The sequence below is a fragment of the Delphinapterus leucas genome, chromosome 2, assembly GCF_059928025.1.
Source record: "Delphinapterus leucas isolate spDelLeu-1000000601 "Yukka" chromosome 2, BTC_Dleu_Yukka2, whole genome shotgun sequence".
Classification (NCBI taxonomy): domain Eukaryota; kingdom Metazoa; phylum Chordata; class Mammalia; order Artiodactyla; family Monodontidae; genus Delphinapterus; species Delphinapterus leucas.
The window spans coordinates 153,576,380-153,698,275 of record NC_143130.1 but is presented as its reverse complement, the minus strand read 5'-3'; the positions used below and the strand labels follow the sequence as shown (position 1 = coordinate 153,698,275).

Here is a 121,896-nt window from a genome sequence, read left to right as displayed (position 1 = left end):
GACCATGGAGACTCGCTGGAGTGGCCCTTATAGCAGGAAGAGATGCAGCCAGCTCACCACTGGTTTGCTGGCATGGACAGGAAAGTCCCATGGGGGGTAGGGGACACAGGGAAATTGTCCAGAGAGTGCCTTGCCATGGTAGTGCAGGGTGGAGATCATGCAGAGAGCTTCCCAAGAACCCACAAATGTGCCCATGAAAGAGCCAGAGCTTGGCACCTGTCAGCCAAGGGCACCTGTCACACAGGACTTTACCATTTTCCCCCTAACACCTCTCCCCCAACCCTGATGTGGAGGAGCCACAGCAGAAAAGGAAGGTCAGAAAATCAGACCACACCCCACTCTCCCTAGTACATGATCTTGAGCCAGGGGACAGGCCTGTGGAGGGAGAGGAGGGGTATTAAATTGGATACGAGATTGATTAAATTGGATGAGGTTTTGATTTGGACAGAACCAGGCTTTTTAGTGCCTGGAAATTGGTCTTAATTATGGAAACGAAACTGTTCTTGTGACTAACGGCGATGGGCAAGCCAAGGACTCTGCTTGAGATGCCATTAAGGGTGGAGAAGAGAAATTCACCATAATATGGTTGAAGGCAGTGAGAGGAGAAACATAGAGCTGTTTCCTGATTGTTCCTCTTCAGGTTCAGCCCATTCAATAAATCAGTTATACGGGTAAACAAACAATTTCAACTACTCTAGAGCAATGAAGGTGAAACAGGGTGATGTATTAGAAGGTGATGACTTGGGAGTGGGAAGACTGCTCTAGGTTGGGGGGTCAGGGACGGCCTCTCCAGGGGGTGATGTTTGAGCTGAGAGGTGAAGTGATGAGCGTGTCCTGTAAAACATCCTGGAGATGAGTGTTTCGGGGAGAGGGAAGTGGGCATGAACTTAGCCTGTTCAAGGAGTAGAGAGGAGGCCAGTGCAGCTGCGGTGTGGAGAGTGCCCCAGCAAGAGGTGGGATAGATCAGAGAGGGGGCCAGTCCTGCAGGGCTTTGGAGGCCAAGGTCAGGAGTTGAGGCTGTTTTCAACATTAGACTGGGTCTGTCCTTTGTGTGGTGTGGGTCCTTATAAACTGGTGTCTTCCTGCCTGCTCGGTCCCTCTGCCTCTCCAGGAAGCAGTAGGCTGCAGAAATGCAGGGGCGGGGCAGGGTGCTTGGGGGAGGCAGCCATGGTTGCCAGGCCTTTAGACTTTAGGGCAGGGGACCATGGTGTGAGTGATGAGCTGGCTGTTGGGGGTACTAAGATGGGTGGCCGTTGGCATTCTAGCACCCCTGCCCTCTCCCTGCCAACACAAGAAGATGTGAGCACACTCACTGCATCAATCAGAAGCTCATCGAATCCCAAGGGAGTGAGGGGCTGGATGGGAATCTAGGAAATGGATCTGAGCCGCAGGCTGGAGGACTGGATTTCATTCACTTCTTGGACACACGCTGTCTCCTTGAGTGACCTTATTCCAGATCCTCCATGTTTATTCCCCTGTGGAAGAGAAGACACCTCTTGTAGGATCCGCCGCCATCAACGCCTCAGGCCTAGGCTCGATCCTGACGCAGCAGGAAGGGGATGAAGATCAAGGAGCTAAGGCGGCTGGCAGCGACAGGTCTCTGCCGGCCGCAGGATAGCCAAGGACGCGGCCTAGTCCACTAGAGGGCGCGCGCCCCCAGGGGACCTTCCAGCGCTCCCGCGTCCCACGGCGGCGGAGGCAGGCGAGCTGCCCCGTGCTGTCCCAGCTCTAGCCGCAACCCCGGCCGACGCCCCCAGTGGCTCGGGCGGGAAGCGAAGGGCCCGGGGCCCGGCCTTTGGGTCCTGTCTCTGTCATGCCCTTCTTCGTACCTCTCCTGACCTCCTTCAGACCTTCGAGGCTGCAGCCTTGGTCATCGAACAGGGAGTTTGTCCCTGAGGTTAGGGGCGGGAGATAAACTCTGGACAGGTCAGCAGTTCAGTTTGCCCAGGACAAGAGAAAGGTGGCTTGGGTGCCCCTGTCCCGGCAGGCGTCATCTCGCCTACTAGCCCTCGGGCCGACCCTGCGTCGCCCCCAGCTCCTCACGGGTTAACACCCCTCGCCGCCCGCTCGCTTCCCAGTGCCAAAGTGGGTGTTGCTGGAATTCCTCTCTCCCTCTCCCGTAATGAGGGGGCTGAGCTGTCCCTCCGAGGAGGGGGCACGGTGTGGATAAAAGAGACGAAAAATCGGGGGGAGGTTTCCAAAAATAAAACCCTCCGGTTCCCATTCAGAAGGCTACAGTGACGGGGAGAAGGCGCGGCGGGGCGACAGCGGTGCCCACCCAGCTAGAGACGGAGCGCGGCCGCCGGGCTCATTGCACGCAGCCCCGGGCCGCTCCCGCAGCCTGGCCCTCGCTCCACGGAGAGCCTGGCCCGCAGTCTGATTCGGGGCCCCCTAGACGGGGAGAGGCGGGCCACCGAGAGGGGACCGGAGCGCAGCCAGAGGGCGGCCGGGCGCACAGACCGCGAGCCCCGGGACAGTTACCCGCGCGCGCCGCTTTCCGGGCGCCCCGGCGCCATGAGGCCCCCAACCACAACCCGCTGCCCCGGGCGCGTCCTTCGGAACCCCTGGAGGAGCTTCTTGCCTCTCACCCTGGCTCTCTTCGTGGGCATGGGTCATGCTCAGAGGGACTCGTTGGGCAGATACGAGCCGGCTGGAAGGGACGCGAGTCGGCTGCGGCGCCCCGGGGGCAGCCACCCCGCAGCGGCTACAGCCAAGGTGTACAGTCTGTTCCGGGAGCAGAACGTGCCCGTTCCGGGTTTGCCGCCCGCGGAGCGGACCCAACCTGGCTGGGGGAGCCCCAGCAGGCCCGCCGAGGCGGAGGCCAGGAGGCCGCCCCGCGCGCAGCAGCCGCGGCGAGTCCAGCCACCTGCGCAGACCTGGAGAAGCCGGCCCCTGAGCCAGCAGCAGTCCGCACCCCGGGCCCAGGCCCCCCCGGCTCTCCCGCGCCTCGGGACCGCGCAGCGGCCGCGGGCTGCGCGAGGGCGGCTAACGGGGTGAGCACTGGAGAGGGAAGCATGGGGGCTGGGGGAGCGAGGGCCGGTCTCCCGTACGCTCGTTCGTGGAGGGATGTGCTGGCTAGAGGACAGGGCGCCGGGCTCTGCCTTTCGTCCCTCTGTCCTCAGTACTGCGGAGGAACAGACCGAGGCCCCGGAGCTGGGGCTCCATCTGACCCACTCTCAAAGAGTTGAGAGGAAAGAGAAACATCATCCACACCCTTTCGTACCAGCTCGCCCAGACCCGACGTTAATCCTTTCCCAAGGCGCCAGGGCATTCGCCCGCTCTCCTCCCTCCCGCCTCCAACCGGTGCCTGCTGACGCCCGTAGCGGTGCGGGGATCTGAAAGGGACCGGGGAGAGGGCAGCGGGGTGGGCGTTCCACGCGCTTGAGGCCCAGGGGAAGTTGAGCGGGCTTAGAGCGCGGGTGGGTGGAGGACGTCGGGGGCTCCAGAGCGCAAGGGCAGATGCATCTCCAGGAAGGAGGCTGGCAGCAAAGCCTGCGGGGGGAACGAGTCTGTGGGTTGCGGCAGAGGTCGGCCTGGGCCCGCGGACGACTGGACGTGGAAGTGGGCATGGGATCGGGGGCACTTTGGGCAGGAAGCCTGCTCGCGATGTGGCTGTGGCACTGTGGGTCCGTGGGGGAGTGGGTCTGTGTGTGCCCCTATGCAGCTAGGTGTCAGCGCGACTCGTGCACTTTGCAGGGCTAAGTCTCCCCCCTACCCTGAGACTACCAGCTGCGTGCCGGGGGCTCCCTCGCAGCGTGGGAGAGGTTCCCCAGTAACCCCCGGCCCCGCTGAAGATCCTCATGGCTGCGGGAGGCTCAGTCTTGCCTGAGTATGACAGGTGTCTCCAGAATGGAGGGCACTGGAGGCCCGGGCAGTGTGGGGATGCGTGGGGACACCATCGGGGAGGCTGGGAAGGAAGCTGGCAGCCCTTCTCGGCTTGGGCCCTATTTGCCAGTTGGGTTCAGTCCCCTGGCTCATAGCCTGAAGGACACTGCAACCCCTGTTCTACTCCCGAGGATGTTCTTACTGCCTCTCCACTCACTGTTTTCCTAGGCTGCAGCACTCTTCTCCTGTATTTCTCTGCTTAGAGAGACCTTCCTGACTACTCCTGCCCCGCCCTCTCTCTTCCTTCACCCTGCTCTACGTTTCTTCATAGCACTTATTCCCATTGGACATATTATGTTTCTGTTTCTGCGTTTATGGTCTGGTCTCCCAGCCCACGCTAATGTAAGCTCTATGAAAAGAGAGGCTTTGTTTTGTGCATTGCTGTGTCACCGGTGCCTAGAACAGTGCTCGTATATAGTTGCTGCTTGTTAAGTATCTGTTGAGTGAGTGAATGAATTCCCCGCTGCCCTTGGAAGGACCAGCTTAAGGCAGACAGAGTAGACCCAAGCACTGCCAAGTCGCTTACACAGAGGATCAGTCAGTGGGTGGTAATGGCCTGTGCAAGTGAATACATACTTCTTAAGAGCAAGTGTGCAGGGCCTGGGATAGGGGATGGGGCCCCGAGACAAAGACATTGTTCCTGCCAGGAGGGCAACTCAATTACTTCAAATCGAATTGGAGAAATGGACAGATAGGCACTGGTGAACATGCTTTCTAGTTCCAGAAGCTTCATGTTAAGCATAAAGGAATGGACGGTTGTGGCTGACGAGCCTGGAGGAGAAGGAGGCCCTGGGGTTCGATGGGCAGCATGCGGGGAAGCAGAGGGGAAGTGGCAGGAGTGGGGTCCCGAGTTGTAGCACTGCCCAAAGACAAGGGCTTTTCACTGTTGGCACTGGCCTAGGGGCAGGACTGCACCCTGGAGTAGGGGAGCCACAGGGCTGAGGCTGGAGGCATAGGCTGAGCCAGATCATGGAGGAGCTTATACTGTCAGCATTCGGGTGGGAGTTGGGGGGAGATGGGATAGTGGAGTGGGGGTGGGAGGGTGCACTCTTCACAGCTGTGAAATGAGGTGGTGATGAGCAAAGCAGATTGTCACCGTGATAAGGCTGGTAGATGTACACAGGTGTGTAAGGACCTGGGCTGGGTGCCACCCACAATCACTTGCCATATACAGGTGCACACATCACATCACACGCTGGGGTGGCTCCTCCCCCAGATTATTTTCTGCAGCTTTGATAAAGGGTGGGTTCCTCTGGCACTGCAGCTATAGCCACTCCAAGTCATCTGGGGAGGGGCTGAGCGGCAATCTTGTCCATCGGCTTCCTCTCCCCAAGTCCATTCTCGCTCCTGGCTTCTGGCCAGGCTGGCCTCTCTGGCAGTTGCCTTGTGAATTGCTCAGGGCCAAGGACTAAGTGCCACCTGCTGGTAAAGCTTGGAATTGCATCACCACTACTGGGGATTCTTCATTCAACAAACGTTTGGAAGGTCTCCTCTATGCCCGGCACTTTGCTGGACCATGGGGATACAGCAGTGGCCAAGACAGCCTCTGTCTCCGTGGAACTTGCAATGTAGTGGGGTTTTATTGCGCATAATGAAGATTTTAAGTGTGCGCCAGGCACAGTGCTAGGTGTCTGGGACCCAGTGTAACCAGAGCAGAAAATTCTTGCACTGTTGAAATTCACAGTCCACAGGGGACTTTTTAAGCCATTGTTCCCCAGCATTCAGTGTTTCTTAAGCTTAGCCTCACAGCATACCACCTTAATAATATTTTCCTCTATCTTTTCCTCCTTGTTCTATTATTTTCTTAAATTTATAAACTGTTAAAATAACAGGATTTTGTGTTTTATTTATTTTTAAGTATTTTATATTATGAAGTTTTATACAAACCTACAAAAAGTATTGGAAATAATACAACTAACAATCCAGCTTTTTCAAACCTTAATATTCGGGCCTATTTTGCTTCTGATTTTTTTAGTCGAAATATCGTCTATAAATTTGTCTCCCTCTCTCCCCAGAGTTAACCACCACCTTGAATTTACCCGTGATTCCAATCTAGGTTTTTATAGATGCATGCATCCATAACATACGCAATATTGTTTTGCATATTTTAAACGTAGATAAGTGGTGCTACGCTGCATTATCCCTCTAAAATTTGCTTTTCCAATCCTCATTAGATGTTTCAAATTTAACTACATTAATATAATCAGTCCAAGTTTATTCATTTTAATTGTTGGTCATTATGTCATTGTCTGAATATAGCGCAGTTTATTTATCCATCCTTCTGTTTTTGGACACTTAGATGAGTTACATATTTTGGTATTACAAACAGTGCTTGGCATTTTTCTACATAAATAAATCCATTTTCAAGGACACTTTGTGTCACTTTCATAAGCTGAAAATAGCACCGCTTGTCATAAGGAGAAAACTGTAGGAAAACTGAAATGAAAACAAAATGTTCTCAAAGTCTAGTCAAATACCATTATCATAGGAAGTTCAGCCCTGTAGTCCTCCCTACTGGAAATGGCAATTGGCAAGGGCTGGAGAGAGAACCTGGCGTGAAGACCCAACCTCCGACAGAGATTTTTTCCCTCTGGTCTAATCACACTAGAACGATCACTGAAAAGGGAATCACTTTCTCGCTGTGTGATTCAGCATTGCCGCATGTTGTGGTTATGGAAACGTCACACTTCCTTTCCTACCAGAAGTGTGTTGGGAAACATTGGATTAAGTGAAACAAAGAGGTATTAAAAGTACACCACATGTCAGCCACTATGTTAGACTCTAGGGGCACCAAGAGGAATAAGAAAGAGCCCTCAAGGTACTCGAGACAGAGACATACACCAACAGCCTGAGGTAATCAGTGCTAAATGGTGTGGCGGCTGGGGAATGGGGAAGGCTGGGTAGATGGCAGGGGAGGCTTTACACAAAGGAGGTGACGTTTGATCTGGAAGTCTTGGAGCGTGCCACGGATCTCAGTCGGCAAAGAAGAGAGGGAAGGCAGTCTAGGCAGGGAGAGCAGCTCAAGCAAAGGCATCAAAATGTGCCCACATACAGTGCAGCTGGGGGACAACAAACTTCGTATATCTGGAGGATCATAGTTCTGGTTGTAGGTGGCCATGGAGATAAGGGGGCAAGGGGGTCAATTATATTCCACAGGCAGGAGGGGTCCGGTTGGCTTTGTAGAGGCCAGTGGAGAGCCTTGAGGCATCTATAACAAAGGACCAGTATGACCAGATTTGTTCCAGGTGGAGCAGCAGCTGTCCTAGGCTCTTAGCCAGATGGGTTGGGCAATGATGTTGGATACTGGGCTAATGTTTGCTGAGTGGTGTGGCCTGGAAGGCTGGGCTTACATAATCTCTGAGTCGTATCTTCCAGAGACTCAGAGCCACTGAGTCATTGGCCCCAGCTAGTCAGGCTCATTTGCTCTCTCCAGATAGCCAGAGCTCACGGAATGGTCATCTTCCATCGGGCACCTCCCTGAGCCTGTACCCAAGACTCTGGCTGGGCTCCTGTATCCCTCTTGAGTGCCCGCTTTGCCAAGCCCTGCCCCCCTGCTTGGCAGCTTTGATTCTGACCAGCTCTCACTGTGGCCCTGACGGCCTTGAGGGCTCTACCGTGGTCAGGCAGGGCATGCCGAGCTGCTGCCTTCCTACAGTCAGCTCCGTAGCCATTCTGAAGGCATCTAGGGTACCAGCAGGCTCAGGGGGGCCTCCTTGAGCTGGGCTCCACGCCATGACCTCTCAGCCAGGTGGGCCCCTCAGTCCGTGCTCTCTGGACTCCCACAGACCCTAGTTTTTAGAAAACTCCCAGGGCATGCTGTCTGCTTCCTTCTCAAAGACCTCTCAGGCCTCTAAGAGGCCTTGCCACCACCAGAGGGGGTAATGACTCACCAATGAGTGGGTAGTCCCCCCTCCCACCAGGGCACACACTCAGAAGCCCTGGCTGTGAGGACCAGCCCCTTCCCCAGAACCCAGTGACTTGGGCCCTGATGGGGAATAGGCCTTCGGGAGCCAGGAAGCCGATGAAGGCAGCGGTGCAGAGGGGCTTCGAGGTGGCTGAAATGGCACAGCCCTTGGGTGGGAGGGCATTATGGGGCCTCCCTGGGAGGCAGCTCCCCACAGCTTTGGGCCAAAGGGCCAGGAATGGGCCTCAGCTTTTTCAAGCTGAAGGAATTTATTTTGAATGTTTCGTAAGGTTTCAAAAACCACACGAGCTTTGGGGGCCACACAAATGTCAAACAAACTCCTAAGTGGGACCAGATACTCACCACGCCGGCCACGAAGGTCACAGGAAGGGCCCCCTGGTCTGTCCTTTACCCCACTCTTGGGCTCCGTACCTCTGCTGCCCCGCTTGCCCTGAGCTTCAGCAAGTGCTCAGTAGAGAATTTCTGATGGTAATGATGGGGTCTGTGAAGCAAAGCCAGGCCCAGCCTGAGCTGAGAAGTCAGGGCCCCAGAGGTCTTCTCCAGATAGAGCCCTTCTCGGGAAGTCACCTCTGTCCGGGCATTTGGGTTTTAGATTGATGGTCAGGGTGGGTGAAGGATAGTGGTGCTGCACTCCACACCTGAGGGCAGAGTTTGGGTGAGTTAGGTGAATGGCCCTGGTGGCAACTGCTGGTCAGTGTCTCCTGCAGGTGTCTCGGTGCCAGCCCCAAGGAGTAGCTGGGGGAAGGGCTATCTCCCACCGAGTAAGTTGCATCAGCATGCCCAAGTAAAAAGTGTGCTCACCGTGCAGTGCAGCTTATCCCGAGTCCCCAGCCCCATCTTCCTACCAGCTTGCCACTTCCTCAGCTCCTCTTAAAGAGAAATTCTGGAGCTCCGGCTCCTTCTGTCCCAGCCAGTGCTCCGTCTGACCGTGCACCAGCCTGCCAGAGGGCTAAGGCTCCTCCCAGTGTGCATGTGTTGGCAGGTGATGCACATGTATGTCCTTAAGACTGTTTTGGGTATGTTTTCCAGCTTCCCTTGGATTATCAGCATTTGTTGGCAAGGGCCATGGTGATAATTTTTTGGTGAGAGGCCATGCAGAGCTGGAGCGTGACTTAGAGTTGGGTCAACTGAGGTTTGAATCTGGCTCTGACATTTACTTATTGTTTAGTCTTGGAAAGCGACTGAGCCACTCTGAACTGGCTTTTTGATCATCTTCGTGATCCCTGTGCCAGTGTGTCGGGGCTATTGTCCTATCTCATTTAATCCTCACAACAACATTAAACAGGTATTATTATCTCCATTGTACAGATGAAAAGAATGAGGCTTCCCGAGCTCGTGCAGAGAATGGCAGAGTCAGGATTCAATCTTAGATGTGAAGGATCCCAAAGCGCCCACCCATGGGCCACGTGGCCTCCCTAGAGAAGGGGGACAGTGCCCGGCCTGGCAGAGTTCCCCCAGGCCCTGCCTGTAGAGGGTGGGACCATCAGTAGGGCTCTGTGAATAGTCCCGCTCTGAGCAGCTATGCTGACCCTGCTTTGGTGACCCCGCAGGAGGAATGTCTGCGGGGGACAGTGCTGCCCAGGATGGACAACAGCAAACAGTACCAACCACTGTATCAAACGTGAGTGCCTCCACTGCATCCATCCTCTCCCTCTCTCTTCCTTGAGCTGGGCGGGGCTTGGGGACTCCAGAATCTGTGCGGGGAGCACAAGTGTCTTCCCCGATCTGCCTGCTGAGCAGGTAGCCCCTTTCCAGGGGGGAGGCAGTGGAAGAGAGGAGATTGAAAAATGCCTCCAGGGCATTCCCTGGTGGTCTGGTGGTTAGGACGGGCGCTTTCATTGCCAAGGGCCTGGGTTCAATCCCTGGTTGGGGAACTAAGATCCCGCAAGCTGCATGGCATGGCGAAAAAAAAAAAAGGCTCCAACTGAAGATGACTTTTCAAATAAAATCCCCTCTCTTGTTTGTAAAGTTTCCTGTATTCCCCACCTGCTGCTCCACTGTGTTGGGGCTCCTCCCCAACTTGCCTTGTGGTGCTCACATACCCCTGTGGTCTGCGGAACACACCTGGCCCCAGAGCCTCTGCATCACACATTCCTGGGGGGACCACTCCCAGCGCCGTGCTAGGGGAGTCCACCTCTGCTCTGGCCCCTGGCCCCTGGTGGGCACCCTACCAGGACGGTCAGATGAGGCTTTGATCCTGTGTCTGGAGCAGTCTTCCTTTCAACCACTCCAAAGCCTGGCAGGCTGGCCCAGATGAGAAAAAAGAGGGTAGTCATCTTAGTTATGTGGAGACCAAGGAGTGAGGTAGGAAGAGCCGGGCTCTGTGCCCTAGCCTCCACTGACGGCACCCTCGGAGGAGGTGACAGCAACACGAGAGCCAGTAGCTATGCAGCACTCGCTCTGTGCAAGACTCACTTCACACGTCCTGTGGGGCGGGGAGAGCCACTCACCTTTTGGCAGGTGAGGAAACTGGGGCACAGACAAGTCACGTGCTCAAGGTCACATGGCCTAGAAATGGCAGGATATGAACTCAGGTAACCTGACTCTAGGGTCCCTCTTTTTTTTTTTTTTTTTTTTTTTTTTTTGCGGTACGCGGGCCTCTCACTGTCGTGGCCTCTCCCGTTGCGGAGCACAGGCTCCGGACGCGCAGGCTCAGCGGCCATCGCTCACGGGCCCAGCCGCTCCGCGGCATGTGGGATCCTCCCGGACCGGGGCGCGAACCCGCGTCCCCTGCGTCGGCAGGCGGACTCCCAACCACTGCGCCACCGGGGAAGCCCAAGGGTCCCTCTTCTTAATCCCCACACTCTGCTGCCGGGTATCTCACGTCACTTCCTGCGTCTGTGAACCGGGGATGGCCGTGTACCACTGTTTCCTTTTTTACTCCTCCTCTACCTCCTATTACTACTACCACCATCACCTCTACCATCACTACCACTACAGCTGCTGCTGCCACTGCTTCCACCGTTACTCCCATAACGATGACGACTACTACTACTCGCTAACAGCCGAGGATTTACTATACACCCAACGCTGCACTGAGCTCTTCACATACATCATCTTAGTTGTCTCCCAGTCCTATAACATGAGTATTGACTGATCATCTATCCTACTTATAGTGGAGGAAACCGAGGCTCAGTTTGGTTAGGGAATGTGCCCGAGGAGACAGTCGTACTCCGAGTCCTGGAGCTGAGGCCCGGGTGGGATCAGGGGCTGGAGATGAAGAGCAGAGCCCATAAGTTCTACTGAGGTTAGCAGAGAGTATTGCTGAGGTTTGCGTTGAAGTTGCAGAGGGTGGCTTCAGGGCAGGTGGGCTTGTCCACAGCTGCCCGAGGGGTCTGGGCATGGGCCTCGCTCTGGCCCTTCGGCCCTGAAGGTTCTCAGTTTCCTAACTTTCTCATGACTTTCCAGCATCATTCTCTGCCAATCTGGAGTTTCAACACTGGAAACTCGAGGTTGGGTGAGTCTGCAGATTGTCAGAATTGACGTGTGTGTGCACCCTCGTGCCCTGATCTGGGGGTGCTGCTCCAGCCTGCTGTCAGTATCCACTCCACCCCGGGGGGCCTCAGCCCCATTGTTTCTCTCCCCGGCCCTCCGCTGCTCCCCTGGTCATACCTGTGGCCCTGGCACACAGGCTGGCAGCGCTCCTAGAGGAATTGCCACTGGGCGTTAGCCTTTCCCACACGAAGCTGGCTTGTGCACTGAAGGCCTGTGTGCTAATTAGCTGGGCCCAGCGCTGTTTGCTTGTTGCTGTTTTGCTGCTAATGAGCTTGATGAGAACCACGTGGGCAGTGGGGTGTTGGCCCTGGATGGCTAGGTCCAGAGCTCTGTCAAATATGGGGCTCTTGGTTCCACGCCCTGTCAGCTGGCTCTCCTGCTTCCCCCGTGGTTTGCGTCTCCCTATCCCCTCCCCACAGCTGCCCTTCTGGCTGGAGCAGAGGCTGCCAACGCCGGGGAATGCTCATGACTCTGGCCTAGTGGTTTCCCACACGTGGGGTGCCTCTCCTGGCCTGGCCGCGGCGGGGGTGGTGACAGGGAGGGGTGTGTGACATCCCCCCAACTGCCAAGAATAAAGTCTAGTCCCAGAACAGTGTGGGGACTCAATCCATCCCCTGGTCTCTCCCAGATATCTGTAGGTCCAACCCACTGCCCCTGCATAGCGAGTGATGGCCTTTGTCCCCTGGGCCACCCCCGACCCCCACTTGCCCCCTCTCACAGACTCCTAGGTTGCTGTAACATACCAGCCATCTCCTTGGCAGGCCCCTTTCTTCATCCCTGTGCAGTCACTGGACCTTGGGGACCCACTGTGTCTGCAGGTGTCCACTGCTAGAAGCCCAGCTGCTCTCTGCACCCTGGAGGGCTCTGGAGCTGTGCCCCCATCTCCTCCTCTGGTTTTGGTATCTGCCTTTCCTTCTGTGGCTTTGCCAGCTCTGCCACACAATTTGTGTGTTTACGTATTTGTGGAGGCAGCTGACTGGGGCCTGCCAGCCCGCTCAGCTGAGGGGAAGCAATGTAGGGTGTGGGGTGGCAGGGTCCTGTTTACAGTTAGGGCCTTTGGTTGGAAGACTGTCCAGTCTTCCCAGACTGGCTTGCCCCAATGCACACACAGCCTTTGGGAGGCTTCTGAAGGCTCACACTGGGGAAGAGGATTTGAAGAATTCTTTGGCTTCTTGTTTTATCTCAGCTTAGATGCATGGGGGCTGGGGCTGTTCTGGGGAGAAGGCTATTGGGGAGGGGGCTAGGTGGATTACCATCTTCCCCTCCCCCACAGCAGTAAGGCTCCAAGTTAAGAGCATGTGCTTTAGATTCTGGTGCCAGATTCAAGGAGTCATGGGTTTGAATCCCAGCTCTGTGTCCTCAGGCAAGTGCCTGGCCCTCTTCCAGCCACAGTGCCTCACCTGTTAAGTGGGTATAACAATCTTTATAGAGCTGTTTTTGAGAATTAATAATAATAACACACCGTAGCTCTTACAGTGTGTTCTGTGTGTCAGAACTTTATTATTAATTTTTCATCCTCACAACAACCCTGTAAGCTAGATTTGATCTTTATCCCCATTTACAGATGAGGTTAACTATTTGTCCAAGTCACGCAGCTGGCAATCAGTAGAGCCTGGGTGTGAGTCCAGGTAGCCTGCTCCAGAGGATAGGGCTTAACACCGTGCTCCTGGGAAACGAGCACGTGTGTGTAGAGAGCCTGGAACATGGTAAGTTTAGTTGTTATTTTAACCTAGATCCAGGTGCTGCCTGCCTGGGTTTCAATGCCGACTCCATCACTTAGCTACAGGACCCTGGGCAAGATGCTCAAGCTCTCTGTGCCTCAGTTTCTTTTCCTGTGAGATATGACTAATATTAGTCCCTGCCTCAGAGAATTCTGAGGAACAAATGAGATAACTTAGGGCAAGTGTTTAGTTCAAGGCCTGGCACGTTCTGTGTGTTCTGTACATGTCTGGCCTTGGTGTTGCGAGCAGGGACTGTGTCTAACAGCCCACACCGTGCAGCACAGTGGCAAGTGTTCACCGGATACAAGGTAAAGGCTCAACAAGAATGTACTGAATGACACGGGGCCTTTCCCAGGCCTGTGCAGAGAAGTCCCCTTCTGCTGCCCCGGATTCATCAGCCCTTTTGGAAAACTCCCCACGGTGCCGGGAGACCCTGGAATGGCCTAGGCATTTGTGCTTGCCTTTTAGTCCCAAGCCTGTGTGCGCATGGGGCCATTAGAACCACATGCCTCTGGGCCACATCTCAGTGCTGTGAAGACCCTCATCCCTCCTGATCTGGGCTTCTCCTGGGCTTCCCTGAGGGAGTTCCCCTGGCCCACCCATCCCAGCCCTGTAAATGACCCCATCCCAAAGGGCAAGACTATAGCCACCCAACTCTGGAGCCAGAGTCCCCGAGTTCAAACCCTTGCTCCATCATTTACTAGCACGGTGACCTCAGGCACATTGCTGGACTGCTCTAGGCCTCAATCTCTCCGTATGTCAAATGAGGATCAGAATAGCACCTGTAGTAGTTCTAAGAATCTACAGAGGAGATGTATGCAAAGAAATCGACCTCATAATGGTAAGTGCTGAACAAATGTTGGGGAAAAGGGTCAGGGCAGGGGTGGGATTTGCAGGTTCTTTACTGACTGGTTAGGAACTGCCAGGAGCCAGAGGCTTGAGTCTACATATGGCTCATCTCTGGATGAACCATCCGATGAAACTCAGTAGTTGGTGGCAGTGGGGGAGAGGAAAGTGGAAGGTGTTAAGGGGAATAATCACATGACTTCAGTGGAGACCCAACTAACATGAAGGGTACAGACCTAGCAAGAGACACTGCCCATCTCTCCCCTGACCATGTAGAGGTACCTTAGATCTTTTTGGTAAGCAGGTGTATGCCCCCAAGGCTTTTTGCTTAAAGGAGTATTTAGGAGATGCTTTTATCCAGGGGATCCTGAAGCCAGGGACTGTATCCTGTTGATACCAGCAGAGTGCCTATTTGATACACGTTTGTTAAAGCACTGAGTGGGTGAATGATTTCACAGGTGACCTGGAGGTTTTCTTCTGCCATTCTCAGCTGCCTCCTCTCACCTCCTTGTTTGGCTTCTCCTTTTCTACCTGACATCTTTTTTTTTTTAAAGCCAAGTTCTTTTTTAAAATTTATTTATTTATTTATTTTTGGCTGTGTTGGGTCTTTGTTTCTGTGTGTGGGCTTTCTCTAGTTGCGGCGAGCGAGGCCCACTCTTCATCGCGGCACGCGGGCCTCTCACTGTCGCGGCCTCTCTTGCTGTGGAGCACAAGCTCCAGATGCGCAGGCTCAGTAGTTGTGGCTCCCGGGCCTAGTTGCTCTGCGGCATGTGGGATCTTCCCAGACCAGGGCTCAAACCCGTGTCCCCTGCATTGGCAGGCAGATTCTCAACCACTGCACCACCAGGGAAGCCCTCTACCTAACATCTTGATGTTGGGCTGCCTCAGGACTTTCCCCAGATCTTCTAAATCCCCCACACAAAGAGGGGGCCATATGAAGCAAGCAGAACATTATTGAGTACCAGTAGACACTGTGCCAGACAATTCACACGCAACAGTAAGAGTGGCCATGCTCACTCTGTACCAGGGACCACGCTAAACCCTTCAACTCCCTTCACCCTGTGAGTGGCCATCACATCATGCTCTGTCCTGGCCCCTCCTGTGTCCCTGGCTACTGCTTCTCCTCTGCCCGCTACTAAACACTGGGTTTCCCAGGACCGAGTTCTGGGTCCTCTTCTTTTCTTTCTCACTGCACTGCTCCTGGAACGATCTAATGCATTCCTATGGATGTAAACATTGTCTCTGGGCTGATGACACTCAGATTTATATACATCTTCAGCCAGTCCTCTGCTCCAACCTCCAGGCTCCTTTCGTCCCGCCGCCTCCTCAACCTCTGCTCTTGATGCCTCCCCGCCACACCCACCCCAACTTGTCTCAAGCGAGCGCATAGTTTCCCTCCCTCTGAGCCAATATCCCTGCCCAGGTCTTACCCATCCTGTCAGAGGCATCTCCATCTATGTGAATGCTTAAGCCAGACCATTCAGGACACCTCCTCTTGCTCAGGCTTCTATCCAGTTCATCCCTGAGCCCTGTTTGCTTTACTTCCTAAATCTCTTGAGAGTCTGTTTGCTTCCCGCCCCCACCCCCCCACCCCCGCTGGCTGCTTCTCTAGTCCCGGGCACCAGCACGCTCTCCTGGGTGACTGCTGCAGCTGGCTGACTGCTCCCACTGTCTCCTTTTCTCTCCAGTTCTTTCTCTGTAAATTAGATCATAACACATCCCTATTGAAACCTTCCTGTGGCAGTGTGTCCAGCCTCATCTGTCAGCCCCTCACTCACCAGATCCAGCCTGGGTTCCTGGAATGTGCTGCCCCTGGGCTGTTGCACGTGCTGCTCTCTCTGTTTGCTTTTCCTGTCTCTTTATGTAGCTGCTCCCTGTCTTCGTTTCCAGCTCCCCCTAACCGCTCTGTCTAGAGCTGCCTCCAGCAGCCTTGTTACTCTGGATCCCAGCCCCTGTATTGTTTCTTCCACCATTCATATCCCTATTTCTCTTCCTCTGCTTGTTTTTTTGCTTGTTTTATGAATATCTCTAAGTTGGAGTCTCCATGAAGAAAAAGACACTGTCTGTCTTGCTTACCATCCTAAGCAAACAGTAAATGTTGGACACATGACCACTTTCTAGACGCTGAGACTCGCACACGACCACTTTCTAGACGCTGAGACTCGCAGAGGTGAAGGAACTTGCCTGAGGTCGTGGGGTTGGAATTCAAATGCAGGTCTCTTTGACTATAAGGCTGCTGTCTCCTCCACACTTCTGCCCCTGCCTTCATTGAGTTGTAAATGGCAATGGTGTATTGCTTCCCTCTCAACCTTCATGGGTCCTGGGCTCGGAGCTGGTGTGGCTGCAGAAGTGCTTGGATGGCTCCATGTCAGCCACAGAACTGTCTTCCATGCCCTGGAGCTGCTCCCCTGGAAAAGGCTGGGTCCCTGGGCTTGTCCCTGATGGGGGCTGCTCCAGGACCCCATCTTCTCTCATCTCCCCTGCCTCTCTGGCACTGAGGCCTTTAAATCCCTGCCTCCTCCCAGACAAAGCCCTCAGGGCTGTGATGGGGATGGACAGGTGACTCATCTGCTCTAGAGCAGGAGCTAGAGGCAAACCCAGGCCTCTGCCCCGGGCCACGAGCCCTGTCCAGTGGTCCCCTCCTCATGCCTGCTGGAGCCAGTGGGAATTGGGGCTGCTCTCTGCCCCAGCCCCTGGTCCCCAACTGGCCCAGTATCTCGGTGTTTGTTAATGCAATTAGCAGGGCGGTCCATGCTGATGGGCTGGGGCCAAGGTCTGACTCACAACCCTCCTTCCTCCCCTCCGGCCGCCAAACGGTAGAGGCCCTCTCGGCCTGCCAGACAACGTCTGCAGAGCGTGCACAAGGGGCCAAGAACGGCATCTTTCTCTCATTAAAGGCTTTTATGTGAACACAACTGCAATTTTGGAGCAGGGCGCTTGACTGGCCCCTGAGCCCCAGTGCTGTTTCCAGCCATCCTGAGCTGTGACCCCAGCACAGCTGTGGTGGGAATGGGCCGAGTCCTTGAGGACCTGACTTCTCCCACAGCCTGGGGGCTCGGGGCTGAGGTCGGGGCTTGGGGGGCACAGCCCCTGGGCAGAGCTTGGGTGTGGAGAGGATGAGTCCTCAGTGGATTCTGAGGGTGTGTGAAGGCCAGTGAGGGATTTCCTGGCCTCGGGGAGCTCTGACATCAGGATCCCCTTTCTGTGGAAACCAAAGGTCAAGGCTGTGGAGAAACAGCTCAGGGTCACAGGTAGACTGCCAGTTACGTGAATTCCAAGGGCAAACTGAGGCCTCCAGGTAGGGGTCTAAGGTGAGGGGTGGGCCCAGGGATGGGCAGCACTGAGGGTGGTGGGTGACCGTCCTGCCTAGAAACGCCTCTGGGTGTGGAAGGGACAGAGCCCCATCCTGAGGGAGGGATCAGGTACTCAGTGGGGAGGTCCTTAGTGTCCCACTGACACAGAGTTTAGGAAAGATGGAGCTTTAATCTGAGGAGCAGCTGAGCCTCAGGTATGGGGGTGCTGGGCCCAGAGTCTAATCTGGAAGGTAGGTTCATCTCCCAGACAGGAGGGCCTGGTACTGGAGGCCTCGGAGGAGGACACAGGCTTAAGGGGCCCACCCTAAAGTCGGTGCCTCACCTAATGGAATTGACGGAGGGAGAAGGCATCTCTAGGTCCCAGGAGAGAGAGCTGATGACAAAAGCCCTACCTGGCTGGGGTGGAAGGAGGTAGAGAGGGGACGGGCTGTATTTAACACCTGAAGAGCAGCCCTGCCTCTGCACCACAGTGCTTGGGGCATCTCTCTAACCAGGGCCTGCCTTGTCATTGTCTTTTCCTGGGAAAAAGGTCATGGCAGAGAAGTTCAGAAGCCCTCTTGCTTCTGCCACTAGGTGTGTGGTTTTTTTGTTTTTTAACTTAGCATTGATGTCCAATACAACTTTCTGGGGAAACTTTCTGTGGAAATGTTCTATATCTTGCCATCCAACATGGTAGCTGTGAGCCACATGTGGCTAGTGAGCCCCTGAAATGTGTCTAGTGCAACTGAGGAACTGAATTTTAAATTTTATTTAATCAATTTCCATTTCAACAGCCACATATAGCTCATGGTTACAGCATTGGACAGCACAGCTTTAGAGAGTACAAAGTACTTCCATGATCTCTGTTGAGACTCACACAACTCTTTGAGGCAGGAATTGTCAGACCCATTTTATGGATGAGACAGCTGAGGCACTGGTTGAGGCGTCTCAGTGAGATGAGACGCGCCCAAGGTCACGCAGCTGGGATGTGGCTGAGCGGGGTAGGGGTCAAACCAAATCTTTCTGACTCCCGACCCCATGTTCTTTTTGCTACCAAGTCTCTGGTCGCAAGGGCTCTGAGTGGATGGTAGGAGCAGCCTACACGGTGGGAGCTGTTTCCAGACTCTCCCCCAGCCATGCCCATTCTGCATTTGGTCTCCTCCCAAAGGCAGGGGTTTTGTTTGGAAAATCTGAGCAAACCTCTGCTTGACTGTTTTGGAGCAGAGTGAAGGTAGAAGGGGCACAGCCAGGAGTGGGGGGCTGGGGAGAACGATGCCTTCTATTTCTTGTTTCAAAGTAATTTCGGGAGTTTTCTTTTTATTCCCCTGTCTTTTGGCATACGGCTACCTCCACAGAGCTGAACTCCCAAAGCTGAAACTTTCCACATGTCCAATCCTCAGTGAGAAAGAGAGTGCCAGGGGAGTGTGGAGAAGCCAGAGTTCAGGTGGAGCCCAAATTATGAATGGCTAAAGGCTGGCATTGGCGAACGGGCACAGGGAGGCTGGAAGCAGCATCACCTTCGGGCTCTGAGGATGCCAGCCCCTGACAGGGAGGGGCTGGGTGTGTCCTCGATGGCTAAACACGGACCTCATGGTATCATGCTTGATAACCTCTCACCAATCATCAATCACGGAAGACTCATTAAAGCCATATACCCCATCCTGTGTTGATTTCTCAAGTATAAGGCATGACCTCTGCCCTTGTGGGAAAATGGGAGGAATGAGGCTCCAAGAGCAAAACATGAAGACTGCCCAGCCTGCCATGGTTGGGAATTTTCTCTCTTAAAATTCCCACAGCACTGCATGAAATTGCGTCTCCGGGGTGCCTCGGCATTTCCGTCCTTGCTTTATACAATAGCCCCTGCCGTGGGGCGATTCTGTGATGGCTGATCCCCTTTCTGATACTTCAGTTTCCTTTAAATGAAAGGCACATGACCCCTATCGCCCCCTTCCTTCCCAAAGGGTTCCAAACTTTTGGATTTCACGCACCAGTAAATATCCCCAAACATCTTAGGTACCAGAGTACAATAGCCAGGTTTTCCTTTTGCTAAGTGAGGATATTAGAAAAACAAACTACCGTTTGCCATCACCTTTAATTTTAAAAGAACATTTTAACACCAAAAAAGTAATACAATAATACTCTCAAAATAAAAAACACTTTTTAAGTGGGAAAAAATAGCATCACAAAAACACAGAAAACTGTTTTTATTTTTCTTGTTTCACGGCAGACCAGTAGACACTGTCCTAAGAATGGCGCCTTTCATAGATAGGCACTTGGAGCCACCATCTGGGGCCATTTGCGGGGTGGCTTTTGGGGGAGTGGAGAAAGAGGAGAGGAGTTTATGCTCCAATCCCATAATGCAGAGGCTTGGCTCAGAACAAAACGCTTGAACACTGTGGTGAGGAAATCACTTCCTGCTGAGACTTATGGAGACAACTCAGAGGAAGATACAAATGAAGTTGGTGAGAGCTGGCTCTGAAAACCCAGCACTTGGAGGACCTTTCTTAGCAGATCTGGCCTCTGTGCAGTATCATAAACGATTGGTCCAGAAAGGTTATCTTCCCAAACGGGTTTATTTCTGCCAACAAGTCTGGCTGGTTTGAAAGCCTTTTAGAACTTTTATCAACCACAATATTACATGCATGTGTAAATGCCAATTTTATAGTTTCCCCCCAAACACCCACTTTCTGTGAGCTGTTCATCATACCAACCAAAGTCTGCCAACCCCTGTCCTCATTGAGGACCTAAGTGCCTGGGGGCAAGGGGCTTCCATGATTCTGAGAACCCTCCCGCCTGGCAGAGCTTCCTCCACCCAGGGACCAGCCTTGTTGTCTTTGTACCCCCCGACACCCAGTCTGACCGAGAGAGGATGCTCACTAAATGTTTGCGGATGTATTGGCGAATAAGGCAGAACCAGAAGTAAGCGAGTCTCAGGAAGACATGGGCTCGGCTTGCAAGATTTGGGGCCTTGGGTTTCTAGACAGAGAAAGATCTTACTGTTGAAGTCAAGGATGGGCCATCCTTGGGGCCCAGGAGGGGAAGGACAGAAGCTAAATTAGTTTTGAAGGCTGTCTTAAGGGCAGGGACCACCCACGCAGAGGTAGAAGAGACACGGAGACTGGGAGGGGCTGTGTGACCTTCCCTTCACCCACGCCAGGCTTTGCTGGCAGAGGCATGTGGATCTGAGGGGCTAGGAGTGATGTAGCATCTGTGATCCACACGGGAAACCACTCAGGCCCTCCCTTTCTACTCCCTCCCTAAAATAAACCAGGGCTGACACCTGTCCTGGGCAAACCTGCTTCCCCAGTGTTCGCTGGCCCTGGTTTGGCTACAGGGCTGGCCCCAGCAGACCGTGTCTCTGGTGGTGGTGGTGACCGTGGCCTGGCGTGTGGTCAGGTCGGGGCTGACTCTGCTTGGGCAGGTGGAGTGGCAGCCAGGTGATAGGCCAAAATCCTGCCAAGGTGGCAGTTTGTGTTTGGGGAAGTGCTCAGGTTTACAATTCTCTTACACAGTCTGCTTACCTGGAGGCCTGGGGCTGCCAGGAAGGGATGCCCAAGCACTGAGGAAAATGCTCTAGCCTCAGGATCTAGCTCATGGTTGGAATCCTGCAGCGAGACCTATGATTTCCCCACTCTCCCCTGAGTAGACAGGCTGCCCTTGTTTGACACGATGCCCAATCTACTCATCCTTGCTGTCTCTGGTCAGCATCACCACCTCCAGGAAGCCTTCCCTGATTTTCCCTTTCTTGCCTCAGCCTGGGTTAGAGGCTCTGGCCGACACTTATCACATGACCTATGTCCTGGCTTCCATGTGAAACAGGACACTCTTTGAGAGAGGGATCCTCTTTACCACAAGTCTAACACCTAGTGAGTCCTCGGTTAATGTTCACTGAATGAATGCAGGAGCTGGTAAACATCCTCTCTCAATCTAAGATTGACTGTATGGGCTTTGGAGAGAGATGGGTTTGAGGGTCTGTGGTCTCCACCACCAGAGCCAACCTGGGACGTGCAGCTTCCCAGGCCAAGGGTGCATTCGGTGGCTGACTTGAAGCCAACAGATCCCTTTTGTTTCATCATCACCTCCAGGCCAAGGTTTAGAGATGGTTCAGCCCTGCTGGGAGGCGGTGGGGTGGAAAGAGCTTGGGCTTTTCCATCAAACAGACCTGGACTGGATCCTCGATCCACCATTGCCTAGCTGGGTGACCTCAGGCACATCTTTTAACCTCTCCGAGCTTCAGAGTCATCATTTGTAAAATGAGAATCATAATCACACTTGCTGTATAGGGTTGTTTTAAGCTTAAATGAGACAGTGTGTGCAGAGCCCAGTTCCTCGCATGTTGTAGCGCTGAACAGATAGTAGCTGCCGTAATAAAAATAATATTGATTGTGTCGTTGTTAGGCATAGGCTAGGAGTTAAGGAGGCAAAGAAGTGTGAGGAGCAGCCGCTGCACTTGAGGGCGCTGACCATATTAGTTAGGGAGTTGAGACACATACATAACAAGCCCATCACACTGATGGTGGCCTATAGGGCCTGAGTGCTGTGCAAGGTGAACACTCGTCCTAGCTGTTCGGAGGAGGGAGCAGTTGCTGGAGGCAGGTCATCAGCGATGGGGAGGGGGCCTGGAGGGAACAGTAGCACTTAGGTAAGTGGAGAGGAAAGGGAAACAGCTCCAGGGAGGGGAAGCAGCACACACAAAGGCAGAGAGAAGAGGAAGCCACGCCAGCAGGCCAGGTCCCCAGATGGACAGACAACAAAAAGGGAGCACTTCAGTATATGTACAACCCAATGTTGGGTGTTCTGCCGGGGGTGCTGGTGTGACGGGTCACCCAGTCTTTGATGGGTTGTCCGACGCTGACAGGCGACCCTCACCCTCTCCCTATCTCTCCAGCTGTGTGCCAGCCGCCCTGCCAGAACAGGGGCTCCTGCAGCCGGCCCCAGCTCTGCGTGTGCCGCTCCGGCTTCCGCGGAGCCCGCTGTGAAGAGGTCATTCCTGAGGAGGAATTCGACCCCCAGAACTCCAGGCCGGCACCCCGACGCTCAGCCCAGGGGTCTCCCAACCTGCGCAGGAGCAGTGCGGCCAGAGAAAGCACCACGGCCAGAGCGCGGCCGCCAGCACCACAGCCGCCGCTGGCCAGGTGAGTCCCCTCCTCAGCGGGGCCTCCGGTCTGGGGGCGCAGCCTCTCTGGAGGGGCTTCTTCCTTCGGCCCGTTTGGTGAAGACCCTGGTGGAGAAGGCCGGAGAGTCCTCCTTTCCCTTCTGCTCCACCAGAGGGGCGGCGAGCAGGGCAGCAGGTACGGGGGTGGCACAGGCTCTGGCAGGGTGCCCAGGGGAGGTGGGAGGGGAAATCTTTACTCTCCAGGCCCCAGGGAGAGAGCTGAAGAGGGCACATCCCTGGGACCAGGCTCTCTTGTTTCGAATCCTGGTGTTGCCACTTCCTAGCTGGGTGGCCTTGGGCAAGTTACTTCTCTCTCTGATCCCTCATCAGTAAGTTGGGGAAAATGATGACAGTCATAGTCATGGTGTTGTAAGGGTTAAGTTAGTGACCATGAGGAAAAGGCTTAGAGCAGTGCCTGGCACACAGTAAACTCTATAAATGTTTGTCTCCGCCTCCCGCTTCTCTGCCTATGGTCCCTGTGATGCAGGAAGGGCTCCTCTACCAGAAAAAGCCCCTTCAGTTCAGTCACCACCAGTGCTAACCTGTCTCCTCGGAAGGGCAGCTGGAGCACGTAGGGGAAGCGAGAAGATTAAAAAGTGGGAAGGGGTGTGTTCATGGGCAGGATTCCCTGGGCTGCTTGCCAGCCAACCTGGCTAGACATTTTCTAGCTCAGCTCAGGAAATCTGAACTTTGTAAACGGGTCCATTTCTGGGGGCTGTGTTTTCCTTGTGGTTTTTCAGGTTACTTTTTCCATTCGCTTCCTACTTAGGAACTTCTTTCTGAAATGTTTGAACCTTGTCTTGCTGAACTCAGCGAAAAAAGGATTTGCCCTCCCAGAGGAAGCTGGGAGAATCAGGGAGAAGAGGCTGACCTCGAGGCCAGGTCCCCAGTGGGGAAAGCTCAGGAGAGAAAGGAAAGGAGCTCAAGGTTGTCCAGCAACTCTGAAGCGGTAGGGGCAATGGAGGCCAGGCCAGACCAGGGTCTCAGTAAGGGGGTTTCCAGGGCCCTGGCCACCCAAACAAGCAGGTGGTTTCCGAGAGCAGCCAGGAGCAGAAACAACAGAAGGATGAACTTGGGTCAAGGCCTAGGGAGCCCCAAAGTTAAAACCAGAAGAGCCAAACTCTTTCACCAAGGCCTTAGGATGCTGGGGCAGAGATGGGGGGCAGAGCTAAGGGCCAGATGGACAATGCAGGGTGAACTGCCTGGGATTGGCTGTGACCAGTTGGGCAGGGCCTGAGCCCTGTTCCCATTGGTTCCGGCTCTGGGTCCAAGGTGGGTGGGCCTGGTGTGAAGGCACTTGGAGGAGCCCCAGAGGTGGCAGCTCCAGGGCCAGCCCCGGGGCAGGGTGGGAGCAGAGTCCTTCCAGCCTGGCTTTCCCCCTGCAAGCTCTTTTTTGGCTTGTGGGATTCATTCATTTTATAATGCATTTATCCCCTGTGTGCGTGCACAAGTGAGTGTTGGGGGTGGTTGCTTGGCAGGTCATTCTGTTCCTTGTACCCTTGAGTCAGAAGGCTTTTGACATCCCCTGCCCCATCTTCCCAGCCTATCCCGCTTCTATTTTTCAAGGCCCAGTCCCACTTCCTCCAAAAAGCACCTACTCCCTCATATCCACCAGGCTCTGACCCCCTGCAGCGCACACGTGGCACACACATCGCTGTGAGTCTGCACCCTGAGTCTGCAATCAGACGGTGTGGCCTGCGCCCTGGAAGGCAGCGCCTGCGTCTCACACTGGATTTCCCCACAGTGCCTCCTGCAGTCCCAGCTTGCAGGAAGTGCTCAATCTGCATTGCTTTCTGTCGCTCGCTCCCAACCGAAGACTTACCTAACCAAGGGCCCATTTGGCCCCGAACCCTCACCCTGCCCTGGAACCAAGGGCACCACCCGCAGTGGTGTTCAGAGTGCGGGAGGATGGGAGGCTCCATGCTTCCCCAGTGTCACGCTTTTCACTCTGCCTCGGGACAGTCTGTGCATTTGCTCACTGGACCAGGAGCTCTGTGAGAGCAGGGACTACTGTGTCCTCCTCTTTCATGAACATGTCCCTGGCACCTAATACCACACCTGGTACCCTGTAGGTGCTCAGTCAACACAAGTTGAATGAAGAAATGGACGAGGCCCGATGCTGGGCGGGGAGGAGGCTGGGAGGGAAGGAGGACCAGCTCTGTGAGGCTTCGGTCCCCCCACGAAGGTGTGCGAGAGGCAGGGGAGGGTGAAGGCCTGGGCTGAGGTCTCCGGCCTACAGCAGGGCTGTCCTTTTTGAGCTTCACAGGCTCCCTGGCCAGGGGCTACTGCAATGTTTTTAATGAGCTGCAGCCTCCAGGCCAGCCCAGTCTCTCTCTCTCTCTCTCCATGTCTCTCTCTCTCTCTCTCTCTGTCTCTCTCTCTGCCTTGGCGTGTCAATGCCATGAAATCTGGGAAAGTCCGAGCGGCCCACTGTTGGCCCAGCTGTGTTTTGCTTTGGGAGGCCAAATCCCACTTGCCTGGTGGTGTCAGACATTTCCTGTGAACTTGGCCAGCTTTCCCAAGCAGCCGCTGGACTCTCTCCTGATGGCAACTTGGACGAGCCCTTGGTGTCCAGATAAGGGAGTGACATAAATGCAGAGGGCATTCTTGGTGGGGGGTGGGGGACGGTGCAAAATGTCCAGGGAGGAGAGACACTGCCGGGACTGGTGATGGCCAGAGGCCACCTTCAGGAGAGCACTAGACAGAGGCCAAGAGCCTTGTGTCTCAGGAGGAAGACGAGAGGGAGGGGTCAGGAGAGTCTGGGGCAGCAGGCAGCACGCCCTGCAGAGAGCCAGACGTGGATTGATGTTGTCCAGCTGCAGCCTGGACTGGTCGCGGGGGGCCTGCTGACTCCCTCCGAGCCCGGGGCTCAGGCTTCTTCCCCAGGCTGGGCAGAGAGCCTACCCCACCTGTGGAGCAAGACCTAGGCAGCTGGGAAGGGCCTTGAGAGATTGGGGGAGGAGGTGGTTACAGCAGTCGAGGACCAGCAGGCCTTGGAAAACAGTGCTTCACACCGTGCTTCTCAGACTGAAACAGGCACAGGTGAATCACCTGGGAACGGGTTAACACGCAGCTTCTGATGCGGCAGGTCTGGGGTGAGCATCTCTAACGTGGTCTCCGGTGATGCTGATGCTGCTGGCCCATGGACCACCCCTGGAGGAGTGAGGTTCTGAACCTGGGCTTTGGATTCAGGGAATCCTGGAGTCCAATTCTGGACTTACCAGCTGTGTGACATCAGGCAAAATAGCCTAACAGCTCTGAGTCAATAGTCTCCACCTGGTAGGATTGCAGAGAGGGTGAAATGAGACCATTTGAGCAGAACACCTAGTAGGGTGCCTGATATGGGTTAGTGCTCAGTACATGTTAGCCATCAGCAGGCTGGTTCTCTTTGCCATGAGGACTTGTGTGGCAAAAAGCAGACAGAAAACTGGGGTGTGTGTGTGTGTGTGTGTGTGTGTGTGTGTGTGTGTGTGTGTGCAGACCAGCTCTGGGGAGAAGTTAGAGCCCAGGCCCAGTCTCAGGGGTGGTGTGATCCAGCAGTAGCACCAATAGTGGCTTTTGGCTGGCTTGGGTATTCCACCAAGGCCGTCTCACCAGCCCTATGGGGGAGGGGGGGAGGGAGGTGTCACAACAATTTGCCGAATGGGAGGGACCTCCACTGAGTTTACTCCTTAGTCTGACCGGAGGACCTAGAGGTGGAGCCCTGGGGACATCCTCGGCAGGCTTGATCGGCGCTTGGACAACAAGGGGCCTGGAGGACAGTGTTGAGGTGGACAAGCGGGGCTGGCAGGGAGATGCTGGGAAGCTGTGGGCCCCGTGATCGTGGCTCTTAGTGGGCTGTTCCCTGAGAAGGCAGCTGGGGTCAGCCTTCCTTTTACTGTCCCCGTCGGTCTCTCCCTCTTCTTCTCGATCTCCTCCTCCCTGCACACCCCACAAATTTAGCTGCGTAAAGCAATGCACATGTATTATCCCACAGTTCTGTAGGTCAAACATCTGACACGGGGCTCACCAGGCTAAAGTCAAGATATCAGCAGGGCTGAGTTCCCGGAGGCTCTAGGGAGAATCTGTTTTCTTGATCATTCAGGTTGTTTGTTGGCAGAATTCACTTCCTTGCAGTTGTAGGACTGAGGGCCTCACTTCCTTGCTGGCTGTCACTTGAGGGCCATCACATCTAGAAGCCACCCACATTCCTTGGCTTGCGGCCACCTTCCTCTCTTCAAAGCCAGCAACAGAGGGTGAACTCTTCATGTTTTAACTCTGCCCTCTGTCTTCCTCTTCAGCGGAATCTCTCACTGACTCTTCTGCCTCCTTCCACTTTTAAGGGCCCCCTGATAACCCAGGACACTCTCCCCTATTTTAAGGTCAGCTAATTAGCAACTGTAATTCCACCTGCAGCCTTGATTTCCTTTTGCCATTTATATACATATTCAAAGGCATAATACCAGGGAACAAAGATCACGGGGGTCACCCACACACTGCAGCCCACGCCAGTTGGGACCCTCCATCTGCAGTGTAATAGCTCCTCTTATCAAGGGCTTGCCACAAGGACGGCCCTACATGAATGATCTGGCCCCCAAAACCTTTCTGACATCTCCAGCATCAGCTCTCACCACTCGCTCCCCTCATTCGCTCTGCTTCTGCCACACTGGCCAACTGGTTTTTCCTCAGATATGCTAGAGATGCTCCCACCTCAGGGCCTTTGTACTTGCTGTCCCCCCTCCCTGGAGTCCTGTGTTCCTTTCCTAGGGCTGCCATAGTGAATGACCACAAACAGGACGGCTTAAAACAACAGAAATGTATTCTCTCACAGTTCAGGAGGGCAGAGCCCAAAATTAAAGTGTTGGTAGGATTGCTCCTTTGGGAAACTCCGAGGGAGAATCTGTCCTATGCCTCTGCCCTAGCATTTGATGGCTCCCTGCAATCCTTGGTGTCCCTTGGCTTGTAGCTGCATCACCCTAATCTCTGCCTCTGTCGTCACATATTGTGTGTGTGTGTGTGTGTGTGTGTGTGTGTTGGGGGGGTATTCTTTTTATAAGGACACCAGTCATTGGATTTAGGGTCCACCGTAATCCAGTATAATCTCCTCTAACCCTAACTAGTTACATCTGCAAAGACCCTATGTCCAAATAAGTTCATATTCATAAGTTGGCAGTTAGGACTTCAAGAAATCTTTTGGGGGGTCGGGGACCCAATTCAACCGACATTAAACCCTCTTCCCAGATACACACATGGCTTGGTTCCTTCCCCCTTCCAGGTCTTCTCTTCTCAGTGGGAACCCCACCTATGCTCACCTGATTTTACACCGCACACCCACAAACACTCCCTACTCCTATCCAGCTATTTTGCTCCACAGCACTAATGTCTTGTGTATTTTACTTATGTATTTATTTCTTACCTCAGTAAAACGTCAGGCCCAGGAGGACAGGGCTGTTATCTGTTTTCTTTGCCAGTGTATCTCCAGCACCTCGAACATGACGGGCCCAGAGTAGAGTGGAGTCAACCCTGCTGAGGGCAGCTTGGCTGTCTCCCCACGGTCTCTCCTTTACTCTCATAAGCCCTGCAGTGGGTTCCCAATGTCCCCATTCTGCTGACAAGGCTCCGAGGTGGGGGTGGCCGGCCTCTCAGGGGGGCCTTTGTCAGTGGGGAGAGGGAAGAAGGGCAGGGGTACTAGTGCAGCTCCTGCCGCAGGCCTGGCCTCGGGGGTGGGCACCGGGCCACTGGGTATGGGTGGGTGGCATAGGACTCGCCTCCCCAGCAGGACCCGGCATTGTTCAGCCTCACGTCGTCGCCACTCGGGCCCTCGTGGGCTTCCCAATGTGTGACCTTTAACCTGCTGTGGCGGAGGGTAAGCCCGCAGGTTTCCTGCGGGAGCGCGGCCTCCCCTCACCCCCAGGCCTTGCCAGGCCTCCTGCAGGGGGTGCGAGGACTCTGCCCCAAGGGGTGGTCTCTGCCAGTCTGCACTGGGACCCTCCGCAGGGGGGACCCAGGCATCCTTCCTGACAGAAGGGCAAGGCATTTGCCCAGGAGATGGATGACCTAGAATCAAATGAGGTACCTGGGGAGAGGGCAGCAGGTGCAAGGAGGCGACCCCGGCGTGTGTGCCGGGGAAGCGCTGGGCTTTGGAGTCAGGTAGTATTTAAACCCTAGTGTCCTCACAAACTAGTCGTGCAAGTCGCTTCGCCTCACTGAAACTCAGGTTCTCTGAAGTGGGAAAACGGATGCTCATCTCAGAGGGTGGTTTCGAGAATTCACTGAAATAACGCACATAGAGAGGTCAGTAGGGTGTCCGAAAAACGTGAAACGTCTTACCATGCCTGCGTACTCCCCCATGCCCATGGCAAATCAGTGAGATGCCCCGCTTGCCAGAAGGGGTTTTCTTCTCCAACCCCCAACCTGGGCTTATAGATGGGGAAACTGAGGCAGGACGAAGGTTGGCAGCTAGATGGTGGGCCTGCCCTGGGAACCCAGGAGATCCTGACTCTGGGCCAGTCTGAAGGCTTGCCGGTGTCCTCGGAGCCTTGCTCCAGCTGCGGCCGCCTCCCTCCCACTCCCTTCCTCCGCTCTGGGCTCCAGCATGCTGCCACACGACTTTGCTCACGCCTCTGGGCCACATAATCCCCTGTAGGTCCTCCCTCCTCCTTATTCCAGTCCCTCGGACCCAAGGCTATTCTCCGATACACCTGGGACCTGATGAGAGACCAGCTCATGCTAGGAAATCTTGGAAAAGTCCCTTGTCCTCCCTGGGCCTCAGTTTCTATATTTGTAAATCAGAAGCAACAAGTGGATCTTCTCTGAGGTCGAGAGTTAATGGTCTCAGTCTCTGGCCTCCAGCCTGGCCATTTTCCATCCCCGATGGTGAAATGTGCTTACTCCCCCTTTACCCGCTTCCAAGGTCGTTACAAGGACACGTGATGCCTTTCACCAGGGCAGACCTTAGCTCTCCCTGACGGTAAGCCTCAAGTCCTCCTCGGCAAGGCTGCAGTGGGGTTAATCAGCCTACATCTTTCATCCTGCGTCACCCGCTTCCTCAGGGCCACCAAGTGGTGCCTCTGTGCTGGGTTGACTCAACCCTACAATCCTGACTGAGTCAAGCTTTCAGGACCTCCGGGGGTTGAACGCCTTCCTTCATTTTCTTTTCTTTCTTTTTTTAATCTTCTATTTTTCTGATTTGTTTTTATAACTCTGAGCCCCAAGCTTGCCCCCTGGGGTTTTTCTGGAATTCCCCAACCCTCAGGATTTTCACTATACTATTTTGAAAGGATTTAGAATCAGAATATCCAATTTGGTTTCCAAACTAGGCCACTAACTAACCTCATGACCTTGAGCAAGCCACTTAACTTCACTAAGCCTTAATGTCTCTATTTGTAGAAAGGGAAGGATCATTCTTTCCTCTCTGGGAGGTTTCACCCACTAAAACAATGTGGGTGAAAGACTGCTTTGTGAACTGTAATGGGCCTCGCAAATGCTGGTTATTCCTGTTATTTTGCAGTCCTGACAGTGGGCTGGGATACTTACTTATGCCTTCTGTACATGCCTGGCTCAGTTTCAGGAGCAGCTTCTCACTGAGGCCCTCCCTGACCACCTTTGTAAGGTTTTAACCTTAGAATTAGCCTAAGCCACTGGACACAACACTAGGGGATGTGCTTCACGTCATAGTCTCTGGGACGGGTACAGCGCAGTTGTGCAGTGCACAACCCGTGCCACTGTATGTGGTGACCCTGAAACTGGCTCTTTCCCAAGAGGGAGATGTCTCCTATTTTCCTATCGTTTAATATTATAAACCCCCAACTTGAGGATGCCCTCATCTGGTTCACCTTTTAATTTCCACAAACATAACATATAATTTAATTATTATGTTTATTGTGTACCGTCTGTTTTTCCCCAAGTACAGTGTGAGCTGTTTTGTTCACTGACATATCCCCAGCTCCTAGAATGGTACTCAATAAATAATGGTAAGCACTCAATAAATAAATAAACAACCATCTACTGAATGAGCATCCCTGTCACCATGTATCCTCTGTTGCTGCCTGGAGCAAAGAAAGTTGGTCTCAGGTCCCTTCCCTTCTGAGCTGACACTCAGCCCATCCCCTGGCATGTTGTTGATCAGGAAGGGGGCTCTCCCAATCCTCCCAACAGGTGGGTACCTGCTTGCCCTGTGCCCCTTGGTCTCCGGGGTCTGGAGCCAGGCAGGCAGAGAGCAATGCTTCTCTCCTAAGGGTGACTGGAGCACAGCCAGAGCAGGGCTTAGCAAACCCTTAGGAATTCCAGGAGTCTGTCAGGGGCTGCAACAGCTGTAAAGGGGTCTCCTCCCAGTTTCTTCTATCTCTTGGGCCTTAGAAGAGTCCCATGCCTGCTCTTCCCTAGGGCTGTGGGTTTGGAAGAGGGAGGGCTCAAAGGGGAGTAGTCAGAGGGAGATGCTCACTCATGGGCCTCCAGCCAGAACAAATGGAAAGGCTTTTGTTTTCCCAAATCTGAAATCACAGAAGCCCTGCTGCTGCTTTCTGAAGACAGTAGAAGAGAACTGTGTCTCAGCTGAGAGCTTCCTTCACCACCCTGTCCCCCTCCCTGCTGTTTGCAGAGGGTTCTGGAAACACTGCCACTTTAAGGTTTGTGTAATGTTCCTTGGCACTTAACCCCTGCCAGCCCCACCCATCCCTGCCCAGCAGAGACTGCTTGGAGTAGCGGGGTGGGTCTGAAGCATTCCATTTCCACCGAGGAGGAGAAGGAGGCAGGCTGTGTGTGCTGGACCTTTCAGTCCCTGGACACACACCAGGAGATGTCTGTCCCATTCATAGTCTCTATGACAGGTACTCCAAGAATTGTGCAGTGCACAGCCTGTGCAGCTGTATGTGGTGACCCTGGACCTGGCTTCTTCCCAAGAGGGAAACGTCTCCCATTTCCCCCACAAAGCATGTTGCTTCAAGGCAGTCCTCTCCAGCTGGGTTTGGCTGCTGAGGCCCCTCCTAGGTTTCTCCGAAAGGGAGGTGGACCTCTGGACTTTGTAGAGTATTAACATGCACCTCTCTAACCCACACAAATACCCGAGGCCCACGGAGCTCAGGGCCACAGCTGGCCTTAGGGTACTTGAGTGTAAAAACAAAAAGACACAGGCTCTGGATGGACGCAGTCTTGCAATGCTTTCGCTTTCACTCTAGGCCGAGAGAGCCCGACAGAGGCCGTGAGGAGGGAGGGGCCGGTGTGCCTTCTCTCCAAGCAGCGGAGCCTGCAAATCCTCTTCCTTCCACCATGCTTGGCCCAGGGCAGACACTTCTGGGTCGATGAAGAGGCCAAGCTCAGGCCTCTTTATGCTCAAGGGAGAAAGGGGCCCAGGGCCTTCTAACACCTCTCCGCTCCCCATGCAGTGAAGTGGGCAGATTCCAGGGAAATGGTGTCTGCTTCCTGCATACTTCTCTTCTCTTCCTGCCTCTCGTATTGAAGCTTGAAAGTGGACATCTGGCCTGAGGTGGCCCCGAAATCTCTGATGGAGACTGCCTGACTCCCTTTTCTAGGACAATCCCAGAGCTGAGGGTTATCAGGACTCTCCCTAGGTTGGCTTCCAGAGAGGGCCTCCCTCCCAGCCCAGGCCTGGCCCCAGCCCTCTACAGATCTCTGAGATGAGAGCTGTTCACCTCCTGTTTGCCCAGAGCCGGCAGCCAAGTGATGCAGAAGCCAGGAGCAGCTTCGTCTTCTAATTCTCCTTTCTCATCATCACCACTAACAGGATTTATTGGCGTCTCTGCTCTGTCCCAGGCCTCGTGTAGGTGCTCTGCCCTCCTGGTTCTCCCCACACCAAAGTCACCAGTCAGTTACATGAGGCAAGTGGATGTTGCACAGATGCCTCTGGCCAGTTGTGTTGAGTTCAACGAGGGGAGGACAGATGGAGTGGGATGTGGGACGTTCCTGCCGCTGGGAGGGGGCAAGCTCCCAGGTGCGGAGGGCAGAGAGACTCCCCATTCTCCCCACAGCCCTGATCTTAGCCTCCCCCGGTGGTTATGGTGAGGAATGTTTGGGTTACGAAGGGTGGGATGAAGGCTGTGGTCCAGGTGACTTTCTAGTTCACAATAGGGTGGTGGTTCGGTTAGACTGGAGCGTAACTTTAGTGTGGTATTAGAACGAAGGTTCAACCTTAGGACTGTGGTTAGGGCGGGGCTAGCGTTACGCTGGAGTAGAATTTAGGACTGTGGGTTTTCTGAGTGTGGTATAGTTGTTATTTTAACCTACCATTGATGGAGCTTTATTGAGTCAGCCGGCCCTACTGTGCAAAGCACTTTGCAGGCGCCACCTCACTTGATACTGGGGACCATACGGCATAGTGGTCATGAGTCAGACCTCGGCTTCATCTGATTCTGTTGCTCCCCAGCCGCTTGATGTTGTGTGAATCTCTTCACTTCCATGAGTCAAAGTGGATAAAGTGCTGAGTCACGTAGCTAAGGGTTCAATACTTGATAGCTGAGACGCTTTCTTTTCTGTATCAGTCAGGGTTCCAGCAGGAAACAGATGGCACACTCAGTGAGGACAATTTGATAAAGGGTCTATTTGCAAAGGTGTGGACAGTGTCAAAGGAAACAACAAGGGAAGCAGAGTATAGGGAAGCCCTTAGCCCTGCAGGTCTAAGAGACAAGGGGTCAGCGGTTACTGGAACCCAGAGTAGCTCCAGCCACAGGAGAGGACCACAACAGGGCTGTGACCTCCGGCAGAGGAATAGAGCCACCACTACCCACAGTGGCCCGTCAGGAGGGAACTGGAGGATCAATACCTCCACTCCATCTGCTGCCCTCTGCCCTCTTGCTGGGGTCCCATGTGGGTTGAACAGGACTGGAAGACAGAGGGTGAAGGAGCCTCCTAGGGCCCAGAATGGGACAGAGAAAGGTCCACAGAGGCAAGTGGAACATCTCCAGCACCTTAACCATTCCTCACAAGGATCCTATGAGGAGGATACTCCACCAGGAGGAAACTGACAGGAAGGGCCATTCTAGCCCAGCTCCACTCAGGACTCTGGAACCCGTGCTTGTAGCCATTTGGCTAAGTAGCCCCGAGAGCAGGTGAGCTCAGGCCAGTGCAGAGCAGCAAGCTTGGCGTGGGAGCTGCCGAGGACTGGGTCAGGCAACGCATCTTGTGTCTTTTCAGGAAACTCCAGAAAGCTGGCGAGAGCCTGGAGGAGCTGTTGGGGCATTAAAACGTTAATGTGTACAGTTTCCAGCATCCGACAAAAAAAAGTAGGAACGATGAACATTTTGAGCTTGTGGCTGTACTGACCTAAGTCCTCTAGGATTTTTGTTTGAAAGGAAAGGTTAGGGAGAGATGAAGCCACAAGGTAACAGAAAGACAGTCAATGCTCTTTTTCAGATGCCCCAGGGGGATGCCCAGGGGTTGCTTTGTACGGAAGTGTGGCTGCTCAGTGAATGTAGCCCTCTGGGGTGGGGTGTGTGTGTGTGTGGAGAGAGAGAGAGAGAGAGAGAGGGAGAGAGACAGAGTGGAAAGCTGTGCAGAGAGAACATGCCTCAAAAATCATAATCATAATGGAGATTTTTCAGGCCCTGTGAATTCTCCTTTTGAGCTCAAGGTTTTCAAATATATATCAGGTTTCACCCCTTGTCTGGGATGCAGAGGAAGTTTCTGATTTATGGGTCCAGTAGTTTTTCCAGTTATGCAATCTGTAAATCTGCCCTCAGTTAATTAATTTGCCACTGTAAGCTTCCCAGGTGAAAATCACTTTACCAAAGTAAAGTGCTATTATGATAATATTAATAAAAAAGGGACTGTGAAATGTATACTTGTTTCCACTTGTGGAATTAACTGAATCAATGTCTCGGCATTCCTCCTCCAATCACTGGCAGGCACACATGTGCACACACACACCCCACCTCTGGAGAGGGGCTAAGGAGGAAGATTTAAGCCATGCTGTGTAATTTCCCAGAAAAGGATTAGAAAGGGAAAATGGGTGAAATGCAAAGTTGTCTGATGACCGAGGTTGTAAGATTGGCGGCTTAGGACCCAGAGGGGTGTGTCTGCGCGTCTATTTGTCTGTCTGTCTGCAGATGACATAGTGAAGATTGCTAAATGATTTCCAATAACAAGATATGAAAACACATAGTTCCTTTGTTAGCCACATAGCTGTGGTTTTGTGTCCGTGATTCAATGTGGAAGTGAGCAGCTGCGACAGGCATTTTGTGGGGGATTTTTTCCTTCTTTTTTCTCCTAAAAAAATATTTGTGAAAGGTCTAAAATTCAAGGAAATCCACTGCTTTTTGAAAAGAAAAAAAAATCCCCATTCCTTGCAAAATGAAGATCGCAAATCAAAACCTCTGGAGATACCATATTTCTGCTTCCAGCCAGTCGCCCACGCTCGGTTTCCTCCCGGAGCCTGGGCTCCTCACTGCTACCTAACGTGTCCACCCAAGGGTGCACCCAGCCAGCGGGGGTGGGGGGTGGGGGGTGGGGAGGGGTTGCATCAGAGGCCTCTGGAGGGAATCTGGTACTCCAAGGGGCGGGGGTATCCTCTTGAGACCCCAGCCAAGCCACACCCTTGAGGAACAAACTGATTCCACATTTCTTTCTTTTTTTTGGAGGTTCTTGGGTCAAGGTCAGAGCCCCTACAGCAGGCAATAGTGTGTGAGGGAGCAACTGTGGCATAATTGATGTCTTATTGTTAGATACGTCTGGGTTTGAATCTCAGCTCTGCCACTTAATAGTTATGCTGCCCAGAGCAAGTGATTTAACCTCACGAGCCTCAGTTTTCTCATCTGTAAGATGGGGACGCCTGCCACTAATAGAATTGTCGGGAGGATTTACTAACATATGTAAATGCATATACACACCTTTTAGGTGTCCTATGAATGGCACCAACTCTTATTTGTCCCTAGACTCTGGGATTACCTGAGCCCTTTGTTTATAGCGACAGCGGTAACTGGAAACTCTGGGAGTTTCCCCAGACCACTTGAAGGTGTTTCTGGCTCTGGTGAGGTTTCCTATCTTAGCCAAGGGTGAGCAGCATGTTGGGGAATGTCATCCACCAGAGGTACAGAGCTCAGACCTTGAGACCCCATCCCAGCACCTCCCTGCCCGGTGGTGATAGCGGGCAAGTAAACAGCTTCTCTGTGCCTCAGTTTTCTCTTCTGTAAAATGGGGAATGATAGTTTTTATAGCATAGGTTTGCACTAATCAAGTAAAGCGTAAAAAATCACACTCTCAAGCGTAAAGAGCCTAGTAAAAATTTTAAAATGAAGTGCGTGTAGCAGGTATATGGCACATAATTGGTTGGTAGGTTTGGGATGAGCGAAGGCTTCTCAGATTGGGCCCCCAGGTCTTTTAGAAATCTCCTTTTGTTTATGGTCCTGGGGAAGAGTTCCAGGCCCTGGAAGAGCAGGCTGGCTGAAGGCTGCCAAGACTTTGACCAGCCCCTGAGAAGCATATCCTTGACCCAGGCTCCAGCTGCCTTTGTCTACAGTGGGCCTGTCCGGGTGGGGTAAATTCATCTGAAGTCACAGGCCTGTGTTTGCTGTCCTATAAGGCAGGCCAGCTAAGCTGTGTGTGTGTGTGTGTCTGTGTCTGTGTGTGTGTGTGTGTGCGTGTGTGCATGGACGCGTGCGCTCGCCAGGGGTTGGGGGAACATACATGGAAGGAAGATGGGTCCCAAAGACCACAGGCTGGGAACTCGGGGTTCAAGAGGTGGGCGTCTCATGGCCCATTTGGTGGTGGTGAGACGTACCAAGTTCTTCATGGCTTTGGGAAGTGGTCCAAACTCAATCCCCTCAGCCTAAAGTTCTCTCCTCTGATCTGTAGCACTTTCCAGGTGCCCATACGCCCTGACTCGTGTTTTCTTTCCCTTCACCTCTTCACCTCTCCAACCACTTCCTTTTTTCACTTGCTTCTCTGTAACTCATGCAGCAGCAGCTTGCGGTGAGAGCGAGGGTGCAGTGCTGGGAGGAGTGTGATAGACCTGGTTTGAATCCTGGGTTTTGCCATTCATGGGACACGTGAGCTAGGGCCAGAGACTTACTGTCTCTTCACCGCAAGTGCTTCACAGGTGCTGTGGGGATAGTGAGAGCCGCCTTGCAGGGCACTGGGGACCTTTCTAAAGTGATGTTTGTTCCGTGCCTGAGTTTCCGTAAACAGAACAGTTACTTGAACCAGTGGGTGTGTGTGGAGTCCTGTGGCTCCACAGACTTCACTGCCTCACCTCTGCCTCACCCTGGGGACCACAGATGCCCTGAGAAAACGTCTGGGGGGCAGGGATGGGGGAGGAGAGCACTCTTGGCCAGGCAGCTGGGCGGTCAGGGTGGGTGGGAGCTCCAGGGAGGAGTCGTCCATGATCGCCTTCCTAAGAGACCATTTTTAACCTTGTTTTCCTTCCTGGTAAAAACACCTTCCTTCAAGGCTTCCCTTTTATACGTGAGACCCAAAGGATAAGGCTCTAAAGCTCAGACCCAAAGCGTAGCTCTCAAGCCACGACATAGTGTAGAGGTTTAGAGCACAGGCTCGGGAGTGAGGTGCAGATGCAGGCCTCCTGTGTCGGATTCCCAGCTCTGTTAGTCATTGGCTCTGTGACCTTAGGCAAGTTACCTAGCAACTGTGTGCGTCACCTGTAAAATGGGGATGACCACAGTACCTACTTCCTCATATGATGACGACGGAAGCCGCTTATATACCTAAGTGCTTAGAACAGTACCTGGCAAATAAATGTAGCTATTTGCTGTTATTTATTGTCATCCTTGGCCCTTCCTTTTTTCCCTTTAACCAGACACACCTCCGTACCCCCTGAACACCATCACCAGCACATTCTTGGATTTGTCCCTTTGCACTCGTGGTTCTCTCGGCCTTGGGTGGACTCTGTCCTCCCCATGCCTTCCTCCAGCTAACGTCACACAACTTCTAGAAAGTCTTCCCCAGGCATCCAGACCCAGGGCTACACCTGTGTAGGGAGGCCTGGAGCATCTTGGCCAGGCAGCTCACCTGACTACCTGCTGCTTTTTCACTCTTGGATTGTAGGAGACACTCATGTGCAGGGTCTTCTCCCAGGACCACTGTGCATTGGGGGGTGGGGGTGGGGGGGTGGGGCGGGGTGGGTTGCACCCTACACAAAGGTCAGGAGATGAATGGGGCTACACTCTAGCCTACGTTCCGCTTGCCCAGCCCTGGCACCATGCTGCATCAGCCTGAAGGAAGCAGGGCAGCCTCTGTAAACTGGCTGCCCAGGGCCCCTTTTCTGATCCACACAAAGGAACCAGGTGTGCCAGCCCTCCCCTGCCTCCTGCTTCCCTGCCTGGATTGTAAGCCCTCGGTGGGCCAGATGCTTTTCCCTCAGTGCCCATGTGGGACCACGCACCATCTGAGGTGCTCACAAGTGGACCTTGGAAGTGGTTAGATGATGAATTCATGACATCCAGGTTCCCCACAAGCTGACACGTCTTCCTGGGGGAACTTGGAGCCAAAGGCTTCAGACTGCTCATTGGCCCTGGATGGCTGTGGAGTGGGACCTGGCCTGGGCTGGGGAGAAGGCTCCAGTGAGGCCAGAGTGCTGGGAGCCACAGAGTTCAATGTTCAATGTGATGACTATCTGGGGGGTGGCAGCTGTCTGCCCAGCGCTGTGATGACTCCATGAAGGATATAAAGAGGGTAAGGGGCTTCCCCGGTGGCGCAGTGGTTGAGAGTCCACCTGCCGATGCACAGGACACGGGTTCGTGCCCCGGTCCGGGAAGATCCCACATGCCGCGGAGTGTCTGGGCCTGCGAGCCATGGCCGCTGAGCCTGCGCGTCCGGAGCCTGTGCTCCGCAACGCGAGAGGCCACAGCAGTGAGAGGCCCGCGTACCGTAAAAAAAAAAAAAAAAAAGAGGGTAAGATCCAGTCCCCTCCTTTCCCCTCTCGGGGTCTGTATCCCTGGCCATGCTGCAGCCCTTTGGGTGGTCTTGCTGGGCCCAGAAGGAGGCAGAGGAGCTCCTGGAGGGGCCCTTCCTTTATCTCCTTCCTGGCTGGAGGGAGAGGGCGATTGCTCGGCAGTTTGACACTTGGACAAAATGAAACTTATGTAGAAAATGAAGGGCATTTCCTGGGGCCCTGGGCAGCCCTTCAGGGCACCTCCTCCTCCCCTCTCTGCCCCCTGAGGTGCCCTAGGTGTGATCCCAGGGCCTGGGCAGCCCACTCCAGCTTCCTGCCCAGCACCCTGGGCCATCCAGGAGAGAAAAAAGGCAATGCAGAGTCTCAAGGAGCAAGGGCTGGGCGGCCCGTGAGGCAGGCCGCTCAGTGGCAAAGCGTTCGCAGCTGACCAAGGCATGAGGGGTCTGGAGGGTGGAGGGGCTTGATGAGGTTCAGAGGGGTCTCTGGACACCTGGGACACTGAGGCAGCACCTACGTAATGCTGCTCTAGAGGTGGGAGCCAGGCCTCAGGCCCGGGCTCAGTGTCCCACAGACAATGCCCCAGACGTGCACAGCTCCACCAGCCTCCGCCTCTTATCTGCCTGCAAGGAAGCAGGGTGCTGTGTTCTCTCCCCAGCTACTGGGCGGAGCAGGGTGCAGTTCTGAGCAGGCGAGGCTCCCTGGGTTCTGCCCCCTCCCCACCCTCAGCCTGGCAGGGGCATCCCCTGGGGTCTGTGAGCCCGAGCTCCGGACCTCTCAGACCTGGCTGTGGCCACGGAAAAAAGCTAAAGGTGCAGACCTCAGAGCAGGGGGATATGACTCACAGGTGGCCGGGGGGGGTGGACCTCAGGCAGACCGGTGAGGCCGAAGGGATCGGGCAAGTGGGCACAGCAGGACCGGCAGCAGGAGAGGTCTTGAGACATGTAGGGGAGGCCAGCTCTCGGCCCTGCCGGGAGGGCAGCAGGGTATAAGGGTCCCAGTGTTGGGGATGCCGCAACTGTGTGCCAGGCAGTGGGAAGGGGCTGGGTCCCCCAGGACTGCCCCACTGAGCATGCCACCCTACTTGTCTCTCAGATGTCACGGGCCCAGAGCCCCGCCCTGAGAGGAATGGCTGCTGCTTCCTTTCTGGCACGGGGTGGGGGGGTGGGGGGTTAGAGGCGAGGACCCAGGTCCTCGATCCCAAGGACAAGGTGCTCAGGCCTCTCCAGGGACCACCATGTCGCCAGGCAACCCTGGCTTTTTAGACATCCTTCCTCAGGCCATGCTGAACCCTGCTCCCCTGTGACCTGGTCCTGGGTCCATGTCTTCTGGAAATCCAGTCTCTTTCCTGCCACATCCTCAGGACAGCAAGGTTTAAAAGGGTGCTGATTCCCCTAGGCCAGGACAGTCAGGGAACCCAAGTGCCTGGGGACAAAGAATGCAGTGAGGGTAGCCAGGGAAACTTTTAACCACATAGCCAAGATAGACTTTCTGGGTTCAAATCCAGAATCCTCCATTTTCTATGCTGTGCTGTCCAATGCAGTAGCCATCAGCCACAAAGGGACTATTTAAATTTAATTTAATGTAAAACTCAGTCACACCAGCTGCATTTTCAAGTGCTTCAAAGCCACAATGGCTAATAGCTAGCATATTGGATGGCACAGACTATAGAGCATTTCCATCACCACAGGAAGTTCTACTGGACAGTGCAATTCTAGATGAATGACCTTGGACAAGTCCTTAATCTCTCTGTGCCTCAGTTTCATTTTCTGAAAAACTGGGGTTAATAACAGTACCTAGCCCCTTAAGGTGGTTGTGAAGATTAGATAATATATGCAAACAGAACAATTAATACACAGCACATAGTGCTCAATAAATGTTCATTATTACTGTCTAGGACAAGAGGGGCAGAGTTCAAGTCTTCCCCTCCTTACAGTGACACCTGGGAACCCACCAACCTGGCACCTCTGATACCCAGAAGCTGGGGAGTGATGGCTGCTGTCTTAGCACAGCCTGGGCCACACCTGCTCAGGCCCCCAAACTATGCATCACCTAGAATCAGCAGGCTCCTCGCTTTGTGCCAAGGCCATGGTGTCCCCTCCTCTTCGCCCACCAAGGCTGGGTGCCCCCTTGTTCCCTGCCGGGGCAGGGCAGGTTTGCAGCGGGGGCTGGAGCGTGATGTCTGGAAACACTACCTTGGGACCCTGGGGATTAGGCACAAGGGCCACCTGACTGTGGCCTGGGCTTGAGGCCTGGACAGCGAGGAGGAGAGAAGGAGCAGAGCTCTGCGAGGGCTTCCCCCTGCCTCTCCAGGACCCAGATTCTCAGGGGAGACTGAGCCACTTGGGAGGCGCCAAGGTGTGTTCAATTGTAATGAGCTGGGCCTGCAGTTACAGGAAGGCCAGGAGCAGGGATAGAGTTCAAGGAGCGCCTCCTGTCTTGGTGCTCTCTCCCTGTCCCCTCCTACCTCTCTGACATCTCCACAGCCTCTTTCTTGGTCTGCCCCTCAAGCCTTGCTTCTCCCCAGCCCCCCTCCTCTGCCCTTATTTATTCTCTCTTTGCTCCTGTATTTCTCAAAGTGTTTCGGTGTCAGAGCATCTGGCAGTCATAAGGGATACCATGAGCTATCAATGTAATTAATTCCATAATTAGAACTGGGAACAGTTTTACTAGCAGAAACTATGATGATCGTCTGTGTGTGCAAAATAAAAACCCGCTATAGGCACACGCACGTAGCCATGTAGACAGCAAGCTGTCGAGTGAAGTGTGATGGGCTGTTGCCACGTTTTCCCGTCAGTATTCCTTTTTGGCTTGTCATTTGCTTTATCGCATGCTAGCGGGCAAGTGGTAGCAGGCACCAAAGGTTGGAGACAAATTTATGGGAGCAAAGCCCAACACGGGGACCAGTCTGTTCATTAACACATTTCCCTTTTTGAAACAGGCAAGTGTAAGCAGAGTCCAGCAGTGGAACTCTGAGTCGTGGTTTGTTATGAATACTCTCCCTGAGTAATATGGTCCCTGCAGCCGCACCTCTCCACCAGGACTCCCTTGACTGTGTCTGCAGACTGTGTCTGCAGCCTCTCTCCTGAGTGCTGCCTCCTGGGTATTTCCATCTGCTTCTGAGATCCATCCTGAGGCACCAGCACTCACCATGTCCCAAACTGAGTCACTTCTTGGATCACTCCTTGAGATCTTGGAATGTCCTCCACCCATTTGTCTAAGCCACAGCTGGGAACTCTCTATGTATTAAATATCCCCTGAATCCCTATCCTCTTCTTGGTCCCATCCTTGGTCCCTGCTAGCCTTAGAGCACAGCCAAAGCCTTCCAGCTGGCCTCCAGCCCTCCCCTCTCTGGTCGATCCACCACCAGGTAATCTTTCATCAAAGTAATAAACATTTGAAAAGGCCCATCCCATCATGTCCTAGACCTGCTTGAAGACCACCTGCATCTCAAGGCTAATGTATGGCTCCCGCTGTACCTCCACACATGTGCTGGGATGCTGGTTCCTTTGCTCAGTCTCCATTGGAGCAGAGAGGGCAAGAGAGTCTTTGCCACCCTTGGACCTGGATACCTGGCACGTGGCAGGCATTCAGTAAGTGTTTCTTGAATGCGTGAAAGAGGGTGGGCTTCTCCAAAATCTCTAGGGACTCCCCCTTACCCATTCAGTACAGCCCAGACACCTCCCTGATATTTCAAGCCCTCCACGATATGGACCCGAACCTATTCTTCTTTAATCCCTCACAGCCTCAGTGAAATGGCGTTAGAGAAATGACAAATGGTGGGGTGGCTTGAGGATGAACTTACCTTGTTTGGTAACCTGGCTTCTGCACTTAGGAGTTCTGCGACCTTCAGCAAGGTATAGAACCTCCCTACCCTCTGTTTTCTTGACTTTAAAATGGGGGATAATGAGTATCTAACTCTTAGGGTTATGGAGAGGATTCCATGAGATAATGCATGTGACACGCATTGTTGGCATGCAGCCCGGCACAGTACAAGCATTCATTAAATTGTAGCACCAGTTTCTTCCCCATCCATCCACTTCCCACTCCCCACCCCGCCCAACACACACACACACACACACACACACACACACACACACACACACACAGGAAACCACTTATTAATTCTCAGGGTATCCTTCCAAGGTTGCTTTATGAATATGCAAATAAATTCATGCTTATTTTCTCTATTTTCACACAAAAGTTTACATGCCCCACACCAGGAGTCAGCAAACTTCTTCCACAAAAAGCCAGATAGTAAATATTTTAGGCTTTGTACAACATATGGTGTCTGCAACCACTCAGCTCTGCCACTGTAGAGCAAAAGCAGTTTTAGACAATGAGTGTGACTGTGTTCCAGTTAAACTGTATTTATGGAAACAAATTTGAATTTCATATCACTTTCTCATGTCATGAAATATTATTCTTCGTTTGATTTTTTCCAACCATTAAAAAGTATAAAAAACCATTGTTAGGTCACAGTCTGTACAAAAACAGTCGGTGGGCCAGATTTGGGCTGTTTTTTCACTTTTCTTTATATCTTGGAGAGCTTTTCTGTGGATGTAAAAGGGCTGCATCTTTCTGTTTTGAGGGCATAGGACTCCATCCCGTGGATGTCTCTTAGTTTGTTTAACCAATCCCCTACTAAGGGACACTTAAATTGTTTCTATTCTTTACAAAATATTTTGCTATTACAAAACAGTGCTACTATGAATAATCTTGTTCATCCATCATTGTGGACGTTTACAAGTGTCTTAGGTCAGTTCCCCCTAAAGGCGGAGCTGGGACGTGAATTCAGGTGTGTGTGTGATTTACTCGGGGAGGGCTAAAGGCGGGAGGGAAGCAGAATGGAAAGGCGGAAAGAGCCAAGCAAGGATTGGTCCCGGGAAAATCAAGCCAAAGCCTAACAGAGGGCGGAGCTTGGACAGCTGTCCCACCTTGAAGCAAGGAGGCGGGGCTTTTAAACTTCCGGTTCAGTCAGTCATTGGCTTCGTGGTCATGATGGTGGGAGGAGCTTGTCAGGTGGTTGTCTTCCGTCCGGAGCACAGCTCAGGGGAAGCCAGTGTGGGGTGCACCGGCCGCAAAGGGGACTGGGCAGGGCGGCAGCAGTGCCTACCACAGCAGGTGTATCTGCAGCACCGCCTCGGAGGTGGACCTGCAGGGGCAAAGCATTGATACATTGCGGTGTGGATAGACATTGCCAAATTGCTCTCCAAATGGGCTGTGTCGACTTACATTCCTACCAGCAACGTCTGAGTGTCTGTTTCTGCACAATCTCACCAAATTAGTCTATTATTAAACTTTTGGATTTTTTGCTAATCTGATGGACTGAAAAATGCTATCTCAAAGTAGTTTTCATTTGCACATCCCTTAGAATGAGAAAAGTTGAGCCTACTTTCATGTGTTTAAGAACCATTTGGGGCGGTGGGAGCATCTCCGCTCGCCACCTGGGGACCCGCGCCGCGCTCCCCGACCCCGCCCGCCCGACGCCCATCCCCCCGCCCTCCGCTCGCCCGGGTTATAATTGCCTCTCACCACCCGTAGGGGTTATTTTGGGGGTGGTTGGAGGTGGCGGCGGAGGCGAGGAGGGGAATTGTGTCTCCTTTCCCGGGACGGGGGAGCGGCGTCGGAGGCCACGGTTTCCAGGGTCCCTACCTATGGGAGGAGTACTTCCTTCTTTCCATTGACATCAAGCTTGGCCATGGGACTTGACCAAAGTCAATGGAAGATGAGAAGTGATATAGGTCATGTCTAAGAAGAAGCTTTGGAAGCCAATGCATGAATTTATTTTGCTCATTTTCCTCTGCCACAGGAAAAACAGGTGCCAGATAAAGACTTTTTCTTTTGCCAGGATTCCAGAATGAAGATACCTGTAAACAACCCAAAGTCAACATAACAAAAATGAGAAATATATTTTTGTTCTAGTAAAACAGTAGTTCTCAAAGTGCTATCTGTTGAGCCCAAGACCCTTTAAGGGTTAAAACTATTTTGATAATAATACTAAGTTCCTTTTTCATTGTGTTGACAATTGCACTATGGTTCATAAGCCATGGTGGGGAAAACTGCTGGTGCCTTAGGAAAAGTCAGTGCAGTTCCTTCAGACTGTGCTGTTTGTCACCATATATTTATAGTAAACAAAAAAAAATTATACTTGAGAATGTACTTGATGAAGCAATGAAACATTAATTTTTTAAAATCTTGATCTTGAAAAAAAAAGAAACGTTTGGGTTTTTTTTTCTGTGAACAGTTCATACTCCTTTGCTGACTCTTCTTCTAGGGCTATTGGTTTGGTCTGTCTTTTCTGTTTCTAGGAGCTCTTTAAATATTATGGCGATTGGTTCTTAATCGTGATATGAATTGCACATATTTTTCCCATTTTGTCTTTTGTCTTTTTACTTTGTTTAAAGTCATTTTGGCCAAGCAGAGGTTTTTGATCATAGGGTTGGTTGTTTGGACAAGTAAATGATATGTTATGTAAAACACCTAGAATGACGTCCACTACTTGGTAGGCACTGAATGGACGTTATTCTCCTTCCCTCCCTTCCCTTCCATTCTATGCTTCCTCCAGCTGTGCTCATTATCCTTCCTTAAATATGGCCCATGCTTCCCACCTTCACGCGTCTTCTTGTTACTTTTCTTATCTGGAATGTCTTCCCCCTCATTTTGGACTGTGAAATTCCTACCCTTCTCTTAAGCCCCAGCTCAAATGTCATGGTCCTGCTTACATCTGAACTCCTGTACCTCTGTTAGCCATCAGAGTCCACCTTGGATCCTAGTAATATACACACATTTATCATGCTTTTCCTGAGCCTCAATTTCCTTACCTATAAATTGGAGTTGCTGGGGAAAATAGAGATTTATTTTTATTACAACATAATGCATGTTTACTGTAAAACTGTAAAAAAAAATTTTTTTTTACTGAAAAAAATCTAAAAATATGGAAACATAAAGTTTAAAACAGTAGTTACACATACCTAGGCATTCTCATCCCCAAGGGGCAGCCACTGTTTACAGATCCTTCCAGACCTTTCCTATGCCTATATAAATATCTGTAGGGAAGAGAGAGAGGTTTTTCTTCAAACAAAAACCTGGAAGTATTACTGTCCATATTATTCTGCAACTTACTTTTTTCATTCAATAAAATAACATGAATAAGATGATGTATTTAAAGTACATCCTTCAGTGCTCTGTCCATGGGAGCTGTAATTATTCTATGTACTTTGCAGTGATGTTTTTAAACTTTCTTTTGGCAGCAGAACACTTAGCAAACAAAATAGTATGTGGAAACCCAGTTATCAATTAGATAGAGTGGAGCCACCAGACTAAGGTGAAAGTGGGTGGGAAGGAGGGCACGGAGCCCCTCACCCACTCGTCTCCCCATCACTGTTTGAGAACCTTAGTGAGTTGGGCAGAATATGGGGGCACCATGTTCAGCTGAGTGGCATTATCATGGGTATGCACTGTCCAGGGAGTTTCCACTCAGGTCTGAAGATCCCAGCCAGCTGGGATGGAAGGTTTTTTCCCAAGTTAGTTGAAAGAGCCGGAGAGTCCTCAGGCCAGAGCACATCTTGGTGGATCATACCCAGTGGCTCCTCCTTGGCTCCATGATGGTCTGTGATGAGAGTTTTCGTTGGTCCATGAAGAAATGAAAAAAATAAAGTCAATGAGGTGAGATTTCCAAGAAGTTAAGCTTATTCAAATATTTCTTATTGGCATTGAAATGTCTTTTCTTTCATAAAATTATGGTGGTAATAATTGGGAGTTGTGCGTGTGTGTGTGTGTTTTAATGTCTTACCTAAGTAAAAAGTTGGCAACTTTATGTTGGTCCCCTACATTTGTTTCAAAATTTTACTGATCCATGAAATCCTGAAGTCTAGAGAGATGGATGTTCCCATCAATTGCGGCAGCTCTGCCAGGACCTCCTTGGAACAATCCCAGAGAGATAATCTTGGGCCAGGCGAGTCTGAGAGCCTTTATGCCATCCTTTAACGAAATCGAAGCAGTTCTTCCAAAGCTGAGAGTGGACAGAGCCCCGCTCCGGGGACTTTAGTCAAAGAAAGTCACCTTCCCAGTGCAGCTCTCACTTGCCTCTGTTGCTACCACTCTCTAGGAGCCAGAGCTGAGCTGAGGAGCTGAAGCCCTTCACACATGAGGTGGGGGGCCCTCCCTCCCTATCCACCTCCAAGGACTGGTCTGGGGTTTATGAAGGGAGATAGCTGACTCTTTAGAGGGGTTAGGGCCTATCAAAGAACCAAGGCTTCCTTCTTGACTTGGCTGTGAGCCTCTCAGAAGGTAGGACTTTCTGATTTCTATCGTTTAATCCGAAATCCTCATCACAGCAGTAGATGACAATGGATTGAGCTCAGAAGGCTGTGGTTGTTAAAAATGTATTGACACCAGATTAGTCACTTGGCCTTTTATATGTAAGGATGCTTGGGCAGTATAACAAGATATTTGAGGTGTCTTTGATTCCTCTTAGATGAAGAAGAATTTTTAGTGGCTTGGGGAGAGGTATTTTGTCTGAACTATAGCTAGCACTTTCTTTTCTTTGTTCATGTGATTTTAAAGTTCTGGCATAGTTTTCAACTTGTGACAACTTATTTATATTTTCAAAATAATCACACGGTGTCACCGTTGCCCTTGGTCCTCACCATAGCCCGGTGGGGTGGGTGTCACTATTCCTGTTTTATTGATTAGGAATCTGAGTTCCAGGGGATCTCAGTGACTGGTCAAGTAGGAGGCAGAACTGACATCTGCCTGGCCAACTCCTGTCCTCTCTTCTCTGTACAGACAGGTCCTTTCTACAACTAGGGAAGACATTTTTTTTCTTCTCTGCAAAGTTAAACCTCTGGCCCTTAAGGGATTTGAACTCAGTAATCTTGGGGCCATTAGCATTGAGTTCCAACTAGAGAAACAAGTGATGGCAGCAGTAACAACAGTGACAGCAAACGACCAAGAAAGAACCCTTTGAGTTTCTACCTTGACCAGACTGGAGAGCTCTTTGTCAGCATCAAGTTCAGAAATGTCCCAGGTGGTCCGGGCAGAACCTGAACTACTCCCTTTAGCTCCCTGGGTGCTCTGTGATGCCGACACTAAGCTGAGCCATGGCACCGGCTTGGTGCCACCAGGAGGAGACTTCCACCGACCCACCAGCTCACTTACCTCTCACTCTTTGGTGAACTCTTGGAAGCCATTGGAAGGATTGTGCTTTCTGCTGTAGCTGGCTGTGCTGACCTTCTCCTCGGAGTTAGGAGCAGGTGCCTGAGGGTGGGGCCCCCAAATCTGGTCCATTACAGCTCCCAGAGCTTCTGGGGTGGCTAACGGACCCTCTCTCTCACTCCAGCCCTCAAACTCGGGGAGCAGGCTGGGGCATGTTTGGGGCTGTCAGGGTGAGTATTTGCTGCTGGTCGCACTGGAAGAAGCGCAGTGGTGAAGCTCATGGGAGCCAAGTCCCAGGCCAACAGGGCTGGGGAAGGGCTGGAAGGTGCCCAACTCTGACACCCGTGCTGCTCTGGCTTCTGCCAGGAAGGGATGAGAAGGAGATTGCTCATGGCCTGGACACCCGGGGCCAACAGAACAGGAGTAGGGACGATGGAGGGACAGGGTCCCAGGACCCACTTGGGCAAAGAATCCAGTGGAGAGGCTACGGGTGGGACCTACGGGAGGAAAGAGCACCACCCCAGGCCTGAGCAGAGGCTTCTAGGCTGAGTTTCTGTCATGGTCTGGGCTGCTCTGTTGGGTGGCACAGGAGTCAAGCTCTGCTGGATTGGAGTCCTGGGGCCTGATTTACCTGTTGTATAACCTTGGGCAAGTAATTACTCTCTCAGCTTCAATGTCTACAATGTGCTCACACTCACCACAGTCCAGACACTGTCACGTATACAGTGGTTCATATACATTTTGACAGTGACAGAGTATTTACAACAAGGCTGCCTTGTAGAATGACCTGCCTTATAATAAACACATAAAGGACCGTTCAAGTTTATGAGCAAACAACTCAAATAGTTAAGACATCAAAGGACATGAGCAGAAAATTTTCACAAGTGGTAAAGAGATGTATGAAAAAAATTCAACCTCAGAAATGATAAAAAAAAAGGGTAGCTAAAGCAACATTGAAGTATCATTTACGATAAGGATGATGAAAAATTAATAATACACTGGCGAGGCTGTGTATAATATAATAATGCTGGCGAGGCTGCACTCTGAATGGGACATTTATACAACCTTTCGGAGAGCAGTCCTCCAGTGTATACCTAGAGCCATAAATGTACCTCTGATATGGTCATTCTAGTCCGCAGAATTAATCCTAAAATAATAAGCCTTTTCAAAATGTTTCTTATAAATATTTTTCAAATATACAGAATAAAAACAGTTTAATGGATCCCCCTATACTAAAGGAATATTTTAACCGAAGAAAAAAATCCATTATGCGTCAGGATGTCCACAGTTAAAAATTAAAAAAACAATCTAAGTATATAACAGGAGAATGTCTGAATAAATTGTGATTCATCTTCACATAGACTACCTTGTAGCAATTAAGATGAGCAATATGAAAATTGTGGAATTGTATAAAGTACGATCTAATGTTAAGTGAAAAATCAGAATTTAAGTGGTATCTGCAAGTGAGGACAACAGCGTAAGAACATATACTTGGCAAAGGTTGAAAGGAAATATGCCAAAGTATTTGCCGTGTTGGGGTAGGAGGATGATGAATTCATTGTTTTTCTCCTTGAACATTGTTGTTATATTATTTTTACAATAACATTAATCAGAGGGATATTCAGGGCTCTGCCCCCGCATCAATCTGTTAACGTGTATTTGCTGGACACCTGTTCCACAAGCAATTTGTATGAAAGGTTGTATTAAGAAGTGGCAAGGGGCTTCCCTGGTGGCGCAGTGGTTGAGAGTCCGCCTGCCGATGCAGGGGATGCGGGTTTGTGCCCCGGTCCGGGAAGATCCCACATGCCGCGGAGCGGCTGGGACCGTGAGCCATGGCCGCTGAGCCTGCACGTCCGGAGCCTGTGCTCCGCAACGGGAGAGGCCACAACAGTGAGAGGCCCGCGTACCGCAAAAATAAAAAATATAAAAGAAGTGGCAAGAAGCAGGCACAGGACTCAGTTTTAGGGCAAGGGCTGGTCCATCAGAGTCTCAAACTCTTCAAATGTCAGAGCTACATGGGACCAATCTAACACCTTTATTTTGCAATTGAGGGCCCTGAGGCCCAGGGAGGCTCAGTGACTTGCCCAGAATACCCAGCCACAGCCTGGCAGTTCTACATAGGGGTAGGCACTCCCACCGAACTAGCCAGCTGGCCTTAGCCCTGTTCCCCTGTCTCAGGGCACCTCTGTTTTCCTGGAGTTGGCAAGAAGGCAGCCAGAGAACACTCTTCTAGTGCAGAGGCGGGGGTGGACGTCCTGAACAGGAAGGGCACAGAGCCACTGTTCCTGGGATGCAAACCCCATGCCCCGGTTGTCTCCACAGGACCCTGAGTGGGCTCAGCCAGACACACGCCACCCAGCAGCACGTGGGGCTGTCCCAGACTGCCCGACTTTATCTGGCCACTGCGGCCAATGGCCCGCTGACCTCCAATGCCCTGCCCATGGGGCCAGGCCCTGAACGGAAGGATGGTGCCCAGCAGGCAGCATATCTGGGCCACCCGTCATCCTCCTGGGGTAAGGACACCCTGGCTCCAGGTTCTCAAAGAGCAGGGCATCTAAATCTTGGACCTCCTTCTCCCCGCCTTTGCTTCCCCCTTCACCCTCTCAGAAGGGCTGAGTTGTCACCCTGTCTCCTATCTTTTCAGCCAATGAACAAAACAGTTGTCAAGCATCTGCTTTGTGTCGGGCTCCAGGGGTCCTAAACCGGCTGTCGGAGGCTTTGCCCCTTTGAGACACCTAGACCTTGATGGCTCCATTTCTGCCCCATCTGTCACCTGTCCTGCCTTTGCTTCCCTCATATCCAGTTGTGAACCTCACCTCCCTGGCACCGGTCCTTCCACCTCATCCTTCCTGTAAACCCCTTGTTACCTACAGTGGGGCCTCTGCTTCCCAGAGGAGAGAGCTGAGCATCGCTGAGGATTCAAGCCTCCACACATTCTTGCTCATTGCCCAGCCATCCTTCCCGGTGTGCCTGGACACTTTCTCTCATTCCTCAGAGCAGCTACTCCAAGCTGCCCCCACCTTCCCCAGCCCCATCCCATGGCCATGCTTTCCACTCCCCAGAGTCCTCACCTTCCTGCCCATTTTAAAGTGTACACACATCAGTGATGTTTAGCATATCCACAATTTTGTGCAATCACCATCTAATTACAGAACATCGCCATCACTGCCAGAAGCCCCGTGCCCATTAAGCAGTCACTCCCTTCCCCACTCCCACCCTCGCCTCGGCCCCTGGTCCCACTAAGCTACTCCCTGTCCTTATAGATTTGCGTATCCTGGACATTTCATATAAACGGAATCATGCAACATGTGGCCTTTTGTGTCCGGCTCTTTCACTTAGTGTAATGTTTTTGAGGTTTATCCATGTTGTGGACTGCATGCATCGGTGTCCTTTTTATAGCTGATGACCTTTCTTGCCATCTTGAAAAGGAAGTGCCCCTCTTCTTGTCTAAGGCACATCCCACTGTTTCTTGACTCTTCTGGAACCCTAGGCTGTCACTTGCCCTCCCCCCACCCCAGTTCTCCTCCCCCTTCAACCTGTCCCCCACTCAGCCCTTTCCCTAGAGCATATACAGTTACTTACAGCTCTCCCACTCACACACACACACACACACACACACACACACACACACACGCATGGCTATTTCTCCACTTCCCTCTGCCTTCCTTTCTATCTCTCCTCCCTTCACAGTCAAGTCTCCATAGACCTTTTATACTTCCCTTCTCAACCCCTCCGCCTCCTGGCTTCCCCGCTGGGCCCCCTATACAGAATGAATACCCCTCCTTTGTATTTCCACTTGTGTTAAATGAAGCGACCTCAGCTCACACTGCTACAAAGACCTCCCAACAAGTCACCCTGTCTCTCCATCCACCTGCACACCCCAGCTCAGATGGCATTACCCTCCCCCCACTTCGTCTTTGATCTCTCACTGAAAATTTTCAATGATTTCCCACCACCAGCTGAATAAAGTTCCCTATCCTTGTTCTGGCCATTAGGGCCTCCAGCACCCGACTCTAAATCATTCTTTCAGGTGTTCTCTTGGAAAACTCTCTTCCCTGGCAAGTCTGAGCTACATTCTGTTCTCTGCCCTTTGGTGCAAAGCCCAGCTGCAGCCCTTGCTAGCTGTGTGACTTGGGATGCAACCCATCCTTCTCTGAGCCTCAGTTTCCTTAACTGTCAGATGGAAATATTAGGTTAGATATAAGAACATTGCCAATATTCAACCATTTTAACCTACAAAAATGGCAATTTCTAGTGGTTCAACCTAAAATAATACTCAAGAGCGTTGAGAGTTATTGTGCATAAGGCATGAACTCAGTTGCTGGCCTGTTGGCATCCCTCAGTAGATGTTGGCCTGTGAGCTGTTACTCGGCCCCCGCTATGGAACCTCGCATCCAAGAGGTACTTAGCAAGTGCCCTTGGGATGGATTCAACCCAGTCCCGTGGGCCTTTCTAACCAGCCTCTGGAGGTCACAGCTGTGCCTCTCAGCCTTGCCCCCTGGACCCAAGCCCTCTCTCTGCAGGGCTGAATCTCACGGAGAAAATCAAGAAGATCAAGATCGTCTTCACTCCCACCGTCTGCAAGCAGACCTGTGCCCATGGGCGCTGTGCCAGCAGCTGCGAGCGTGGCGACACCACCACCCTGTACAGCCAGAGCGGCCACGGGCATGACCCCAAGTCTGGTTTCCGAATCTGTGAGTCCATTCCCCGCTCACATGGTTCCTGGCTGGCCCTGGGGCTGGGTGCAGGGGTAGCCAGAAGGACAGGCCTGCCTTGGGCTGGATCCCAGCTCTTCTGCAGGAAGGAGGCCGGGTGCCCTCATACCGTGGCTTCTGTGAATGGTCTCCAACCACACAGTGCTGAGTCCTCACCCAGCTCTGTCACATGTGACTCTGAGCAAGTCTCACAACCTCGCTGAATCCAAGTTTCCTCCACAGAAAAGTGAAGGCGTTAACAGTGCCACTCCCCCCAAGCCCCCCACTCCCGTCCCATCCCCCAGGTTACTGCAGGGCGGAGGAAAGGCAAGGCCTGTTATTATCCATCCCCCTTCATCCTCCCAGGCTTCCTGGAAAGTCCCTGCATTTCAGGGGGTGCCCGGTTCCCAAAGCCATCCAGATTTGGGGGTCTCGCTCCCCCCGCTTCCCTGTTGTCACCCAGCGGCCACATAATAGGTGCTGCTGTGTTCTTCCACCACGTCACCTTGAGGTCGATGTTGTAGATTTCTGCCAGATCCCCTGCCTGAATGGAGGCCGCTGCATTGGTAGGGACGAATGCTGGTGCCCCACCAACTCCACTGGGAAGTTCTGTCACCTGCCCGCTCCCAATCTGGACAGGGAGCCTCCAGAGAGGGGGGTCCACCACAGGGCCTCGCCACAGGGCCCCTTGAAGCAGTCCACCTTCACGCTGCCTCTCTCCAACCAGCTGGGTGAGTGTGGGGCTGGGAGGCGACCTGGGTAACCGCGTAGGGTGGGTGCTGGCATCTTCATGGAGGGGACGAGAAGCTGTCTCCAGCCCTTCCTTCTCCTCTACCCTTAGCGCTCAGTTTCATTCCCTAAGTTTTTCTCTGCCCTTCCATCTGAGTTCATCAATTTTTTTTTTTTTTCTCTTATCCCCTACTGGGTGCGATGGGGGAAACAAAAGAGTATAAGGGTAGGGTCCTGATTTCAAGGAACCCATGGTTCTGAACAATAGAGGGAGGATGCATGAGAAAGAATAGCATCATAAACATTTCCTTTCCTCTGCCTTCCGTTATTAGGTGCCAAATAAAGGGTACAAAAAATACAGAATTTTGTAGGAGATCAGGGGATGGAGAGCCCCAAGCCTGGGGAGTTCAGGGAAGGCTGCATGGGGGAGGTGGACTTCACTTAGGCCTTAAACAATGGATAGGCTTTGGTTAAGCAGAGGGGAGTGGAGGGCTTCCTGGGCAGGGGGACTGGTGTGAACAAAGGCATATAGTGGGGACCATGCAGGGTCTGTTGGGCTGGAGCTCGAAGGTTGTGCAGGATCATGGGGGGAGGTGGAATCAGGAAGGTAGTTTGGAAGTTGGTAATGAAGGTTTTTCAAGAAAAGGTGTGGGGCTTCCCTGGTGGCGCAGTGGTTGAGTCTGCCTGCCGATGCAGGGGACACGGGTTCGTGCCCCGGTCCGGGAAGATCCCACATGCCGCGGAGCGGCTAGGCCCGTGAGCCATGGCCACTGAGCCTGCGCGTCCGGAGCCTGTGCTAAGGTGTGGAGGGAAGGAGCCTGTGCTTGGTCCTATCCTCCCTGGGGTATTGTTCTGGGTTTTGAGTAGAGAGTGAAGAAATGGAGGCGAGTTTTGGGGAGACACAGCCAGTGGCTCGCCTGGCCCAGGGCTGCTGCACTCCTCAGAGGGTGGGGCCCTGTTTCCCCACCTCTGACCCCAGCCCCTGCCCCCAGCCTCTGTGAACCCCTCCTTGGTGAAGGTGCACATCCACCACCCGCCTGAGGCCTCCGTGCAGGTCCACCAGGTGGCTCGGGTACGGGGCGAGGTCGAGGAGGCCCCAGAGGAGAACAGCGTGGAGACCAGACCCTCGCCCTGGCTCCCCGCCAGCCCTGGCCATGGTCACTGGGACAGCAACAGCATCCCGGCTCGGTCTGGAGTGGTTCCTCGGCCGCCACCCCCGGTGGTGCCCAGGCCTCCGGCACTGCTGGGCCGGTGCTACCTGAGTGCTGTGAATGGACAGGTGAGAAGGCAGTTCCTGCCCCAGCCCCGGGGTCTTCTGGGACCACAATTGCTTCCTGCAGTGCCCCTCCTCCTTCTCTCTCTCCTCCGTGTTCTTAAGGAATGTGAATCTACAGGGTCTCCCATTCCCCACATGGGAAAACTCAGGGCATAAAATTGCCTGAGTGTAGAGAGGTTGAGCCTCCTACTTGGTCGTCACTGGGTACCTGTCAGTGCCGGGCACACAGAAGAGGACCCAAGAGAGGCCCCCTCTGGAGGGGAACAAGCATCCTTGTGTCCTAGCAAATCCTGGGCTCTCCTGGGGCTGAGTGTAGGACTCCCGGTGCGTGGGTAGTGGGGCTATTAGATCTGGCGAGAAGGAGTTTGGTCTTCAGTTAAGGGTGGAGTCACAGAGATGTGAAATTAGCAAATGCAGGTTAAACCCCAAAGCCTTGGTGGTGCAAAGATAAGACACTCCATCCCCCCTACCTACCCCCGGTGGCATCCTCCTCAGTCGGTGATGGGAAATCATGTAAGCTTTTCTGAGTCCAGGCACCTAAGGATAGGGGCTAAGCCAGACCCAGGATGGTTTTCCCTTGGATTGCAGTTTGGCGTTCCCGGAAACCCCTCCTCGGAACTGGGGGAGGTAGTGAGTAGCCAAGGGATAGGGGCTCTGAGTCCCCAGCTCCTCCCCACCTCTCAGCTGTGGTGTCGCTGAGCATGGACCCTGCTCACGGAGGTGGCCCTGGCATACCCTGGAGTTTGATGGAGGAAAGCCCAACCTCTGTGGGCTGGGAACATGGATGGGGGCAGTTTGCAGACTTCACAGACAAGATCTTATCTGGATGTGTTCCTGCCACTCCCCTCCCAAGTTTAGGGTCTGGCAGAGTGGACTTTGGGTTTCACTGCTTCCTTCCGGGACAACTCCTCCCCTCTCCTCCCCTCCCTTTGGGTGGGGGCATTCTCTGCAGGATGCGAGTGGTGAGCTCATGTCTCAGGCTTTCCTGTGACATCTCTGTGCGCAGCAGGGGAGGGAAGCAGGTGATGAGTGTCCATGGGCTTTTTTCCAGTGTGCCAACCCCCTGCTGGAGCTGACTGCCCAAGAGGACTGCTGTGGCAGTGTGGGAGCCTTCTGGGGAGTGACTTCCTGTGCCCCGTGTCCACCCAGACCAGGTGAGTGCTGGGTGCCAGGGTCCAGGGTTGTCAGCAAAGCTCTCCCAGGGCCTGGCCTCTGCTGCAGGCACCACCCCCCGCATTTCCCACCAGGGCCTCAGGGGCCAGGCAGGTAGAACAGGCTGGTAAACTAGGAAAGCTTTCCAAATCGACCTTGAGTGTGCTTTTGGCTGGTGGCGGAGGCTTCTGACGGCACAGACCCATTGCCAGGTGCAGCGTGGCCTGCCTGCTCGGTCTGATGGCCTGGAATGGGTTACTCTCTTTTGCCAGTTGTTCTTGCTCAGATTTTAGGAATTACATCCCATGCTGGGCCCTCTTCTACCCCTCAACCGCCTTCCACATACCCCCTGCCCAGGTACCAGGGGCCCAGAGGTCTTGATTTAGTGACTCAGTGTTTCTCTCAGTCTCTCCCTGGAGGGACCCCTAGGCCTCCTCCTCAGCTCCTGTTTCCTGCCTCTCAGCCTTTGAATCAGTGTTGGGCATCTGTCCCCGAATGTCCTCGGCCTTGGGGTATGGGAAACTCAGCGGCCAGCCCTCTTTTTTGTGGTGGGAAAACCTAACATATTCATTTATTCATTCGGCAAATACTCACCAGGTGCCTTGCCTATACTGAGCACTGAGAATTCAGGAGTGAGCAAAATGCCACTCTCATAGGCATTGATCTTAAAGTTGGGAGACAGGTGATGAGGTACCTATGCCTGAGTGTGGCTCCTGCCCGCTCAGCCTGTCTTCCTCTTGCAGGCCTCACTCCTGGGCTCGGGTCCAGGCCTGGCATGTATTTCTTTTGCCTGTCAAAAGTCAACTCGGGGGCTTTCCTGGTGGCGCAGTGGTTGAGAGTCTGCCTGCCGATGCAGGGGACGTGGGTTCGTGCCCTGGTCCGGGAAGATCCCACATGCCGCGGAGCAACTAAGCCCGTGCGCCACAACTACTGAGCCTGCGCTCTAGAGCCCACGAGGCACAACTACTGAGCCTGCGTGCCTGAGCCCGTGCTCCGCAACAACGGAAGCCACTGCAATGAGAAGGCCCTGCTCTCTACAACTAAAGAAAGCCTGCGCGGCTACAAAGACCCAATGCAGCCAAAAATTAAATAAATAAATTATTTATTTAAAAAAAATAGAATTATTAGAGGGGGCCAAAGAGATGGGAAAGAGCTTAACAACCCAAGGAAATTGCACAGGCAGGTGAGATCGACAGAGTGAGAACATTTCCCGGAGCATAGCACACCCAAGGCTGAGCACCCACCCCCTCCCTGTCCCCTGCTCGCACCACCCCTCACTGTGTTCAGCACACCTCAGCAAGCTGGGCACAAGGGTGCAGACCCTGGAATGTTAGGCATTCCCCACACTGAGCAAGAAATTGCAAAGGGCAATGTAAACATTTTAAATGCATTAAAGTGCAGCTGGGCATTGTAGAGAGAAGGGGCAAGATGCTGGGGAACCTTGTTTGTGTTGACAGGGTGCCAGACACCTAGCTCCAGTCCCAGGCCTGGGGCCGGGGTGGGGAATGTTTCTTTAAGTAGGCAAGACAGGCAAGCTACTGTGCAAGACTCTAGAAAAAAAGGCGAGCTGCTGGGGTAGGTTTGGGAATGGTCGGCAAGACAGGCATACTCCTGAGTTCCGGAACATTCTCAGCCCTGGTGGCTATGCCCCTCTGAACCTCTATTTCTCTTCTGATAAAATAAGGCTGTGCCCCTCAGGGAAGGGCTTTGTCATCCCCAACAAGGTGGTCTAGTAGAATCAGGGGGTGAGGGGAGTGATGGAGCCAGCAGCGGGGGGAACCACGTGACTTCATGGCTTCCGCTAAATCAGCTTTGGCTTCTGAGGCTGTACAGGACGGTTGAAGAAGGTCCCTGCAGTGCTGCTATTTCTGACATGGGAAAGGACTGCCTTGAAGTCTCAGTTACATGGCACAGACAAATCCCTTTTCTTCCAGAAAAATTCCTCAGTGCCTTCTTAGGGAAACGGCTCAGAGAGTCAATCTAGGTCAGCCTCTGGTCCCCCCACCTTTCTCCCTTCACTCTGAGTGACAGATGCAGCTGACCTGCCAGAACCTGGCCTGAGCCACATCCTCCTGACCCCTGGGGAGTTATCAAGAGTTGCAGCTCAGAGCTTCTGCAGGGTCTGGAGAGCACACAGCTCTCAAAAGCCACTTTGACTGAGACCACATTTTTGAGTTTTCATCCGAGAAAGACAGACATCTGGGTTGACTGGAAAGTTGGCCGCTGCCCCATCTGGCTTGGCACCGGCTGTGTCAACCCCAAGGCCCCTTTGCTGGGGCAGGCTGGGCTGGCACACGGCGCGCGGCCCGCAGTGGTGGGCCCCGGCTGTTTGCCACGAGACCATCTCTCCGTCTGCCTGGAGTAGGGTGAGTTCACCGCAGAATCCAGGCCCCTCCCTGTGTCTCCGGGGAGAGCTGATTCTCTTGTTCGTCCCCTTCAAGAAATTCTGCATCTTTCCCTCTTAAAAACAACAAGAGCCGCCAGGTACTGAAGTTTTCCACTGTGCCGTGCTTTGCACCTACGTGATCTCATTTCACTGTCACAACCAGCGGCAAGCTAAGGATCTTTATCCCCATTTGACGGAGGAGAAAAATGTAGCTCAGAGAGGGCTGAGGAACTCGTCCAAGGTCACACAGCTAGGACAGGGGAGCTAGGATTCAAATCACAGTGTGTCTGATTCTTAGGGGACCAGGATCTCCCTAATCATTCTGGGGAGGGGGGCGTTGGGGCAACCTGAAGACAATACAAATCAGGATGCTAGACCAGGATTTTACAGTCAAGAGGGTGCATCCCAGGACTGTATTCCACGTATACATGAAGGACAACATCCTGCCAGAAGATTGGATTGAACAGACAGGCAGGGCAGCAACCTGCAGTGCAGGCCTGAATCAACAGAGATGCGTTGAAAGAAACATCCGGGGGTTGCGGGGGAGTGGGCAGGCTTGTTCCGTGTGGTTTCAGGGCGTGGGCAAAAGCCGATGTGTGGGTGTTTCTAGTAGGCAGAACTCAACTGGAAACTGAGCAGTAGGGACAACTTATTAAAAACTGTAGCTGCCCAGCAATATAATGGGATGTTTCCAGAAGTCCTGAACTCCCTGCCACGAGGAGTATGCCTACCAAGAACAGGTGTGTGGAAAGGAAATTGATTTTTGAGGGAATATAGGTTTATATATACATCTGAACATTTATTTGAAACTCTCAATAGAAGGAAAGCCTTGGTTTGGCTGGGTTTTGCCATGGCCCTTGCCCACAAGGAGTGTTCCAGGTGTAGGTCTGTGATGCCAGCCCCCGAGGAGAGTGGGCATGTGAAGGTGATGTCTGAGGAGGCTGGAGCAGAGAACCCTAGGGCGAGTCATGGCAGCATCACTCTCATCACGTCCTCATTAGCAGCCCTTTACTCAGAGGGTGTAATACGCGCCAAGCACCACGCTAAGTTCGTTCTCATTTCCTTGCCTCTTAACGACATCTCTAGGTGGGTGTTACTATCTTCATTTTACAGATGAAGAAATTGGGCCTGAAACTCCAGGTCTATGTGACCCCAGAGCCCTGCTTCTAATCGCTCTGTGATCCCCTTCCTCTGCTTCTTGGCTTAGGCATTCAATGAGCTAGAGGACCCCGGCCGGGGGAACAGCTGTGCCGGGGTGGGGCTCCTGTTCTCTGTAACTCTGGGTCAGACACCCAGTCTCCTGCCCTAAAGAAATGAGATTTTAAGAATTCCAGTTGTTGGGCTGATAAAAGCCGTGATTCTTTGGCTCGAAGCCTCCTGGGAATTGTGACTCAGCTCCAGTTAGCACCCTCCCTACCCTAGCAGGGGTGTCACTGACACATGGCATCTCTGGCCTGGAGAGCCCTGGGAGGGATAGGGTTAGGGTGGCGGAAGCGGCGCCTGTCTGAGCCAGGGCTCTGACCAGACCCCTCTCCACCTCACTGGTCATGGTGACCAAGATACCCACTCTGGCTCCGGAGCCTCCCAAGGAAGCAGTCAGAGCCTGTCTTTGGGTGGCATTTCCACAATCATTGCAGGATCCATTAGGACTTCACCAAGGAGGAAAATCTGGAATAATGGACATTATTATAATTACCAATATGTGACAAGCATCATGCTCCGGGTTTTGCATGCCTATTTAGTGTTCACAATAACCCTCTGAGAAAGGAAAAGTCATCCCCATTTTGCTGATAAGAAAGCCAAGGCTCAGAGAGTAACTTGCCCAAGTGTCTCCAGCCAGTGAGGGGCAGCAGGCCACCTTGCTTTCCTCGAAACTGTGTTTCTGGAAGGAAGGAAGGAAGGGGGGGAGGGAGGGAGGGAGGGAGAGAAGGAGGTAGGGAGGGAGAAAGGAAGGAAGGGAGGGAGGGAGGGAGATAGGAAGGAAGGAAGGGAGGGAGGGAGGCTTGAGGAATACCTACAGGTACTGTGCCAGGCATTATCATTATGCTAGTTTCAGTCTGACATTGGTTGTTTCAGTAAACAACCAGTTAATCCTCACAACAACCCACGAACTGAGTTTCTGTCCCCACTTCTACAGGTGAAAAATTTAAGACCGAAGGAGGATAAGAAATGTGCCCAGTTCACACGGCTAGTCAGAGTGGAGCCAGGAATTAGACACTAGTCTGGCTGCCCCAGCACCCACACTCTTTCCACTGCTCCCGGGGAGTCAAAGTTTCTATCCAGCTTACCCACCTGAAGTTTACAGATCAAGGGTTCAGCTCCAGCCTGCTCAGGTGCCCCTGTGCATCAAACTTAGCCTTGTCCAGTGTGTGTGTGTGTGTGTGTGTGTGTGTGTGTGTGTGTGTGTATCTGTTCTCTGGGCAGAAGGGTGTGTGGCAAGGGACCCTCCACATCTCCCTGCTGCAGCCATCTGTCATCACAGATTGAGATCAGCATGGCTTGTAAACAGCCCTGTGGCCAGACATATGTCTCCACCGTCTCCTCCCCGAGCTCTGTCTCGGAGTCAGGGCCAAAACTGTCTCCAGCAATCAGTTTGCTCTCGTTGAGGCCTCCTTGGGAATTCCAGCAGCCAAGGGTGAGAATCCGCAGGGTGGGGGCAGGCTGCAGCCAGGGGACCCTCTGCTTCCTTCCCCATCTGTGAGCAACCAAGGTGCAGCAGTGAGTGGACAGGGCTGGGGTCCGGGGCCAGAAGACCTGAGTTCCAGGCCCGCATGGCCCAGGTTTCCTGACCAGGAAAGTCATGCATGTCTGCCCTACGTGCTTCACAGGCACTTGGTGATGTTCAGACTCCTTGGAGTTGAGGTTGAGTCCAGCTGACCCCTCAGCAGCTGTTTTGGCTTCTCAGGTCAAAGTCCAAAAGCTGCAAGACCACTTCCCAAAAGAGCCTCTCTGAAGCACCCACAGGAATCCCAGATCAGCCACTCTCTTTTTCCAGATCCACAAGTCCTCTGCTCTCTGACCCTTGACTTATCCTTGATCTGGCTGAGGGGCCATGGGAGGAGTACATGTTCTTCACTATTTCCTTTACCGATTCTACATGCCGCTTTGGTCGTACACATTACGGAGCATCTGCCCAACATCTGATTACTTCTTCTGACCTCCTTCTGGGTGTCCCTGCCTTTCTTTCCCCACTCACTCTCCTGATCCCTTGTTTTAAAAAAGGGAGAGGAGGGCTTCCCAGGAAGGGTCATATGCTTCCTGCTGGGCAGGCATCTCCCTGTGGCCTCTGGACCCTAAGATTCTTGGCCTAGACAACTCCTAAGGCTCGTCATGAATTCGTTCGTTCATTTATTTATTTGTAGGCAGTAGAGGGGAATAGTTCAGAATTTATCCTCTGGAAGCAGATGCATAATCCCAGCTCAATCCATCAGCTGGGTGACCTTGGGCATGTTTCCTAACCTCTCTGTACCTCAGTTTGCTCATCTGTAAAATGGGGATAATATTAGTATCTCCAAGGCCTGTTATGAGGATTAGATAAGTTATTACCTGTAAAGCCTTTATAATAGAACCTAGCCCATAGTATGAGCTATTTTAGTGTCTGCTATTATTACTCATTCCATTTTGATTGCCTATACTGTTCCGTGTGCTGTGCTTGACTCCAGAGACATAGCAATGACAAAGAAGGCAAGGTCCCTGTCCTCACAGAACTTATGCATTAGCAGGGGAGATGGATAAGCAAACAGGCAGCCACAGCACAGTCCATTAAGCATTACAGCAAGGGAAGGCCTACGTGTGCTGGGAGCACTTGGGAGGTGCGCCTGGTGATACCCGCCCTCCCCCATCACTGCCGAAATCTCACTCAGAGCCGTGGGTGAGTGCTGAATTCTCACCCCAAGCCAAGGTTTCTCCCTTCCATGTGCTCATCTCAACTTCGACTTTCTTTCCCCCAAAGATATATAAGCAGATTTTTCTGGATTGGCTGCTGCACTTGGTCTTACAGAAGCTGGGATCCAGCACCCTATAGGAGGCCTCTGTGAGGTTTGAGGAAGGGGGCTGAGGGCCCTGGTTCGGGGTGGGTGGGGTGCAGGGTGCTGGCAAAAATGGGTGTCTAACGAGGAACGCTGGTTTTGACACTTCTTTCTCTCTAGAAGTCTGCCCTCACCAAGGGCTGTCCAGCCGACAGTTTCTCTTCAGGCCAGTGAGAAGGCAGAGTCCTCTCAGGAGGAAATCACTTTCTACAAAAAGCGCATGTTTCCAGACTAACGGATGAGCCCCACTCCTCTTAGTTCACGCATTGCTCAGCTTCTCGGGGTACCCTGCAGGTGCCACAGCTGGTGCCCAGCCTTACTGTGATCCCAGCTCTCTGCCACCCCTCTCCTGCTCCGTAAAGAAGCAAGGTCCTTCTGCCTACCTCCTCCCTCCTGGTACCACCTTGCTGCCCTGGCCTCCTGGCTCCCCCCTCCCTTCCTCTCTGGCTGTAGGAGGGATGTGCCCTTGGCAGCCAGAAGCTTGGTTGCAACCCCGACTAGGCCCCCTCTGAGCTTCACCTTCCTTCCTAACCTGTGAAACAAACAGGAAACAGACAGGAGAAACAGACAGGACAATACGCACCAAAGGCCTCAGGCCTCCGAAGCCCTGTCCAGATGTCCCCTTGTCTCAGTTCTCCAGGCCCCTGGCATCAGCCTCAAGATATTCCTTCCCACCTTCTGCGCCTGCATCTAATCTGCTTGCTTTCTGAGTTTCTCCAAACAACTTCCCCTCTTTCTTTCTTCCTCCCCGTCTTCAGTTCATGCCACCAGGCCCCGGGCCAGGCGCTCACATTTCCCGGCCTCACCCCATCCTTTTTCTCAATGTCAGCATTTTCAGAATACTCACTTATCGCCACACAGCGGCCTTTTAGGCTGAAGCCTAGTTCCCATGTGGAAGAACATGCAAACCCTGGGGAATACCATCTGTGGCAAAAAAGATAAAATTACAACTTCAATTTACAGTTCTTTAATCTTAAAAAAAAAATTAAGCTTTACTAATTTATGTCCTCACTTGATCTCTATGTCAGACTGTTGCAAGTGTCCTCAGGGAAGTGTGGGGCTTCCAGGGAAACACGGCACCTCCTCATGTTTGTCTTTGGTATCACAACATGTAATGCACGACAATGTTCTGTTTGTGGGGTTTTTCAGTTAGGTTGTCTAGTTTTAAATAAAGCAGCCCTCACCAAGTGGAGAAATGACTCTAAAAAATTCTTGCAGAGAAACAGGATTTAAAATAATATGAGGGGCTTCCCTGGTGGCTCAGTGGTTAAGAATCCGCCTGCCAACGCAGGGGACATAAGTTCGAGCCCTGGTTCAGGAAGATCCCACGTGCCACGGAGCAACTAAGCCCGTGTGCCACAACTCCTGAGCCTGCGCTCTAGAGCCGGCAAGCCACAACTACTGAGGCTGCGCGCCTGGAACCTGTGCTCCACAACAAGAGAAGCTGCCGCAGTGAGAAGCCCGCACACCGCAACAAAGAGTCACCCCCGCTCGCCATAACTAAAGAAGGCCCGCACGCAGCAACGAAGAACCAATGCAGCCAAAAATTAATTAATTATTTTAAAATCCTCTTTTAAAAAATAAATAAATAAAATAAAATAATATGAATAATCCTAAGTGATCCTTTAAAAATGCAATGCTGACACTTCTCCTCTGACACTTAATCGGCCATATTCCAAAGTAAAAATAATGATGACCTCTCAGATGGGACCCAAAATGGACCCCAGGAGTCAAATGATCAGGAAGTCTATATAAAATACAGCTTAAAAAAAAAAATACAGCTTATATCTACTATCGTTAATACCAGACTTTGCCTTCAGTGTATAATGTGCCCAGAGATAACAGCTAATGACAGAGTAAAAGCTATCTTGATTAGAAAAACATTTAAGAAACTTCCCTGGCAGTCCGGTGGCTAAGACTCCGCTTCCAATGCAAGGGGCCCAGGTTCGATCCCTGGTCAGGGAACTGGGTCCCGCATGAATGCCACAACTAAAGATCCTGCATGCCACAATGAATATCTCGCACGTGGCAACAAAGATCCCACGTGCCCCAACTAAGACCCGATGCAGCCAAATAAATAAACAAATAAATGTTCAAAAAAAAAAAAAAGAAAACATTTTAAAACACTGAGACACTCACATTTTGCTGTATAACTGGATGAAGGTATAGGTATTATTAACATGTCTCTTGGTATTTGCAAGAATCTATTTCAGCAATAAAATATATGAAGAACTGTCTATTGCATAAGCCACTAAAGGTTGAGCCTGTTTAGAAGATAGAAGACCTACATTCTCCACAGTAAATGACTTCTTGAATAAAAATAAGGTTTATTACCCAATAACTCTATAAGTACAGCGGCTGACATTAGGACCGGCAAGGCAATGGAGCTGTGGAATGCTAACTGGAAAGTCCCCTCCCCGTACCCTTCATAGGCAAGGTATTGCCACAAAGAAGTCAAAGCTGGGAGAAGACAAGCTGTCACAGGAAGTCATCATGCAGTTAACTTCATAAAACAAGATCTTTAAGGTCTAAAGGTATCTTTACGGAGCTTCATCCTGGAAGAGTGTCTGTGGAAATGCCTGTGCCCCTTGAGAATTACTGGCTATGTCTTGGCAAAGGAATCATCAAACTGAAAAAGCAGTCCTTCTTCATTTTTTTTAAACAAAAAGATGGGTGTTCCACATCTCCTGCCTTTTTCTGTGATCACGGGCAGCTGTCAATAGTATACTACCTGCTAGCCCTTTTCAAGAAAAAACATCTTCAAAAAAAAAAACACCTTCAAAGCACTTCTTCGGAGGTTGACGTACGAGTCTGACCCTCCAAGGTAGTGGAGATGTTTTCCCTGTTTTTACTGAATGTCAGTTGTTTTTGTTTCTTTGTTTTTAAGCACACTTTCTCTCTCTCTCTCTCTCTCTCTCTTTAAAGTAAGAGGAATGGTGTGAAATCAAGATAGGACATGTATCAGCACCAAAATACTGACAGTTATTGCCTTATTGGCCCGTCTGGACTCAGACCACTGCCCAGTTTTGTTATAAACTTTAAGCGGAGCTGCTTTTCAAGGAAGTTGTGGTGGGACAGAGCCTTTTGAAAATGAATGTTTGGAAAAAATGCCATCATCCTGTAATTTGCTGCTATAAATCCTCTCCACTTGCATACTTGAAAAACTCAAGAACTGGGATATTCTAACTCTTTTTGACTTTGTAAAAACAACTAACTGACCTCAGGGAACATGAAAATTACTAACCAAATTTCAACAACAACATCCCATGGTTGGTGAATGTGAGTGAATGGATATCATGCATTTATAAGTGCAATCGATGGTGAGCTTCTTCCAGGATCGGGGGGCTTTGTCAGCTAGGGTGGCATTCAAACCAAGTATCAGAATAAACTGAACTTAGAACCAGACTGTGAATTGTCATATTCAGATGTTTAAAAACTAACAAAACAACTAGAGTTGTGTAAGATGCAGCTATTTGGAAAAAGTGGGTGATGGATGCACAGGACCTCACCGTACTATTTTTTGCAACTTCCTGCAAATCCATAATTACTTCAAAAACAAAAAGTAAAAAAAAAAAACCACACAAGTTTGTTCAATCACATGTTATATTGTATAACATTGATATCATATAATATATACTGTATCTAATAACTATATGACTATATTATTATAACTATATATACAAGATATATAGTCACTAGGTATCATTTTTAGTAATAGCAAGGTGGGCTGAGAGTAGCCTGGTGAGAGCCAGGGAAGGGATTTCAGCTAAGGAGGTGCAGCTACCCAGGGCAATGGCTTGGGGGGATGGGGCCTCACAGCTGCAGAGTGGGCTGGACATCCAGACGGCACCCCACTTCCCAGCATGGGTGACAGAGAAGCCCAAGGGCCCTCCAGTGAAACCTGTCTGTATCTTCAATCCTTAGCCTCCCCAGTGATTGAAAATGGCCAGTTGGAGTGTCCCCAGGGGTACAAGAGACTGAACCTCACTCACTGCCAAGGTAAGAATAACCAGGGACAGGGCTGGGCTTGGGGAGCAGAAATAACAGAGGCTTGATGATGCGGGAAGACACCCACATCCCCAGATAGAAGGAGCAGCTGCCACTGTCTGAGTGGTCCCCACTGGGCAGCTCTAAGCCCCGGCTTGGGGGAGCTATGGGGGCTGCTGCTTCCAGGGGCCCAAGGAAGTCAGAGGATAGCGATGGTGCAGCTGAGAAAGCGCCTGGGAGCCAAGCCCTCCCCTCCTCCCCATCTCTACCCACCCCCACCCAGATCTGGGTGTGTGACTCTGTAGGGCTGTGTTGTGCTGTATCTCAAGGTGCTCCACGGTCCCCGCACATCCATTCACCTCCTGGGCTGCTCGCCCTGGAATGGGAAGACTTTTAACTCCAGGGTGGGAGATCAAGTCAGCCTGAGTTGGTGGGGACCACTATGGACTCTTCCCAGCAAAGCACCTCAGCTGCTCAGGCCTCCTTCCCGCAGCCGGGAGCAGGGAGGGCACAGGTGAAGGGGATGGAGGGGGAGTGGGGGAGGGGGACCATAAAGCACAGTCCTTGGCCTTGCTGGCCTGGCTGGTAGGCTCTGTAAGGCCAGCTGAGGCCCAGGTGCTCTGCATTAGAGGCCCCCAGAGGGGCAAGGCCCAGGGACACCTCAGGACAGAAGAGCGGGCAGGGGGGAGCTCAGCCATGGCTCTGAGCAGGGAGCCCTTGTTGGCTGTGGACCTGGCAATAGGTGAGATATGAGCTGGGCCTTCCAGCCAGTGGGAGGCTCCTGGGGTTGAGGCAGCTGCCCCTTTGGAGAGCTTTGGGAGCTGGACAAATCACTGTCTGTGCAGTTCACTTTGCTTGAAGCTGGGTTAGAGACGGGATTGACCCAGATGGTCTCCCAGGTCCCCTCCCCGTGGAGGCTTCAGGAGAGAGGAGTCTGGGGCGGCTGAGCTATCTGCCTGTGGGGATTTCTGGCCCATGGATAAGAACAGGTGCTTGGACCCGGCAAAAGGGAAGACCTCTGACCCAGCCGAGCCCAGGCTTAGCCTCCCTCCAGGGCAAAGAGGCAAGGACCTCGCGGACAGTGGGTGTGGGGAGAAGTTGGTATTTTTGCCCTTAGAGAGTGCAATGGGGCTGCTCATATCTAAACTGTCCACAGCGTCCTCTCCGCCTGGCAGGTTTCCTAGTCTGCAGTGTTAAAGTTATTCCCAGGATCTCGAATGTGCTCTCTGTCCTTCCTCCACCAAGCCCACAGGATTCAGTATGCCAAGGTGCCCTCCCCAGGAGGCCCTGCCCCTGAAACCTCCCCCTTCCCATGTCTGTGGCTGTGGTCTCCCTGTCTGGGATGGGACCCGCTCATCTCTGCACCTGCAGGCACCATCCCTCCTCTCTCCATCCTTTTCTCCTACTTCCACAGGCTAATTTTGGGGTATTGCTATGATCTGCATACACTGTGCTAGGTGTTAGTTCACAGTGATGGATGAGATGCAGCCGCTGCCCCAGGTGAAGACAGATGCCTTAACAATTACACACTATGAGAGAAGTGCTCTCGAGAGAAAGAGGCACTGGGTGCTATGGGATCCTATGGTGGGGCCCCTTCCCAGACTGGAGGATCAGGGAAGGTTTCAGGTGATACCTGACCTAGACTTAAAAAATGAATGGAGTTGGCCAGCTAGAAGGGGATGCGGGCATTCCAGGCCGAGGGATGAGTATGAGCAAAGGAGCAGTTTGGGCTGGCTGGAGTACAGCCAGTGCACCCACAGGAGATAAGAAGCGCATCCCAGGGTCTCATCAGAGCCACCGGCCCACCCACAGGCTTTTGGAAAATGGTGGAGGGCACTGGATACCAGGTGAGGGTTTAGAAGCTCCCTGTAGGAGGTGAGGGGGAGCCCAGAAGCTTCTCAAGCAGACAGGAGGCAAGTCAGATTTGTGTTTAGACATCACTCTGGCCATAGACTGGAGGCAAACGGATCAGTTCCCCTTCCCAGCTCTCCCTCCCAATAGAACGTCCTGCTAAGCAGTAGGTCCCCTTGGTGCCCACCCTTCAGCCCCTTTATTCCTGTACTCAGTGCCAATTTCCCCAAAGCCTGTGAATGAGCAGGCGGCCCTGATGACACTGGGCTGCCATGTGTTATCTCCTGGCACTGGAGGTGGGCGGCCATCACAGACCTTCCATGCTCACCATCATCAGCAAAGGTGCCATCGCTAAGGGGGCCCCTGACTTCTTGGAGCTCAGAGTGTGAGCCCTGTGATTTCCCCTGTCCTCCTAAACCTCTGCTCCACCTCCCAGCACCCGCCTCCATCCTCCCGCCTCCTCGTCCTTGCCGGGGCCCCTCCGTCCTGCAGCTTCTCACTGTGGACATGGTCCCTGGATCTTGGGTCCCGCAGAGATGCTTCAGGATCTCTCAAGGAAGACTGAATAGGAGGGACTGGGCAGCCTGTTCTCCACCCTCCAACTCAAACTCTGCCCTCATCTACTCCCCCTGTTACGTCCCAGGATGCCGCTTACTAGTTGAGTGACTTTGGGCAAGTTACTCCTGGAGCCTCAGTTTCCTCACTTATGAAATGAGGCCGTGTGGACCTACTTGATCAAACTGTGAGAATTAAATAAGGTATCTTATGCAATCCACCTGGCATACTACCTGGCACGAGGCACTCAATAAACATTAGCTCTTAATATTATGACCATTATTACCAGTTCCTGGACCCAGCGATTCACAATTTTTATCTCATTTTATCCCCCTAACAGGACTACATCGTCATTACTATTATTATCCCCACTTTACAAATGAGAAACTGAGGCCCAGAGAGAGGGATCACACTTAGTAAACGGCAGCTCTCTTATTGCTGTCCTTCTATGTGGAGAATCGTAGGAGAACTCTGCCCCGACCCCTCCCCTCCATCAGGCCTGGGTCGGGGGGCGCTTGGTCATCTCCGCCAACCCTGCAGACATCAACGAGTGCCTGACCCTGGGCCTGTGCGAGGACTCGGATTGCGTGAACACCAGGGGCAGCTACCTGTGCACCTGCAGACCCGGCCTCCTGCTGGATCCATCCAGGAGTCGTTGTGTGTGTGAGTGCAGGTGGGACCCAGGGTGGGGACGCTGAGAGGCGAGATGGGACCCTCAAGGTCCACGGGCCAGACTGAGAGCAGAAGTGCCCCTAGACCGTATCGCAGGGTCCAGGGGCTGCTCCTCCACCTGGAACTGGGCCCCGAGTGCCAAACCTGATCCCTCATCCTGCTGGGACGGAGACAGTCACTGCTTCTCTGTTTTCTCTATGTATTTCTTTGAGGGCTTTGCAGTTTGGGATTTTCTACCTCCTCTGTTTTTTCTCTCATCGTTACTGTCCCATCTGTTGCCTCATCTGCTTGGGGAGGATGTGTGTCGCCCCTGCTGTGATGTCTGGCTGAGCTGTGGCTGCCTCTTCCAGTGCCTGAGCTTAGAAGCCTGGTCCTTTCACTGCAGACGTTTCTTAAGGAGCCTGCCCATAGCAGGAGCAGCACTGCTGCCGGCCCCGGGGCCTTTCCATAATCCTGCGGTCCCCGTGTGTCCGTGAGCGCGTACGTGTCACTAGTCGTATCAGCATCGTGTCCGTGTGTGTGCATGTGTGAACGCCCAGGCCGCTGTTTCCAGTGGCCTCTGTGGTTTCCAGCTGGGAGAGGCCCAGGCTGGCAGTGCCCCCCTCCACCCGCCACTCCCCATGGCAAAGCTGACGGCACAGCCAGACCAGGGAGGCCTGACCACTACTGAATAAAACCAGTCCCGACTGGCCTCTGCAAAGTAGCCACCCAGGTCAGGTGGGCCACCCAAGGCTCAGCAGAGTTCCCTGTGGCCGGCCAAGCCCTCAGTTTGTGAATCGCCAGGTACTGGGTCTGGGGAGGCCACAAGATGAACAGACTCCAGCACCACCCAGAGGGAGCACCCATGTGAGGGAAAGACTGGACCCAGCATCCCCAGGGCAAGGAGGTAGTAAGAGCCTTAGGTAGTAAGAGCCTTAAAGGGACAGCAGAGAACGAGGGAACCCAGAATGGGGAGAACCCAGCTGGCCACTCTCAGGAAGAGTTCATGGTGACTTATTTATTAGTTCTGGAAAGAGACCCTTCATGCAGGGAGGCAGAGTTGGCCCTTGGTGTTGTTATTTTCTAAACCCAGCGTGGCTCACACTCACTGCAGTCCGTGGGGTTTTGATTCATGGATCCAGCCAGCCAGCCATCTAGCGAGCATTTACTGAGTATCTACATGCACCAGACATTGCCCAGGGTGTCTGGGCTGCAAAGACGACCAAGACAGGGCCTGGTCCCCAAAGCTCCCCATCAGGCCTGTGGTTCTCACCTCGTCTCATCTCCCCAGGGAGACTGTGGCCCTCAGGGCACACTGCTCCTCCCTCGTGCTCCCCAGGATGGGCTTTTGTAAACACGTGTAGACTCAGAATCTGGGGACAAGCAGAGACATCCACATTTCCTGCTCTTAGCTTCCCCACATGAGGGTGAGAGTCAAGGGTCGCCTCAAACAGATAACATGAGGAGGTGCTAAAAGCATTCCTGCAGCTACTCTTCCAAATGTTCTGTGAGCATTTTCAGGGCCCCAACTTCTACATTGAGATGCAGGCCAAGCCAATCTGAACACACGTGGCCGGTCACTCCTCCACCCACTGCCTTTCCCCTCCCGCTGGCCACCTGCCCATCCCCACCTGCCGTGTCTGTTGCAGCGGACAAGGCCATCTCCATGCAGCAGGGGCTGTGCTACCGGTCGCTGGGGCCCGGCACCTGCACCCTGCCTTTGGCCCAGCAGATCACCAAGCAGATATGCTGCTGCAGCCGAGTGGGCAAAGCCTGGGGCAGCAAGTGTGAGAAGTGCCCCCTGCCTGGCACAGGTAACCCCCTCTGTCCCCATCTCAGCCCCAGCCACCGAAGGGCTTCCTCCAAGCCAGTGGCCAGTTTCCCCTACCTGACCTAACGTCAGGCCAGAAGACTCTTAATTTTCCTTCCTGTTCAACTCCTTAACCCAACCTGGGGCCCCTCCCTCCTTGCTGCTACAATTGCCCTGTCCCTCAAAAGGCAGGAAAAGGAGGGCGCTGGGTTCCTGCGGGAGCAGCATCCCTCAGCTTGTCCTCTGACTGTTGAACTTGCAGAGGCCTTCAAGGAGATCTGCCCTGCCGGCCACGGCTACACCTACTCAAGCTCAGACATCCGTCTGTCCATGAGGAAAGCCGAGGAGGAGGAACTGACCAGGCCCTCGAGGCAACAGGGGCAGAAGAGCAATGGGACCCTGCCCAGACCAGCAGAGAGGCAGCCACTCCGGGAGGCCACTGGCACCTGGCTGGAGGCCGGGACCATCCCCGACAAAGGTATCTGGGTTGGGGAAGATGCCTGAGAGATTCCCCCTCCCCTCGGGTTACAGCACCTCAAAGAGCCACTGGACCCATGGCATTCCATCTCTGGGGCATTAGAAAAAGGAGTTCAGAGCAGCAGCACAGCCCTGGGAACGTGCTCTCATGGCCTGGCCTGATGACATGGCCTCACCTCCTCTTTCTCCTATATAGGGTCAAGAGGTACCCATGTCCCAGGGAGCTGCTGGTGGGGGTGGGAGAGGTCCGCCGCATCCTCCACTCCAGCTGACCAGGCCTTTCCATCCCTTGCCCCCGGCCACGCAGCTTCTGGGGCTGGTGCTTGCTGCCAAGCCTGAAGAGTCGGCAGGTGGATCCTGGGGAATCTGGGGGCTTTAGATCCCCTGCCATGGCCTTAGAGTCAGAGCACTGGCTCCGGCTCAATCGCCTTGGGCCCAGGAGGCGTGGGGCTGGAAAGAGACTGGGCTCGAGGCACCCCTGGCAGGTGCCCTGGGAAACCACGCAGAAGGCAAGCCCGGGTTACTGGTGGCACAGGGGGCAGGGGGCCGAGGACATATGAGGACCAGGAGAACTAAGTGATGGCCAAAGTGCTCCAGGAATTGGGAACAGACAGACACAGAAGTCAGGCAGAGCTCCAGTCATCATGGTAACCAGACACTGGCCAGGCCAGGAGCAACTCCTCCCCTTCCTAGAACTGTTGCCCTGGCCTGTAGCCTGGGGCAGGGGCGGAGTGACCCGATGTGGTCGGGAGGGAGGAGGTGGCAGTGCAAGGAGGGTTACAGCGAGGATGGGGTGGCAGTCCACCCATGGGGTGGACTGGCCCGGAGCGGGTGGGACTCCTGTCACCGGGGGCATCAAAGGAGCCCCGGAGGTTTCCTCTCACCAACTGACCACTTTGTAGGCCTTCCAGACCTGGGATCTGGGCTGGCCAGTGCCAGAAGGGTGGCAGGGGCAGAGGCAGGTAAGAAGAGTCTGGGCTCTCTCTACCACTGAGCCTGCGGGAGACAAGGTCAGGAGGTCACGGACTGAACCAGCCCTGGCCATGGGTGGGAGGGAGAAGGCAGCCAGACTCTCCTCCCTGAGCTCACGCTCTCACCTTTCCTTCCCAGGTGACTCTCAGGCTGGCCAGGTAAGTGAGTCCTCCCACCAGCAAGTCGCGCAAGGGTGGCAGAGAGCAGGACCTGGTAGCACTGAGGCCGCAGGGCAGCGTCCCGTGAGGGAGGGAGGGGAGAAAGATGGCGTGTATGTAGGACTTTACTTGCAGAGAAGCCGTGGTGGGAGAGTTGATCCAAAGACCCAGTTTTACCCTAAAGGGAGTAATAACAGCGGCTCCTGTTTTTCCAGCAGCTGCTGTCAAGCACTCTCATTCGGGAAGCTCTGGGGCCCCTTCAGAAAGGAAGCAGGACCGGGTCCTGTTAGTCCTGGCTGTCACTCAGGCTTTCATCGCAGCAGATGAGGTCTAGAACTGGTTCCAGATTAATTCCGGATTCAGCACTTTCTGAGCCTGACTTGCTTAAGGTCTCAGGTCTCCTCTGTGTGTGGCTCGTGGGGAAGTAGAAGCAGAGCTGTGAATAGCCTCAAACCACTTCATTGAGAAAGGGGGAGCCCACCCCCTCTCCTGAGCCCAGGATTTCCCTGTAAAGAACTGAGTGTCCTCCTAGAAAAACATTCCAGAAGGGTGAAGCTGCTTCTTCCCTCATCAGTCTGCCAATCCCTACCCTATCCCTTGGCCCCTCCAAGCTGCATCCCTGACCCTCTGCACATATTGTTTCCCCAGGGAGCTTCTTCTCTCCCTGGAGAAGCATGCATTGTCTCCCAGACCAAAGTTCTTCCGTGTCCTCCCAGCCCCAGCCATGCTCCTGGCCCTCTGCCATCCCCTGCCCATTTTTCTTTCCCCTGCTCCCCACAGCTCATCTACCTCTGTCCACGGGCTATGGTGAGGGACACCAGGTGTGGCCTGGGGTCCCAGCTTCACCACACTGGCCCTGTGACCCTCGGTAGACTGGTTAACCTCTAAAGCTTCTGTTGCTGTCTGAGATGTGGAGATCATAGCACTGATACGATACTTGTTGCTGTAACACTGAGCTGGCCCATTACATACATCGGCTCGTTTGATCATCACAGCCTTCTACCAGATGATAGTTGAGAAGATTCACTAAGACAGTAGACATAAAGTGCCTGGCAGAATGCCAGGGTGTAGTAAGAACTCATCAACACCCGGAATGAATGAAAGACTGAATGAGGGAGTTAGTTGGACGGGGAGCCTGGAGGCAGGGGTGAGTGTGGAGGAAGGAAGCACATCATGGGGGTGACAGGGAAGCCAACAGTGACCTCCTCCCGTTTCTGTGCAGGTCACAACCAGTGTTACCCAGCTATCTGCCTGGGTCCCAGGTGAGTGCCTCCTCCTAGTGGTGCCCAGCAAACAAAGGGAGGGAAGGAGAGACCTTAATCTAGGAGGGGAGATAGTACCCGGGAGCTGGTGCACGGGCTCAAATCAGCTGAGGTTGTGGGCGATGAGACGTGTGATCAGTTCCCCTGGGAGCTCTGTATGCCGAAGGTGTTATAGGTCAGTGAAAGGCACCGCGATGCCTTACAAATACCTCCGCAGCCACAGCGCTCTTTCTGCCCTTCATGGTGCTGTTCAGCAAATAAACAAGACCAAAGAGGAAGGGCTGGCTGAAGCAGGGGCAGGTCAGGTTCCCAGAGCCCTGCCCCCAGCCTGTCTTCCCTCAGGAAATGGTTAGAGCTCCACAGAGCCCAGCTTGCCGGTCCCTGGGGCTGGGGACAGGGCACTGTTCAGAAGTCGGCTTCAGCTTCCTCTACTATGATGTGGACACTAATGCCTGCCTCTTAAGGCAGATGAGACACTGGTGGTTGAGGCAGAGCTCTGTAAACTGTAAAGAACTCTGCAGACAGAAGGAGAGTGCTGAAGTAGGAGTCAGGAGACCCGGGCTTCGGCTCCATCCCCAACAAGGTAGCGGCCTTGGACAAGTGGCCATTCCCACGAGCTTCTTCCACCTCCTTCCCTGCGGAGCGGGGAGACCAGATGTGCTCTGAGCCCCGTCAGGGCTCTCAGATTCTCTGACTCTGTTTGGGGCCAGGTTAAGTTTCAGGAGACGAAGAGGCAGGGGGGATGACCCGCCCTAGGCTCCACCCCTGGTTCTCGGAGGCCGATGGACTGGAGGGCAGGGAGGAGGACAGGGCACTGCACCTCTGCAGGGGATGTTGTCCAGGGGGTGGGAAAGCGGGCACTCAAGGGGCTGAGGCCCACTCGCTCCCCCCACCCCTCTCCCCTCCGCAGGAGACGCCATAGGAAGACCAACGCTGCCACTGCCTGGACAGGGGATCCCGGAGGCCCGGACAGAAGAGCAAGTGACCGCCCCCACCGATGTGCTGGTGACCCCGGCCCCGTCAGGTACCTGCAGCAGCCCCATGAGGTGTGGGCGGCCAGAGCCAACTCCAGGGCTCTCCCACCGGATGCACAGTGTCCAGTGAACTCCCGCCGCATTCCACAGAGAGCACAGGGTGCCCCCAGTGATTGGGGGAGTCCCGTCTGGAGCACCGGTCAAGCCAGGCAGGAGAAAGAGAAGGGGTGCCTTCCAGGAGAATCCACGGGGCCTTCTCAAGGAAGGCGAGCACATGGGGCCTCCGGGAGCCTGGCTCTTCCAGGCTGTTGACCCTGGGTCAGCTGAGTACCCTGGCGGTGGGCAGCCTCCTGCCCACAGGGAGGCCCGACTTTAGGGAAGGAAAATGGTTCTATTTCTCAAAGTTGTTTAGCTGCCCTGGAGCCTGCGTTCCCCAGGCTCTGGCCGCTGCAGTGGTTGCGGGGTGGTATGGGGGAGATCCCCGGCACATCCACCTTGCTCTGGAATGCACCCTCCTCAAAGGCTCGTTGTCTGGGGACTTGGTTCAAGAGAAGCAGGGCTGGTGTTGCTGCAGCTGTTCCCTGCACACGTGTGTGCTCACGTGTGTGTGCTCGTGCGTGTGTTTCCACGAGCGTCCTCATCAGGGCCTTGTTGCTTGTAACCTCATAGACTGAGGTCACCTTGGGGTGAGGGGTATTTCCAGATCTCCTCCAGCAGAGGGAGAGACCCTGCAGGTTGGTGGAACAGTCCAGAGAGTGTGGGTGGGGCTGGGAGCTTGGCCTTCCTAGGCCTGAACCAGGGCGTCCCTGCTGCCCTCTCCCAGGACCCCTCTTCTCTGGGCTCAGTGCACTGCTCCAAGGAGTGTCCTCGGCCCCCCTCCACTCGGCAGGCAAGATGAGCTGGGTTAAGGGGCTCAGCTGGGGATTCAGCTATGTGGGGACAGAATCCCTCCCACGATCTATAGACTTTCGCCTGATCCCCCTTCCCCCTTGCCATCCCCCAACCCCACCCCTCTGGGAGGACATTTAGAACCTGGCTGGAGGTCCTCCTGAGCCCCCAGGCTGACACAAACTTGGAGCCAGGCCAGGGGCAGGGTAGCCCGACAAACAGGCCGGTGTGCACGTTCAGTTCGTCCAATTTAGCAAACGCTGTGAAGCCCCGCTGTGCACCGCCACAGGCCACATCCTGACCCATTTCCTTGGGTCTCTGGGGTTCCCTCAGTGCTGTGGGGCAGGGCTGGGAGTGTGGGTGTGTGGGCTTCCGGCTGAGACCTGGAATGAGAGCATCACTCATTCATTCAGTCATTTGTTCATTCGGCATGTTTTAAGTGCCAGGTACTTTTCTGGTATTACGGACACAGTTCAAAAGACTTATAATCTCTTGCTCTCTATGCAGCCTCAGCCCTGAGGCCTGGCGAGTCTCCAAACTGTTTCTGAATTCAGCTTCCATCTCCCATTTTTACCCATTACCACCACCCAAGGCAGTCCTTGTTTAATTCATTTCAACAGGTTTCTAGGGGCCCTCTGTGCCTCCCCTCCCACCCCAGTCCATCTGCCATCTTGCTGCCTCTCTGAACAAGATGACATGCAAGATGCGTGGTCTTTCTAAGACAGTTCTGATCACACCCCACCTCCCATGACCCCCTTGCTTACAGGCCTGTCTCAACATGGCACTCAAGGCCCTGCTCAGTTAGCCTGCGCCCACCTCTCCCCTCTTCCCCTGGCAGTTGTCCCAAGACCCCCCTCACCAGATCTGTCTGTCTGCCTAAGAAAAACTGGTCAGGAGTTGCCAGGGAAGGGAAGCACTCGCTGTGGATGAGAGCTGTCCCCGTATTCAGGGTGATGTCAGGCTGGAGGCCTCAGCAGGGGAGCCCCTTTGCTGGGACGTGGGACACAGGTTACTGGAACCCCCTGGGTCTCGGTCAGAGGGATGCAGTGCTGCAAGCTCCATCCTGGTAGGGCTCGGGGCCCTGAGAGGAGGTGCTGTGGGTTCTTACACAGGCCATGCTATACGTGGATGTGGGAGGGCCCAGCTAAGGCCTGAGTGAGGCTTCTGTGGTCCTCTGAGGCCCGTGTGCCCTGCCCCCACCCCACTCCACTGCCTTCACCCATCCGCACCCCACCATAACCTCTGCTTTGCTCCATCACCCACAGGCATTGACAGATGTGCTGCTGGAGCCACCAACATCTGTGGCCCGGGAACCTGTGTGAAGCTCCCTGATGGATACAGATGCACCTGCAGCCCCGGCTACCGGCTGCACCCCAGCCAGGCCTACTGCACAGGTATCCACGGGGGCAGCCTGGGCTCACTCAGTGGCTGGGGCGGGTGGAGGCAGGGCTGGAGGACAGTCCAGAGTCCAGGCAGCCGAAAGTCCGAGCAGTGCTGTGTGGTGGATGGACTGAGGAGAGCAATCCCTACGGACAAAGCTAACCTTAACCTCGGGGACAGCGATCTCTGGGAGCACCATCTGATGAGTCCCCAGGACTTCAGGAGGATGCGAAGTCACCCCAGGGTCCCCTGACTGGTACTTGGAACCTTCAGCTCTGAGATCAGCCCACCCCTCAGTCTGCATAGCAGACTGAAGCCACGGCCATCCCTGGGGGAGAGGTTCGGAGGCATAACACATAAATCATCCAGTGTGGGCCTCATCCACTCTCCCAATATTTTTATACAAGGGAGACACATCCACTGTACCTTGAAGGAGAAAGGAAGTTATCACCGGGCCACTGGGGGAGGGGGACACGGGGCAGGGGGGAGGTGCGGAGCCACGGCCCCAGGCCCTTGGTTCTTGAAAGGGCCCAATGAACCAACTTCATGGCCCTCAGCCTTTGAGATTTTTCAACTCCCAGCCTCCTCTGCTCCCTCATCCCCTCCTTGCCCCACAGCACCATTCCCTGTCCAGTCCTTAGCATGGCAGGTGGCTGGCAGGTGCCCAAAGGAAGGCCTCCCTGACTGTCCTTCTCACCTCCCTCCGCTCAGATGACGATGAGTGTCTGAGGGACCCCTGCAAGGGAAGGGGGCGCTGTGTCAACCACGTGGGCTCCTACTCCTGCTTCTGCTACCCTGGCTACACGTTGGCCACCTCGGGGGCCACACAGGAATGCCAAGGTAAGGTGAGCCACCTTTGCCCCTGGGAGGGGCACAGGACCGCACAGGTAGTGTTGGGGTGGAAGAGGATCCAGGCATTCACAGCACCCAGTGACAGAGCTGCAGACTGTGGGGAGTACGGGGGGCCGCAGGAACCAAGACCAGGGCTCTAACCTGGACCTGGGAGGAAGCAGACCCTGCGCTGAGGCTGAGGTCGCTGAGACAGATGGAGGAATAGGAATCTGAAAGGCAGCAACATTCACCAACGCTCCAAGGAACTGTGACTGGAGCCAAGAGTGTGAGGGGTCTGGGGACATGGCTGGAGATGAAGCCGAAAAACCAGGTCCCCAGATCCTGAGTGACAAGGAGCTTCTTTCCTATTGGATAAAGAGGGTGACCCGTGAGGACACCAACTGGGACTCCAGGCAGCCTTGGGAGCAGGCTTGCCTTTGCTGGGAAATGCCTGCAAGGCTTTAAGCTTCCCTGGGAAGCTTTGCATGGGGCCGCTGGACAAAGATGCTTCCAAGAAAGGCCCTTTAATATGCGGCATTTATACCACATACGAAACACTCCACATACTTTTTTATGAACTACAGAGAATAGGGTGCAGCACTTTCCAAGCAGTGCCGTAAGATCCATAACCGAGTTGGAATCCTTCACCTAGAGAATGACACTGCTGTTCTTGGGGCTCACATTGCTGGTTCTGGCCTGGGCGCTGTGTGAGCTCTAGGGTTACTGCAATGAGTGAGGTGTGAATGTTGGCACTGTGGGACGAGGAAGCACTGGTTCTGTATGGAGGAATGTGGGAAGGTTTCCCAAAGGGGTGTTTGAGCGGGGACAGAATAATAACAACTACCATTTAATGAGCACTTCTCATATGGCAGCACCGTCCTAAGCCCTTTATTTATGAAGCTCATCATCCCAACCCCGTGCTGCACAAATCCTTATCCCCATTTTACAGTTTAGCAAACTGAGGCTCAGAGAGGTGAATTGAACCACGCAGAGACCTCACACCTAGAGCCGTGGCAGAGCTGGAAACAGAATCAAAGTCACCCTGGCCCCCAAACATGGTTTGCTTCCAACATCTTCCCTTACACACACAGTGAAGGAAAGGAGGGAGCAGAGGCTATTTCGGGGAAAGGAAACCATTTCTGCAGAGGGCAGAGCAATGAACAAGCCTGGCGTGCTCTGGGAATAATGATAAATCCAGTGTGATGGGAGCGTGGGGTATGCAGAGGAAGTGTCAGGAGCCGACGCCAGTTTGCGAAGTGTCTTGAGTGCCAGGCTGAAGTGCTTGGTCGCTGTCCCACAGACAGTGGCAGCCAATAGAGGTTTGTAAGCAGAGGGCGGCGATGCGGTCAGCCAGGTTTCAGGGAGATGACTCAGGCAGCAATGCTCAGAACAGTCGAGTTATCAACGGCAGAGGCCGGGAGAAAGGGGCTTCTCTGGGCTTCGCGGCTTTGGCAAGCGTTGTGGGCCAGAGGCACTGCTCCCTGCAGGCCCAGCCCGAGATGCTGGCCTGGGACAAGCAGTGGCTGCTGCAGGGAAGGGTGTTGCCAGGACTGGCCCAGACAAAGGGTCCTGCCTCGTGCCAGCCTGGGTGTCCGGATGTCTCTGCCAATCCGACAGCTGGGGGAGGAGGCAGGAAGGTCAAGGTCAGCTGTCAGAGCTTCTCCCAGTGGGGTCTGGCTGCGGTGTGATGAGGCCTCATCCAGGATAACATCCACTTTCTAAATTTTGCTGCTCTGGTAAACCAATATCTCCTTATTTTAAATATTTACTTTATTCTTATTTATAAATTATTTCATTAATTTATATAATTAATAGAAGGCATTACAATTTCTAGAATTGAAATAAATATAAATAATTGATTAAGATAAATTATTTGATTATTAAATATTTAAAATAACGTTTACTTTACTAGTATCTATGAGCATCTTTTCGTGTATGAGCCTTTGGGTTTCCTTATCTAGAAACTGCTTGTTCTTATCTTTTGCTCTCTTTTCCAGTGGCCTTTGCTGCTTTTCCTTGTGGCTCTTTAGGAGTTCCTTATCGATTCCAGATACTTGCCTGGGTTTAGATATGACAACTCTTCCACCTTGTCCTCTGTCCATTGACCTTATCCACATGTCCTTTCTTTAACAGAAATCATTAATTCTGATGTATTGAAATTCACCTTTTTGCCTTATTTTTTATGCTTTGGGAGCTTTAGTTAACAAGTTCTTCCCCACTGTTAATTCACAAAGATATTCTCCTACACCTTCTTTCATTAAAGTTACAGTTTTGCCTTTCACGACATGTTTTAATCCATCTGGAGTCCATCCTTGCATGGGTGTTAATATCGGGTCTTTTCCATTTCCATTTTTCTCCATAGAACAAGTCAGTTTTCCCAGGCTTATCTATCAGGCAGTCATCCTGGCCCTACCAGTTTGTGGGTCCTTTATCAGGTTCTCTTTAGCTTCCCAAAGGGAGGACCAGTTATTTCAGAATTGCCAGGAGAGTTATTAAAATGCAGGTTCCTGGGCCTGCCCAGTACTGCTGCATCAGAATCTCTGGATGTGGGCCTGGGAGTGTACATTTTATACCATCTGCCAGTGACTCCACTGTGCACTAAAGTGTCATGAAGTATTGCTCATGTCTGTAAACAAATGCTTACTATTCCATTCATGCAATAAGTACTTTGGGGGGGTCTGGGCTAGGTACTAAGGACACTAGGATAATAAGGCACATTCTCAGCAGTCAGGGAGAAAAAAAAGCAGTTACTATTCAATATAAGGGTTGATTCCTAAGGGAACCCTGGGAAGGGCCATATGGGTTGGAGGGGCGAGGGCAGCCTCACTGAGAGATGAGAAGGATACAGCCAAGCTGGTGGGTGGGAAGCCACTCCAGGCGAGGGAACAGCACGTGCAGAAGCTCCTTAGGCTAAACTCCTTAGGCTTATCCTGTTGGCCTCAAAAATATCGAGCAGTTGTATTGCCTGTGTACCTCCTCACTACTATAGTAATCATGTTATTACTATATGTGCTCTTATTTGGGATAAACATGATGAGTACCTCTCCACTCAACTCCATTCATGCAATCACAGACAACTATGCCAGAAATCAACAGCAGAAGAAATACCAAGAAGAGGCCACCTCAGCATTAAGAGATATTCCTATTAGTGAAGTAAACCAAGCGTTTTTTCGTGAGGCCAAAGAACTCTACACCAAAAACTGAATTGTATGTGGACTAATACCAAACATTTATAAGTTTTTGACATTAAAATTTTGACCATAAAAGAAAAAGAAGGAGGCATGTGGGAAGCAGCAACCCAGGTGAGAGAACCAGGCGGGGCTAGGTCACAAAAGGTCTCACATGCCAGGCTGAGGAGCTTGGATTTTATAGAGTAGGTTTAATGCTAGAATAAAAATAATAATAGCTAACATTTCTTCAGTGCTCACCTTGTGTCAGGCAGGCACTGTGCTAAGCCCTTTACCTGGATTATCTCATTTCGTCTGCACAAAGCCTCTGTGAAGTGTTTGAACCATTGCTACGGGTTGGGGCAAGGGTGAGTCCTCCATTAATTTGACTGTGGGGGGCAGGGAATGGGGAGTGGCCAGAGTGACCTAGAGTTGACAAATTGAACCCACCCTTTTTTTTAAAAATTTATCTTTATTCTATTTATTTTTGGCTGCGTTGGGTCTTTGTTGCGGTGCACGGGCTTCTCATGGCAGTGGCTTTTCTTGTTGCTGAGCACGGGCTCTAGGCACGCGGGCTTTAGTAGTTGTGGCATGCCGGCTCAGTAGTTGTGGCACACGGGCTTAGTTGCTCCACGGCATGTGGGATCTTCCCGGAACAGGGATTGAACATGTGTCCACTGCATTGGCAGACGGATTCTTAACCACTGCACCACCAGGGAAGCCCTGAACCCATCCTTGGAATGGGAGTAGGGCTCTGCTGGCCATCAAACCAAGCAGAGGCATTTGTGTGAACAAAGGCTTGGAGGCTGGACCAGTGGGGATCAGCACACACAGCAAGGCTGGGGTGAGGCCTTGTGAGGCAGGCTGAGCAGCAGGGAACCCAGCAGGGGAGGGGCATGACCAGGCTTGGGCTTTCAAGCCATCACAGGGCACATTATGCTTTGGAACAATGGCAGAAACCAAATGGACAGATCCACAGCTGCCTAAGATGCTGTCTCTCACTGGCTGCTTAATCCCTAAACTTATGTTTTTGGGGGGTGGGGGGGCATGCCACGTGGCTTGTGGGATCTTAGTTCCCCTGACCAGGGATCGAACCAGGGCCCCTGGCAGTGAAAGCACCATCCTGGTCTTAACCACTGGACCACCACGGAATTCCAATCCCTAACCTTTAGGAAGGCCCCTAGGAACTCTAGGAGCAGACTTCTGGGGGATTTACTGGGGTCAAGAGGGGGACTTCATTGGCTTCCTCAGATAGTGCCATAGGCACAGCCACCTGACCTCAAGACCAGCCCTTGCACAGGGGTAAGGAGACAGCTGTGAGAGTCCCCATGGGCCCCCAAAGTAGCCATCCCCTCCAGGAGAAAGGAACTCAGGAGTTTGCAGGGGCCTGAGTTGGTCAGTCTCAGACCCTGCCATTCATGGCTGCAGCAAGGATGCCTTCCTTGCCTGGGCCTCAGCATGGGTGTCCTTGGCCTTGGCCTCTGAACAGATGTCCCAGGATCCCCTGCAGGGCTGGCCCCAACTCAGGACTTTGCTGCGTGTTTACAGACATAGACGAGTGTGGGCAGCCCGAGGTGTGCAGCGGGGGGCGGTGCACCAACACGGAGGGTTCCTACCACTGCGAGTGTGACCAGGGCTACATGATGGTCAGGAAGGGCCATTGCCAAGGTAAGGAATGGGGTGCCGCTCTACCCTCTCCTGGCCCCTCCCCGGGCACTGCCCACCACCAGCTCCCCTTCCAGCTTATCCCCGACTGGGCCCCTTGATGCCGAGCCCCCTCCTGCACACAGAGAGACCTATCTGTGGATTCTGGAGCCCTTCTGTCCCCTCAGTGGGATTTTGACATCCTGTCTGTCCTGGCAGCACGGAGCACAGTAACTTTATGTACATGAGATCCCGGGAGCACCCCTCCATGCACCTCTGCCCCTCACCTTGAGTCATGCGGCAGAGGGAAGGTTGATCTATCTGGGAGGTGCCTGGGGCCTTGGGCTCGGCCTACTTGCTAAAGCTTTAAGGCTGTGAGCTCCTCAGAGCTGGACCATATCCTTAGATGACCATGCATGGACACCTGACAAATGTCCATGTGTTGGACACCCCAACAAATGCTAGTGGGATAAATGAACAAATGAGCCCTCATCCTGGCCCCCTTTCCCAGGCCCTGCCATAAGTTGGCTGTGTCATTGCCAACTGATGTCCTCACAGACTGGCTTGAACCTGCCACCATCATGTCAGCTCCTGGTAGCCCTGCCACTTCCACCCCCTTGCCAGGCTGGGGGTCTCAGATGCTTGCAAGAGGCCTGGGTCATGTGCTCCCAAGACTGGCTGAGACAGGAAGGGGTGAGGGGGAATCCAGGCTCTCTCTGGAAGGAAGTCCTGCCCTGGATCCAAGGTTAGGCCCAGACGCCTCCCTGCCTCCAGGTTTCCCTGGGCCAAGATTCAGAGGGTCCTAGAGGTGAGAGATGAGCTTCTGTGTCTGGTGAAGGGAGCCCACCCCCTTCCCAATGCCACTACCACAGAAGCAGAGTCCAGAGCCCTGGCAGGTCTTGGCAAAGGGGAGAGGTCACTAGGGGTGTAGGACAGACAATGCTCTGTCTGCATCCCTGGCGTGTTACTTTCCCCTCTCAATGCCTCCCCGTTTAAACTCAGGCCCACTTATGATCAAAACCTGAACCCACTTCCCTTATCCTCACTAACTTACTGGGGACAGACATCCTGGCATGTTCCGGGAGAAGGGAGAGTGAAGGGAGTTAGCATTTGATGTGTGCCTGCTATGTGCCAGGTGCTGTGTTAGGGATCTGATAGACTGCCTCATTTAAGCATCGAACATTATTAATTTGGCATTAGACTTTGTTAAAAAGTAAAGCAAAACTAAAGGAAATGAACTAAGAAAAATACCAGGACATTAAAAATATCAAATTTATACTAACCAGTCCGTGCAAGAGCACAGGCTCTGGCGGAGACAGGCCTGGGTTTGGCTCTTGCCTCAATGTCTGAAAATGGAAACCATAATGCCCATCTTAGGGGCTCCTGTGAGGACTGAATAACCTGCCACATACAAAGTGCACGTGCAGCCCCTCAGCGAGTAGGGGGCGGCACTACTGTCTGAGGACCCGTTCTCTCGCACGTCTAATCTCCCCTCAACGCCAGGTTCCAGACACACACCTCGGCTGGGAGGTCAGGCTGAGTTCCTGGCCCAGGGCAGACACTCTGAGTCTGCTGAGAGAAAAACGGATGTAGCCTGCACACTTCCCCAGGTTTCCATCCATAACCACAGACCCGGCCCATCACCCCGAGAGCCCAGTGAATTTCCTCTCCTTCTTTCTTCTTCTTCCAACTAAGAAACCACTCTCTCCACTTAAACTTCAAGTATCTGCTGAAAGGCCTGAGTGGTCTGGACAGCAGCCCATCCAAAGTCTCGATGGCATTTCCATCGTACCATGACTCTGGGTTCCCATGGAAAGGGGTTAGGTTCCCCTGCAGACTGCCAGGGCTCTGCTGTCCCCACCCACGTCCAAGGTCACCTGAGCGTCTGGCGCCTGAGTGAGCACCCTCCCCACCCTGTGCCCTCACAAGGAACAGAGGCAGCACCCTCACATTTCCTCACGCAGAGGCTGCAGTGCTGGTTAGAGAAGCTCCAGGATCCTCCCAGTGTACAGACAGCAGGTTGGCAAGCTGGTCCCTGGGGTGACTGTTTCCTTGGGTCTTCTGGGATCTCTTCAGCAGCCTCATACCAAGAGGATGTGAAGGTTTAGTTAGTCACATGGTCTCATTCTTTGGTCAGCAAACACTTGTTGAGCACCAGCTGGGTCCCAGCCATGGGCTAGGAATATAGCAATAAAAAGACAGACAGCTCCTGCCCCCCAAGGACCAGGGTAAAAGCTACCAAAGCATACCATAAGCTTAGATTAAAATTCAAACCCTAGACTAGGCAGAAAAATCTGGCTCCAGGCACAAAGAGGTTGGTGGAACAGCCTCAAGATATCTGGTGACCTCAGAGCTTGTGCCTTTAACATGTAACCCACTTCATCCAGAATCTTTATCTGGTTCCTTTAATCGGCTAGGCTAGTGGCTCTGTTATATCCACCCCCACTTAGAAGAGGCCTGCCCTGGCTCAGGTGGAGACTGTGGGCTGCTTTGACCCTCTGCCCTCCCTCTCTCACCTGCTGGCAGACCTCTCGCACATGATCATCGCTGGCTGGGGCTCTGGTCTGAGGAAGGTGTGCCAGGTGTGCCAGTGGTGGGTGTGCCAGGACAGGCCAGGTTATACTACATTAACAACCAACCTCAACCTTAGTGATTTAGGACACCGCAAACTTGATATCTGACCAAGGCCACATGTCCATCATGAGGAAACATCCCGCCCCACGTTTCCTCACCCTAGAGCCTGGCTAAAGGAATGGCCGGCATCTTGAATGTGGCCAGTGTTCATGGAAGAAAGAAAGAGCACCCTGCAGGGTTGCACACAAATAAATGTTTGGGCCCATGAATTATACACGTCCTAGCTACTGGCCAGCACTAGTCCCCTGGCCCCATCCAACCACAAGGGACCAGGAGGCACAAGCCCACCGTGGCCCAGAAGTGGAGAGCTGGAATTCTCAGTGAACAGCATTCGTCCTGCAAGTCTCCTAATGCCTAGTGTGAAACAGTTCGGGCACCACCTCCACAGATGTGCCCAGAACGTTTGGGGCAGGGCAGACCTCAGGGCCCTTTGCTCCTGGTAAATCTAATCTCCTTCCTGTCCTGCCTGATCCCTGCAGGAGAGGTCCAAAGACTCCATTTTTCCTCAGTGTGGTCTTAGAGGAGGATCCTTGCCTCATTCTTTCTCTTCATCCCGGAGTCTCGCATCCCTGAAGCAGGAATTGTGGATAATTCCCAATGGCTTTGCCCATTTTCCTTCGGTACCTCAGCCAAGGCCAGCGGGCCATGGTGCTGGCCAAAATTGGTGGCCCTAGGACCTTCATTTCCTCCACCTCTGTCTCATTCTCTCCATCTCTGTCTTTACAGAAGCCCTTAGAATAGTTTAGCCTGGTGTCACCACAGCCCAGCTAGGGGCTCTTGGCTGCCCTCTTTCCAGAGGTGAGCCTTATCTCAGTGTCCCCAAGATTGCCCGGGAGTTCTGGGTATCTCCTTACACACACCACCTGAAAAACCACCCGCCCTGTGTATGTCTTCCTCATGTGGACCCTCAGGGTGAAGTTTTGACCTTGAGAGGTACCTGGCTCCCTGGGACAGAGGGCTTTGATGTACCCGGTCTTCTGTAGACCAAACAACCTCAGAGGAGATTCATATTCACCCTCTACTTCCGGGCCCATGTCCTGTTCTATTATGACAGCTGCTGGCTTGAGTCCCTTTGCAGAAAGCCTGTGTTCTGACCCTTGGCCCTGCCTCCTGCCTTTCTTTCCTCCATGGGTGCTGAGTAGGTCTTCCTCCTGGGCAGTAGGGTCTCTGAATCTACATGAACGGGTGGCCTCCCTGCAGGAGAATGACAGTTATCCACATAGGGAGGGTAAATCTGGCGCTCGGTCAATCTGTCTGTCATGAATAGTTCTGTCTGTCATGAATAGTGACTGGGAGCCTCGACACTGGGCCAGAGGAGCAGAATGTCCTCCTGCAGTCCTGACCCAGAGTTCAATCCCTGTGTCACAACCTCCCTAACTCAGCCCAGGTCACCTGGGGGCCTTGGATGGTGGACTCCCCAGTATACAAGCTTCACGCTGGGAAGAGCCCTGCATGCAGTTCCTGGGAGAAAGCTCACCCTCCCACTCCCTGTCACTCTCCCAGGACTGGCTGCTCTCTCTCTCCATGGATCACCCCTTCCCCTACTTGTCCTGTTGGTGCTCAGACTCATCCTTTCTGGCTGACTTTCCTGGATCTCACCAGAGTGGGTGCTGGAGCTCTATGTGGTTCTCAGCTAGAAGAAAAGTCTCCTCTCCAGCTGAGAAGCCTTGCCAGCCTCCACCCTTCACCCTGCATCAGCCTCAGGGCTGGTCTTGGCCACATCTAAGATTGGGGGATCATCCTCAGTCCTCATTTCCTGGTGCAGGGAAGCCCATTTGGCCCTCATTGCCCAGCTGGGATCTATTCTGGGGCCTCCGGGATCTGCCAAGCACGTCCAAACACGTCATTGTCACCCCTTGTAAAGGAACAAGGGAGATACGAAGGCCCTTCCCAAGAGTCCAGCTCATGAATTCAAGCTCTCTCACCCTCCCCTAGCTAGTGGAAGGGCAGCCTCCTTCACCAAGGAGTCTCCCTTCCTAAAGGTCTTCCATCTCTCTTTTGTCCAGGACAGTGGATGGGAGGTGGGGTTGGGAACACAGGACAGCGCTCACTTTTTCCTAGTTTCCATCAGTACAGAAACTGACATCCCTCCTTCTCCCCAGCCAAGGGCAGGGTCAAGGATTTGCTTCTTCACAGCCCACCCATGTGCCGTGGTTCGCAGAGATGACCAAGGCGGGCGGGGTTGTTATTTTGCAGATATCGACGAATGCCATCACCCCGGCACCTGCCCTGACGGGAGATGCGTCAACTCCCCTGGCTCCTACACTTGCCTGCCCTGCGAGGAGGGCTACAGGGGCCAGAGTGGGAGCTGTGTAGGTGAGGGCTGCTTGCCAAGGCACTGAGGGGGCTGTTTGGCCTTGGGACCCCTGGATGAGCCCACAACAGGAAGGGGAAGGGGTGGGCAGAGGGAAGTGGCTTGGAGGCTATTGTCCTCCATGACCTGGCTGGGTTCCCAGATGACGCTGGGGCTGAGATGGGTGTGCTTCAGTTACTGGTGCTCTGCCCTCTGAATCAGCCGGGGGTGGGGGGTGCCTGTCAGCTCCTTGGCCATATCCATCCTTGGGCTACAGCCCAAGGTCCCAGCGGCTTCTGTGGCTGGATCCTGCTAGGTAGAGTGAGGTACCAAGCGTCTTTGGAAGGGGCTGACACCAGTGGTGTGTTTCCCAGGGAGGAGTGGTCTTCTGCTCTTCTGCATCTCAATGTCTCAGTGTCTAACAGCAACGCCTAACTGAACAGCGGGTGCTCTTCTCCCTCCGGGGGGAGGGGCGCTGCATGTCATCTGTAGGAGGAATGCTCTTTCCCTCAGCCCCTACAGGAAGAAGGACCCAGGGTTCAGAATGCCACGAGGGACTGAGTTGTGAATAGACGCTTTGAGGCTCTGGAGAGGGCAGACGTTTCCCAGGCCCTTGAGACTGCCACTCAGCCACCCAGGCATAACTTGGCCTCTCTCTGCGTTGCCCACTCACCTATTGAACCTGGTGGGTGGGCTGGGAACATGAGATAATGCCAGTCTGGTTGGTGGGTAGGAGACAAGAGAGGTTCAGACTCACTATAGGGTGAGTCAAGTGTCTTAGACACTTGACTGCAGGTGTCCTCAGATGGGCCAAACCAGTCCCAGGACTGGGGGACCTGGCCCCGTTTTCTAGGAATTTGCAGGATGCTCTGTGTCACTAGATAGAGCTGAAGTGAGCTCGGTGGGGGGAAGTGAGCTCAGGGGAGAAGGGTACCCTGTCTAAGTAGGTAGGCCCAGGAACAGGAAGGACTTCATGCCCTTCCCAGGGTGCCTATGGCCCCCTCTGAATGCTGATTCCCTGGCCTCGTAATTGACATGCTCTCAGCCTGATGACGGAGGCTGCGTGAGGAAGATGAGGCCAGCCCGCCATCCTGGACTTCTCTCCCGCAGATGTGAATGAGTGTCTGACCCCTGGGGTCTGCGCCCATGGAACGTGCATCAACCTGGAGGGTTCCTTTAGATGCTCTTGTGAGCCGGGCTACGAGGTCACCTCGGACGAGAAGGGCTGCCAAGGTACAAAGAAGATCTGAAGCACGCTTTGTCCGCAGCGAGTCAGCCTGCAGCTCCCTCCTTCTGGCCCCGCAACCCTGAGCACGCTGACCCAACATGTGGCTGCGAGACCCGTCCTTCCCCCGCCCTGCCCCGCTCCCGCCCCACTGGCCTCTGCCTAGCCCGGCGTGTCTGTCCGGCAGAGCCCGAGCCCCACACGGAGCTCAACGGCCTGTTTCAGACGCTGATGAATGTGCCAGCCGCACCTCGTGCCCCGCGGGCCTCTGCCTCAACACGGAGGGCTCCTTCACCTGCTCGGCCTGCCACAGTGGGTACTGGGTGAACGAGGACGGCACTGCCTGCGAAGGTAACCCGGGAGAGGGGGGATGGCCGAGAGGGACCGAGAACACAGGCCCTCTTACCTCTCAAAGAACACTCCATTTGTCCCCCAGCTTGGGGCTGATGCTGAGGGTCTCCAGGCTAGGCTAGAGGACCCTGTGAATGGCCTTGGCCCCAGGGACAGCTTCTATTTCCTCCTCCATGAGGACAGGAGGAAAAGGGAGTCACGGAGGCAAGAGGGAAGCTGACGGTATAGCCGCCCCAGGAGCATCCTGGGGAGAGGGTACTGGGGTTGCCCTACAGAAGGCTCACAGCCAGGGACCCCCAGAAAGTCCTATGAGGTCAGAGAGGGAGCCAGAGGCGTGGGGTGCTTCCTGCCTCACCAGGTGGAGGGAGGCCTCCTAGGCCCCCGGGGACTGGCTGGCTGTCTGCCCCAGAACTAGACGAGTGTGCCCTTCTGGGAGTCTGCCCCTCGGGAGTCTGCACCAACACTGCCGGCTCCTTCTCCTGCAGCGACTGCGAGCGGGGCTACCAGCCCAGCGCCCTGGGCCACACCTGTGACGTGAGAGGCCCCCCCCCTGCCGTGGGGGAGAAGAGCGCAGACTAACCCATCACCCTTAGAGAAGGGCGCTCACCTCAGATGGTGGGGCAGCTGGGGACACCTATTCTTGCCCCTCCCCCAACAGTAGTTGGAAAGGCGACTGCAGAACTGGGTCTAGGGGACCACTGAGCCACTGGATCACAAGCTTCAGCACGTGTCAGAATCGCTGGGAGAGTTTGTTCAACAGGCAGCTTCCCGGGGCTTTGTCCCAGGCCTACTAAATCCACCTCTGTCGGGGGCCCTTGGGATCTGTCATCTAAGAAGGTCCTCAAGGTTTCCTTGTAAGGGTGGGTGCTGGGACCATATTCCGAAAAACCTTGGCCTGTACCAGGCAATCTGTAGGCCAATTTAAATAATCTAGTTTTGGGCTTCCCTGGTGGCGCAGTGGTTGAGAGTCTGCCTGCCGATGCAGGGGACACGGGTTCGTGCCCCAGTCCGGGAAGATCCCACGTGCCGCGGAGCGGCTGGGCCCGTGAGCCGTGGCCACTGAGCCTGTGCGTCCGGAGCCTGTGCTCCACAACGGGAGAGGCCACGGCAGTGAGAAGCCTGCGTTTCCCGCCCCCCCCCAAAAAAAATAGTAATAATAATCTAGTTTCTGTTACCTTCTCAGGTTCTCTGTATCTGCTTCCTCGGCTTATTTCTCATTTGCCTTCCCAATTGTTTCTCAGTGAAATCTCAGCCATCTCAGCCATGATGAGGGCAGTGGGGTTCGGCCACCCTAGGCCAGGGCTGCTGGGATAGGCCAACTGTCCCCAAGGTGGGCACTGTGTGAGCTGCCAGAGGCGGGGGAGCTGGGACAGAAGGAGGGAGCTGCAGTTATCCCGCTCCCCAAAGGCTCCCTCGCCAGCTTCTCCCAGCTCTACTGCTTTACAAGGGAGCGATGCCCCTATGGGTCCAGTCTCCTCAGGCAGGTGCCAGGTCCTCTGGAGACCTCCCCGTTGGCTCCTGCCCTTGGGAGGTGCTGCCATCGGCTGCCCTCCTCCCTGTGTGACCCGGCAGATGTGGACGAGTGTGAAGACCCCCAGAGCAGCTGCCTGGGAGGCGAGTGCAAGAACACGGCTGGCTCCTACCAGTGCCTCTGCCCCCCGGGCTTCCAGCTGGCCAATGGCACCGTGTGTGAGGGTGAGTGGCTCAGGTCTCCCCACCGGGGACGGGGGCAGAGTGCGCGGGGAGGCGGGAGCGTCCCCGGGAGACAGCACAGCCCATCTTCTCCCTACAGACGTGGACGAGTGCGTGCGAGAGGAGTACTGCGCACCGCGCGGCGAGTGCCTCAACAGCCACGGGTCCTTTTTCTGTCTCTGCGCCCCAGGCTTTGCCAGCGCAGAGGGGGGCGCCAGCTGCCAGGGTGAGTAGCCAGCAGCAGGGGGCGCTAGAGGCTATCTAGAGTACTGAAAATGCTCACGGTCCCACCCAGGATGGGAAGATAGGAGGCTGAGTGATGAGGTGGGAGGCAGGTGTCAGGAGGGTCTCAGTCTTCCTCCAGAGCCTCTCCATGGTGTCTATGGCAGGTGCCCTCACCCTCTCTCCCCTTGACACAGCCCCAGTTCCAGGGCTCCGCCCCCCAGTCGGGCCTCTGGCTTCCAGCTCTGGACTCTCCCTGGGACCTTCCAGCACTTTCCTACTTCGAGCCACTCCCTGGCCCTCCTATGGGCTCCTCAGGGCCCAGAGGAAGCTGCACAGGGCCCTGGGGACCCATGGCTGGTCCTGCTGCCAGATGTCTCTATTCTAGATGTGGACGAGTGTGCAGTCACTGACCGGTGTCTCGGGGGGCAATGTGTCAACACTGAGGGCTCCTTCAACTGTCTGTGCAAGACTGGCTTCCAGACCTCCACAGAGAGTGGGGAGTGTGTGGGTAAGGGCTCTGGGGGGGCGAACGGGGCCCCTCCCCACGTCTGTCTCCTCCACTCTGCCTCCTCCTCAGCTCCCTGGGACCCGGACCCCCAGCTTCCAGGAAGCAGAGAACTTTCCACAGATTAATCGTCCAATGCACTTATTGAGCCTCTGCTGACTCAGGGGCTGTCTCAGGGTGTCCTTGTGCTAGCAGAGCACATAATCTAGTTCTTAAAGCCAAACTGATGCAACAGACATTTATTAAACACCACCTGGGTTTAATGTCTTTTGCTGGAACAAATAGACAGTTATGGACAATCTTGAAATTGACCAAGGGAGACAGATATGAAGACGACTCTCCATAATACACTTTGGGGAAGGTCTTCTATAAAGAGGAGTAGGAAGTGCTCTGCTGTAGATGCTTGGGGGTTGACACGAGCACAGTAGTTTGGAACAGATCAAAGACCCCAGAGGTTGTGCGGCATGACCTTTTAATGCCAGAGAGGTGGGGCCAGAGTAGTGACCCAGCCACTTCTGTCCCCTCTCATGACTCTGGGGACAGACACTGATGAGTGTGAGGACTTCGGAGACTCGGCGTGTGGGGCCTGGAGGTGTGAGAACAGCCCCGGCTCCTACCGCTGTGTCCCGGGCTGCCAGCCCGGCTTCCATGTGGCCCCGACTGGAGACTGTGCTGGTGAGTCGGGAGCGGGTGTCCAGGGTGAGAAGCCTGAGGACACCTATTTTTCATGTATCCAGCTAGAAACTATTTTTTGCTGCTGTCTGAAGTTTGTGTATTTTCCATACAGCAGTGCTTACACAAAAATTGAAGAGGAATGTCAGTGTTAGAGTTTTCCTTTCCTGTATTCAGAAGTTAGCTTTCAGAAATCTTGGTGTTAGTAGACCAAATAAATAAGAATTCCCAGCGAATAGAGAGCACACCCTACACTGTAGCCTCCCCTGTCCCACAGACATAGACGAGTGTGCCAACGACACCATGTGTGGGAGCCACGGTTTCTGTGACAACACCGACGGCTCCTTCCGCTGCCTCTGTGACCAGGGCTTCGAGACCTCGCCCTCCGGCTGGGACTGCATTGGTGAGAAGCCTGAGCCAGGGAAGGGAAGGCCCTTGGGCCCTTGATCCCATCTCTGCAGATCTTGGCTGCCCTGCATAGAGGGGCCCTAGGGCCCTCCTCCTGAAATGTTCAGGGTCTAACAAGGCTCCATAAGGGGTCCTCATAGAGTGGCAAGGGAGGGAGATTTCAGCCCCACCCTACAGGGGCACCTTGGCCAGGTTGGTCAAGGAAACGAGGCCACCTTCACCAGCAGGGGAAGCAAGCACGCCAGTGAAGTCACCACCCTTCCCCAGAGACCCTAAGGTCTCAAGGGGCACATGTGGGGACCGTGCGGAGGGAGGAACCCTTCCTCTTTGTCCACTTACAGACTCTTTTCTGCCATCCTTCTCCTTCTTCCTCTTCCTTCCCATGCCCTCTGCTCATCTGTTCCTCCTTCCTGCTAACTCATACCCACTTCCACTCTTGCCCCAAGGCCTAGCCTGTTTCTTTGGGGGGGGATGAGACAAGGATCTGCCTGCTGGCCTTGAGGCAGGGGCAGGGGTGCCTGGGCTGCCTCTCCTCTGCCCACGAGTCTGTCCTCCTGCCTGGCAGACGTGAATGAGTGCGAGCTCATGCTGGCGGTATGCGGGGCGGCACTCTGCGAGAACGTGGAGGGCTCCTTCCTGTGCCTCTGCGCCAGCGACCTGGAGGAGTATGACGCTCAGGAGGGGCGCTGCCGACCGCGGGTGGCTGGAGGTGAGCCCCGGACCCCACCCCGTCGTTGTGCACCACCACTCCATGGCTTACAAAGCACTTCCACTGCTCCAGCTCTTAGGGATGTGGGCCGGGCCGGGCTGCAGCTCAGGGATGGAGCGCCGAGCGGTGAGGAGTCTGAGAGTGCGGTGCCGAGTCTGCTCCAGGCCAGGGAACTTCCAGGAGGCTGCAGGGTTGTGACGACACTACAGGAGGCTCAAGAAGCTATAATGCCAATTTAGGGGGTCCTCAGGGATCTCAGATTGAGCCTTGGAGGGAGCCTCAATCCAACCCCGGGGAGCTCTTGGCTGAGGGAGACTCTGAAGCTGAGCTAAGTTCGACTCTCCCCGTCCCACTCCACCGAGGGATGCTGCTGGGCTCAGCCTGTCAGCCCTGGCGGGACTGGGACTCAGCTGGACTTCTCTGACTTGGGGAAAAGCAAGCAGGACTTAGAACAAGGAAGGGTGGGAGGGGCAGGGGTACAGTGTGAAGCAGAGGAATGGGCAGAGAGGGCTGCCCATACGGTATGCCGGGGACTGGGGGCGCCCCACTACAGTGGAGGGAGGCAGGATGGTACGCTGGAAGGAGCGGGGGTTTGGCACCAGAGGAACGGGGGTCAACTCTCTGCTAAGCCACTAGGTGGCTTTGGCAAGTCACCTAGCTTCTCGAAGCCTCGGCTGCCTCTTCTATGACAGATGGCCTAGGGTGAGCTCTCCGTACGGGTGTGAAGAGCATCAGGCGAGACAATGGAAGCATTTCGCACACTGTAAAGCGCTATATAAATGGTTAAATTTTAAAATAAATTCAAAGGCTAGGGTGCCCCAGGGGGCCATGAACGGACAATAATAAGGGGCTTCTATCGCAAATAGGTCACAGGATCCCTGAGGCCCCGCCAGGGGAACACCCCCCAGGCCCCATCCGCATGGGATGCTACTCTGGGCAAAAGGGCCAGCCGCCCTGCTCCAGTCTTCTGGGCCGGAACACCACGCAGGCCGAGTGCTGCTGCACCCAGGGCACCGGCTGGGGAGATGCCTGTGAGCTGTGCCCAGCCGAGGACTCAGGTAAGGCCCCCAAGGGTCCCAAATCCTCTCAGGGTCAGCTCTGCAGGGTGACACTGAAAGAAGGGGGGAGAGGAAGGGGGGGTGGCAGAACCCTTCTCCCTCTGAGCTTGGATGCCTCCCTGCACAGTCGAATTCAGCGAGATCTGCCCTAGCGGGAAAGGCTACATCCCTGTGGAAGGAGCCTGGATGTTTGGACAGACCACATACACAGGTAACCTCCCTACAGACCCTCCTTCCCAAATGCCACTCACCTGACTAGGCCCGGCCTGGTCCTCCATGAGGCCCCCAGGGACGCTCTGCATGCAGTCCCTGCCTCTCAGGGTGCTTCCAACCAACGTTCCTGTCCCAGGGCTGCAGATTTTTAGCTGGAAGTTCTGACCTGAGCTCCTCCTGGAGTGTCTATACAACCCCACTTTGGTTTCTCTGCTCACTCGAGGCTGAACCCTCCAAGGAACAAACTATGATGCCTTGACTAACCCAGTCACAGGGCACAGGGACACAGGCCAGAGGCAGCTGCTGGTCTCCCTGGCCCCACTTACGAAGCCCGAAACTTTGGGGAACTCACACTCAGAAAGGGTGGTTCAGGAATGGGCTCACACCTGAAACTGGAAAAGGAAATAACAGAAATGGAAGTAGTTCCCCTTGAATGCTTGCTATGTGCCAAGCACCGTTTTAAGCACCTTACATGTATTAACCTTTTAATCCTCATTAACTCTAAGAGGTTAAGTAGTGGTATCCATATTTTCTAGGTAGGAAACTGAGGCAAGGAGAACTTAAGCAATTTGCCCGAAGTCGCCCACCTAGCAAGTGGCAAGGCCGGGATTCGACCCCAGCCAGTCTGGCTTTGGAACCCCTAGTCCTAAGAACTGCCCCATCCTGCTTCTCGCCTTCCCCTCGCCTCAGCTCTGCCCTCCCACAGATGCCGACGAGTGTGTGATGTTTGGGCCCGGTCTCTGCCAGAACGGCCGGTGCCTCAACACGGTGCCTGGCTACATCTGCCTGTGCGATCCTGGCTACCACTACGACGCTGCCCGCAGGAAGTGTGAGGGTGAGACACCTGGCACCCCTCCCCACCCTGGGGCCCAGAGCTGAGTGCTCACCCACCCCTGCCAGCCAGCCCAATTCTTGCTGGGAGTTCCCCTTCCCAGGGAAGACACCCACTACAGCGGGCAGGTCTGAGGTGAGGGAACCTACTGGAAAGGCATCCCTGGGAAGGGGGTGAGGAGGGGACACAGTTACAAGAAAACCCCCTTCCCTGAAGGTGGCCTGTGGGCAGGCCGCGTTGGCACTGCCCCCGACCTTCCTCCCATCTCCCTGCCTCCCAGATCACGATGAGTGCCAGGACATGGCCTGTGAGAATGGCGGGTGTATGAACACGGAAGGCTCTTTCCACTGCTTCTGCAGCCCGCCCCTCACCCTGGACCTCAGCCAGCAGCGCTGCGTGAACAGCACCAGCGGTGCGGGTCAGTGGGGGGGCCGTGGGGCGGTGGGGCAGCCGGGGGAGCGGACCTGGGCTGGGGGGGCTCACATGCCTCCACGCCCTGTGCCGCCAGAGGACCTGCCTGACCATGACATCCACACGGACATCTGCTGGAAAAAAGTCACCAATTACGTGTGCAGCCATCCCCTGCACGGGCGCCACACCACCTACACTGAGTGCTGCTGCCAGGACGGCGAGGCCTGGAGCCAGCAGTGTGCTCTGTGCCCCCCCAGGAGCTCTGGTGAGAAGGGCGGCCTGTGCCTGAAGGAGGGAAGGGGAGACACCTGCGGAGCTGGGCTGGGCCCCAGGGTAGGGGATGTCCTCACCTTGGAATCCACAGCCATCCAGGTCTGTGGATTTAGAACGGAGTAGGGCAAGTCAAGGCCCTGTCTTCCGTCCCTGTTGTTTGGGGACAGAGCTGGGGACAGAGGACGGCAGTCCCAGCACACTCCCTCTCTCCGTGGGGCGGTGAGCATGAGCTGGGGAAAGAGCACTCCAGGCTTCAGCTACCAGGAGCCAGGCCCAGCTTCCTCTCTCCCTCCTCTCTGACAGAGGTCTACGCTCAGCTGTGCAACGTGGCCCGCATTGAAGCGGAGCGGGAGGCCGGGGTCCACTTCCGGCCTGGCTATGAGTATGGCCCTGGGCCCGAGGACCTGCACTACAGCCTCTATGGCCCAGACGGGGTCCCCTTCTACAACTACCTGGGACCCGAGGACACCATCCCTGAGCCGCTCTTCCCCAACACGGCCAGCCGCCCAGGGGACCGCACACCGGTCCTTGAGCCTCCCTTGCAGCCCTCAGAACTCCAGCCCCACTACGTGGCCAGCCATCCAGGTCTGTGTTGCTGCAAAAATGGGGAAGAGGTGGGCTCTGAAGCTGTTTCACTTCCATCTCCTCCATCTGCTCATCACTGTCAGCAGGGTGAGGACAGGAAAGGGAAAAGACCCCCAAGCCCCCTCACGGGTCACTCAAGGGAGAACTCCAAACGCCCGGGTCACACATGAACACCTCCCTCTGATGGACTAGCACAGGGGACACAGAGAGGTACAGGGCATCATCCCAACCCCAAAAGCTGCCTGTGGGAGTTGAAGAGGGGGACAGCAGCACACTCCCACCACGCCACTTACAGTATGCAGGATACCCTGCTCTACAGGTTCACACTTGTGACCTGAAATGGGAATCAAGGATTTCTAATCACTTTAAAGGTCCACTGTGGTGACCCAGTTTGTAAGTGGCAATGACCCCAGCACTCGGGACTTGGATTCTAATGAGGAAGTCGGGTGTGGCATCTGTGCAGTGGACGCGGTACCTGCCACGGGGACAGCCACTGCATCAGACTGATCAAAACTGCACTGAGATTAGGGACAGGGTCTTTTCCAGGGGAGGGGGGTTGCTTAGAGAAAGAAGAGGGTTAGGCAGATCTTGGAGGAGTTTTGCTTTGTGGTGAGTGAGGGTAATTCCCTTTTGCTACCAATCATGTCCGCCCCAAAAAAACTATGTAAAGATTTTAACAAAATACGCTGCCACCAACCACAACAAAATCAAAACTGTACAGGGACACCCAAGCGCTCCGGAGCCCTGGCGTTGTGAAAGCAGTGAGTACCAACCTCCCCAGAGCCCTCATTTAAAGTAAGCGTGGGCTTCCCTGGTGGCGCAGTGGTTGAGAGTCCGCCTGCCGATGCAGGGGACACGGGTTCGTGACCTGGCCCGCGAAGATCCCACGTGCCGCGGAGCGGCTGGTCCCGTGAGCCATGGCCGCTGAGCCTGCGCGTCCGGAGCCTGTGCTCCGCAATGGCAGAGGCCACAATAGTGAGAGGCCTGCGTACCGAAAAAAAAAAAAAAAAAACAAAATAAAGTAAGCGTGCCTCTCCATCTAAAATGACGCGTACTTATTTTTAAGAGTATTGCTTTTGGGCTTCCCTGGTGGCGCAGTGGTTGAGAGTCCGCCTGCCGATGCAGGGGACACGGGTTCGTGCCCTGGTCCGGGAGGATCCCACATGCCGCGGAGCGGCTGCGCCCGTGAGCCATGGCCGCTGGGCCTGTGCTCCGCAACGGGAGAGGCCACAACAGTGAGAGGCCCGCGTACCGCAAAAAAAAAAAAGAGTATTGCTTTTTGTCTCAGCATCTTTCTGTGAGAGTGTTATGATCCTTCCCACCCCGACCCCAGGAGTTCATTAGGGGAAACCCTCTGAGCGGAACCCTCTGAACGCTCTGAACCCCCTTCTCTCTCTGACTCCCTCCTACCAGAGCACCAGGCCGGCTTTGAAGGGCTTCAGGCCGAGGAGTGCGGCATCCTGAACGGCTGTGAGAATGGCCGCTGCGTGCGCGTGCAGGAGGGCTACACCTGTGACTGCTTCGAGGGCTTCCAGCTGGACACGGCCAACATGGCCTGTGTGGGTAGGTTTGGAATCAGAGTGGCAATGCCCAGGGAGCAGGACGGCCCTGCTGGCTCCATGTGGAAAAGTCAGACTGGCCCACTGCTCACTGAGGGTACAGGACTGAGCCTAGCTGGGAGATCCACTGCTGCCCCCTAGCAGGCCTGCCGGGCTCCAGGCCGAGGGGTCTACGCTGTGTTTAGATAGCCCTTTCCATGGAGGTTCCCAGATAGAAGAAAGGCAGGGACAAGACAGCATGTTCACAGTATGGGCCCACTATCACCGGCTTTGTATCCGTAAGTTGCTTCCTTTTGGGCAGTGGCTTTATCCTCCGGCCGCCACATCTAGGATTCCACTGCAGGGCAGGGGTCAGGGCTTAGTGGCCAGAGGGGCAGAGGCAGCAGGCCGGAGGCACGTGGGCTCCCTACAGCTCTCTCTTCCCTCTCCTCCTCTTAGATGTGAATGAATGTGATGACTTGAACGGACCTGCAGCACTCTGTGTCCAAGGTCACTGTGAGAACACGGAGGGCTCCTACCGCTGCCACTGCCCCCCAGGTTATGTTGCCGAGGCAGGCCCCCCACGCTGCACCGCCAAGGAGTAGCGGCGAGGGGTCAGTGCAGGCGGTTACCTGGAAGTGGGCCCTGGCCACAGGCGGGGCCTTGAGGAAGCTCTCCTAGTTGGGGAGACGACACAAAGACACCGGGCAGGAGGCCCTGCAGCCAGCTCCCAGCCAGCCTCACCTGCTTTTCATCTCCCCCAGCTTCGGCTCTGCCTGTGAGCTTCTGTCACCACCTCCACACCGCCATGCCCTTGCTTGGCTCAACCACCACCAAATGCTTTAATGCTTCAACCACTGGCCGTGAGGCCCAGTCTGCCATCTGTCCTGGCCTTGCTATGGGATGCTTACCAAAGGATGGCCCTGAACCAGCCCCTCAAGCTGTGCAAACATGCAAGGTCCTTCGGCCTCACACTGCACACACCCTTTTCCAGCCATGATCCACGTATCATCCTGATGATTCCACACCTGGATCAGAGGCTGTATCTGCCCTGGGATGGTCCTTCAGAATCTATCAAGCAAAAAAGGATTGGGGGGAGTTTGGGGAGTGACTCCAATGCCTCCTCCCAAGAACCATCACCACCACTCGGCAAATCTGGTCTGGGCCAGTTGTGCCACATCTCCACCTTGTTGCCAGTTCTGTGGCCCCGGGGAGGGGAAGAAGATCCCCTCATCTCAGAGAAACAAGACTGATACTATATTGCTAGTAAGAGACACAGATGAAGGGGAGCAAGGAGCCTGAGAAAGCAGCAAAAAGGCAATGTAAAAAAATATGGGGAGTTGATAAAAAAAAAGGGGGGGAGCCAGGGCTTTATACAAGTCTAAAGAAAATATTCAGTAGCTTCAGGTAAATAAACATTCAGAATATACCCAGCAATAGCTCCTGTACACCACAGCAAGGGCTGCCACAAAGCAGGGTGCCCACCTCAGAAGACCTCTGTTAAATACATACTGCTTCTTACAGGAAACAAATCTCTCCTGGGCTCTCCTTTTGTGGACACCAGTTTGATGTGCTAAAAATAAAGAGGTCTATTTTCTAGCTTATGAAATACAGTGTAATCTTGTTTAGGGGAAGCGAGATTTCCTACGTTGTTTCTTCTCTCTACTCAGAGGCCTCTGTCCTCTTCCCCTTCATAAAACGGCTGGCTGGCATCCCACTGAGTTTACAACTAGAGACTCACTCCAACCTTGGCTAGCTGGGAGTTTAAAACCACGGTGGAATAAAGAAATGTACATCTGGGCTCTTCTGTTTTTGTTTTTATTTCATATTAAACCAAATTTATAAACCAAATTTCTTGGCTGAGTCTAAATGTTAGAGATGAGGCTGTGCTACCCCCTCGCCAGCTCTGCCGATAGCCTATGATTGAGTTCCAATATCCAATAGGAAAAGGTTCTTTCCTCTTCTAAGACAAAGAAAGCTCTGACTTTGCATTTCTCTGATGAATGGCAATGTAAATGAACAAGGCTCTGTGTGCCTGAAGACATGGAGATGAATGCTCTTTTCTTAATTTAATCTGTCCTGTCCTACCTGCTGCTCTGTCAGCCATCACAAAATAACTTATTGAATGCTTGCTATGTGCCAGGCCTGTGTTGAATGCTGTACACAAATTTCATTTAATCATCCAACAATCCTACTTACTACTTTTATTCCCAATTTACAGATGAGGAACTTGGACGCACAAAGCTTAAATAATTTCTTCTATCTAGGTCACTATACTAGTTGAGATGTTCTCAGCAGACAAAAATATATAGTTCTTAAACATATGAAAATATTCTGACCTTCATTCATAATAAAAAGAAATACAAGTTAAAACTACACTGAGACACTTTTTTAAACTGTCAGATTGGCAAAGATTCAAGTTTGTTAAAACTCCTAGTTGGCAAGCACCTGGGGAAAGAGGTACTCACGTACATAGCTGACAGGAGTATATATTGACACAACTTCTGAAGAGGATAATATGGCAGTGTCTTTCAAAATTATAAAAGCACTTACTCTTTAAATCAGTAATTCCACTTCTCGGAATTTAACCTTCAGATATATTCTTACCAAATGAAAAATGACGTATGTAAGAGGTTATTTACTATAGCATTATTTGTAATAGCAAAAGGTTAGAAGCAATTAATTGCTATGGAGCCCTAATAAGAAAAAAAAAAGTGGCTCTAAATGCCTGGGTAAGATTTCCAAAATAGGTTAAGGGAAAAAGGAAGGTTATCCAACAAAGTGAAGCCTACGCTGCTATTGCTATTTCTCTAAAACAGAGGGGGTAAAGGATCAGATATCTGCTAACCTCATCCTTGCCGCTCCACCTCACACGCTGTATTTCAGAGAACTCACCATTCCTCAATATACCCTTCGGGAAGTGCACTTCCTTAAATGCCGTTCCCACTGCTCCTCCTCCCAGCCCTCGCCTTCCTGCTCGCCCTTCCCGCGATAGTTCATGCATATACACATACTTCCTTGTATTAGAAACACAAATGGCATACCGTGCATGCTGTTCTGCACTTTTTTACTTAATACATACTTGCACATAAAGGGCTGTCTCATTCGATTTGATAACTGCATACGTCTCCACTGAACGGATAAATCATAATTTATTTAATCAGTCCCCTATTAATGGATATTTCCATTGTTTCCTATCTTTTGCTATTAAAAATAATGCTGTAATGAACATTCTTGTGCATATGTTATTTCACATTATATCTACGGAATTGTACCTGTGGGCTAAATTCTTAGAAACAAGGGTAGTTGATGGGGAGGGCAACAGAGTGGATGGGCACAGGACTGGGAGACTTTTCACTGTATTCCCTTTTGTGTCTTTTTGAATTTTGTACCATATGTCTTACCTATTCAAAAATAAAATATTTTTAAATACAGCTGCTGGACATAGACTGCTTAAATGCTCCCTCTCTTTATATACTTATCTGACTATATTTTACAATTAAAGCCAGATGATAATTATTTCAAAACTTCTTAAAGCAAACGTCCTTTAAACAGCCCTGCGGCATTTCTGTGGAGAAATGGCAAACAAGGATTTTAAAAGAGCAACCATAAACATCAATGCAAGATATCTAGAAAAGTAGAGGAGTTTCCTGCTTTTGAGACAAACACGCAAGGCCATGATAATGTTGCAAGGGACAGTGTTAGGCTCTGCCCACTGCAGGGTGTCAGTTCAGGGCCAGAGTTCACGAGAGGGCAACCCCATGACAGTCAGTGCTGCCCACTTCTCTGTATAGGATGCTCCTGCCAAATATCGACCCTCCACTCACGCTTTATGACAAAAGACCAAAAGAATGGGGCGCACTGCTCAGAAGAAAAGTTAGAGAAAGAAGAGTATCTTCTTGGACACCTACCTTAGTAGTCCTTCCTAATCTCTTACTTCTGAATCCCTTGTAACTGGTCAACATTCCCAAAGAAACTAAGGGTGGGTGGGACACCTATAGCTTATATACCACGGGTCACTATCCATCATGTAACTGAAGAGTATGACTCCGCAACAAGGAAAGATCTGGATGTTGACCAAGAAGCCCCCCCTTTTGAGCCAACAACATAAAGATTCACACATAAAGCAGAGGGAGGGCTCCTGTGCCTTCAGTTCTTACACAATTATGTTTGGCTACGGCAATGGTGGGGCATGTTGCCCCAGGCAGTCACTAGCTTATGAAGTCAAACAAAACCAATTCTGCAATAAATAGCGTCTTGATAACCTCCCCTCAAAGTAATAGGGAGGCAAAAAAATCTTCCAGCTGATACTGGAAGAGTATAACATTTTCCTAAATGAACTGCACAGTGAGCAAAATTTGTGAAAACGTGTGCTGGCTTTTACGGCCTGCCAGGAAGAGGGCATCTGGTCAGAAGAGCCTACAGAAGATCCTAAACCTATTTTACCACCACTTACTATTATTCCAAGCCAACTGCCCTGTCCCCTTGATGCTATCAACTCCCCCTGCCCTGTGTTCTTAAAATGTCTACATTGCCCTCCTCCAATGGGGACCTCTTGTCACCACCTCAGGTTTCCCTGTGAAGCTTTTCCAGTGCGATAAGGTGATTCCTCCCTAACCCACCCTTTGTAAACACAAAATTCCAATTCTTCCATTAATATGAGGTATTTACACATGGTCAATCAAAGAGACACTGTTCCTGCCTAACTGACCACTGGAATTTAATTGTTTTTTGAACTACAGCTATTATGCCAGTGCTAAGATCACCATATAAATAAATAACCCACAAAAATATCATGGAAGAAGAGGTTTAACACCTAAAATGTAACAAAATCTCTTTCTAACGAGGATGAAAGGCCTTAGTCTGAGCTGAAAATCTTATTAGGCCCAGGTATTGGCAGCAACTTTCAATGGCTTAGTAAAGTTACACACAGACACTTCCACAGTCGCTGCTTTCTGCCCCCTTCCATGGATATCTGCTAAAAAAAAAACTGCTCAGGTTTCTGAGTGTCCCTTTCTTTCATCTTTGTACAGACTGCACACACGATAGGTTTGTTTTCTCTAAGTCCTAGGTTTTCCCATATTGAAAATTAAGTATGAAGTTTCTGTCTCAGCTATTTTGTCTCTAAATTCTGTATTTCTATTTTTCTAATGGTAAATTCTTTATCGAATGACCTTAATTCCAATCCAGTCTAGAAAAATTTCAATCCAGTCCAGAAATGCAAGATTTGCCAACATGAACTTTTAGGCTCTCGAGGAAAAGATGGGTTTAACCAATAATCCTTACAGAATCAACTTGGTTGTGGTTTCCCCAGCATTAGCATTCATTAATCATTTGTCATGGTGGTGGTGTTTTTATCTTTTTTTAGTTGTCTGTCCATGCAGTTCTGGCTGCCCCAGCTCCGTCACACACATACCACGATTATTTCTAGCTCTTTAGCTTATTTAAGTGCTTTACCAAACAAGTACTTTAAAATTCATTGGAATTTGTAGCTAAAAAGCTCTTCTTTCAGTGACTCTAAAGTAAGGTTACCAAGTTTAACAAGTAAATATACAGGATACCCGGTGAAATTTGAATCTCAGATAAACAACAAATAATTTCTAGTATTCACTGAGACACACTTATACTAAAAATTATTTGCTATTTATCTGAAATTCATATTTAAATGGGCATCCTGCATTTTATCTGGTAGTCCAAACTAAAAAAAAAAATCCCCAAGTATCTATTATCTATGCCAACAAAGGGACCACTTCCTGCTATGCAATGAAACCAGAAACATTTTACACCATAAGGTAAGTGAAGCAACATATTCTAAAAAGATTCAGTCACTAAAGGATCAAAGAAGCTTAAAATGTCTGTGTGAATATGGAGTATGAGGCTATTTTTCAAACAATTCAAGTATCAGTGAGGTTTAGGTCCAAGTTTTCTGGGTGATGGGCAATTGGTTTTGTGAATCTAGCAGATTCATGAGTATGAGAGGAAAATGTATCTGCTGTAACAAATGGGAAGCAGAGAATGGGCTGCATAGAAAATAAGGGTAAGTCAACTAGCACATTCAGGAAGGATGAGATGAAAAAGATAACATTTCATTTGCCTTTTTCATCCTCTCTGGCCTAGTAACCAGTGTTCAACCTACCCAATCTATGACCCTGATCCACAACACAAGTAATTAAGGACTTTCTTTAAAATGAAGCTTTTACACACAGCTATACACATATGTACAAGTAGCTCTGAAGGCCAGAGAATTCCAAATTCTGGAACCTTGGAGGCTCTACAGATGATACTGGTTTCAACAAGCTACTAAATCTTACGTAATAGCATCTACAGGCTTGGCCTTACAACTGTGTGGGAGAAATTAACTCAAGAGTAAAAGCTTCACATTCTGAAAATAAATAGTGGTGAAACACAGCATTCCTGGATTGAGGGAAATGAAACTGTGAGAGGGACATGATTGGAAGGAAACCTCTAGAATTATTCTAATCCCAGGTTCCTCAAATCCGTACAGATGATGGTAATCTCTGGGTCACCTGTCATCACATCAAAGTTTGACAGAGAAGGATGACCCACAGGAGCAGCCTTGCTGTGCTTGAGGATTGTTCAACACTTGAAATGAGCTTCGGATCAGTTCTTGGCTGAAGTCCACATGGGCCCCTTTCACGAAGGCCAAGCTATCAGAGTCAACCACCACTCTTGCCCCACCCTGTTCAAATACCCTGAAAAGATGGGAGGAAGGCATTAATGTATATCATACACACCAAAAACATAACACCCTCTGAGCCCAGAGATGCACATCCTCTGTTTTCTGAAATACAGAGGAAGCTTCCCTTATTACCTCTAACAGGTGCTGATCTTCTCTAAGGCAAAAAGATTCAACGGAATGAATACTAGGAAATGTTTAGAGGTTTAAGCCTGGAATCTTTCTAGTCCAGCCTGACCCTCTACCAACTACCCTATGCACCTAGACGGGCCAGTTTTCCTCCTATGACTTAGTTATTTTGAATCAAGACAACAAATCTTCACTGTATCCCCACTGTGTGAGAAGGGTGATGTTAAATTATCCTTAGCAAACGTTTTAAATGTGGAATAAAAGTGCACCTTAAACTGGAGACACTTTTATCCCTCCTGCACATTCTCTGGGAACCCACCCCTTTCTCCTTGCCTGTCGTCGGGGTTGATAACTGTATCCAGTGAAAATTTGTACTGGAATCCGGAGCATCCACCTCCCTCCACCTCCAGCCTGAGGAATTCTGACCCTTCGGTGATTTCCAGAAGCCTCTGAAATGCAGGAAGGGGGGTCAAGAATGCCAGGCAAGGGGAGAGAGAAAGGTGGGCCAAGGGGAGATCCCCCCACTCCCGGCCCTCGCCCGCCACCGCTGCCCCGCGTCCGGCCTCTTACCTGGACGCAACTGTCGGTGAGGTGGATCTGCCCTTCGCCAGCTTCGGGGCTGGAGGACGACAGTTCCCGAAGCGCCCGAGGTCCGCGAGAGGCCGCGAGGAGCCTGCTGTGCAAGGGGGGAGGGTGAGCCTGGGAGCAGAGAGGCACCTGGCGCCCTCCACCTGGACAGCCTCAAGCCAAACCTGAAGTCCCTCCACCTGGACAGCCTCACGCCAAACCTTCACCTCCCCCGCGAGCCTTAGTTTCCCTTTAGTCCTGGAGGCGCAGAACCAAACACCCTTCCCAGGTGCTTTTCTGGGCTTGGTACCTGCCCCCTGGCCAGAGAGTGACTGCTCTCAGGGCCATAGCGATTAACCTCAACCCTCTGACGGCCGCCATTTTCTTTCACAAGCACCGCCCCTCGCATTGTCCCAATCCCCTTCTGCGTCTGGGCCTCGGGAAGCGGGATCCACAGAGACCCCGCCTCTGAGCACACCTATTGGGTGGTGCAGGAGGAGGGGGGATTTGATTGGCTAGAAATGCTCCCGTTGCGGAAGCATTTGTGGGACTCACCCACAAAGCCGGACGGAGCATTGGAGAGAGGAGCTGGGCGGGAGGGAGGTGGAAGCCAGCTGGCCCGGCAGCAAAGCGGACTGGATGGGCGGGGTTTGCGAATGTCTGGGACCCTGTGTCTGGCTCCCTGGAGCCGGGGGCGGGGCGCGGGCAGGCCTCGGACCCGGTTGCTGGTGACCGGTCGCCTGACTGGGCTCCTCCCCCGGCCCGCCCCTGAAGGTTTATCTTGTGACCGCGGAATCTGGTTCTTCGTTCCTTGAGCTTGCAGTCTTAGCTGCGATGCGTTTCTTGGGCGCCGCGTTCCTGTTCCTGGCACTCAGCGCCTCCGCCCTGGCCGAGCCGGTGCATTTCAAGGACTGCGGTGAGCCCCGGGGCCAGCCTGAGGTTCCCGCACCCTCTGCGGGAGACCCCGACAGAACCCGGTGCTAAGATCTCCGAGCTAGGTTGGGTGGGTCCCCCGGGCCGCCAGGCTCAGCCTCGGACCCCTCGTGGAGTGGGCTGGAGTGGGTTGGGGTAGGGGACAGGGTGCTGGCCTGGATGAAACCCGACCACTCACTACTTTTCTCCTTCCTTGGAACGCGTGTTTGGGATCCCAGCACATTCCTGGAGGTGGGCCTTTTGCTGAAGTTTCCTAAAGATTGTAGGGCAAACAACCGAAGGTCCATGTGCAGCGTTGGGCGTAAGGGGTGCGGCGCAAAACTGCTTTTTATTTATGCCTTGTGCCTTGGATGTCCTCTGCCTCTCCACTCCTTTTGCTTTTTTAAACTTCCGTTTTGCTGATAAGTCGAAAGTCAGTTCTCCTTTTCATGAGTTATTCCGTTAGGGCGTCCTTTGGGCTATGGAATTTTGTGATTCTTACCAGTTTTCCTCTCCTATTTATAAAACTCATGTTGCTGGTCACAACTTGTGATGCATAACCCTCTCATGCAGCTATGGTTGGAATCTTTGTTGAGAAACATAACAGGGGGTAGAAATTGTGAGCTCCTTCAGTCAAGTCTATCAAATTGTTTGAGCAGAACTTTTCTGAAGTGCAGAGGTGTAATAATAAATGAAAGAGGCATGAAACTGATTTTATAAAATTTATGAGCTGGAAGGAAACTTGGAGATGCTATAGTCAATCATTGAATTCCAGAGATGTTAGGTTACTTACCCAGTCACACAGCAGAATGGCAACCAGAATAAATTTGCTCCTTCATATCCAGTGCCCAGGTAATAGTAACTGCTTAAGAAATATTTGTTGGGAAAGTAAATGAGGGAAGAAATACTCTTTCCACCATATCTCCAAAATTCATGTTGAGGCAAAAGCAAAGTTGGGGGCTAGGAAACAGGAGTGATTAAGGAATAAAAATTGCTGGCCTATTTATACTTAACAAATGCTGTTCCACTGAACTAGGAGACTGGCATTTGAAAGATCCTATTATCACCTCAAATTACTGCCTTTCTCTCCACTAAACTTAGTGGCCAACATTTGGATGAAGACACTGTTAACTTTATTGTCACTCAACTCTCACAATCTATTTTACAGATGAGGAAACAGGCACATTAAGGTACTTGCCCAAGTTCTTACAGCAGTAAGGAACCAGGTTCCTAGTAAGCAGTAGGAAACTAGTGGGTGTTTGTGAGTCACTCTGGGTTTCAACAGTAACATTAACATTAAAAAAAAAGGTGGGGGGGACTCGCCTGTTGGTCCAGTGGTTAGGGCTCCACGCTTATACTGCAGGGGGCAGGGGTTTCATCCCTGGTCAGGAAACTAAGATCCTGCAAGCCGCGGCGCGGCCAAAAAAATTAAAAAAAGAAAAACAACTAAGGAAACTAAATCCTGACATTGTTCTGCTCATGTGAATAAAGCAGGTGTTAGACCTATGGCAAAAACCTCTTAAGGGAAGGAGAGTTTCAGTTACAGACTTTCAATTTACTTTTGAATTGGGAAATACAGTGTAAAAACTTCAGTGCCCACATCAAAAGGTTTTTTGAGTCCCACTCTATGCCCCCTTTCCCTGAAGTGGTATTTCCTCGAGTGAGAAATGGGGCCAAGCGAACTAGTTTTGCAATTTTTGCAGGTTAGGACTGAGAAGTTTGCTCTATTGACACTGGAAGTCCAGGAACATCTTGTCAGCAAGAATAAAACTGGATGAAGGAGCTACAAGTACTGCCCTCTACTCAGTTCTTACTAGATCATGTGACCCAGCCTTGAAAGAAACTAGAAGTTGAAAGTTGAAACTAGAAGTTCAGCATAAGCACTGATTTTCAATAAGTTGTTGACTAAAATTCCAGATATTTTCTTTCCTGGCCATAGACGATAGGACAGAGTGGAAGAGAGTGCTTAAAGAAGAGAATCTTGTATTTATTGTTTGAGAACTTTGCCATGATGGAGAAGCAAGTTGGTGATAGGGAACTGCTAAGTACGATTTACAGACCTAGCTGAAGCAGTGTTAGTCAACACGATGCAACTCTTCCACCCAAGAGCAGGCAGATAATGTGCTCTCAACCTGCCTTTTCCTTTCTGTCTTCATGCATTCTACTTTTGAGACAGAGTCCATTCTATTGTCTAGATCCATAATTTCTGCCCACAAAGTAAATTTGAGGTGAGAGGCTCACCCTTTGTATGAAAGGGAAACTTGCTAACCCACCCAGGAGCAGCTACTCTAGATTGAATTCATGGACTAAATCCCAATATGATAGTAATAGTGAATACCTATATAGTATTACTATGTTCCAAGCACTTATTTCAGAGCTATATGTGTATTAGCTCACCTACCCTATGAGGTAGGTACCATTATTAGCCCCCAGAGAGGCTAAGTATCTTGCCTTAAGGTTCCATAGTAAGTAATGGAGCCAATGAGATTTCAAAGCCAGATGTCGGATCCCAGAGTCTAGCTGTCAGCAGTGGTATATGAGTGGTGGAGCTTAGGCTTACCCTGTTGTTTACTTGCATTCTCTCCCATTCAGCTGTCTGGTTTCAGGGGCCTGGATGAAGTAAGGAGATTCTTACAGATTTGTACTTAACCTTTTTTGGTCGAGGTATTTTTGTCCTTGTTCCAGAGTAGAGTGTACTACAGATGCATGCTTGAGATTGTTCTCATCGGGAGGAGTATACAAAGCTCAGAGACCACTGATTTGGAGAGCTACCAGGACAGGATTGAAAGATGGTAGGGAAAGGCAGTTAGGGAGCAGCCAGTCTCAAGATTCCAAACGGAAACAGTAGCGGTGCAACCTGAGCCATCGCTTATGCCAAGTGTGCTGCTTTAAAATCCTGTGTCAGGATGGAAGGAAGGGTGGGGATGATTTCCCCTGGAATAGCCCTCCCAGGATGTATAGCAGGGGAGCTGACTAGGTATACTCAATAATTTCTTTAATTCCCTTTCACCTGTCAAATGTGAACAGTTTCCCGGGGACCATGGATGGTCGGAGAAAGAACTCGCCCCCATTGGGAAGGCAGAGCACCTTCCCGTTAGGTAAGAGACAGCCTAGGAGGTTTGTTTTCCCACCCATTTCAAAAAATTTTTCTTCTTTTGCAGGTTCTGGGGTCGGAGTTATAAAGGAAGTGAATGTGAACCCGTGCTCCACCGAACCCTGCCAACTGCACAAAGGACAGTCTTACAGTGTCAATGTCACATTCACCAGTAGTGAGTAAAAGTGGCTCTTACCTTCAAATTCCTCTTAAAGCGTAACATCAATCTCAAGTATTGGAATAAGTGTGGGAATATGAGGGAGGGGAATTGCAGTCAGGAATTCTGTGACCTCCCTCTCAATGGGCAAAGCTTGGATTCACTATGCTCCCTTCTCATACTGGGTTCCCATATGCCTATTTCTCAGAATCCATAGTTGCCAGACTCCCTTTGAGCAAACAGGGGGATTTCCATGTTTTCACAGGTCAAAGAAGACAGCTTGGCTTCTCCGTGCCCTGTTTTTGGTTCACATTGTACAGTGGATTTCATGGAGTGTCAACTCTGTTTAGCTACTGACTGCAGGGTGTTAGTACAGACCCCAACCCTGTAGACTCTGGAACGCCTCCAAAGTGTTATTTCAAGCAATATATCTTCTGGCTGTTAAGTCTATATTCTGCCTGAAAATATAGGAACAATTAATATTTAGCCTCTGTAAGGTTTGGGGAACTCACTGGTGACCCAAGAAACAATCAAGAAGCTTTCTTCTTCAACTTGAAGACATGTTATTGGAACTTGTTTCTTTCTGGTACCACATTCATTTCCTTCAGATTCCCAGGAATCTAGACAATGTGAAAATCTCTGTTTCTAGAAAGAGCATCTACCTTGAATCTTTCCCTCATTTTCTATCCTATGGAACTAGACTAGACAGACTAATTAGGAACTTTGAGATTTCTGTCATCTCTCGTTTGTAAGCCTAAAGACAGCTCTAAAGTCCTAGAGTTGTTCTCTCTCCTGGACAATACCCTGTCCCCTCTATTGTTCCAAACCAAAAAAGTACCTTCTAAACAAAAGTAATTCCCAACCCAGACAGAAAGAAAGAAGCAGAGCCAATGCTCTGGATCTCCAGAAGAACCTAATAGTGCATAACTCCAGTTGCCCTAATTTTAGTATATTTATTCCTCTGCCCAACTTGCAATATGGAGGGTAGAGGTTAGCAAGAAATGTTCCTCTTTCTTTTACCCAGTTTCTGAAGGGTTACTGCTTTCACTGCTGTTACAGCCCGTGGCATTTCTATGGAGACTCCTGTTCCCTCTTTCCATATTGTCTTCCATTTTATTCTTAATTTCTATCGGAATCCTTTGGACAGGGTATTTGAGAATTCAGAGACCAGTCTCCCCAAACCCTTTAAGATACGCAATACACTTTGACAGAATCTGATGTAAATAGTAAACAGAAAGTTTACCACCAAAAATCAGTTAGCTTGTTCGATAAAGTTATTTCTCCATCCAGGTGCCTCTGATTCTCCTGAGAAACTATGAAGGCAGTGAAGAGCAAGGTGGGGTCAACAGCAAAAAAAACAGCCCCCACTGACTGCTTTTTTTTTTTTTTTTTTGTATAATTCAGTAATTTTTCAAGTTTCAGAGTGAATGCTTACTGTATAGCATTCACAGAGGTACTAAGTATAACTCCAAAGAGAAATAGACCCTAGGAATTAAGAGGTACAGAATTTGGTTTGCTATCCCAGCAACGCCGTTGCTTGAGAATATGTCTGAATTTTTTATTTACAGTTTGGAAATAGGCAGTTTCCATCACCATCTTACTCTCTTTTTTTTTCTCTTAGGCACTCAGTCTCAAAGTAGCAAAGCCGTGGTGCATGGCATTGTGATGGGCGTCGCAATTCCCTTTCCTATTCCTGAGCCTGACGGTTGTAAGAGTGGAATCAGCTGCCCCATTGAAAAAGACAAGACCTACAGCTACTTGAATAAACTACCCGTGAAGAGTGAATACCCCTCTGTAAGTGACATTGTAGTTGAGGACACCAAAGGTCCTGTGACTAGATTGGAAATCTGAGGAGAGGGGGCAGGAAGAAAAGATTAGAATAGGAATCCTTCATCTCTATGAGGAAGAGTTGGACACCTGGGAGAAAGGAGTGTAGGAATCTTGAGCTGGGGTGGAGAGTTTTCACTGTGTCCCTTTGTTCTTCGTCTCTTGCTTAATGGTCAGCCTGGGCCTAACGATGCCTTTTTTATATACCGTATTTCACTGGATTCTTGTGACCACCTGTGTAGAGGTGATACTATCCCCATTTTACAGATGAAGAGATGTTAGCCTCCAATGCTATGCAATATGAACAGAGTCCATTCTGCCAAGAATTACAGCCTAGATTGAGACCCAGGTCTTGTGATTCCAAAACCTGTGCAATGTTACAAGATTTTAGCTAGGTACCAAATAGTTCAAGATTTCAAGTAGTCAGAGCATTGTCATCAGAAAAACTTGGTTTCTCCATTAATCTCTTAACAAGAAAGCAGTAATTTATTAGGTCCATAGGAGAGCGGTGGCTTTTTCCTCTGCTTTCTCTCCTCCGCCACCACCACCACCCCCAACCTTCACCTCTGACTCGCCCTGCTATACCTACTTCTTTTTCTACCAAACACTTGTGAGATAGAGCCTGCTGGAATGAGCCTGTGTTAACAATATGAATCTTGATAAGAATGGAGGAAGTAAAGGAATTACTTTTTTTCCATGAAGAAAAAGAGCTGTATTTCTTTGTTGTTGTTTTTTTAAATTTATTTAATTTTTGGCTGCGTTGGGTTTTTTTTGTTGCTATGCACGGGCCCTCTCCAGTTGTGGCGAGCGGGGGCTGCTCTTCGCTAAGGTGCGCAGCTTCTCACTGCAGTGGCCTCTCCCGTTGCGGAGCATGGGCTCTAGGCGCGCAGGCCTCAGCAGCTGTGGCATGTGGACTCAGTAGTTGTGGCTCCCGGGCCCAGCCGCTCCATGGCATGTGGGATCTTCCCAGACCAGGGCTCGAACCCGCGTCCCCTGCATTGGCAGGCGGACTCTCAACCACTTCGCCATCAGGGAAGTCCCTAGAGCTGTATTTCATTTTTTCTTTTTTTTTTTTTGGCGGTATGCGGGCCTCTCACTGTTGTGGCCTCTCCCGTTGCGGAGCACAGGCTCCGGACGCGCAGGCCCAGCGGCCATGGCTCACGGGCCCAGCTGCTCCGCAGCATGTGGGATCCTCCTGGACCAGGGCACAAACCCGTGTCCCCTGCATCGGCAGGCGGACACTCAACCACTCGCCACCAGGGAAGTCCCTAGAGCTGTATTTCTTAAAAGGCGATCAAGTAGAACCAGGAGCAGTCTGGCCTTTTATTTCCTAGAAACAGCAAGTAATTAAAGGACATTCTAAAAAGACTCAAATATAGGGAGTCTGTGCTTAAGTGGTATCAGGGACCCTAAAGGTCAGGAAGAGATTTGTAGATTAATTTGCAGAGCAGCCATGTAATCATGGGCATATCTAAGCCTCTAGACACTAGAGGCTAGTGTCTAGAAGCCTCTAGACACTAGAGTGTCTAGTTAGGCCCTGATACCGAGTAGGCACTTAATATATGGTAGCTATTGTTAAGTGACATTTCATTTGTTTTTTGTTTGTTGGTTGTTGTTTTTGTTGGTTTTGCCATGCCACGCAGCTTAAGTGACATTTCATTTGAAAACCAGCTTAAACTATGTTAATGTGTGCACTAAGTGAAACAGTAGTTGATGTGTACTAGTCTTGAAAAATTTATCAAACAAGTTTCAAGAAGCTGGGTATCACTGTCATTCAAATATTGCATTCTGAAGAAACATTTTGAGTACAAAAGAGAGGTTGTAACTAAAAGCAAGTAAGCTTAAGAAAGGACTGGCAGAGTGCCAGTGCCTTATTAAGAATTAGAAGAGAGAGCCCATAGCATGAGTGTAACAAGTCAAGGCAGAGATCTCTAAGGGGGTATATTATTGAAGAAAGAAAAAACAGTTTGGGCTTCCCTGGTGGCTCAGTGGTTGAGAGTCCGCCTGCCGATGCAGGGGTCATGGGTTCGTGCCCCGGTCTGGGAAGATCCCACATACCGCAGATCAGCTGGGCCTGTGAGCCATGGCCACTGGGCCTGCACATCCGGAGCCTGTGCTTCGCAACGGGAGAGGCCACAACAGTGAGAGGCCTGCATACCGCAAAAAAACAAAACAAAACAAAACAAAAACAGTTTAAGGGCATTAATCAAAACTGTATTGCCACAAAGGTCATTGTCCCTGAAAGTATTCATACAACCCTAAACTTCTTTGAACATCCTTTGTGCTTTGACATTTCATTTTCCAACTAACAAGTAAGTTTCCTGACACCTAGGAATCTAACTTTTTACTCTTCATACTTCATAGTTAAAGTTGGAAAAAGCTGGATCAGGTTGTCAAAATGCATGTGAAATTGTTTAAATGTAAAATTATTTTTCATGGATGGCTTTATTATTTTTTTAATTAATTCATTAATTCATTTATTTATTTTGGCTGCGTTGGGTCTTCGTTGCTGCGCGTGGGCTTTCTCTAGTTGCAGCGAGCAGGGGCTACTCTTCGTTGTGGTGTGCGGGCTTCTCATTGCGGTAGCTTCTCTTGTGAATCATGGGCTCTAGGCACACGGGGTTCAGTAGTTGTGGCTCACAGGCTCTAGAGCACAGGCTCAGTAGTTGTGACACACGGGCTTAGTTGCTCCGCGGCACGTGGGATCTTCCCCATCAGGGCTCAAATCTGTGTCCCCTGCATTGGCAGGCAGATTCTTAACCACTGCGCCACCAGGGAAGTCCTGGCTTCATTTATGTACCATTGATCTCAGAGGGAAAAAATGCTTTTGAAATTGTATTTGAGAAGCTAACTGCTAACACCAAATCCTAGGTGTAACTTGGTTTGCCCTTCTAAGCTAAAGGACACGGGCTGTGCCCACATCCCAAACAGCCTTCATGGTGGCGCGACTTAAGAAGAAAAGGATGAGGAATTAGGCAGTTTGTTACAATTTACATTTAGGATTCATAGTTAAACCCATTCTGGATTGAGGTGAGGCTCTAGTTTCATTTTTCCCAATTCTTTTTCTCTTTCTCCAGATAAAACTGGTGGTGGAGTGGGAACTTAAGGATGACAACGACCAACGTCTCTTCTGCTGGCAAATCCCAGTACAGATTGAAAGCTAGAGCTATTTGATGCCAATATGTCCGTCTGGGGGTGAGAGAGCACGGGTGGAGGGAGAGGAGGAGAGATCAAGTCTAAACTAAATCAGTGCCATAAGATGAAAGGAATTTCTAGACTGCCATTCTAGCCTCTCAACCTCCAAAAGCATCTAAGACCCTATTTCCTGAGAGCTCAGAACTGTCGCCCCTGCATTATCCTTTGTAAAAGGGTTGAAGGAAGGAAGAGAAAGTGAGACTGTAGGGATTGATTTAATTGTCTTCAGGGAGAGTTTTTTGTTTGTTTGTTTTGGTTTGATTTTTGCTTTTGGAATAAGGAGGGTCTAACCAGACATGATCCAAATGAGGCTGCTTGGGGGATATTGGATAACTTGCCCTAGGGTTACTAGCCCTTGCAGCAAAGCACGGGTTCCAAACCACATCCATCTAGGTGGGATATCACATCTGCAAGTTCCTCATCTCCACGTGCCTCGTTGAGTTCAGTGCATCTGGCCAATGAGCTTCCTCACCTCCAGCTCCGCTGCTTCACTGGCCATGACTTGCTCTGCAGTGGTGTGCAGCGTGGTAGTGGAGGGGAGGTATTCTACAACAGAAATTCTCTGCAGTTAGCTCATGTCTCCTTTACTATCTTAGGTGGTTTTCATTAAATGCATCACTTGATTAGCAGATGTTTGATTTTTTTTTTTTTTAACAACACTAACTTGTGGCTTCTTTATGCACCTGGAAATGTCCCTTTGAATAAATAAAAACTCGTCAATCTTTTCTTCTGCATTTGGGCTGTGGACACCTGCTTCTTTCACAGAGTATGTTCCCCCAGATCCGTGGTAGGTGGACACCTGGTCCCGTGGTCCCAGAGTGCAGTACTGTAAAGACATGACTTTCAGAAACTCCCACTTCTCCCTTTCACACAGTTAGGCCTCGCCTCTATCTTACACAAAACGACCTTGTTTGCTTCACTTTGTACAGTCTTATACCACCAAGTGTGCTTGAAAGAAACAGTGAAAGCAAACATCACCTAGTTGAATAACAACATCTGCAGGGTCAGGGGAACTGAATTTGGGGTTGAGGCGGGGAGTAGGAAGTTACAAGTTGGCATAAGCACAGCAATCTTTGGGAACCTCCTGCCTTGAAGAAAGCCTAGAAGCTTAAAGATGAAATGTGAAGTTGCAGGAAGTAATGGCTAGATTATTTAAATCTTGGAGTGTCCTGCTCTTGAAGTACAAGTATAATCATGGGGCATATATTTTGCTGTTTTGAATCAGTGTACTATCAATCAGGTTTTAGCTGTCACAGAGATTACAGCCCTATTCGCAAAGGAGTTGGGTAATGTGGAAGGTCATCTCTTTTAGTCTGGGGTGCTAATGCAGCAAATAAGTCATTTGGTCCAGTTCTTTTCATCCTACTGATTTCACTAGATTTCTTGGATTTCTTTGGCTTGTGAGTTTCCCAGGAAAACCACCAGGGGACAGCAATAGATTGGGAAGAATGTTATCAACCGCCAAGATTTCCTAGTTAATTCCTGGAGCCATTCAACCACTGTACTTGTGTATCCTATCACATTGTGTCTAGAGGGACAGCCCACTCTGTCTCCGCATGCTGAACCCTGGGTATATCAAACTTAAATGGATTCCAAAGGTGGTTAACTGCTGTAGTTTCTGGCTTCAGACTGCCGGTAGTTGGATCCTGGCTTCACCAATCAGTAGGATAACCAGTATGATCTTTAAATCCCTTAACTTTTCTGTGTGTCAGTTTCCTCATCTGTTAACTAGAGTTAACAACAGTAGAGCTGTGAGGATTAAATGAAGCGATGCATGTAAAGCATTTAGAATGACCCCTGGCACATTGTACATAATCAGTAAATGTTAGCTGCATTCCAAGAGACAGACATTGCCCCTCATCTAGGTATAGCAGGAAAATCAGAAGGTTCAATCTGATGTGTGATCATACGTCACCTCAAAAGTGAGGCAATCCTCTATGCACAGGAACTTTCTCATGTGCCTGGAAAACCTCAGTTCTCATATGCGTCTGCTCTCACCCTAATCCCAGAAGACTCTCATGTCATTGAGCTCCTTTGAGGCTAACAACTGCCTGCCCTGCATTTTGTACTTCTGCCCTCATATGTTGAAGGAAGACAGAAAAAAAGCAGTTCCACTAGTGTATACCCTTCTGTTAGAGCAGAAGGGTCATGCAACAGCTTAGAACTGTTTACCAGCCATTGTGAGGCTACATGGAGCCTGCAGCAGTGAGCTGGGTAGGGCTCCCATGGAGGGATTAGTTTGAAAGGTCGCCTTCTGTACAGAGGGTTTGCGGGCAGCCCCCTCAAAAAGGTCATGCTCTTTCCTGTGATGCTCTCACGCTTTTCTAGTCCACTGAGCAAGCCATGGAGGCTTAGACGGCTCCTCTCTTGCGTGAGTTCCAGAGTAGAGAAACCCCAGACTCCAGTGGTTAAAAAAAACCTGATGCAGGCCCCTGTTTACAGAATAAAGGGAATCCAATACCCAGTATCCCCAGTTTGGGAGAGCGTTAGATGGGAGGGCTAGCATTTAGTCAAATCTTCAGGCTAATGAAAAGCAATGAGCATGGAGTAATTTCTAATCCCCTGTTTGGTTTGAAATTTTAGTTGACTTTTTAAAAGCAACAGATTGATCTTAATTATGCTTTGCGAAGGTTGATAAAACAGTCTGTTCTCTGAGAACACCCACGGGCATAGGAAAGTGGCTTGACATAGGTGGGATCCAGGCTAAGGGAAGGTGATCTGGGATTAGCCATTTACATCAGACAATCCAAAAAGCAAATATTGCTTAAATGACTGGGTTGTTGTGAGGACAGGGTCATGGTACACAGGGAGAGCATTGACACAGAGGAAAGGGTTATGTGTGAAAAATGTCGCCAAGGTGATAGTTACCTTGAACAAGTCTTTTCCCAGGGGCCCTTGGGAAAGAGATCAGGAAATAGAAGCTGGGGGATTTAAAGGCCTGAGATACTCAGCTGAGGAGGGTGAGGGTGTGTGTGTGTTGGGAATGGGAGCTGCAGTCTTGTGTGACCTGCGGTAGAAAGTGGCACAGGATCTCCACAGATGTTGCCTAAAAAAGTCTTTAGAAGAGTTGAGTCATTTTGGGTTGTTGTGTTTCCTTCTATGAAGAGAATCCCCTGGCCTATCCCTCAGATTCTAAGCTGAATCCTATTCAGTTACAGCTGTCAGTTGACTAGCAACTAAATGGTCTGGGTGTTGGTTGCCATGGAAACAGCTAAAAGGCCCATCGCTATGGGAACCTACCATGCTCTCCAAACCAGGGATTTGGTTTCTAAAAAGAAGTGGAGGGGAGGGTGGTGGATGGGGCCCAGGAGATGGGCTGCAGAGGTGGCTTGAGGGTCCTTGGAGAAGGTGGCAAAGTGGTGAGCACACATGGCTAGCTCCTTAGTGACTGGGGTGGAAGAGGGGCAGTGGTGTCTCCCACATGCTGCAGGCATTCCCTGCCTGTTCTCGGCTCCTTGCCCCATGACGCCAGAGTGCAGATGTTTGCTGTCCCAAATAGAGGAAAGGCATGAGACCCTGGGGCAGACCTAGCCCATCAGCGCTGCTCCCCTCATCTGCTGGGGCTCTGAGAGGAAAAGTCGTGGCTCCTATCTGCCTGGCAGGCTGTTCTCCACACGTCGTGTGTCCCAGATAAGCAGCCAGCAGTGAAAGGATGAGCTTAGCTCTGCCTGCCGGTGGGTTAAGCTGATAAGGAGCCTGGCAGACAAAATGAATGACTGCTGGCCTGGAATATGGCAGAGATGCTGGGAGTTGGAAGATGCCAGGTGAGGAAGCGGTAGGGCTTCTGTTCTTAGCGTTAGAGAAATGCATTACTCTGCTCTCCCCTACCCACCCACAGGCCTCTACCACAAAAAAAGGGGTACTGCAGGTGGAGCAAAATATTAAAGATGGGGTTTTGCAGAGGTTCTCAATGGATGCGCACAACAGCTATGAGATTCTTTTCTGGGTTTTGCAATCAAGGGAAATAGCTTACATCAGTGTTTAGTGGTAAGCTGACCTTTTACTGAAACAAAGACGAAACATCCTAGTGGCTCTGCCATGAATTACTGTCAATGTGTAATATAAAAATGGAAGGGATTGGGCTAGATAATCTCTAATGTCTCTGTCAGAACTAACAGCTTATGATTCATCAAGACACTGAAGGGAAGCTCAAGCACCACGGGCAAGCGGATGCAGACTAGTCACACCTGTGAGAGCAAGGACACTTCCCCGTGTCCAGAGGGGCTTAGGACAGAGACTAAGGCCAAGATATTTGATTCAGAGACCATCTCAGACAGGTTTGTCCCTGGGGACTTTCACCCGATTCTCCAGAATTCTGAGATGGGTGGTCTTGATCTTCTCTCCTCATCTCGCCTTCTCCTGCCTGCAGGCACTGGTCTTGGCCCCTCCTGGGGAGCTTTAGAGTCTAGGAGCCTGGCACCAGGGACAGATGCCATCTGCAATCTGAACCACTCCACAGGACCATTGAGCATTTCCCCAGGCTCGTAGGGAGGTTTTCACTTTTGGAACACAGCAGTTGTTTAGATTTCTATACTGTTTAAATACATACTGGGTTTCTATCCCAGCTCCAACTCTTTCCCCAGCTGATTGACGTTGGATGAGTTATTTAACTTACGTTTAAGGCTTCAATTTCCTCAGCTGTAAAACAGGAGGATAAGAGTGTCCACCCGGGGGTGGTTCTAATGATGACCCGAGGCGGTGTATGCGAAGCATTCAGCTCAGTGCCTGACTCTAACAAGTACCTGATTACTATTATCCTTCTAGATAAGAAAAGAAGGTTGCATCCATGGAAACTGCTCAGTGGCCTAGAATCACAGGCATTTGCCATGAATTTGTCTTCTAGGCTTCATTTCAGGTGCCATTCAAGACCAGTGGCCTCCTGATGGCCTCCCTGTGGTTTGCCTTCATTAAGGCCGATTCTAATCCTCTCTTTATGACACTTAACCACATTCTTTTTCATGTGTAATTTGTAATTATTGTGTCAGCTTACCTTCCTATTAGACTGTAAACATCTTGAGAATAGAGACTGCCCTTTCCTCTCTAAGTAAATGCCTAAAACTCAGCACTCAGCAATTATTTAGCAATTTTTTTTCTTTTGTTTTCTCTTTTTTATTTTTTTGCCGCTCCACAGGTCTTGTGGGATCTTAGTTCCCCCATCTGGGGTTGAACCCGGATCAGCGCTGTGAAAGCGCCAAGTCCTAACCACGGACCCCCAGGGAATTCCCATTTAGCAAATTTTTTTAATGTGGAAAAAAATGTCATGATTCTTTAAGTTTTGAATCCAACCATTTAACCCTACAGTAGCCTTGGTCTCCAAAGGGCTGGGAAGAGTAACAGTCGATTTCATCCACAGAAAGAAGGGCATGGTAGTACCCTATCCTGGGTGGGTAGCTCTAGAGCAGGACTCGGGCTCCCATCCTGTAGAAGTCAGTTGTCATCTGTGTCCGGGGCTCATTGACAACACTAGCTTGTCTCCAGCCTGCAGGCTCCCTGGCCTTGGGCTCAGGAGGAAATGTCTCCCCCTCCCTTCCTGGCAGCTGTCTGTCTTCAGTTCTGTTCTCCCAGCCTCCCGGCTGCTCTTGGCTGTCTGGGTCACGATGCCAGTTCTGTAGCTGCATGTTGTATCAGGTTGCCTCTTAGAGTTCGAGAGAAAGTGGATCTGGCTTATCCAACTCTATCCCCTCTCCGGTACGCTGAATCTCTGCAGCCTTTCGGCTTCCCTCCAGAGCTTGCCAGTGCTTGGCTCAGCAGGAACAAGGCCCATAGAGCTATCCAGAGCATCTCCAAGAGTGTGGCTGCTGAGAACCATCTCCTTTCAAGGTGGGTAAAGGAAAGCGCTGGGGTAGGGGGTAAGGCAGCAGAATGGATGTAAGAGAAAAGACTCTAGGCTGGACCGATTTGCCGTAGGATCTTTGGACGAATCATTTAACCTCTTTTAGTTAAATACATCACAGAGTTGTTGTATGGACAAAAGGAAACGACGGATGTGCACATATAGCTTGGAAATACAAAGGCTACTCATACTCAGAATATTGATATCATAGGCTAGTGGCGAGGACGGGCAATTCACCCTGTAGATTTTCCTGCTTAGTTACTGATGACTTGATGAGCTGGACATACCCCACAGAAAAACCCACAAGAAAAACAACGTCCTGGATTTGATCACTCTAAGAGCAAGTTTAAGATTTCACCACAAAACGGAAGTCTAAGGCAGCTGACTCTTCTGAAATGTTTGCTGTTAGTCCTGAGGGCATATGCAGCTAAGGCAACTGCTCATTTCCGTCATCCTCATTCCCTTGCAGAATTTATGTGGGCAGGACACTGTGCATTACTTCAACCAACGCTTACTGAGCACCTGTTGTGTGCCAGGCACTCTGCTCGGCCCGAGGGATGAAAAAAATGAGTAGGGCAAGGTCCCTGCCTTCAAGGAGCTCAGAGTCTAGTGGTAGAGGCAAGTGGCAACCCATCACGGCGATACAATGGGACAATGCTGTGACAGTCACACGTACAGGAGGCCATGGCATCCAGAGGGCAGAGCACTGAGGGCGATTTGGCCTGGAAGAGGCAGAGCCAGGTCAGTCTTCTGCTGGGAGCATGGCTGCAAATGGAGATGTCTAATATGGTACTAGATCTTTATTCATCCATCATTTATCCTTCCTTCCGTCATTCAACAAACATGTCCCTGCTCTTTGTCTTCTGAGGCTTTTTGGAACATTTATTGTAGTGAATTTACCTTCTCCTGAACTTCTTGTCTTGGTTAATTTGTTTTCACTTAAAGTTCTTCCTCCTCCGTTTACTCTGGAACTAAGTAAACATACTTGGTTATGTCCTATGTACCTAATACACATATGTGTATCTCCAGCTAAAGTTATCAATTTGGATTTTAGACTTCTGGCCTCCAACTGACCCACTTCTCCTTTCTCTGTCTATGCCCCAGCCACACTGGTCTTTCAGTTCCTCAAGTTGGCTGTGCTCCCCTCCCCCAGGCACGGGACACTTACACATGCTGTTCCCTCTGCCTGGAATGCTCCCCCTCACTTAGTTAACATTCATTTAGTTAACTCTTAGTCATCCTCCACATTTCTGCTGAAATACCTCTTCCTCCCGGAAGCCTTCCCTGACCACCTCCCCCAGATCAGAGCAAGTCCGTACTTTGCTCTACGTTCTCATGGCACCCTAGTTCCTCCCTTCCAGGCACGGTTCAAAGTTACATGCTGGTAGGATTATTTGATTAATGTCATTTCTCTCAATAACTTGTAACCATCATCCGGAGAGAAAACATTTCTATTTTGCTCATCACTAGATGCACAGTGTCTAGCACAGCTCAGTCTGAGGAGCAGGTGGCCAATAAATATTTTTTGAAAGAATTAATTAATGGAGTGATTAATGACTTTTTTGCCACTATTTGCCTTGGGCCTAAATGGCTGTGTGTCCAGAACCAAAAACAATCCCAAACATAAAATCAAGGACCAGAACTGAACAGGGAACCTCCTCTAAGAGAGGCACAAAAA

At 52.1% G+C, this 121,896-nt stretch overlaps 3 protein-coding genes and 1 long non-coding RNA gene across 5 annotated transcripts; 2 read left to right on the top strand and 2 right to left on the bottom strand.

The window, feature by feature from the left end:
- Positions 1 to 705: 705 nt before the first annotated feature.
- On the bottom strand, positions 706 to 3,262 carry LOC149750327 (uncharacterized). The gene is made up of 2 exons (XR_016392218.1): positions 2,589 to 3,262; positions 706 to 1,475 (listed from the first exon to the last, which is right to left on the bottom strand). It is a non-coding gene; the product is annotated as an uncharacterized LOC149750327 (long non-coding RNA).
- Positions 2,291 to 101,886, top strand: LTBP2 (latent transforming growth factor beta binding protein 2). Its single transcript, XM_089907953.1, has 37 exons — positions 2,291 to 2,993; positions 9,361 to 9,431; positions 22,054 to 22,300; positions 49,634 to 49,824; positions 51,835 to 52,005; positions 52,530 to 52,736; positions 53,727 to 54,013; positions 55,062 to 55,164; positions 65,501 to 65,575; positions 68,510 to 68,632; positions 70,270 to 70,434; positions 70,693 to 70,908; positions 72,018 to 72,037; positions 73,260 to 73,299; positions 74,210 to 74,323; positions 76,427 to 76,555; positions 77,253 to 77,381; positions 82,088 to 82,207; positions 87,014 to 87,133; positions 88,221 to 88,343; positions 88,561 to 88,686; positions 89,096 to 89,220; position 89,546; positions 90,259 to 90,381; positions 90,479 to 90,604; positions 90,989 to 91,111; positions 91,652 to 91,783; positions 92,058 to 92,183; positions 92,754 to 92,897; positions 93,764 to 93,955; positions 94,083 to 94,166; positions 94,875 to 95,003; positions 95,281 to 95,418; positions 95,509 to 95,676; positions 95,988 to 96,356; positions 97,683 to 97,832; positions 98,267 to 101,886. Exons 1-37 carry the CDS (start codon positions 2,515 to 2,517, stop codon positions 98,410 to 98,412), a joined length of 5,532 nt encoding a protein of 1,843 aa, XP_089764079.1. The 5' UTR covers positions 2,291 to 2,514; the 3' UTR covers positions 98,413 to 101,886.
- On the bottom strand, positions 99,610 to 105,610 carry ISCA2 (iron-sulfur cluster assembly 2). 2 transcript variants are annotated; one of them, XM_022576554.2, is made up of 4 exons: positions 105,511 to 105,610; positions 105,204 to 105,309; positions 104,967 to 105,082; positions 99,610 to 104,520 (listed from the first exon to the last, which is right to left on the bottom strand). In XM_022576554.2, the coding sequence occupies exons 1-4, from the start codon at positions 105,579 to 105,581 to the stop codon at positions 104,346 to 104,348; spliced, it is 468 nt and encodes a 155-aa protein (XP_022432262.1). In that variant the 5' UTR covers positions 105,582 to 105,610; the 3' UTR covers positions 99,610 to 104,345. The 2 variants fall into 2 exon arrangements, with proteins under 2 accessions (XP_022432262.1, XP_022432263.1); XM_022576555.2 differs by having other exon boundaries at positions 105,204 to 105,306.
- A 280-nt stretch (positions 105,611 to 105,890) lies between these two features.
- On the top strand, positions 105,891 to 115,119 carry NPC2 (NPC intracellular cholesterol transporter 2). The gene is made up of 4 exons (XM_022576556.3): positions 105,891 to 106,116; positions 109,274 to 109,381; positions 110,985 to 111,157; positions 114,268 to 115,119. The coding sequence occupies exons 1-4, from the start codon at positions 106,035 to 106,037 to the stop codon at positions 114,352 to 114,354; spliced, it is 450 nt and encodes a 149-aa protein (XP_022432264.1). The 5' UTR covers positions 105,891 to 106,034; the 3' UTR covers positions 114,355 to 115,119.
- The last annotated feature ends 6,777 nt before the right edge of the window (positions 115,120 to 121,896 follow it).

Excerpts from the sequence above, each read along its gene's own strand:
- LTBP2 (XM_089907953.1), top strand. The coding sequence starts at position 2,515 with ATGAGGCCCCCAACCACAACCCGCTGCCCCGGGCGCGTCCTTCGGAAC. Across the intron at positions 22,301-49,633 it reads CCACAGCCGCCGCTGGCCAG|GACCCTGAGTGGGCTCAGCC; the intron begins GTGAGTCCCCTC and ends TTGTCTCCACAG. Across the intron at positions 97,833-98,266 it reads GGCCAACATGGCCTGTGTGG|ATGTGAATGAATGTGATGAC; the intron begins GTAGGTTTGGAA and ends TCCTCCTCTTAG.
- ISCA2 (XM_022576554.2), bottom strand. The coding sequence starts at position 105,581 with ATGGCGGCCGTCAGAGGGTTGAGGTTAATCGCTATGGCCCTGAGAGCA. Across the intron at positions 105,310-105,510 it reads ACTCTCTGGCCAGGGGGCAG|CAGGCTCCTCGCGGCCTCTC; the intron begins GTACCAAGCCCA and ends CCCCTTGCACAG. Across the intron at positions 105,083-105,203 it reads TCACCGACAGTTGCGTCCAG|AGGCTTCTGGAAATCACCGA; the intron begins GTAAGAGGCCGG and ends CCTGCATTTCAG.
- NPC2 (XM_022576556.3), top strand. The coding sequence starts at position 106,035 with ATGCGTTTCTTGGGCGCCGCGTTCCTGTTCCTGGCACTCAGCGCCTCC. Across the intron at positions 109,382-110,984 it reads CAATGTCACATTCACCAGTA|GCACTCAGTCTCAAAGTAGC; the intron begins GTGAGTAAAAGT and ends TTTTTCTCTTAG. Across the intron at positions 111,158-114,267 it reads TGAAGAGTGAATACCCCTCT|ATAAAACTGGTGGTGGAGTG; the intron begins GTAAGTGACATT and ends CTCTTTCTCCAG.